The following is a 142,366-nucleotide window of genomic DNA, read 5'->3' on the forward strand; positions in this document are numbered from 1 at the left end:
AAGTCTGATTCTGTTTCTAGTTCTACTAATGGTGTGGCTCGTTCTTCTCGATTTCGGGAGAGGTTGTTTATTACCTCTACACTTTTGAATGGCAAAAATTATGCTGTTTGGGCCAAGGCAGTTGAAGTTTATTATTTGGGTGAGACACTATATCATATTTTGACTGATGACCCTCCCGCAGCCACTGCTGCCACATATGGGGCATGGGTGTCTGAAGATGCCCGGATTCGATCTGAGTTATGGAATAGTATGAAAGACCATATTTCTAGCACATTGGTCTTCTTACCTACAGCCAAACAAGTATGGACACAGGCTCAGGAGATGTATTCTGGTGTTAACAATCTCCGTCGCGTATATGATCTTCATCGGTCCTTCTTTTCTATCGCACAGGGTGATTTATCTTTAGAGTCTTATTATTCCAAGTTCCGCGGTATCTGTGAGGAGCTCAATATCTGTGAGCCTATTTCTGCTGATGTTCAGGTTATGAAGCGCCAGCGCATGCAGGTGACTCGATTTATATCTGGTGTGTCATCGACTACTTATGGTCCTGTTTGTAACCAGCTTTCGGGGTCTCGAGATTTACCTTCTCTCAGTGAGGTTTTTAGTCGACTTCGTCAGTCTTCTGTATCTGTGCCTGTGCCAGCTCCTGATCGTTCAGCATTAGCTTCCGTTGTATTTGGTGGTTCTGGCTCTTCCTTCAGCCGTGGCTGTGGTCGTGGCCATGATTCTGGATTTAGTGGTCGTGGTCGTGATTCTGGGTTCAATGGGGATAGTGGTCGTGGTTTTGGTCGTGGTTCTGGTGGTCGTGACTCTGGTTTTGGTACTCGTAGGGGTCGCATATCCGGGGAAGGTAGCCGTGGTCGCGGCCGTGATTCCAGGTTTTGTACTCATTGTCGGGGAACCAATCATACGGTGGAGTTCTGTTATGAGCTTCACGGTTTCCCTCAGGCTCATCAAGTTGCTATCTCTCATGATGCTGGACAACTTACTCATTCTTCTGCCGACAATATGGTGACTATCTCTGCGGAGGAGTACCAGCGCCTTATATCATTTCAGTCTCCAGCTGCGGATTCTTCCTCCACTGCTGCGCTTGCTCAGAAAGGTCCATCCGCTGCTTGTGTTGCATCTTCCTCCACTCCTACTCCTTGGGTTATCGATTCTGGTGCTTCTGATTATATGACTGGTACTTCTACTCTGTTTTCTCACCGTCAGTCTGTTGGTAAACCATCTCATGTTACCTTAGCAGATGGTTCTACCACATAACTTACTGGTTTGGGTTCTGTTCCTTTCACTTCATCTCTTATTTTGGACTCTGTGTTACATGTTCCTAGTTTTCCTTTTAATCTTATGTCTGTTAGTCAAGTTACAAAGTCCTTAAACTGCTCCATCACATTTCTTCCTCATGGTTGCGTGTTTCAGGATCTCAAGACGGGGAGGAAGATTGGTGGGGGGTACTGAACGTGGAGGCCTATATTACTTTGCCAATGACATTTATCCTGCGTCTGCTACCCTTCGGTCATCAGTATCACCATATCAACAACATTGTCGTTTGGGTCATTCTTCTCTTTCCAATTTGAAGCGTCTAGTTCCATCATGTAGCAATATTAAAGATTTGCAATGTGAGGTTTGTGAGTTTAGTAAACACCGTCGAGAGTCTTTTTATCCTAGGATTGAGCGTCGTGTGTCACGTCCTTTTCAGTTAGTACATTCGGATATTTGGGGCCCTATTCATGTTCCCACTATCACTGGTTTTCAGTATTATGTTATTTTTGTAGACGATTTTTCTCATGTTACATTTCTTTATCTTATGAAAACGAGATCAGAGTTGTCTTATGTTTTTAAGTCGTTTTATACCGAAATAAAGACTCAGTTTGATACTTGCATCCGTATACTTCGTTCAGATAATGCACGCGAATATTTTCATACTGCTTTTTCTCGCTTTTTTGATGAACATGGGATACTTCACCAGCCTTCTTGCGCTCTGACTCCACAACAAAATGGGATTGCTGAACGTAAGATCAGACACATATTTGAGATTATGCGTGCCATATTAATACAGATGCAAGTCCCTAAATCTTATTGGAGTGATGCTGTTCTTACAGCCTGTTACTTGATTAACCGTATGCCCTCAATTGTTCTTGGTGGTCAGATACCCCACAAAGTTTTATTTCCTGGTCGTCCTCTCCACTCATTATCTCATCGGGTATTCGGGTGCACATGTTATGTTCATGCGCTTGATCCTAACCGGGACAAACTTGACCCCCGGTCGATCCGGTGTGTCTTTCTTGGTTATTCGCGCACTCAAAAAGGGTATAAGTGTTACTCACCTTCTCTTCGTCTTCACTTTGTGTGTGCTGATGTCACCTTTAATGAGTCATTGCCCTTTTTCTCGGGTACGCCTGAGTCTGAGTATGTACTTTCTGAGTCTGAGTATGTTATTCCTGTCGATGTTCCTCATATTCCTGTGCCACCTATGCAGGTATATGTTCGTCGGCGACACGTGTTAACAACCCCACCGGTGCCTACCACTGCGCCTCCTCCGTCCCAAGATCCGGTTCCTTCATCACCACCACCACCATCACCTCCTATCGCTCTTCGCAAAGGTATTCGGTCTTGCACTTCTCATCCTATTACTCGGTTTGTTTCCTATGATCATCTGTCTCCATCCTTTCGTGCTTTTACTACTTCTGTTTCGTCCATTTCTGTTCCTCACACTGTTCCAGAGGCCTTATTTGTTTCTGAGTGGCGGACAGTAATGGAGGCTGAGATGTCTGCTCTTCATGACAATGGTACTTGGGACCTGGTTCCTCTTCCGCCAGGAAAGTCTCCCGTTGGATGTCGATGGGTCTTTACAATCAAGTATAATCCGGATGGCACAGTCGAACGGTACAAGGCCCGTCTTGTGGCCAAAGGCTATACCCAGACGTATGGCGTTGATTATGCGGAGACTTTTTCTTCGGTGGCCAAAATTTCCTCTGTTCGGGTTCTTATTTCTATGGCCGCTAATCTTGGTTGGCCCTTATTTCAGTTGGATGTCAAGAATGCGTTTCTCCATGGTGATCTGCTCGAGGAGGTATATATGGAGCAACCTCCTGGATTCGTTGCTCAGGGGGAGCGTTCTCAAGTGTGTCGCCTTCGCAAAGCTCTTTATGGTCTTAAGCAGTCACCTCGAGCTTGGTTTGGTAGGTTTAGTGATGCTGTGTTGCAGTTTGGTATGCGTCGCTCTCATTCTGATCATTCTGTCTTTTCTATTCAGTCCGATCGAGGAAAAGTAGTGTTGATTGTGTATGTGGATGATATCATTATTACTGGAGATGATCAGAAAGGTATTGATGAGCTAAAACACTTTCTACAACGTCAGTTTCACACCAAAGATTTGGGTAAGCTGCGATATTTCTTGGGTATTGAGGTAGCAAGATCCAAGGAGGGGATTAGTCTATCCCAAAGAAAGTATACGCTGGATATTCTAGAGGAGACTGGTTTATTGGAAGCAAAACCCGTGGAGACTCCTATGGATCCAAACGTCAAACTGTGTGTCGATCAGGGGGAGATATTTCCTCATCAAGACCGTTATCGTCGCTTGGTAGGCAAATTGAATTATCTCACCAATACACGACCTGATATCTCATTTGCTGTCAGTATGATATGTCAACTCCTCGTCTTCCCCATTGGGAAGCTTGTCTTCGTGTTGTGAAATATCTCAAGGCTAATCCTGGACGTGGTCTATTCTATCGTTCAAATGGTCATTTGTGTGTCGAGGCCTTTACCGATGCTGATTGGGCAGGATCACCATCTGATAGACGGTCAACAACTGGATACTGCACTTTTGTTGGTGGAAATCTAGTTACCTGGAAGAGCAAGAAACAAACTGTTGTTGCTCGGTCCAGTGCTGAAGCAGAATATCGTGCCATGGCTCATACTACATGCGAGGTTGTATGGTTGAGAGCTTTGCTCGAGGAGTTGGGGTTTAGTGTACAGTTACCTATTCCTATGTATTGTGATAATCAGGCAGCAATACATATCACTTCGAATCCGGTATTTCATGAGAGAACCAAACATATTGAAGTAGATTGTCATATTGTTCGGAAGAAGATAGATAGTGGTGTGTTGGCTACCCCTTTTGTGTCTACAGGAGCTCAATTGGCAGATATCTTCACCAAACCATTATTTAAACCACGTTTAGAGTTATTATGTAACAAGCTGGGATTCTGGGATACATGTTCATACTCTTTCTGCTACATGATTATCTTAACTGTTTCCCCAACGTCCTTGTTCACAACTTGACATTTTCGAAATTTTTCTTTAACGGGCAAAATTAGAGGCGTTGGTTACTGAAGAAGAAAAGCAGAAGTCAGATGCTGCATTTGAAGAGCTTTACTCAGAGGCTTCTCTTGATACCAAGAAGAGTACTAGCAAAGGAAACAGTGACCCAAAGCTTTCAAAGAAAACTTTGAAGGCTAAGAAAAAGATTAAAGGCCACAGAGAAGTGAAGGATTCACAGGTTTCTAACTTTAGAGTCCTGATGTATATTTCACCGTAGAGGTTGCTTTCGTTTATGCTGTGTATTCTTGGTTTAAGTTCATCTAATACTGTCCTAGTATTGCAGGCTACTTGTAGCGATCAGCTAAATGTCAAACAGGAGGAAAAGGCAGAACAAGCGTAAGTTATAGTTAATACTCTCAGCTGCAGAGTACGCCATAGAAATGTATGAAAAGATCACATCTATCTATGCTTTTTCTGCAAATCTTACTGAGTATGTTCCGGGTTTTGACCTTGTCTTCATCAAGTTACTTTCCCGTTGCTGCTGCAAGTGCTGACGAATTGAAGTTGAAAGAGGAGGCACTTAGGGAGAAGTTGGAGTATCAAGAACAGTTTGAGGACAAGGCCAAGCAGATGGCTCTAGCCAAGGAAACCACGGATGAAGCTGCACCTATGAACTTCAGAGCCCTGTTCCCACAGAGGTTGCTTTCATGTATGCCGTGTACATTTTGGTTCAGACGACAATTTCTTGACTGCATTAACTAGAGGACCAACCCTAGGACTTACTAGAACAATTCGCAATCGAGCTATGTTTTTCTATTCTAGTTATGACAATTGTATGATTCCAGTTCAGGTGCAATATCTGTTCCTTAGTGTTTAGAAGTAGTGGCTAACAAGTCAATTACAGTTCCGTTCACACTTCAAGGCTAAATCCCGGTGAGAGAATCGACTATCAATCCAAAACCAGATTAATTCAGTAGGGAAATTTTTAATTCTTAAACCATACTTTTAGCCATAGACAATCTGATTGAGTTTTGTGAGTACTGCTGTGGATTGAAGCCTTCGTGTGTCAAGGGCGTTGAAGTTTTCAGTGCATTCCAAAAGAAGGGACAAACTTACTCAATATAGGTGAAAATAAATACAGCTTTTAACGAGCATTTAGCAAGCCTTTTGAGGACCACAGTACAAAAGCCATTTGCTTCTTGTTAAGACAAACTGATATGTTGAAACAGGCGGTGGGGTGATGATTTTGCATTTTTTGCTAAGAGTTGAATTGAAGTGTTCACCTGCAAAATGGATTTTACAGCAGCAATACAATGTTTTGGATTCTAATTTGCGACAAGCTGTATGCAATGGCCTATGGAATGATAGATTTAATTGCTAGCAACTATTGAAATGCAGATTATGATGAATCTGGGCCTTTGATTTCTTCTTTTTCTCAAGCAAGTACTGATTTGTTAACCGAAGGGGTTTTGGCCAAGAGGGAATGACAAAGCAATAAGTGTTTGTCTTTCATGAAGTCGCATGTTCGAATCCCACAGAGGCCGAACATTCCAAACCTTGGGCTCACCGGAGGTTTTACCCGTTCATTAATTTCAAGACGCTGGAATCATGAACAAAGTACTGATTTGTTCGTTTTAGGAACACAGATTTAAAGGTCAGTTTAAATACTTCAGTTGCTTAGTTAGCTGTTAACTAGTTCCTCCTTTACACGGCTTGGGTGAGCTTGTTGTGCCTTTGTTTTGAGGGTCATTTCGGGCCATGCCAAGCTCTCGTAAAGTGATCCAAACCAGATTAAGTCAGTACGGAAATTTTGTCATCCGTACCATACTGATAGCCGGACAATCAAATTGAGTTTTGTGAAGTTTATCATGAAAACTTTCCAGGGGAAAAGGACCAAGACGTTGGTTTTGCTAGGGGATTGAAAATGAAAACAGATTTTCATGCGCGTTTAGTTAGCCTTTTAAGAACCACAGTACAAAAGCCATTTGCTTCTCGTTTACAGAAGAAGTTCGTAATGACAACTGATATGTTCAAGCAGGGTGCATGGGCGAGACCGTAAGGAGTTTGGTGAGGCTTACAACACTAAGGGTTCTAGACTGGGGGCTATTGAATGGCACGAATTCAGAACCTGAGAGCTGCAGAGATGGTGATTCCTGCAAAGGAATGCGCGATCATGTGCCGTAATTTTTTGGACTGTTAAATATTGGAGTGATGTTTGAACTCCCTCGTTGGCCTAGTAGTAGTGTATACAGCGTGGAAGATATATTTGCATTTTTAGGATTGTAATTCTGGATAAGCTGTATAATGGCTTATGGAATGACAAAGCAAACGTGTTTATCTTCCAAGAGGTCACATATTCGAATCCCACAAAGTCTAAATATTCCAAATACTTAAGTTTGATGTTCCACCTCAGCATAGGTTGGTGAGTTGCAAGTGGTGGAACTTGATCTCATGTACTATTGATGTCAAATCAGTGTGATTTTATTACAAATATTATTAGTTCAACGTGTGAATAAAATGAGCATTTTGAATCAAATATGGACCTGGGATGAGCCCGAAATGACCCTCAAAACATCCTGTTGTGCCTTGATATATGTTTGTAATGAGGTGTGTTCTCACTAATTGTTTTGGGGTACTTTTGTCTTCTCATGAAGTGCCAAAATACCCTACAATATTGGCCCATTCTTCCAAAATTTTGTTTTGCTATGTCTTTTTCGTCTTTTTTCAATTTCTTATATTTACGTTATTTTTTTGAAACTAAGCATTCATCGGAACAAGAAGAGTCTAAAAAGTACAGAAAACCTACCAAAGCAAAAAAAAATCACTAATGCCAAAAAAAATTTGAAAGAACTAGGTTTTTGTCTTTAGTGTTGTCCTCTCTTAATTTTTTAAAGTTGGGTCAACATTTTTATCTATTTCTAATCCCTCTTGTCCTAGACAATAATTAATCCCAACAAAAATATGACTAATTAATCCCGAAAAAAATATGACAAAAAGCTAAACAACAAATTACAAAAAATAAAAAATACCAAAAGATTTTTTTTTTTGGAAAATAATAGAGTTCATTCAGACAAGAATATCAAAATAAATTTAGGGAACACGCACCCAAAATATAATACTTAAGTTGAAGGGAAAGCGGCACGTTGCCTACATGGGGTACCCAATTATTTACATAAATTACATTGCCATAAATTTCTCAGTAGGGACATTATCATTTACTATTGTTCGGTTGTTAGAAAACAAGGAATGAACTATATATATTGTGTGATGGCGATCTTTCATTTGTAGAGAGTACCACATAGCAATGCGCTAATGTCACATGGTACTCCGAAATCATTGAATAATTTGCCATTTTGAGTTCGTGAGCATGGTTGCGTTAGTCGGTTAAGTTGTATAACTGTCTCACAAGATTCAGTTACTTTTATAAAATACATAAATAAAATAAATAAAAACTCCCACCTCTGAAAATAACAGAATTACAAACATTCTTGATTCTCTCTCTCATCAAAATAAAATTCTTGATTCTCTTCCTCTCATTATTCTTTTCTCATTCCGTCTCAATTCAACTTGAAAATCTTGAAACCTTTCAATGGGTCGTGGTAAAAAGAAGCGTAACACCCCTTTACCGCCCAACACCACTGGTGACCGCGGCGGAGCAAGCACATGGGATAGCAACCCAATCAAGAACGGAGCAATATTGATCAACTTTCCTTGATCGAAGCCGAATGTCGGGCAGCAATCATCGCTCACAAGAGTAGGAACCTGGCCGAAGCCCTGAGGCTCATGAACGAGATGTGTCTTTGTTACGAAACCTGCGGCCTCGTGCACACGATCCAGGGTAAGTTGCACGGTCTGATGGTGTCTTGTTTCAGAAGCACTTGAGAGTGCCGTTGAGTCAGCTCGGCGTGCGGTTTCGTTGTCGCTAAGTTTGATCGAATTTGGGACTTACTACGCCAAAGCACTATTCGAATTGTCAAGTGAAGTTGAAGGATTCGACAAGGTATTGGAGAGAGTGCGAATAAGCATTGTCGGTTGAGCATCCATTACTGCAATGCAGGGTTACTACAATGCAGGGATGCTTCTTTATCATTCACCGCAACTTGGCGCTCCGAACCATTTCTGAATCAAGTATTTGTATGAGGTCTATATACTTAGTCCTGCACCCCATGAGAATGTATGATTGTGAAGCGCTACTCCTGAATTAGTGAATAATTGCACCTGTTAGTCAGCATGCGTGGGTAAGTCAGTTAAGTCGTATAGCTGTCTTGAAAGATTCCGGTTACTATTCAAACGAACAGTTTCTCCCGCCTGCGCAAAATAATAGAATTACAAAGCATCAACTTCTTCTTCCCCTTTACATACAAATATTCTTGATCCCCTCTCTCTCTCATCAAAAGAAAATTCTTGATCCTCTTCTTCTCATTATTCTTTTCTCATTCCGTCTCAATTCAACTTGAAAATCTTGAAACCTTCCAATGGATCGTGGTAAAAAGAAGCGTAACCACCCTCTGCTGCCCAACACCACCACTAACCGCGGTGGAGCAAATACATCGGATAGCAACCCCAATCAAGAGCGGAGCAATATCGATCGAGATTCCTCGATCCAATCCGAATGTCAGACAGCTCAAAGCGGCGGAAACCCCCCTCTGCCGCGAAACACTGTCGCCGATCGCACTGGAGCAAGATCGATCAACTTTACTTGATCGATGCCGAATGTCAGGCTGCAATCGCGGATCACGAAGGCGGGAACCATGCCGAAGCCCTGAGCCTAATGAACGAGACGTGTCTTCGTTACAAAAGCCGTGGCCTCGTGCACGCGAACCGGTGTAAGATGCTGGCTTTGGAAGCTCTAAGAATAGGCACTTCTGATTGTGTCCTGTCATGGCCGGGAGCACTTAAGGAGCGCCGTCAAGTCGGCTCGGCGAGCGGCTTCTTTGTCGCCAAATCTGGTAGAATTCGGGACTCTCTACGCCGAATCACTGTACAGGTTGTCTTGTAAAGTTGAAGGATTCAACGAGGTATTGAGAGAGTGCGAACGAGCGCCTATTGAGCATCCATTACTGCAATGCAAGGATGTTGCTTCTTTATCATTCGCAGTTAGGGTTTCGGAGGAAAAAACTGATTCACAAAGTTGTATATTTAAGTCAGAGAATTTGGAAATGGGTAAGTCCCGAACGTATTGGAATGCGATGAGTGATGAGAGAAAGATGGAGCTGATTGAACTTAGAATCGGGGATTTGAGAGAATATTTGATGCAAGGAAGCGTTTGAAAACAAGAACAAACACGAGAACATAACTCACCAACTCACAATGCAGAGAAAGCTCTATGTTTAAGAAGTACAGAAACGAAGCCTTAGATCTGATTCTAGATTTTTTACACCTTACATTATCCTTTAAGAAGTACTCATAAAGAGAAATGCCTAAAGGTACTCTTCCTCCTAATTAAGGCTACTGTGTCAAAACTAGTTGAGCTGGGATGAGCCTGAAATGACCCTCATAACAACTTGTTAGGGCCATCAGTAATAAGGTGCATCCTTCCTAATTTTTTCAAAAGTGCCAAAATACCCATCCTAATTTTTTCAAAGGTGCCAAAATATCCATCATTTTTGCTAAATTATTCGTGCATTCTTCCACTTTTATTATATATTTTTCCATCTTTTCGTCTTTATTGAATATTTTTTATGATTCATGTTATTTTTCGAAATTAATCATTCATCTCAATGAGAGAGGAAACTAGAAAGTAAAGAACACCTACCAAAAGCAAAAACTAAATTTACTAAGGACGGAAATTTTTTAAACAGCTGGTGTTTTATTTAATGTTGTTCTATATATATGAATTTTGCTTCAATTTAGACTACATGATTATGCTCTTTGGATCAATCTCGCAAAGACAAATAATTAATCTTAAAAATTATAACGAAATGCTAAACAATAATTATAAAAAATAAATAATACCAAAAAATTACGAAAAGAAAAAATTTAAGGAGAACGAGTTGTCTTTTAACATAAAGAAAAGATAATTAATGTTCCAAAATTGCTATCTAGACAAAAATACCAAATAAATTTAGCAAGAACTCATGCACCCAAAATATTCTACTAAACCTAAGTTGATGGGAAAAACGCGCGGGTGGGTTTCGAACGAGTAATTATTCAGCGCTTCTGGATGGAGTACCACACGGCGAGGTGTACCATGTTGCATTACCTACGTGATGTGATACTCCCAACTATTTACGTTGCGATAAATTTTTTCAGATTCATATGTTTATTTTACACCAGAAAAAAATTTAAGATATTTTTCTTGTCTAAGCTAAAATTCTGGAGCCGCCCCCAAGGCGTATAAACGATCCTGCTTCCTACACGGGCAACATGCAGCTCATGATACTTGTCAAATTTCGACAGACACACACTCCGTATGAGAGAGAGAAGCTGCTTAGACACAATGAGAGAGAGAGAGAGAGAGAGAGAGAGAGAGAGAGAGAGAAGCTGCTTAGACACAATGAGATAAGAGAGAAGGATGTCATCTCTACTACACGACACCTGTGCTGCCATTATGCCGCTTTTGTTGATTGTCTTCTTGGTTATCTTCTGCCCAAAACCCCTCCCCGATAAAACGAAAGTAGTAGTAGACTAGTGGTAGTCGGTCAGTCCATAATTACCGCCGTCTTCTCCGGCAACGTTTGTGTACGTATAGCCGTATAGGTACGGATTAGAGAAGCGTATACCATGAGTTTGCGCTTATTCATATGCATGTTTGCGTATGTTTTGTAAGTATATAATCTCTCTCTGTTTTTGGATTTCTGTAATAGCACAACATGAAAGTGGTCGAGATGGAAACCAAAGATGAAACACTGGAGGCTCTGAAGAAGGAAGCGGTGGATTTGGTATGGAATTTCCGAAACTGCTCTCTCTCTCTCTCTCTCTCCCCCCCGTTGTTTTGCTTACCCAGACTCCTTTCAGTTATCGGGAATCTTACGTTAATAGTGTAATCCCAAGAGGCGCAGAATTTGTGTCTGCAGGCTCTGAATCACATGTATTTTCCTATTGATAATAAAAAGTATTACATGTTATCAGCATATATTGCTATTTGCGAGGTCCAATGAAGAGATGATATTGGGTGTATGTGCGTAGCCATCGTTCAATTATATATACGCAACATAAAAAATAATTAAAAACTTGAAATTTTAGGAATTTTTACCCGGCTGAACACCCCTTAACTATCAATTTTTGGCAACTTCACTCCCTTAACTACCAAACTCTCCAACTACACCCCATGAACTACCAAATTCGAGCAACTTCACCCCTCCCCCATTTTCCGTTAAAAAAATGGATGGACTGAAAGAAAATGACCAAGGTACCCCTAAGCTTACAAAAATAGTTTCAATAGGAGGAGAGAAGGGGGTAATCGGGTGGTGTGCTTGGGTGGTGAGGGGAGGACGGAGGAGGAGGAGGAGGAGGAAATGGTGGAGATCTCATGGAGGTAGGTGGTACTGGTCGTGAGAGGGGGTGTTGGGTTTAGGTCAGGTGGTGTAGAGGGAGGAAAGAGATCGTGCAGAGAGAGGAGAAGATCTGATGTGGAGGAGGAAGAGGGGGGGGGGGGGGGGGGGGTGTATAGTTTGGTGTAGAGGAGAGGAGAGAGAGTGTGTGTATAACACCCCAAAAGGGCATTTTGGTATGTTGAATTAATTTTTCATCCAACTTTGACATTTTCCATCCGAATTTCTAACAGAATTGGACGGAAAATGGGGGAGGGGTGAAGTTGCTCGAATTTGGTAGCTAAGGGGGTGTAGTTGGGGAGTTTGGTAGTTAAGGGGGTGAAGTTGTCAAAAAATGATAGTTAAAGGGGTGTTCTTGCAATTAAGCCTTTTTAGCCCCCACACAGAAATTTAAGAATTTTTTCCCACTCAAGTGACTTGCAGGAACCAATTCCGTAGAATTTTTCCTAATTAACCTAAACATTAGTATAAGCCATGAGAATATTTGAAGTTGTGCGGGGGCCGTGTCCCCCCTTGCAACCCCTAGGACCGCCCCTTTTCTCAAGAAAGTGGAGTGAACTAGTGAAGTAAAGGAAAATGATATTTATTTTTCTGCCTACGTCTGTTGTTCTTCTGTTGACGAAGAATTTTGAATTAAACCTAGAATTCCTTATTTTTTGCTGTATCTATTTTGGAGGAAAGTGTTTATATTAGTGGAAACTTTAAGGTTGTGAGTCCCACAACAAGTTACAGCAAAGTTGACTTTCCCATCCTTTCTGTCTAATTGAACGGGCCCTAAGGTTTTTTGTGCTGCTGTTGTTCGCATACTTGTTTTCCCTATGTGTGTGTTTTTGGTTCTTTTGATTAGTTTGGTTTGTAGTCGGTGGTGAATTTGAGTTTGTAATTTGATTTTGTAGGAGAACATAGAGATTGAGGAGGTTTTTGTGAATCTGCGATGTGGAAGAGAAGGACTGACGGCTGAGTTTGCTGAGGAGAGACTTATCATTTTTGGGTACAACAAGCTTGAGGAAAAGGAGGTGAAGCTTACAAATATAAAGTTTCATCTTTTTTACTTTTCTGGTTGTTGGTAGTGGTTATTTTGGGGTCTTGATAATGAAGTTTCTATCTGTATCTTTGTTAGTTTGTGTGCACAGGAGATTTGGGGGTTCATTAGTTGATTATTAGACTTGCTTCCCCATTAATTTTGAAGTCTAACTCCTGCAACCAAACGTAATAGTTGAGATTTAGCCCAACTACTTTCTTTCTAAGAGCTTATTTATTTTTATTTTTGAACTTTGTAGGAGAGCAAGATTTTGAAGTTCTTAAGTTTTATGTGGAATCCTCTCTCATGGGTCATGGAAGCTGCAGCAATTATGGCCATTGCACTTGCTAATGGAGGAGTAAGCACTGTTTCTTTGCTACGCGTTGCTTGTTTCTCAGAAAGTAGGAGAAAAAAATCAACAACTCAAGTTGTGATAGGATCAGAAGACTTGAGTTATTCTTATTTTAGGCAAATGAGCGCAGGTTGTTTTTATGGGAACTGAGTAAAGAAAATTTTACCATATATGTATGGTTTAGTTTATCGTGCGCTTTGTAAATTTTGTCTATCAGACTACTGAAACAAGGCATTGGTGTGTTTCTTTTGTTCCAACCGTTTTAAGTATCTGCGAGGATGTTGCTTAAAGGAACTTTTACATTCCCTTTGTGTGTGGCAGGGAAAACCGCCTGATTGGCAAGATTTCATCGGGATCATTATCCTTCTTTTGATCAATTCGACCATAAGTTTTGTTGAAGAGAACAATGCCAGCAATGCTGCTGCAGCTCTCATGGCTCGTCTTGCACCTAAAGCAAAGGTACTAGAAGTTGACAAGTGCTTTCTACTTTTCTTTGGGTTGAGTATCCAACGTGATTTATGACATAACCTTCACATGTTCATTCGGCTTGCTTCACCAATTTATTTAGAGTCTATTATGAGTTACTATGGATATCTTCTCCACTAGATCGATGAAATCTAAGGCATGGTATCGTAGGTTCTTCGAGACGGGAAATGGAGCGAGAAAGATGCAGCTGTTCTTGTTCCAGGTGACATAATTAGTATCAAACTTGGGGATATAATTCCTGCTGATGCTCGTCTCCTTGATGGTGATCCATTGAAAGTAGACCAGGTGCTTTTAACCATAATTCTCGTCTCAGTCTAGCTGTAGTAGGTTGATTTCATTCTCTATTTATCGGTTCAGCTCTCTTACTTCGATACCCTTTTTCTGGCATGCAGTCTGCTCTGACTGGTGAGTCCCTTCCTGTGACAAAAGGCGCTGGGGAAGGGGTTTATTCAGGGTCCACTTGTAAACAGGGAGAGATAGAAGCGGTGGTAATTGCCACTGGTGTCCACACATTCTTTGGAAAGGCTGCTCACCTTGTGGACTCTACGAATCAAGTTGGCCATTTTCAGAAGGTAAGGACTTGTGAACTAATTTTTTAGATCGAGCTGTCCTAAAAAGTAGTAAAAATCATAATATTTATACCAAAGTGAAAGTGAACCAAATTGAAGGCAAGAGGTCCAGTTTGTTTCTCAACCATACTTTTACCCTTCATGTTCATTTCAATAAAATGGCTCCTAGTGTTGGTTAAGGTTTTCAGTATGACCATATCTGAAGCCCACCTATTCTGGTTGATGAGTAAATACTTGCCATATAACAAAGTCCATTTCACATTCTTTTTATTCAGTTGTTCAGTTGTTTCCGTTCGGCCTTTGTGTTTTATCATCATCTTTTTACGACTTGTAGGTCTTGACTGCCATTGGGAATTTCTGTATATGTTGTATTGCTGTGGGGATGATAATAGAGATCATCGTGATGGTCCCAATTCAACATCGGCCATATCGCCAAGTAATTGACAATTTGCTGGTCCTCCTTATCGGAGGGATCCCCATTGCCATGCCGACAGTGTTATCAGTGACAATGGCAATTGGTTCCCACCGCTTATCTCAGCAGGTTTGTTAGAGGGGCATTCTGATGTAGTACACTAACTGTTTTTAGTTTAAGGCTGCTTGTATGCACAAGGTTGTTCTTATTCTTAATCTTAACAATTGTAGGGAGCCATCACAAAAAGAATGACAGCAATTGAAGAAATGGCCGGCATGGATGTGCTTTGCAGCGATAAAACTGGAACTCTGACATTGAACAAGCTGACAGTTGATAAAAGTCTTATTGAGGTTTATCTTTTTCCTTTTGTTTTTTGTCGGGTGTGGTTACTTCAGTTTTAATCTCTATATTCTGTATTTTAGTTGTTCCAATCTTTTGCCTGGATGTATCCTCGTAGATCTTTGCTAGAGGAGTAGATGCAGATACTGTAGTTTTGATGGCTGCCAGAGCCTCCAGAGTGGAAAACCAAGATGCGATAGACGCTGCCATTGTGGAGATGCTATCCGATCCAAAGGAGGTAGGCCAATTAGGATTTTAACCTTCCAGCACATAGATTCAAGTGCAGAGGTTTTATAATGCATCTGATTGCTAATAGCTGAAATAATGCACAATAGCAGAAGATGAGATTTTTTTATCTAAAGGACTTCTATTACAGTTCTTTGATGTATTTAATTTTAATCTAATATACTAATATCAACTTTGGTATGCTCGATTGTACCATAAAAAGGCACGGGCAGGCATTCAAGTGATTCACTTCCTCTCATTTAACCCCACTGATAAGCGGACAGCTCTGACGTATATTGACATTGAAGGTAAAACGCATAGAGTCACCAAAGGTGCACCGGAACAGGTACATTAATCAATAACAGTGTTCTTGTGTCTGATGATTGTTCACTGTATTGTAAATTTACGCACCTATTATTGTTACTAGATACTCAACCTCGCACACAATAAATCAGAAATTGAGCGGAGAGTTCATGCTGTTATTGATAAGTTTGCAGAGCGAGGGTTACGATCTCTTGCAGTAGCTTACCAGGTACTGTATTGTTGTTATTATATGTTGGTCATTCTCTCTGTTATTCTTTAGCAAATGCACATGCCATTTGAATTACCTATTAGTTTATAGTTGATGGACAATTTTGAACATTTTTTGCAGGAAGTTCCTGATGGAAGGAAGGAGAGTCAAGGAGGTCCATGGCAATTTGTTGGCCTCATGCCTCTCTTTGACCCACCTCGACATGACAGCGCAGATACCATAAGGAGGGCTTTGAATCTTGGAGTAAATGTTAAGATGATCACAGGTGTGTGTATTTTAGTGTTTATATCTCCTTGTGTTTCCTGTTGCATACTCCCAGTATGTGATTTGAATTTATTCTGTTAAGTCAGTTCCCTATAAAAGAAAACATAAGAACTACTTAACAGGATTTGTTTTTCCTTTTGTATTCTAAATTTTCTACTGTTTTTGAATCCTAATAAGTGCATGATCTGTGACAAGTGTTTAACTGTTTATGAAAGATTTTGTACCGCGATCATGAATGGTCTCATTTTATTGGGGTAACGTGATACTTCTTTTTTGCTCTTTGGGACATATAGAACAGAACAAAAGGTGGTGGTGGGATTCAAACTTAACAACCTGCCATCTCACCCTTCAATCATTTCTTTTGAGTCTCTCCTTTGCGTCAGTTGCAGAACCTTAGAGGGTGAATAAGATCTTGTGAGATTGCTAACACCGACCAACTGAATTGCTGGGAATGACCGTCGAGTCCCTAGCAAGCTTTCTGGATGAACTTCCCTCGGGAGAGCTTAGACGGCTTGACTGAAGTTCTTTCTCATGGAAGTATGCTTCTTTGCTAAACAGGACTCCCTTAGACTAGAGAAGGAGGATGCAGGTGTTGGACCCCAGTCAAAGGGATAACATGATACTACAAGCCATAAATCAACTAGGCACACGGCCGAAGCCATGATGTGAATATTTTTGTGTGGTAACAGACATTTGTAGAAACAGGCACAGTGACGGATGGTTAAACGTGATATTTTTTGCATGGGTAACAGGCATTTTTTTTGTTTTGCAGAATTACATTGCGATATTTTCTGTAAATAAAAGTTGGAAGACAAGGCCAAAGTTCATAGCTGTCTAGTTAATATTTGTAGAACACCAGGAACCTGGCCTTTCCTTATAATAGGTAATCATGGTTCAAAAGCTGCCAGCTGACCATGATAAGTTCAAAATATTGTCAGTGTGCGTGTGCAAGAGAAGTTCGAACTATTGTGTGTGCTTGTAAGATTGGTTCACAGCATTCTGCCAACAAGTGCATCCATCATACGTTTTTGTTTTATTTTCACTTTTCAGAAGTATGTTTCTTATTGTTTTCTTCTCTTTCCTTATTATCTCCAATCCATCTACCATGTGGTGGGCTTTTGCCCCTTTTGTTGATCGTATTTCATTTACATGACCCTTCTCTACCTCGATTAGGTGATCAACTGGCAATAGCAAAGGAAACAGGACGCCGATTGGGTATGGGAATCAATATGCATCCATCATCTGCCTTGTTAGGACATAACAAGGATGAGTCAATTGCACATTTTCCAGTTGATGAGCTTATTGAAAAGGCTGATGGTTTTGCTGGCGTTTTCCCAGGTAATGTTTCTTTTCGTGTGTTGCTCCTTATGTCGGTTGATATGATTTCTACACTTAGGTTAACTATACCCAGGCTTAGGTCCTACCTAACATCCCCAAGTGAGAACAGTTTGATACCTTGAACTCCTCGAAAAGGAGCAAGGTAGGCACCACTTGCAACTGGAAACCAATTTTCCATCCCCTTCTCTTGTGTAATACAGTTCCACTGTTGCTTAAACAACAGAATATTGAATTCTCAGTGTTGAATGTTCCTTGAGCACTTCTTCTGTGGTTCTTGTTAATCGACCTCATCTGTTGGTACAGAGCACAAATATGAGATTGTAAAACGTCTACAAGCTAGAAAACACATATGCGGAATGACTGGTGATGGAGTTAACGATGCTCCTGCCCTTAAAAAGGCTGACATTGGCATAGCTGTTGCTGATGCAACTGATGCTGCTCGTAGTGCTTCTGACATAGTCCTGACTGAACCTGGCCTTAGTGTTATCATCAGTGCTGTCCTAACTAGTCGCGCAATCTTCCAGAGGATGAAAAACTACACGGTAAGTTTTGGTTGTGATCAAGAAATAGTTTGATAACACACATTAGCAGAGGAGAGGTTCGGCATGTCAGTTAGCACGTCAACTGTGCAAAAATGCATGCATTGTGAGAAAGCTTGGATTTGCAAATTAGGCAATGCTACCTATCACCAACCCGTTACACTGATTTTATACCACTGCTGTCATGGTAAGAAATGATTCTTCTTGATTTTGTCCTCATATCTTATTTTTAGAAACAAACTCTTGAAAGGTATTCCACTACATTGTACACAAAATGGTAACCAGAAGGAAAATCTATCTGTTCGAGTTACGGAGGAGGAACACGTATAGCATTTTTCTTACACGTGGTCTGTCAGGTGCCTGCAGTACCTGTTCTTTGGTCTGTGGGTTGCTGTATCTTCTAAGTATTAAACCACTTCACAAATCTCCTTCAATTGTCACCAAATGGTATCACAGCCTCTGCAAACTGCTCTGCTGCCACTGTTTATCTTTATTCACCATTTATTATACTGAAAACACGTGTTGCAGTTGCAAACACACTTGCCTGGTTGCCCCTCCTTGGGGGTTGGGAAAGGACACTTGAAAAGACAGCACACACTCATACACCCAAACTCAATTGTGCTCTATGGGGCATAATAAGCATTGTGCCTTGTACAACTGCTGATAAATGATTTGTATAACTTACTTTGTTATATTTTGGATGTTATTGGTGCAGATATATGCAGTTTCTATAACTGTCCGTATTGTGGTAAGTGTTCTATTTTCGGCAACAAACAAACCATGTCTAAACGTTTTACATTACTTGGACATTGTTATAGGATCACATGGCTTGTACTCTTTTACCACCTTCTCTGTTTTTTTGACAGCTTGGTTTTATGTTACTCACCCTCATATGGAAGTTTGATTTCCCTCCCTTCATGGTGCTGATCATTGCCATCCTCAATGATGGTTTGTATTCTGTCTGTCAGAGTGAATGCACATGCCTTACTTTTCTAGTTATCAGATAGACAAACACAAGCATGTAGATTTGTGTGTATTTCTTCTCATTTCCTTGTCATTAGCCTTGAATACATCTTTTTGTGTGGGGTGTGAGTCCTTAATATGGATTATTCCAGGCACCATTATGGCAATATCAAAGGATAGGGTGAAACCATCTCCTCAGCCTGATAGATGGAAGCTGGCAGAGATCTTTACAACTGGAATTATTTTTGGTAGTTACTTGGCCATGACGACGGTCATCTTCTTCTGGGCAGCATACCAGACTTCCTTCTTTCCTGTAAGGAAACTTATAACTACAGTAAATGGCAATGCAATATTTGATTGGGCATGGCGCGTTCAGCTAAGCACCCAGTTTAAATTTTCTGTTTTCTCCCTGTCATGTAATTTTCAGCGTGTATTTGGGGTTCCGTCTCTCCAAAAAATGGCTCATGGTAATAACTTGAGGAAGCTTGCATCGGCAGTTTACCTACAAGTGAGTATCACCAGTCAAGCCTTGATATTTGTCACACGCTCTAGGAGTTGGTCTTTCCTTGAACGTCCGGGCCTTTTGCTTGTGGCAGCTTTTGTTGTTGCTCAGTTGGTAAGTGAACTTCGAACCCCTTATCTTTTCTCTACATCTCTTTTCCTTTGACAAGTTTTTTCCACCTTTTATGCAACCTCTGATTATAACCTTTGTCAACTTGGAGCAGATTGCAACACTGATTGCCATTTATGCAAATTGGAGTTTTGCTGCTATTGAAGGGATTGGATGGGGTTGGGCTGGGGTGATTTGGCTTTACTGTCTTGTAATCTACATCCCCCTCGATTTTATTAAGCTCGCCATCAGATATGCACTGAGTGGGAAAGCTTGGGATCTGATGTTTGAGCAAAGGGTATGGTACTCATTTTAAAAGCATAACAATGAATGAATCTCTTGAATATGATCATCCAGTAAAACTGTTTTATATTGCAGATTGCTTTCACAAGGAAAAAGCATTTTGGGAAGGACGAACGCGAGCTTAAATGGGCACAAGCACAGAGGACCCTCCATGGGCTGCATCCTCCCGAGACCAAGACCATGTTTGGTGATCATGGTGCTTATGCAGACCTTAATCAGTTGGCTGAAGAGGCGAAAAGACGAGCTGAGATTGCAAGGTAAACAGATTATCAATTTTGAGACCTTAAAAGGAGTGATGCTTTAAATTTGCTAGCAATTCTTAAGTAGAAATACCCTTCTGCATTGCCATGTTTTCCTTTTTCAAATGTTTCTTTGACTATATAACGGGGATTTAAAGAGCCTATAGTAAAAGATCCGTTAAAAGAATTTTGTTTTTCTTGTTCCTTTTTTTAACAATCTATTGTGGGAAAGTTCTAGTTTTAGCCATTAGAAGCCCAACAGCTTGACGGGTCGGTGACAGATTGAAAGAATATGTAGTAGAATTGATGTGATTCGGAAGTGAACTTGTCTTTTAGGGGGATACCGGATGAGGGTACTGGCGTAGACTTCATCCACTGAAACCTTTGGGATAAAAGCCCAACTACTTTTTATTTAGTATCGTCTTTAAATAATTGCGCTCCTTGGGACTTAGGTTATGGAGTTATCCGAACAAGTCATTTATACTCCATATTTAATCAACATGCAAAATCTGTAAATCATGTCCGATGATTAATTAAGTTACTAACCCACTTATATGGTCCAACTTGATGGATGAATAATGTAAGAAAAATAATCATGCCAATGATCTAGGTTTCTTGTATATTATGGAACACACAGCACTCAACAAAACTCAATAGAGAATTCAGAAATGATATGAGTATACCAACCACACACGAATGTTGCACGCACACACAATTGGCAGTACACATGGAAAACAAATCTGGGCACAAGGTGGCTCCCACTCTCCACTCTCTCTCTTGTTTTGAATCAGCGAAAAAATTTCAAAAATTTCAAAATCTCGGACTCAGAAAATTTTCTCTTAGGGCCTACCAATTGAATTGATTTTTTTTCGCCGATTCAAAATAGGAGTGGGAGCCACCTTGTGCCCATATTTGTTTTCCACATGTACTACCAATTGTATGTGTGCAACATCTGTGCATGATTGGCGTACTCAGAGCATTTCTGGAGAGAATTATATAGCCAACTCCAAGGTGTCGGGTTTATTGGTGAAGGTGAAGGATCTTTCAAATCCAATGCATTGCGATAGAAATACAATACAACATAGTATTCTGATCTCTCTCTCTCTCTCTCTCTCTCTCTCTCTCTCTCTCTCTCTCTCCAGGTTGAGGGAACTGCATACACTCAAAGGCCATGTTGAATCAGTCGTGAAGTTGAAGGGCCTCGACATCGATACAATTCAGCAATCGTACACTGTTTGAGGGAGATCACAGCTTTACTTGTAGCTATACTTCGATACATATAGAATGTTTTTTATTCTGATGTATCATAGAGAAATGGATGTAGACGTTTGGCTGTGCCAATTCCTTGTCCTTCGTTGTACGCCTTCTGCAGTTATTACAGATTCCTCTCCCTTGATTTTCCGCCAAACTCTACGAACTTGGTTGGGATGTGGTTTTGCCATGTTTTATGTAATGGTTTTCTTGAGGGGCTTGAGACTGGGTTCGGGTTTGGGACCGGAAACCATCTTAGCTCTGGGAGTATGCGATAGCCTTGCTTGGGAGGATGCAGTGCATTGGTAATCTCTATTAATATTACCCTATTGTATTGTACCCTATTTTCCCTGATTCCTCTGGAGAAAAATACATACAGAATTGCAAGACAACAGCGTTGTGTTGACAACATCAGGATCAGCTTATGGAATTCCCAACTCCAAACCACAAAATGCAATCCAACCTGTGATCCAAGTTGGCAAAGAAAGTCTACGTGCACAATACACAACTCCTGAGTTGTGTTTTGAAGTTACATGCGTAGCATCGATCATTAGAAAACAAGCTGGAAAGCAGGAACCAAAAGCTACCAAGATTAGCAGGAACCAAGATTAGCTCATATTAGACACACGTCAAAAACGTCCGGTCCGAATATCCGTGAGATCCACAAATGCATTATGAGACAGCATCTAAGGGTTTGATGTTTTCTCAAGTACATTCAGTAATAGATACCTTTGATGTGTCAATGGAATTCAAAAAGTCCTAAACGGATCCAAGTATTTGGCATTTGGCAACACAAATCAGATGGAACTAAGATGCATAATCACCTTGTATTTCCAAATCAAGAGAAATTATTGCAAGTTTTCACCATTCAAAACAACAGGTACGCTCATTACAATCATTCCAAATTTGTGCTTTCATCGACATAAAATCATTGCGTAAGTATAAGAAGAGTGTTTATAATCAAGCAGCGAATTTCGGTTTAACTCTGTGCTTCTCAACCTTCTTCTCGAGCTCATCCTTCATAGCACCGACGACCCTGTCCACCTCCTTCCCTTGCTTCAGCAACACGAACGTCGGCATCGCCTGAACCCCAAATTCCTGGGCCACATTCTATCATTTCCGCCAACAGAAACACAATCAATCCGTCAAAGAAATGAAAAAACACAAAGCAAATGTTCCTAATTGCAGAGAGTGCTATCATGTTCACCCGCCCATAAAGTACATGAATATTTTCCACTTTGTATGGAGCTCACACAGGGGAGACTGCTCTAGAACCACACATTTATGTTGGGTCCATATGGTTAAATAATTTCACCACACGAGGTTCCATTTTGACAATCAGAATCCTTTGTTTCATAAGGCATGATTTTCTAATCATTCCAAAAAAGTCATCTCATACAAAAAGTGTTGGACTAGTAGTCAAGGCTTGGGATTTAGGAGCTTCCTCCCTCCTAAGGTCTTGGGTTCCAAACCTTCAAGTGCTATTAACTCATTTGGGGCTAGTCCATACGGAGTGGGATTGGAATTGGGCTCCCCACAAGTGGGCAATGGGATTGGGCCCCAGAATTAGTTGAGATGCGCGTAAGCTAGCCCGGACACCCGAGTTATCAAAACAAAACAAAAAAATGTGTTGGATCCGATAACGCTAGTTCTGATTTAGAATTCCAACCTAGAAATGAAATTCTGGACGAAGAATCAAACGATTAGATCAAACATTCAACTACCTAATTAGGCTGATCATCTAAATTCCATTCTTGTTGAGAGATCAGCCAAAACAACAAACACATGCCACACAAAGATCAAGAACAAAGACAAAGAACGCAAAACACAAGTTTTTTACCCGGCTTTCCAACTGTGTAATTGAGTACGTCCACGGCTAATGCCAAATTTCACTATGCTTCGAATGGAGAGAGTACAAGTTACACGCGTATAGCTCACAAACCCAACAGTTCCAATCATGAATGATGAATCTAGTAGAGCCCCGCACAAAAGTGAAACAGTACTACTCCAGTAACGTTTATTCACTTGTGATAATGGGTCAAAAATGGTGAACAAAATAGCACATCGAATGTTTACGAATTGAGAACAAATGAAATTAAAATCTTACCGACAACTCATCCACGTCGATCTTGATGAACTCGACGTCGGCATATTTGGACGACATCGCGTTGATCACAGGCTCCATAAGTTTGCAGGGTGGGCACCACGACGCCGAGAAATCGACCATCATCTTCACGAGAGGGGAAACAAAAGAATCACATCCAGAAATTCAATCAAAATCTCAACAAACAGGAAAAAAAGAAAAAAAAGAGCACTAGTTTTGGAATAAGGTAGTGATTTACCAGCTTGGGGATATTTTTAGAGTCATTGAAGTGAAGCTGCCACCGGTTGGAGGAGTGGAAAACGATGACGGAAGATGTCTCCGACGACGATTCGGAAGAGTCTGTATCGGCGCCGCCTCCAAACCAACTCGACAGAAACGCCCCCATTGACTCTCTCTCTCTCTCTCCCTCCGTATCTATACAGAGGACAAGAGGTGCCGCAAGAGAAATATAAGAATTCCCTTATCCTAAGTTGAATGTCCCGTCACGTTCCGCTTAATTTTTACGGAGCAAAACTTTAGGAATCTTTTTTATCTTTTTTCTATTCCTAAGTTGAATGTCCCGTCAGGCGTTCTGCTTAATTTATGTTAACTTTGACATCGACATTAGCGTTGTTGCAAGGGTGGAAGCGTTGCTATCAATGTCGGCATCTTGGTCATTCGTTTCAGTACTAATTTTTGTGGCGATGGATTTTTAACTATTTGGTTCTCCAAAGGTATCGTGTGTAAGAATTTTGAAATTGCAATGGTAAAGTTTTGCTTCAGGTACAATGACAAATAATGATTTAAAGAAGTTGATAATATAGTACAATTAGTCAAATCCTATTGGTATAGATATACAATAAGCACGTAACAAGTAAAGCTTAAATGTTAGTCAACATGTAGAGCCTATGTTTTCTCAAGGAACGTTCTCACAATAGACCTATCCTATCCGACTTATTTTCAGTTACGATTGACCTAGGGAAAGAAAATTTTTATTTATTTATTTAATTTTGCCAAGTACACTATTTACTAAGTAACCTCCTCCAACTTTACGATATCTTTCATAGGGGGCTCGTCTCTTCGTCTTCAGACTTTAAACTTTTTGTCTCGGTTGATCAGCTAGCCAAATAAAATAGGAGCGGTTCCTCTATCACTTTCTTCGGACCGAAGTCAATGTTAGTTTCATACTTCTTCAGAGTCTAAATTGCAACATCTAATAAAATATTTATACGCTACACTCAGGTACGATGTCGCATAGTAAAACAAAAAAGAAAAATTCATAAATAAGATAAACACATAATTATCCAGGTTTACGCTATTGAAAAGTGATCTACCCAATCTATCCAAGACCGAGGGTTGAACCTATGATCTGATACCATGTTGTAATGCCCCAATTTTCGGACACTTTAATTAAATCATTTCTAATTGATTTAATAATTCATAAAACTAATTTAAGAAATAAAATTTTATTAAACAGAGTTTAGCAGCGAAAATCTCAAATACTAAATTCTAAACTACTTAATTGTCTTTACAATTCAACAAAATAAAACAGAGTTTGACAAATGTGATAACACTTTTGAAAATTTAAATAACAATACTTCAAAATAACAGAGTGTTTAAGGGTAATGCATCCACGGCTCGACAAATTCTCATTCCTCAACTGGGAGGTCCTCACCCTGATACTGATCATCTTGCAGTGGATTTTGTCCTTCAGTCTCTTGATTACCTGGCTTGACACGCCAGCCCAACGACACTATAATGAGTTTTGAAACTCAGTAGATAATCTCAATCCTACTAACCCCTTACTCTACAGTTAGCAGTTTAACAATATAACAATTGATAATATACAAAAGGTACAGAATAATAGCACATCATCTTTTTCTTTACTATCCATCAACTTACATGAAATCTAAGAATTCTCTCCACGAGATCCTTTCCTCCCACATCTACCAACTTTGACTGTCCCATGGAACAACACATCCTTTATTTGTCCTGCACCCGGGTTCTAAACGAATAATACTACTAAATTATGTACTCAGTTTGGATTCACCTACAACCATAATAAAGGAACAGCTTACATGACAACTCAGCAGTAGGGGTCGCACTATCTCATTGCAATGATCATTTACCTTCTCCCAACTCTATACACTGGGTACTTTACCATACTCATAATCTACACACTGGGTACTATATCGTATTCAGGGATCCTTTACCGTTTCCCAAAGTATTGTCCCCGAAATCCTTTACCGTCCTTCACACACACACACACACACACTAGGTATTGTACCGCATTTAAGATCCTTTACCGTATCCCAAATTCTGTACCCGAAGTCTTTTACTGTCCTTCACACACTTTGAGTACTTTACCATACTCGAGGTCCTTTACCGTCCCCCAACTCAACTAAAGGTACTTTACCGTACCAGGGTCTTTTACCGGCACCCAATATTGTCAATCAACTTTGCCATTTTTATCTTTTACTTATACACGTCTATATGTTCACTACTCGAAACCATCCCATGAATCCAAGTGCATTCTAGCACGAACAACATGATACAATCAATAATAGCTCGATTCATAACATAATACATTTCAATGAGATAAAAAGTACATATCAAATAATATTGTGCGAGTAAGTAAACACATAATATTTTATGATTGGACCGATGCCCGTAAGGTTCATTGAACAAGTAAATTAATTAATTATAGCATGCACTTATTCTACTAAAAAGAAATCAACCACATAGTTTAGGTTCAAATTGAGAACTAAAGTATATTCAGGGGCAAACTGCAATTTCATAATATCACTTTAAAAGAAAAACGTGCATCCTACAGTAGCCTTCGGTTTTCAATTTCCAAGAAACAGAGTACTTCTGGTTTGATTCACGAGTATGATAAATACCATTATAACTTTTCAAATTCAACATACATAAACTATTTTATACTTAGGATAAAGTAGGGAAGCAATTATACTACCTTTAATAAAACGATTCGGTGGAGTCCGGTGGGTTTTCGTTTGGCGGCAAAAGATCTTTATTCTAACAGCAACTTTGGACTAGAATAACTCGAACAAACCTCTGTCATTTTGGACGATTCTTATGTCTAACGCGAAGATCTTGAAACGCTCTATAACTTTCGTGAAGTCTAAGCCCGAAAACCATTCGAACTAGGAGGAAATTGGGGGTTTTCATAAGTCCTGTGTGCTGTCTGGAAACAGAAATCCAAAAATTTCACTGAACTTTGGACGGCGATAACTCTATCAATCCTTGACCGTTTTGGGCAATTCTTGGGTTGGAATCGAAGCTCTCGACCCCCTCCACAACATTTGTGAAGAAACTCAGGCCTAAAAACGATATTAACAAGGAAGAAACAGGCCATGAACAGAGGTATGTGATATGGATGAAAATGGAGTTTATGGGATTAAAAATTTGATGATATGAATGCATGGGATGATTTTTCCACCCTTCTCACATACCTGATTCTTCTTCTTTTTCCCTTGTTGATTGCGTAGTGTTTTTTTCTCTCAGCCAAGAAAAATGGGACAGAGAGATGAGTTTGTTTTTTGTAGAGAAATGAAAGGGAGTAGAAAAATGAATGGGAGGTGGGGAACTAATAACATAGAAGAGTAGTGGAGGAAGGTGAAAGTGTGGGATGTTATAGAGATATAGGGAGAGAATGTTTAGGAAGAGTTTGAAGGGGAGTGGATAAGTGAAAAGATAAAGATAGAGGGAGAGATTGGTGAGGGATGGCTAACCAAATCCTATAAATTATGAGATGGTTACTAGTATATATAATATAGATAAATATGTACACACATTTATAGTTACAAGTTAAGGTAAAATTATGCTAAACTAATTTCAGTTGCCAAAAATTAATCTAGGTTCTAGTTTAATCTAATTACACTTCTAAATAATTAATCGATTACCATAGACTATTTGGTTAAAAATAATTTCTTTATTCGAAAAAAATAGGGCAAAAATCCAGGTCATTACAATCTATCTCCTTTAAAACAATTTCGTCCTCGAAATTAGATCGTGTTTTTTGTGTTGAACAATCGCTGATCGTTATCGCAGATGATGTGAAGTAGTTTTTAGGCTTACTCCCTTTTGCTGAGGCTGACCGAGAACTTAAACTAAGCAAATAGTCTTGTCTTGTATGTTCTTCTCTCTATGATGGAATCTATACTAGTGGCTTTCAAAATTACGTTGTTGTCCAGCATAACATCTTTATGATTCGGGGCTGTAGTTTTAATCAACGAGCCACCTCTCCAACTCTTTGCAAAATTTTGAACTATCCAATATGACAGCGACAGCTTCCCTTTCTTTTCAAAACGAATGATATCAAGTCGCGACTAAATCGAAAAAAAAAAAAAATTAGGTCTTCTGCGTCAAAGTCAACAATATGGTTCTTTTATCGATGTAGTTTATTGGTTGAGTCCGAGTGATCAGAAGTCGTCGTCGTATCACCTTTGCTTTTTCAGTCTTCTTTTGAAAGTTGGGTCTTTGACTCTCAGAAGGTGGGTCCTCCCCCATACAGAAACAAGAAGATTCGACGAACTTAAATAAAATTCAAATGGTTTGGAGGTCGAAATGCCAAATGGAAAGGGTGACATATTGTTCTCTAAGAGTCTGAGTACAAGTAGTCTGGATTTGAGTAGCAAGGAGTGGTTACTGGTTACTATCAAGTTACTAAGGACGAATCAATGATGAAGGTTCATGTAACTACAATAACGATGATTCAAGACCAAACACGCGAACAAAATGGATGGATACTTGTTCATTTTATTTAAAGGATGAGAAGAACATCACACAATATATTGGAATGAGCCAATGCAAAAATAAGAAGAGTTGAACCGAAAATGTTTTGATTCAGAAAAAGTTCCTCTTTTTATTGCTCGCCTTGTGAGAGTCTAAAAATTTCATTTTTATGTTGTGAAAACTGAGTTTCAATCAGCGATTCAAATTTCATTTATAAAATCTATTTTGAAATCCAAAATTAATAATTGACGAACATGATTTTCAATGTGATTAATGTTCTTAACGATTTCTAAAAATAACATATTCGATCATCGAAGTAAACCCACAAAGACCTAAGGATACCTTAAACAGAACCTCTCCGATTCCTTCGGAAAACGGGAGAGGATCCCCTCCCGGAACAGATATGTCCCGTTCCCCCTCCCGGAACAGATACGGTAAAGATGGCAGTGCTCACAATTCATGTACTAGAACTAGATGGCCATCTGTTGGAGAATATCAAATACCTATTAGACAAACTTATTTGAACTCCATTGATCCAAGTCTCTCAAATCCTTCTTGGAAAACAGATCTTAATTTCCCAAATAACAAATCCATTATTCTGAATTCATAAATCCAAACACTACCTAAAAGACAACTGATTAAGTTAGACGACAGTTCGATTATGATAATATTTCCACAAACAAAGATGTTATCTGCATTTAACGCGACAACATAACCAAAAAAAATTCATGGTTTTACACACTTCTCAAAAGGTCACTATACCAAAAAAATCAGCTCTTCTATCCTGAAATAGAATGTTTGCTCTTTTATCCAAGTCTCTTTTTCCTCTAATAAAATGTTTGCTTCGCCTTTAAAAAAAAGAAGACAAACTTGAGAAGATGATGAAGTTGTAGGATGTATGACATCTGCAGGAAACTTTATTGAAATGGAACTGGAATGCCCTGCTTCTTGTAGACAATAGCCATGGCCATATACCGAGTACCCATCACAATGGGAGTCTTCTCTTCGGGACCTTCCCAAAACTGCGCTTCACCTTCACCCACCAACTGCCAATATCCTGTCATGAGATTCTCTTCTTGCTCATCCGTCTTGCAGTTTTCTAGCAGTGCTTCAAATTGGAAATTTATCCCGAGAGAACCAAGAAATTGAGACTGAGTGATTGGCCCATGGACCGACACATCTTCTGCGAAATGTTGGATGTCATGGAATCAGTACTAAAATTATCTAAAGCCAATCTTCTCAGTAGCTCATTAATTTTTCATTTTTTCCCCCAAGAATAAATTGATGAAAACGCAGAAGATTCACAGCAGATTTTAGTGTTTACCTGAAACTTCCTCAGCAGAGTGCCTTATGGAAGCAAAATCAACGTATGCACTAAGATCAGCAGTCCCAGGGTTATCCAATATGTCAACAAACTTATGTTTTCGAATAGCCTGAAAAAGCATATGGGTGTAAGAATATCGAAACTAGAATGAGAAAACAAGAAAAGCAATGCAAATTCTGGTTTATGCGAGAATGATGCTAGGCACCCAGCAGTATTCATCGACAGCCGTGTTCTTTTGGATGTCGTAGATGAAGTGTGCAAAATTATAATGGATGTTCATATGTTCTACTGCATATTTATATTTGAACACAGTGGTAAAAATTAATACAACTTAAAAATGGCTAAGTAGTTTTCATTCTCGATACCAAATGAGACCTTTTCCAAACATTGTAGCCTTCCCTCTTTATATGTTAAAAAGGACTTTTTAGACGAAGGAAAAAGTTGGACGGCAAACATTCTTCATTAAGAGAGCCCAAGAATGTCAACAACATAATGCACAAGATCTATCCTAACCATAAAACCAAGTAGTCTATTCCAGCATAAAATGTATATTTCAATGAACCCAAAGACACCGGACCTGAAGACTGTCTGAGACTAATCCATTGAGGCCATAATCAATAATGAGAGCCCCTCCTCCATCAGAACTTATTCTATTCGCAATTGTTTGAGTCAATTCCATCGCTTTTGGACAAACCTCAATTTGACCAACTTTAGCAAGTTCTTCAGCTGCAGCCCACTTGCAGCGCTTCATGAGAAACAGGGTCGCAGGCATAGGTCGGGGGGAGAGTACAAAATTAAACCTGACCACCAAAAAACAAATGATTATTCAATGATCACTTTAGGACCTCTTTAGAAAGAATCTAGTTGGGATAATAAGTCCAGTCCACAAAGACATGCGTTGAGTCTGACAGCGATAGATGAGGAAGCGAATCTTTACGATGAATCTTCTGCAACATCGATCATTTTCTCACACCAGCCACGAGAAGCTCTCTGCTAACAAATAATAAAATCATATAGTCCACGATACAATTGTTTGAGACCATGAACTATGGTATGATAAGAAACGTACAGCTAGTAGTCAACATATATACCAAATCCAAAAGCAACCATGTTGTTTCTTTTATTGCCCCAAACAAAAAGTCGCAACATCCATTGAAAATGCCCGAGCAACATAAAGTAACTCTACAAACCTGAAATTGATGAACTGGTAGAGTATCAAAGAATTCATGTGCAATTATGATCGTTGGCACTGAAAGATAAAGAAAGAAGGGGCATAAGAACTCATATGGTCAGAGAAAAAGAAGGCAGCAATTTCTCTAACCCTTAAACAAACAAATACTGTATAAAATCAATACGCAAGTAACTGAACCAAAGATATCAAATTTTTTGGATAGATAGTAATCAACATTTTAACCCAGCAACCAAGTGTTTGCCCATCACACAAAATCTTTTAATATATGTTGGCTATAGGTATTAATTTCTTATCCTTTTTGGATTTCCCGGAAACAGCTTCACCCTTCTGCCGAAAACAGATAAAAATGAAAAGAAGAGGAGGCAATGGTAACAAGGACCGCATAGAAGATCGTCTAAGCCCTAAGCTTATAGTTTCAGCTGTCCAACTGACAAATTACTGATGCAGTTAAGTGGGAAACTGGGTATGTAAGCAACGACTTTCAGTTGTAAGTCTATATAGAGTTGGTTAATTACCAACTTATAATAAACATAGCCTTGTAGTGAGGACATTAGGTTATATGCTGGTTCATATAGAGTAGGTTTATTACCTCAACCTAATCCCGAATCGTAATCAACCTACCTTGTTAGAGCAATTGGAGAGAGAGTAGTAGTACATAACTAATACCTCTGCATCCCACTTCTGTAGACAGTTCAAGGACTTGGTCAATGCATTACAAACTCAAAAGTGAAAGTTGACTCAGCTGAGTTATCTTCGCACCAAAATCCACTGACAGGAATTTGGAACACAATACCTTAGCGGAGGACTAATAGGTAAGCATCTACGTATTGTCTAATTGAACATTCAGACTGTATAGATGAACAAAATAAATTTATCGCCGAAAGAGCCCGTGATATGCATATTCGTGGAACAGAACAATGAAAGCAAGATCAGTTGACGCAAACAATTTCCCCATGCATTTGCGCACATTACTTCTATATACGAAGCTCAAGATAATATCATACATCCTGCTGGAACCTGCTCCAGTGTAGCATGCCATGAAACAGGGGTTCTCGACAATGTACTTATAGTTCTTTTCTCTACACTCACGTCAGAGCTATCTTCATCGATACACTTCAGGTGGCCATACTGAAGCTTCTGTAAGGTTGGACTACATTCAACTGGCCATGTGGACGTTCAAGGATTCTGTAAAGTTCTTAAACTTAGATGCTCCATGCAGAGAAAAGTTGCATAGATTCAGTTGGAATATCCATTCAATCTTTATATTGATTCACACGAAATGCAGTGTCGAATTATTGACCCTTACGTTCTGGGTATGCACTTACACAAAGTGCTCGTATTGAACTCTAGCAAATATGTGCTATGAGAATTAGGTTATCTTACACGAAGAAGATCGGCCATGAGAGTTCCTCTTCCTGGACGCAGCTCAACTAGGTTAACTCTGTTTGGCCGTCCCATTTGTTCCCACAAACTCATTGCCCAAACACCAAATCATCTGGGAGTTGTATAACCAAGAGAAATATGAGTCGTCCATGGTAGCAAATCTAAAATAAATCCAACATTCCACTCTCAAACTAGAACATACTAAATCTGTCGGAAATCCATCTTTTTTTTTTATCTCAACTTTACATTACAAGCTAAGAGAAGACTACATAGAAATCCAATTACCTCCCCAAACATTTGACTCACTTCCGGAGAGGTGATAAAATCGCCTTCTGCGCCAAAAACATCTCCGTTGTTTTCCTTTTTCAAATGTTTCTTTGACTATATAACAGGGATTTAAAGAGCCTATAGTAAGAGATCCGTTAAAAAGAATTTTGTTTTTTGTTCCTTCTTTTTAACAATCTATCGTGGGAAAGTTCTAGTTTTAGCCATTAGAAGCCCAACAGCTTGACGGGTCGGTGACAGATTGAAAGAATATGTAGGAGAATTGATGGATTCGGAAGTTAACTCGCCTTTTAGGGGGATACTGGATGGGGGTATTGGCGTAGACTTCATCCACTGAAACCTTTGGGATAAAAGCCCGACTACTTTTTATTTAGTATCATCTTTAAATAATTGCGCTCCTTGGGACATTGGTTTTGGAGTTATCCGAATAAGTCATTTATACTCCATATTTAATCAACATGCAAAATCTATAAATCATGTCCGATGATTAATTAAGTTGTTAACCCAATTATATGGTCCAACTTGATGGATGAATAATGTAAGAAAAATAATCATGCCAACCATCTAGGTTTCTTGTATATTATGGAACACATTGTACTCAACAAAACTCAAAAGAGAATTCAGAAATGATACGAGTACGCCAACCACGCACGGATGTTGCACGCACACACAATTGGCAGTACATGCGGAAAACAAATCTAGGCACAAGGTGGCTCCCACTCTCCACTCTCTCTCCTGTTTTGAATCCGCGAAAAAAATTCAAAAATTTCAAAATATCGGACTCGGAAAATTCTCTCTTAGGGCCTTCCAATTGAAAAAAAAAAATTTGAATTTTTTCCACTAATTCAAAACAAGAGAGAGAGTGGAGAGTGGGAGCCACCTTGTGCCCAGATTTGTTTTCCACGTGTAGTACCAATTGTGTGTGTGCAACATCCGTGCGTGGTTGGCGTACTCAAAGCATTTCTAGAGAGAATTATAGAGCCAACTCCAAGGTATCGGGTTTATTGGTGAAGGTGATGGATCTTTCAAATTCAATGCATTGTGATAGAAATACAATACAACATAGTATTCAGATCTCTCTCTCTCTCTCTCTCTCTCTCTCTCTCTCTCCGGGTTGAGGGAACTGCATACACTCAAAGGCCATGTTGAATCAGTCGTGAAGTTGAAGGGCCTCGACATCGATACAATTCAGCAGTCGTACTGAGGGAGATCACAGCTTTACTTGTAGAATGTTTTTTACTCTGATGTATCATAGAGAAATGGATGTAGACGTTTGGCTGCCAATTCCTTGTCCTTCGTTATATGCCTTCTGCAGTTATTACAGATTCCTCTCCCTTGCTTTTGATTTTCCGCCGAACTCTACGAACTTGGTTGGGATGTGGTTTTGCCGTGTTTTATGTAATGGTTTTCTTGAGGGGCTTGAGACTGGGTTAGGGTTTGGGACTTGGAAACCATCTTAGCTCTGGGATTAGGCTGTAAATCATATGCGATAGCCTTGCTTGAGAGGATGCAGTGCATTGGTAATCTCTATTAATATTACCCTATTGTATTGCACCCTATTTTCCATTAATATTACCCTATTGTATTGCACCCTATTTTCCCTGAATCCTCTGGAGATAAATACATACAGAATTGCAAGACAGAACAGCGTTGTGTTGACAACATTAGGATCAGCTTATGGAATTCCCAAACTCCAAACCACAACATGCAATCCAACCTGCGATCCAAGTTGGCAGAGAAAGTCTACGTTCACAATACACAACTCCTGAGTTGTGTTTTAAAGTAACACGCGTAGCATCGATCATTGGAAAATAAGCTGGAAAGCAGGAACCAAATGCTACCCTACAAAGTACCAAGATTAGCTCATATTAGACACACATCAAAAACGTCCGGTCCGAAGATCCGTGAGATTCACGAATGCATTATGAGACAGCCTCTAAGGGTTTGATGTTTTCTCAAGTACATTCAGTAATAGATACCTTTGATGTTTCAATGGAATTCAAAAAGTCCTGTACAGATCCAAGTATTTGGCAACACAAATCAGATGGAACTAAGATGCAAAATCACCTTTGTATTTCCAAATCAAGAGAAATTATTGCCAGTTTTCACCATTCAAAACAACAGGTGCGTTCATTACAATCATTCCAAAGTAGTGCCTTCATCGACATAAAATCATTGCGTAAGTACAAGAAGTGTGTTTATAATCAAGCAGCGAATTTCGGTTTAACTCTGTGCTTCTCAACCTTCTTCTCGAGCTCATCCTTCTTAGCACCGACGACCCTGTCCACCTCCTTCCCTTGCTTCAGCAACACGAACGTTGGCATCGCCTTAACCCCAAATTCCTGGGCCACGTCCTATCATTTCCGCCAACAGAAACACAATCAATCAGTCAAACAAATGAAAAAACACGAAGCAAATGTTACTAATTGCAGAGAGCGCTATCATGTTCACCCGCCCAAAAAGTACATGAATATTTTCCACTTTGTATGGAGCTCACACAAGGGAGAAATTATTCCATAGTCCAGAAGCACTACCACATCGTGCTCCGGACTGCTCTAGAACCACACATTTATGTGGGGTCCATATGGTTAAATAATTTCACCTCATGAGTTTCCATTTTGACAATAAAAATCCTTCGTTTCATAAGGCATGATTTTCTAATCATTCCAAAAAAGTCATCTCATACAAAAAGTGTTGGACTAGTAGTCAAGGCTTGGGATTTAGAAGCTTCCTCCCTCCCTTAGGTTCCAAACCTTCAGGTGCTATAAACTCCTTTGGGTCTAGTCCATACGGAGTGGGAGTGGAAGTGGGAGATGGGATTGGACCCCAGGATTAGTCGAGGTGCGCGTAAACTTGCCCGGACACCCGAGTTATCAAAACAAAAAAATGTGTTGGATCTGATAACGCTAGTTTTGATTTAGAATTCCAACCTAGAAATGAAATTCTGGACGAAGAATCAAACGTGTAGATCAAACATTCAACTATCGAATTAGGCTGATCATCTAAATCCCATTCTTGTTGAGAGATCAGCCAAAACACAAACACACCATAACGATCAAGAACAAAGACAAAGAACGCAAAACACAAGTTTTTTACCCGGCTTTCCAACTGTGTAATTGAGTACGTCCACGGCTAATGCCAAATTTCACTATGCTTCGAATGGAGAGAGTACAAGTTACACGCGTATAGCAATCGATGAATCAGACCTCGCAAACCCAACAGTTCTAATCATGAATGATGAATCTAGTATGAGCTCCACACAAAAGTGAAAAAGTACTACTCCAGTAACGTTTACTCACTTGAGATAATGGGTCAAAAATGTTGAACAAAATAGCACATCGAATGTTTACGAATTGAGAACAAATGAAATTAAAATCTTACCTTTAACTCATCGACGTCGATCTTGATGAACTCGACGTCGGTAAATTTGGACGACATCGCGTTGATCACAGGCTCCATAAGTTTGCAGGGGGGGCACCACGACGCCGAGAAATCGACCACCATCTTCGCGAGAGAGAAAACAAAAGAATCAGATCCAGAAATTCAATCAAAATCTCGACAAACAGGGAAAAAGAAAAAAAAAAAGAGCCCTAGTTTTGGAATAAGGTAGTGATTTACCAGCTTGGGGATATTTTTAGAGTCATTGAAGTGAAGCTGCCATCGGTTGGAGGAGTGGAAAACGACGACGGAAGATGGCTCCAACGACGATTCGGAAGAGTCTGTAGCGGCGCCGCCTCCCCACAGACTAGATAAAATCGCCCCCATTGACTCTCGCTCCTCTCTCTCTCTCTCTCTCTCTCTCTCTCTCTCTCTCCCTCCGGGTCTATAGAGAGGAGTAGGACCAGAGGAGCCGCAAGAGAAATATATCTTGTGAATTCCCTTGTTTAACGTGAATGACCCGTGTTTAACCTAATTCGCTTAATTTTTAAAACGTTTGGAATTTTTTGTTTTTATTAAAAAAATTCACATTTGTTAGATTTTTACATAAGTTCTTAGTGGAACACGAAATGAGTAAAGATGAAAGTAAATTGGCCCGGACACTGACTAGCGAACCAAATAAAAAAGATAATAAATTCTTTATACCGCTGGTGTAAACATTTGTTTACTCTAAATCACTTGCATTGCGCCACATCGCAATATTTTATTAACTAGAACCACTATTTTGACACATTTCAATGCAATTGATTTGGTATAAATAAATATTTACACCGACGATATAAAAAATTTATTTTCAATAAAAAGGACCTCCATAGGCAAGAGGACATTTATTTCTTCCTTCACTTTTTTAGATGTGATACATTTTGGTCTTCCACTCACCTTTTTGTGATGCCTAGTCTATTTCTCCCTTTCTTTCTTTTTTTAAAAGGTCGTCTATTTCTCCTTTTAATCTTGAGAAAATCTTATTCCTGGAGCAAGCGCAAATAAGAGTTTACAATGTTCGATCGTGACCATTCAACAGGGTTTTGGTCAATCTGGATGTTAATAAAACTTTTTCGGGGAAGAGTTAAACTTTTCCTTTGAAATTTTTTATTAAAATACAGACCATTCAAAGCACTTTTGGACTGTTGCGATGGATTGCTGTTGTAAATAAGTTGTTTCCGGCTGCTCCGAAAATAAGTATTTCTCTTTAATCTTTGTATTTGTATCTCATCCACATTAATTAATAAATTTTTCTTTTGCCTATCCAAAAAAAAAAAGTATCAGACTTGTCTGCAGTCCATGTAGAGGTGCGGTTGGAGTGTTCACAACCGTCGGATGACATTTTTAACGATTGAGATTTTAAAAAACAAATACAGGAACTGGAGTTTTTTTAAAAGTTTTGACCGTTAGATACAAAAATGAACGACTTTAATTGAACTGCAAAGATTTTTTTACAGTTGGACGGCAGATTTTTTACAGTTGGACGGCAGAGAATCCGCCGCCCCTAAAAAAAAAGACTGTATACATTTGGACGGCTATAGCGGATGATGCGACACGACTATGATTAAATAAATACTCTGAGACACGCCATTGAAATGTGGAATTTGTGGAGATTTTGGTAATAAAAACTACGGAACCAAAATTTTATTCTAACAGTGACGAAATATGTACTAAAAAAAATAAAAAAATGCATTAAATTATTAATACTTATCTGCTCTAGTAAAAATTAAAATAACATAATAAAAACTATAGTAAATGATATTTGTCATTTGCAAATGGAGTACAAAAAAAGACTAACTTTAATTTTGGGTATCGATAATGTCACTCCCTAAATTTATAATGTCACTTCCCAGATTCCTATATGAATTTTCTAAATTGATAACTGCACTCCCTCTCGGGAGTGATAATATAAGGAGTGACATTATAATTAAATTCTCTTAATTTTTTAGGTTAGAGTGTGGAGTTTTTTTTTCTTAATTACTCATCATTATTTATATTATTTTACTGTGGCCCATTTAATTTAATTTTGGAATACTTTTTAGGTCTCCTTTCTTGAAAACAAATAGAAGATTTATCACTAATATATAATAAAAAAATAAAATAAAAAAACCTAACAGCGGCAAGACTATATTAGTTGGGGATAAAAAAAATTCACATATAATAATTGTATTTTCTAAAATTCTTATCGTGGCGGCCGTCGCCACTAGACCCTCTGATTCCATCCTTCTCAAACTTGTTCATTTTATTTAAAGAATGACAAGAACATCACACAATATATTGGAATGAGCCAATGAAAAATAAGAAGAGTTGAACCGAAAATGTTTTGATTCTGAAAAAGTTCCTCTTTTTATTGCTCACCCCGTGAGGGTCTAAGAATTTCATTTTTATGTTGTGGAAAAAGAGTTTCAATCAGCGATTCAAATTTCATTTATAAAATCTATTTTGAAATCTAAAATTGATATTTGATGAACATAATTTTCAATATGATTAATGTTCTTAATGATTTCTAAAAATAACATATTCAATCATCGAAGTAAACCCACAAAAGACTTACGGATACCTTGAGCAGAACCTCTCCGGTTCCTTCGGGGAACGGGACCCCCTCCCCGGAATATAGATATGGTAAAATATGGCAGTTCTCACAATTCATATACTAGTAGAACTAGATGGCCATCTGTTGGAGAATACCAAATGAGATTAAATTCTTTACACCATTGGTATAAAATATTTGTTTCATCCAAATTAATTATATTGCTCCACGTCACCATGTTCAAATAATTGAGACCACTGTTTTGACAACGTGATGTAATATAATTGATTTGGAAAAAACAAATGTTTACACTGGCAGTGTAAAAAATTTAATCTCATATCAAACACCTATTAGACAAACTTTTTTGAACTCCATTGATCTAAGTCTCTCAAATCCTTCTTGGAAAACAGATCTTAACTTCCCGAATAACAAATCCATTATTCCGAATCCATAAATCCAAACACTAATTTCAGTTTGACCAAATAAAAAAAAATTAATCCAAACACTACGTACAAGACAACTGATTAGGTTAGACGACAGTTCGATTATGATAATATTTTCACAAACAAAGACGTTATCTGCATTTAACGCGACAACATAACCAAAAAAAATTGATGGTTTTACACACTTCTCAAAAGGTCACTATACCAAAAACAAAATCAGCTCTGTTATCTTGAAAATAGAAGGTTTATTGCTATAAAGACAAATGACATCTTCAGGAAACTTTATTGAAATGGAACTGGAATGCCCTGCTTCTTGTTGACAATAGCCATGGCCAAATACCGAGTACCCATCCCAATGGGAGTCTTCTCTTTGGGACCTTCCCAAAACTGGGCTTCACCTTCACCCACCAACTGCCAATATCCTGTCATGAGAGACTCTTCTTGTTCATCCGTCTTGCAATTTTCTAGCAGTGCTTCAAATCGGAAATTTATCCCGAGAGAACCAAGAAATTGAGACTGAGTGATTGGCCCATGGACTGACACATCTTCTGCGAAATGTTGGATGTCATGGAATCAGTACTAAAATTATCTAAAGCCGATCTTCTCAGTTGCTCATTAATTTTTCATTTTTTACCCCAAGAAGAAATTGATGAAAACACAGAAGATCAAAAGCAGATTTAGTGTTCACCTGAAACTTCCTCAGCAGAGTGCCTTATAGAAGCAAAATCAACGTATGCACTAAGATCAGCAGTCCCAGGGTTATCCAATATGTCAACAAACTTATGTTTTCGAATAGCCTGCAAAAGCATATGGGTGTAAGAAAATCGAAACTAGAATGAGAAAACAAGAAAAGCGATGCAAATTTATGGTTTATGCAAGAATGATGCAAGGCACCCAACAGTATTCATCAACAGGCGTGTACTTTTGGATGTTGTAGATGAAGTATGCAAAATTATAATGGATGTTCATATGCTCTACATATTTATATTTGAAAACAGTGGTAAAAATTAATATAACTTGAAAATGGCTAAGCAGTTTTCATTCTCGATACCAAATGAGACCTTTTCCAAAAACATTGTAGCCTTCCCTGTGTATATGTTAAAAAGGACTTTTTAGACAAAGGAAAAAGTTGAACGGCAAGCATTCTTCATAAAGAGAGCCCCAGAATGTCAACAACATAACATAATGTATAAGATCTATCCTAACCATAAAACCATGTAGTCTATTCCAGCATAAAATGTTGTTTCAATGAACCCAAAGGCACCGGACCTGAAGACTGTCTGAGACTAATCCATTGAGGCCATAATCAATAATGAGAGCCCCTCCTCCATCAGAACTTATTCTATTCGCAATTGTTTGAGTCAATTCCATCGCTTTTGGACAAACCTCAATTTGACCAACTTTAGCAATTTCTTCAGCTGCAGCCCACTTGCAGCGCTTCATGAGAAACACGGTCGCAGGCGTAGGTCGGGGGGAGAGAATGAAATTAAACCTGACAACCAAAATAAATTAAATGATTATTCAATAATCGCTTTAGGACAACTTTAGAAAGAATCTAGTTGGGATAATTCCAGTCCATAAAGACATGCGTTGAGTCTAACAGCGATAGATGAGGAAGTGAATCTTTACGATGAATCTTCTGCAACATCAATCATTTTCTCACACCAGCCACGAGAAGCTCTCTGCCAACAAATAATAAAATCATTTAGTCCACAATACAATTGTGTGAGACCATGAAATATGGTACGATAAGAAACAGCTAGTAGTGAACATATATACCAAATCCAAAAGCAACCATGTTGTTTCTTTATTGCCGCAAACAAAAGTCACAACATCCATTGAAAATACCCGAGCAACAGAAAGTAACTCTACAAACCTGAAACTGATGAACTGGTAGAGCATCAAAGAATTCATGGGCAATAATGATTGTTGGCACTGAAAGAGAGAGAAAGGAGCATAAGAACTCATATGGTCAGAGAAAGAAGAAGGCAGCAATTCCTCAAACCCTTAAACAAACAAATACGGTATGAAATCAATATGCAAGTAACTGAACCAAAGATATCAAAAAATTTGGATAGATAGTAATCAACATTTTAACCCCATTCTTTAGCAGGTTAATTGCCAAAATTAACCAAGTGTTTTGTGTAACCATTTTTTGTTCGATGAAGTATTTGGCATGCTGACCCATTCAAATTGGTTTTAAAAGATTTTAGCTGTCTTCAACAAATACTTTACGAGGATACAAAATAACTTGAAGAATACCAGCACATCCACCAACTGTTAGCATTGCTCTTGCCCCCAACATCAAAGTTTCCCCCAAATGAGTTTCCATCACACAAAATCTTTTAACGTATGTCGGCTATAGGTATTAATATCTTTTCCTTTTTGGATTTCCCGAAATAGCTTGACACTACTGCCGAAAACGGATAAAAATGAAAAGAAGAGGAGGCAATGGTGACAACAAGGACCACATTGTAGATTGTCTAAGCCCTAAGGTTGTAGTTTCAGCTGTCCAACTGACAAACAACTGACGCAGTTAAGTGGGAAACTGGGTATGTAAGCAACAACTTTCGGTTGTAGGTCTATAAAGAGTTGGTTTATTAACTCAATGTAATTCCCAAATTATAATAAACATAGCCTTGTAGTGAGGACATTAGGTTTTATGCTGGTTCATATAGAGTTGGTTTATTACCTTAACCTTATCCCGAATCATAATCAACCTACCTAGTTACAGCAATTGGAGAGAGAGTAGTAGTACATAACTAATATCCCTGCATCCCACTTCTGTAGATGGTTCAAGGACTTGGTCAATGCTTCACAAACTCAAAAGTAAAAGTTGACTCGCCTGAGTTATCTTTGCACCCGAATCCAGTAACAGGAGTTTGAAAACGATACCTTAGCAGAGGACTAACAGTTAAGCATCTACATATTGTCAAATTGGACATTCAAACTGTATATTGATATGCGTATTCGTGGAAGAGAACAATGAAATCAAGATCAGTTAACGCAAACAATTTCACCATGCATTTGCGCACATTACTTCTTTATATTAAGCTCAAGATAATATCATACATCCTGCTGGAACCTGCTCCAGTGTAGCATGCCATGAAACAGGGGTTCTTGACAATGTACTTATAGTTCTTTTCTCTACACTCACGTCAGAACTATCTTCATCGATACACTTCAGGTGGCCATACTGAAGCTTCTGTAAGGTTGGACTACATTCAACCATGTGGACGTTCAAGGATTCTGTAAAGTTCTTAAACTTAGATGCTCCCTGCAGAGAAAAGTTGCACAGATTCAGTTGGAATATCAATTCAACCTGTATATTGATTCACACGAAATGCACTGTAGATTTATTGAACCTTACGTTCTGGGTATCCACTTACACAAAGTGCTCGTATTGAACTCTAGCAAATATGTGCTATGAGTATTAGGTTACTTACACGTAGAAGATCGGCCATGAGAGTTCCTCTTCCTGGACCCAGCTCAACTAGTTTAATTCTGTTAGGCTGTCCCATTTGTTCCCACAAACTCATTGCCCAAACACCAATCATCTGGGAGTTATGTAACCAAGAGAAATGTGAGCAGTCTATGGTAACAAATCTTAAATAAATCGAACATTCCACTCACAAACTATAACACACTAAATCGGTCGGAAATCCATCTTTTTTATCTCAACTCTACCTTACAAGCTAAGAGAAGACCACATAGAAATCCAATTACCTCCCCAAACATTTGACTCACTTCCGGAGAGGTGATAAAATCACCTTCTGCGCCAAAAACATCTCGATTAATGTAGAAACCAGCTTTAGGATTTGTCAAAACTTCCTCCATGTACTCAGCGACTGAGATGGGCCCGCCACGGAACTGAGATACCACAACCGATAACAACTTCAACTCCCAGTTATTAGGAGAAAAAAGAAGACAAAGAAGAACAAATAGACTAACACTTGGGACATCCCACGCAAATTGAATCGGCCATAATGTCTTCTAAGAAATTCTATAACAAGGTGTATTCTAGTCACATCTGCATTCTACATCTTGTAAAGCATGATGCACTGACTCATAATCCTTGGCAAATTCAAAAAAATTCTCTCTTTGAATTCTACACATATACACTGGTAATTCCTCAGTCCATCTCCTTTGAGACATTGAGGAGCTGAAAATATTTTGTTTATCCACTGTGTCTTCAGGGATTACATACAGCCCCGTATATAAAGCTTGGAGACAAACTGACTTAGAAGACCTATCTGTCCGTAACAAAAGCCTAACTAACCAACTTACTAACTAAGCTAATAAACTTGACACTACACACTAAACTGATCTGGGGAGATCAATCAACATCAGATTGGATTTATAGGCACTTCGAATTTGGGAAAATGAGAGAAAAGAAAGAGTAGTGGCTTTGTTTGGTTTAAGTCTAAGAAAGTTATTTTTGAGAGTTGAGTGGTAATGAGTGGAGAGAGATAGAGAGAGAGATTTATTAAAAACTGTGCCGAGAGTTAAAAGTTACTCCCAAAGTTGAGAACCAAGTGGAGTGAGTGTTTTCTCACCCAAATGAGCTGTAAACAAAATACACCAATAAAGATATCTTCTGTCTTGCTTTCTCATCGTTCTCAACATTTTCCTCTCTTTGTTATCCAAATAAGCAAAAAGACTCTCCTAACTCCTAAGTTCTCTTGCTCTTGAGAAATTTAAACTGAAAATCTAGAACCAGATGAAGACAAAGAGGAACTAACATAAGAGGGCGGAAGCAACAAAATCTAGGGAAGAAAATAGATTGCCCCTTTTTTCTATAAGAGTGGGCAAACAATGAGATTCCAAGCCGCGCATGGTGAATTCACAATCCACTACAACAACCAACCTTTTTTTTATGACTTCTTTCTATCTTTTATCAAAGAATCATACAAACGGTTGATTTCCACGTGATACATTTTGTATCGATTGAGTTTTGTCGAGCCCATCCTCTTTTGGTAGTTCTACCTCGGAATTTCTTTGTTTCTTTATTTCCGGAATATGAGTGTGCGATTGTTATAATTGATCCTATAGATAAAGATTTAGTATTGACGAGCTACAGTGATTGCACCTATTAAAGCAATTAAAACAACTATTGAAATGAGCTCAAATGTTAGAAAATGCAAACCTTGATAATGCCTTTGAGATGCTTAACAAGCTCAGAATCCGAAGAAGGCCCATGAGAATGCTCTGCACCAAATTGCTCAGTTCAAACTCATCGTGCCAAATACAGTAGGTAAGAAAAAAACACCATAAAACATCCCCAGCCGCTACCCAATTTTTTACCAGATTCTTTGACTCAAAACCAAAATACGAGAAAAACCACATAAAATCCACTCCAGTAATTTACTCAAACCAATATAAAATTGTTTACCAAAAGAAAAACCTACATAAAAAAGAGTTTTACTCAAAAAATTTACTCTCAAATTTTCACTAAAAAATTTATGCTTATGTTTGGGTTAGCAGCCCATTTAAGTGCTCCCTGAAATGAAGCTTTTGCTCAAATTTTTAGCCAAAACTGAGAAAAAAATTGGAACGACTGCCGGAGATGATCCAAGCATGTGCAAAAAAATGAATGGGAAAGAAGTACCGGGTGGATTATACAAGCCGGAGCGATCGACGGAGATGGAGGAAGAGGGCTGGGGAGTGGTTTGGGGGGATTGGTTCGAGTCCTCCAAGTGTTCGACGGAAGTACTGGTTTCGATTTGGGAGTGCGATGTGGAGGAGGAAGAAGAACAGCGTTGTCCAAAAAGCGAGGAGGAGTGAGGTGTGAACAGACGTCGGCGATGGTCAGTGGAAGCTTGGAGCAGTAATCTTCTCAACATTTTTTCGAAGAGAGAGAGAGAGAGAGATGTTCCATACATCTGTGATGAAAAACGAGCTTCTCTCCTCTGTCGTAAAGATTTTAAACGTTAAAATAAGAAGGAGAGTGATATTCGATACCAACTGGGGATGTAGCTCAGATGGTAGAGCGCTCGCTTAGCATGCGAGAGGTACGGGGATCGATACCCCGCATCTCCAATCTCGTCTACGCTATCTTTTCCTAGACTTTGTTTTCTTCTTTTTTCTTGACTTTTTATTTTTTTGAACGGCCAAAAACAAATTTAAAATTATTACAAAGATAGGAACGTTGACGGCAGCATACTCTTAGACTTTGTTATGGTTTTCTAGACTTTGTTCCACTCAACTTTTTCTAAAAGTCAGGTTTGTCCTTATTTAATTTTTTTTTTTTTGCATTTGTCAATTTTGCAACCAACTTTTGTGACTTATTGATTCGACTTGGTGAGACGAATCCACTTTTAAGTCAAAAAAGTCTAATTTTTTTTTGTTTTCCAAAATATTTGGATAAAAGTAAAAAAAAAATACTATTATTTTTTTGATTTGATGAGACGAGACAAGAAGAATCAAAAAACTAAAAAAGTGAAGCGCAAGATTAACAAATACGAAAAAAATTTAAATAAAGACAGAATCAAAGAAAAACTGGAAAAAGTGGTTAGTGGAACGGGTCCTTAGTATCATTTATAAGACTTCGTTGGCCTTGTTTTTGTCCTCTTTAAAAAGCTAGTTTCAGCCAAACAGCATTTTAGCCGCAAAGAAAGGGTTAAACCCGGAATAAATAAATAAATAAATTAATTAATTAAAAAACACGGATTGTGTTTCTTCCTCTCATGTACATCAACCTCGTGTTTACAAGATTAAGGAATGTAAACAATTCGGTATGATCAGGTAATAAAAACTTAAATATTTCTTTGATCCGAAAACTAGCTCTAACATGAATAAACGAGTTAAAGCCCAAAAAATACGAATTTCGAGACAGATCATTTTTCTCGCATCTGTCAACTAAAAGTTGGTTTAGCGGAAATAATTTGTCTAAAATCCTTAAGCTATAGACAATTTTTTTTAAGGAAAACCCACCCTTAGTGGTTTTAGCCTGATTCTCTTAGCAAAATAATCATAAGTTTCAAAAGCTTGATTGTAAGAACACTCAAAAGGGAACTTAAGATCAAAATCCCTCTTGCCTGTTTTGCACTTTTCGCTGCTCCTCCACCACTCATGAATTCTTCTTTCAAATGGGTGGGTAAAATGTTTTTTTTTTATCGTCAAAAGTATATTTTTTTTCTTTGATCTTTCATGGAAACTTTTTGTTGTGTTAATATGGTTGTTATGTCAAAAGCAATTTGGGAGCTTCTAACTAATAAGCGGACTTTTTATGTCGTTATAATTTCATTTTGCCCAAACACATCTTCAAAAGCCACTATAAAGTCGCGTAACATTAAGTAGGTGTCGGAAACGTCCTCTCTCAAAGAAACAAAATAGAAAAAATACAGCTTCAAAGTGGGAATCGAACGTGACGAGGTAAACAAACAGTTGAAATTACGGATTTTGCTTGGTGGAAATTGTTTGTTGAGTATTTTCCTCAAACAATTCCTCCAAAGGGTGTTCCATGCCTATTAAAATCAATCCAATTTCTTGCAATTTTATGAATATTTGACTGTTATATAATACACCATCTCCTTCCAATATTGAATATGCCAACAACAGGAAATCTCAGTATACATGAATATGTGTGATTCTTCTATGTTTGAGTTTTTGGGTGCCGGGCGGGTAGCATACATGTGGTACCCTATAGGTAATACCAAGCATACAAATCTATTTTGGACGGTTCATATTTTAGAGAGAAAAAGGAGAGAGAGGGTCGAGTGAGGGGAGAGAGAGAGGGAATAAATCTAGGTCGTTCAAAACACGTTTGATTAGCTAATAAAAACTTCAAAATTTCTTCAATCCGAAAACCAGCTCTGACAGGAATAATTGGGTTAAAGCCCAAAAAAAATACGAATTTCGAGATAGAACATTCTCATTGGATCCGTCAACTAAAAGTTTGTTTGGCGAAAATAATTTATCTAAAATCCTTAAACTATAGACAATTTTTTCGGGGAAACCCCACTCGGTTTTAGCCTGATTTTCTTAGCAAAATAATCAAATTAAAAGGTCAAAAGCTGGATTGTAAAAACACTCCAAAGGGAACCTAAGATCAAAATCCCACTTGCCTGTTTTGCACTTTTCGCTGCAACTCCACCTCTCCTGAATTCTTCTTTCAAATTTGTGGGTACGTAAAAGGTGTTGAGATTTGACTGCCATTTTCAAAAGCCTCTACAAAGTCACGTAAAATTGGATCGGTATCGGAACGGTCTTCTCTCAAAGAAATTAACAAAATAGAAAAAATACAGCTTAAAAGTGGGAGTCGAACGTGATGAGGTAATTAAACAAATAGTCGAAATTACGGATTTCGCTTGGTGGAAATTGTTTGTTGAGTATTTTCCTCAAACAATTCCTCCAAAGGGTATATTCCATACATATTAAAATCAATTCAATTTCTTGCAATTTTATGAATATTTGACTGTTATAATGCTTCATGAACTACGTACAAGAAATCAAAGCTAAACTGCCTTTCACTTCTTCCCTATATTAAAGCAAAAACGATACATATTACTTACCACGTACCCATAAAACTACCACTTTCCTACACTTTCTCAGTAGCCAAACACCGAAGTGATATTGGGTCTCAATGAATGGTAGCCAAGTAAAATCCAAGAACATGGACAGCAGTGCCATAGACAAGCCCGACGACGGCGGCAAAAGTACCCATCGACTCGACACATGCAAACAGAAGGCGCGAAACAGCCGCGGTGGCGACAACACAAGCGGCAAATGCCAAGCCGCCTCCTGTGCCGTCCGAATTAGCCTCGACGAGGGTCAGAAAACCGTGCAATAAGCTCGCGTGGGTGAGAACGTAGTAGCAGTAGAAGATCGTTGATAGTTGGAAAAAGCACTTCTCGTCGCAACGAGATGCTTCTGATGGTCCCAGGGCAATGTAGGTTAGGCTGATGGATGCAATGAAAGAAGCATGGATGCACAAGAGACCACCAAGGAAGGAATTCTGATCATTCCTCATCTCTGTTGAGTTAAAGTGAAAAAAAAAAAATGAGGCAGAGTTGAAGGAAATTATGAGGGAAAAGGTGGCTTTGAGAAGTGATAGATATAGTGGAATTCGGAGGACTTTTGGGTTTCAAGGGCTATGCATTTGTAAGAGTTCTGACTGTGATTTGAACCACTTTTGGCAATGAGTTGAAAAAAGGGTTGAGGAATGATACATACAACAGAAAAAATACAAAGAGATTGAGTGCTGAATTGTGGATGAATTAGAAGTTAGAACTATAAAAAGAGATTGAGTGCTAGCTGAATCTTGTGCATGACATGACAACTGGTTACAAATTTGGCAGCCATGATATTTTGTTGTAGGGTTTTGCATAAGAGCAATATGTTATAGCACAGACGTCCGAACGCAAATTCTAACACAGATGTGTTCGGAGGCATTACAAGATGCACAAATTCACGTGGCACGTGAGTTTCACGACTGCACTATGAAATCCACATGCATTAGACGGCTCTGAACGTACACGTCTATTTATCAATCTTTGGATTAAGGTCTGTGTCCAAAGCATGCATTACTGTTTGTATGCAAAATGTTGTGGAAATAAAATTAATTTTCAGTTCAAAATGACATCCATGGAGTGCCAGGTGGTGGTGGTTAATTATACAGTAGTTTCATATATCTGTCCCTGTTGTATTATTCTAAAAAATGGGAACATGGGAGATTCTATGAAGAGCTTTGAAACAGCTGCTGCTCAACATATCTTCTAGCTTTTCTAAACCATGTCAGGTGATGGTTCCAACTTTTCCAGAGAGAAACATCCATATATGTAAATCATGACTTCATTTTTTGACTTGTACTACATATACAAGAACATCAGTCATCATGTACATATTGGGGAAGAGCAGGTGGGAAACATCTAAATATGCAAATTGTGCATTGTGTGTGGGCCCACACTTAATGCGAGTGAATTTATGTATGTGTTTGTGGTTTTAGCATCACTCGAGAATTAAAGGAGTGAATGTCCTATAACAGTGCATACTGGTCTATACCAGTTGGTAGGATACAATATTCAAAAACTTTGAGTGTAAGAGTCAGTCGAAATTAAATCAAGGGATTTGGCCAAGTGGCCAACAACAAAGAAGCTGACTTTAAAGATGTTGTAAGTTCGAATTCCACGAAAGTCAAATGTTCCAAATCTTAAAGCCACTGGAGGTTTGCCCAATCGATAATTTTTTAGACCCGAAATTAGTCAAGATGCTCATAAATTGACCCGAACATTCAATTATAACAAAAAAAAATGGTCAACCGAAATTATATCGCTTAGTAGTGTAAATTGTAAAGTAAGATTAGGATTTATCACTTGGACATTTGGAGCGTCAAAAAAATACTAACAAAAAGAGTTAATTGACCGTCAAAGCTAGTACGAGTATTTCTCATGGCCGGTTCTTGGAACGGTCTAATTTCGGATCCACCCCAAACCGGTCCTTCAGCCCTTCGAAATTCTCACTCCCAAGTCCAAGCAAGAACCCTCAAAACCCTCGCAAGATCTCTGCTTTTCGCCCCAAACGATCAAACTCAGAGGAGCAAAGAGCAGAAAAAAAACTGCACCATAAAGTCGTCGACCATGGCTTTCGGAGGCTCAGCCGTGGCTCCACCGTCTGCAGTGGCAGCGGCGGGAGGACCGTCGGGCACAAGGCAGGTGAAGCTCGAGAGAGAGTGCGAGCTGAGGATCGAAGTCAGTCCCGACTCACCTCTCCGCCTCCGCATCCTAGCCGGCACCGCCGAGATCTTCGGCACCGAAATCGCCCCTGAAATCTGGCTCAGTTTCCCTCCAGGCCTCAAATTTGCAGTAAGCATAGTGAATGTGGTCAATTTCAATTTTAACTTATTAAGCCAATGTGTTTTACATGTGAAACGTGATTTGTTGGGAATTACTGCAGTAAACTTGGCATAGTACTGGTAATTATATATCAAAAATATGTACTTTGTGGATTCCACTGGTGTTACATAGGGGTGATAAACGAAACGAACGAGCTGAGCAGGTGTTTGTTCAAGCTTGGCTTGAAAACTTAGCGAGCTTTGAAATGATTTTCAAGATTAGCTTTTTTATGAGATGAGCCGATCTCAAGCGAGTTTTAATCGAGCCAAACACAAGTCGGTCTCGAGTAGCCTGTATTTTTATGCGTCATAAGCCGAATGAACGAGCCAAGTAGTAGCTTGTTGCCAATTAAAAAAAAAAGTAGTAGCTTGTAGTTGAACCATTGCAAGTTGCACAACAATTACATATTACGGCTTGATGCTATGTCTACCCAGTTTCTGTGGCTGCTTGAATCGAATTATTACTTTCTCAGCAATATACGTTGCTGTTTGAATCACTAATTACGTTCTCATGAATTCCCAGATGTCAACGTCATGGAACTTAAACAGTATTTTGGACATTTAAAAGCTTAATGAGCTTCAAAAAGATTGTTTTTGGATTTGTTTCTTTATGTAAAAAACCAATCTTGAAGCAAGCATGAGCTCAAACTCGAGTAGCTTGGTTCATTTATCAGCTCTTTTGGTGGACTTGTGACTTTTTTGGTGGACTTGTGACTTTTTTTGTGGAACCAACCGACTTTGTTTAGTAGTTTATGGACACTGCGTGTTGGAGAAAAATCATCTCAGGAACCATTTCAAGAGAAAAAAAAACTTAATAAGGAATTAAGATTTGGACTTGAGGCCTAAACTTCCTTTGGTTGTGTCTTGGTGTTTCAAAGTTTGAATGAAGTTATGATTTTGCGGTTTATGCAAGAACATAACAAGCAGATTCGTTTTTGTCCATGTATTTTCAAATAAAAAAACTAGTTTATGGACACTGCATGTTGGAGAAAAATCATCTCAGGAACCATTTCAAGAGAAAAAAAAATAATAAGGAATTAAGATTTGGTCTTGAGGCCTAAACTTCCTTTGGTTGTGTCTTGGTGTTTCAAAGTTTGAATGAAGTTATGATTTTGCGGTTTATGCAAGAACATAACGAGCAGATTCGTTTTTGTCCATGTATTTTCGAATAAAAAATCGATAGAAAGGGAAAACATAATAAAACACTGGGGAATTTTCCCCTTTGATATTGTTTTTCCTTCTCCTTGTTGATTCCTTGCCATTCAAAGATTTGTTTAATATGGATTTAAGTACGGGGGAATATCCAGGAGGAAAGCATATTTTATTTGGAAAGGAAATGTTTTTGGTGGCCTATAAATTTAGGTCCTCCAATGTTCTCTGATTTTTCTTGAGTGTAACCGCCATATAGGAAGGTAAGTTGCTGCGAGGGAGAATGCAAACAGATGAGAGTGTACAAAGAGAGGGAAAGACATTCGTATAACTCACAATATATGCAATCCAAAGTTGAAGTTCAATACATCTCATCCCCTTGTATAGATGCACAACAGCACAAGTAGTGGCGGATTACACTTAAGAAAGATGTTTTTATTTTACTTGCGGGGCAGCCCCTCCTCAAGCTTTAAGAACATTTTATTTCACTTGTAGTTAGTATGAAACATGCTTCCAATTTAACCCATCTTGATCTTTAATTCTTTATATCTGACACAGTGACACTTAAGTTTTGTAGCCATTACAGCCTATATTTGTGTTTGTCTTTTGGATTCAATTCTTCCTCATATCAATTGTTTATATTACTCAAAAAATCATGTTTAGGTAATCGCCTCTCAGTTCACTTTCTTTTCTCAGTGGCGGCTAACCAATTTTGTTACGTGTGACATCAACACTTTTGCAGAATTGGTTTCTTCTTCTCTTGAGTTGGCTTCTTGCCATCTCCTCTTCTTGGGGCAGGCTGGCATAGTAATGCCGTTTGGTCTCCCCTCTTTAATCTTTGTAATTCTTGAAAGATTAATAATATTTCTTCTTTCGCCGTTCACAAAAAAAAAACCTTGTGGTCTCCTAACCAGTGACAGTTGAACCCTAAAATCGGTTCATTCAGACCTGTCTTTTTATGTATATCTAATGTAGTGTTTGCTCAACTAAATATTCAAAAACAGAAATATGTGATTCATGTGGTGTAAATATTTGTAATGCTAGAAAGCTCATATCAATTAGGCTGCATCTATGTGTCCGTGGCCCCTGTAATGGCAGTTAAACCAATAACTTCTGTGGCGTTTTGACAAAAACTGATTACCTGTAAACCATTGGTTCGGAAGGCAAATGTTTATTAAGGATTTCGTTACTACTCTGCTAGCAAAGATATGAACCCGCACGCTCTCATGTGCATGCAGAAGTTTATATTCACAAGTTCATACTCATGCAGACGAAATTAGTTGCATCAGGCACCAATTATTTGATTTCACACCTCGAAGGATCTTATGTTTCAGAAATAACATGCTGGCCCATAATCAAAGTGACTTTGAGCCAATTCCTTGCAAGATTATCGTTTTGTACTAGGTGAATAGGAAAAATGCTTGCAAATGAATCACCATTTGGATGTTTCATGTATAAATAAGTTCTTTTGCCTTATGTTGATGAGTGTTCAGTTTCATGTCTCAGGTTTTTAGTTGGTATGGAGCCACAATTGAAATGGATGGCGCTACTGAAACTGATTATACAGCAGATGAGGTATGCCTGTTTTCTCAAACCATTTTTGCTTTGTAATCAGGTATTGTGCTAGTATTTCTTTCTGTTAGCAGTAGAATGGCAAAAGTTTTTTTGTGACAATAGTGTTCTGCATCTTTGTTTTAGACACCTATGATTAGCTATGTAAATGTACATGCTGTGCTGGAAGGACGAAGAAATCGTGCTAAAGCGTCACCTACTGATTCTGATCTTTCTCAGGTACTATTCCATGTTGTATACTGGATATATGCCATAGGAAAGATAAAAATTGGGGAGTCATATTACTGTATAATCTATTCTCTAACATATAAAGGGGCAACCCTTTTGGTTTGACCTGATGAATGAAGCTGTGTCACAAAAAATATTTTCCATTATTATCCTTCAAGAATTAAGTTTCTACAATTTTCTTAATATTAACTCCCATATTGACTTCATTAATCGGAGGATCGAAGAAGTAAAAAAGGAAGAGAAAAACTAACTGCATATCCCACGTTCAACTGCTGCATCATCCCCACATTCAAGTTTCAACTGTCCACATCCAAGCTTCTCCCATTTTGAAGCTTAATTTATGAAGAGGGAGAGAGAAGTTAACCTAATTTATGAAGTTATTCATAGACCACTGCCTCGATGAGCTTTGGTTTACTAGGAACTTCTGATCGGAACCACATGTTTAGGTGGGCAGTGGGCTTAAGGTTTAATATGCTATAGAACTTGTTTACATACATGTGGATCGATGTTAGTACTACTTATTTTAATGTGACACTGAGAGAAAGCAACTACTTTTGATGTCTTCTGAGTCTACTTGACTAATTATTTTCAGACAAGGATATGTTGGTGTTAATTGAATACTCCTACAAAACATAGCCATCACATTTATTTGTTATTTAAACTGCATTGTGATGTATGTCAGATAAGACATGAGTATACAAAGGTGTGTTTTGTCTATTGAAGTGCTGCAGCATAGAGTTTTGTTTGATTGAATGGCTTTGTAACAAAGGTCTCCATTGGTAGGACTTGTAATTCCTTGCCTTAGCCCTGCTTTGCATCAGTTGTACTTGTATTGTATCATGTTTTCTGATATTTAGGGGATTGAAGAGATAGAGTTTTTCTGGCATGAATGTACTTTTCTCATTCATAGCTGTTTTCTATGACTTTCTGTTTTCAACTTTGCAATTCTTCTTTTAATTTGTTTTGGTTCCATAGGACTGAACTTTGCGCATTTGTAATATAATGCAACTCTCCAGTTATCTATCCACATGTCCATCTGTATACAGTGTACCCATGCATGAGATAGTTTGTTTGTTATGGTCATCACTTTTTGTTGGTTCAGGGTCCCAGGGTAATTGTGGTGGGACCTACAGATTCTGGAAAAAGTACCTTATCGAGAATGCTTCTTAGCTGGGCAGCCAAACAAGGTTGGAAACCTACTTTTGTTGATTTGGATATTGGCCAAGGATCGATAACCATTCCTGGATGTATTGCTGCTACCCCAATTGAATTACCAATTGATCCGGTGGAAGGAATCCCTCTTGAAATGCCTCTTGTATACTTCCATGGCCACCCAAATCCTGGGTAAGAAACTTTTTTCATCCTCAGTTGACAGCTATTTCTTTCTCTTATTCTTGGAATTCGTTTCCTTCCCTGATTCGTTCCACAGGAATGTAAAAGCTTGTTTGCTACTCTGTCTAGATTTAGTTGTCAGCTTTTTTTGTGTTCAAGTATGATGGATATTCTTAAAACTAGTGCTTTGCAGTCCGAATGTAGATTTGTACAAGGTGCTTGTGAAGGAGCTTGCTCAGATTTTGGAGAGACAGTTTGCTGGAAATGCAGAATCTCGGGCTGCGGGCATGGTCATCAATACCATGGGATGGATAGAGAATGTTGGTTATGAGGTAACTGTATTTCAACCTCTGCTGCATACCATGCTTGTTTGCTGGAATTCTCAGATAATGTCGCAGATGTGGGTGGTGTGGTTTGTTAAGTATCCTTTTTTTTTCTCCTGCAGTTGCTTCTTCATTCAATTGATGCTCTGAAGGCAAATGTTGTTCTAGTTTTGGGTCAGGTAAATGCTTTATGGTGTATGTTCTGTGGTGACTGGTGAGATATCCTTTTAGCATTTATTTTGATTTTTATAGGATTGTTTGTGTGCCAATGCATTGTTGATTTAAATTGATTATTGTATTTGGACATTGATGTCATTGTTGACTGGCCAAGTTCCATAGCAACCTTGTCCTTCTCAGGTGGCTATGCAAAAGCTTAGTCGTAGGGAGCTCCTAAAGTGTTGCCACTCGCACCTTAGGAGCGTGCTCCTGCGCTCCCAACTAATGAGCTTGGCAGGAGCCCTCTCCCATGGAGATGTGAGCACACTCCTCACGAAGATTGGAGCTTTTGTACGATCCTTGTTTTTTGAAACAGGGATTTATCACTTGGCTTTATTAATTGGTCTTTGATGACCTCATATATTTATAGCCCTAGGCATGGTATCTTGAAAAAAACCAGATATTGTGACAATAGCTAGGAATGGCAACGGGGCGGGGCGGGTTTTGATGTACCCCGACCCCGACCCTAAAATTCCCGAACTCCCCCGACCCCGTCCCAAACCCTAACTGGGTAATGGAAATTTCCCCCGCCCCCGCCCCTATCGGGTGACTGGTTTACCCGCCCCTATCGGGTGACTGGTTTACCCGCCCCGCTCCGTCTTTTTTTTCAATTCTCCATCAAAAGAATACAGCCAACAATGAAACAATTCATTCTCAGATTTTCTCAACAACACAACAAACACAACTAAACAAGTTCATCCATTTGCCAAGGAAAATAACACAAACAAACAAGTTAATCCATAAGCAACTAGCTACTCGAAAGTGTTCGATCATAATAACAAACAACAACCGACAAGTGATCTTGCAACAAGTTCATCGAAAATAAAACTAAGAATTTCAACAAGTTCATCCAAAATAAAACCCCCAAAAAACTCGTAGACAATTTTTCCAACTTTTGTGCAAAAGTGAGCCATTCCAATCCAAAAAGCTCACGTTCAATACATCAAAAAAAAAAGTAAGAGAGCGCCAACCTGATCTGGCAACTGGTGAGACGGAATCCGGCGACCGGCGTTTCATTGCGAGAGCCAACTCAGCCTAGAGGCTTGATGGATTGGTGGTTTCACTGGTTCGTAAGTCATAACTTTGTAAATTGTAATCGCCGCACTTAAGATAAGAGTAGACGAGCAACACTGAACCCTAGGGTGAAGGGACAAGGGTTTGTAAATTTACTGAATATTTGATCTTTGTTGGCTTGTTGGGCTATGTAAAAAATTAGGCCCATCCTTTAGCTTAGCCCAAAACCAAAACAATCCATTCCTTTACTACTATAAAAACGTGAGTTACAAATATATATATATATATATATATATATATATATATATATATATATATATATATATATACGGGGCGGTTCCAGGGACCCTTTAAAAAACCTCTAAAAAAACCCTCCAAATCTTAATTTCATAGTTCCCGATCAAATATTGATGATTCGAGTCACTCAATGTGTTCAGAACGTGATTTTAAGGGTGCCCGCGAGAAATTGGCAAAAAAAAAAACCGGGAAGGGCTTGATTTGAGCAGTTTTTTATTAAACCGTTCATTAAAGTTCAATAAAAAACTGTTCAGATGAAGCCTTTTCCTGTCATTTTTTTTGCTTATTTCTCATAGGTATCCTTAAAATCACGTTTTGATTACATTAAGCGGCTCGGATTATCAAAATTCGATCAGGAACTTGGGGAGGTTTTTTTAGAGATTTTTTTAAGGGTCTCGGAAACCGCTATTACCCGAAACCCGGCCGGGGTTTTTTTTTTACCCAACCCCGACCTGAAACCCGAAATTATTATAGAAAACCCGCTTCGTTCGGGGCGGGGCGGGTTCGATTGCCAAGCCTGACAATTGCCCATTACTTCCACTTATGTTATGGTGGACTAGGCCCATATTTTTACTCCCTAAGATGATTGTACTTATAAATTGTATATTCTATGCTACATATTTTTTGTAACATATGTACGCGTTCCTTTCACGCTCCTTAGGAGCTTCTATATTTCCTCGCTCCCCTGCTCCCAATCTGTGCAACTAAGTGCCAAAGTCTACCAGCGGAGGAGATACATAAACTTAACAGTGGAGTTAATTTACTATTAACACCAATGTTTTCTCAGATGAGATCAGTTATTATATGGAGACTAGGCCTTGTTCGTTTTGGGGTCTAAAAACCCCTGGGCATGGTCTCCAATAAATTTTCTCTATTTATCTCTTTCCACTCATTACTCTCAAAAACCTCCATCAAAACCCAAACCGAACAGGATTACTTGTAGGAATAATTTACACGTGTAATGATACACTGTCAAGCTATGTAGCACCGACACTCCAAAAGGGCGCCATGTCCACGTATTGGACACGAGGACACGGCCGGGACACGCCACGTGGCGTGTCCAATAATTTTTATTATTTTTTGATAGGGGACACGGCTGGGGACACGCCGGGGACACAGCTAGGGGTCAAAATGTAATATTTTTAAAATTTTTGGGGGTTAATATGAAATTATTCAAAACATTTGGGTTAAACTGCAATTTTTCCTTTGAAATTTTTTTATACAATTTGTGAAATTATTCATATACAATGTTTCATAATTTTTTTTTTATATATATGTACGTATATTTATTTTTTATTTATTTATACACGTGGCGTGTCCCCCGCCGTGTCCGTATCCCCATTTTTTTAGAATTCCCGTGTCCGTATCCGTATTCGTGTCCGTGCTACATAGCTGTCAAGTTCTTGGAAACTGGCTTGGGCCAATGACGGATATTTTCTTGAATTTCACTTTTAGAACCTTTTCCACCAAGGTTTAATTTTAACCCCAGACTGCCCGTGTTTTTATGCTCACATAAACTGTGCAGGAGAAACTTTTCAGCATGCTAAAAGATGTTTTGAAAAGCAAGCCTAATGTAGATGTTGTGAAACTTCAAAAATCAGGTGGTGTCGTAACCAGGCTGGGGAATGTCCGTAAGAAGGCAAGGCATTTTCGGATAAAGGTAAACAACAAAGTTTTTGGTCTTTGAAGTTGGGCAAATCGCCAGTCCTCTGTTAGTTGTGGGAATCTTGAATGATTATTTGTCACACTCCTGCCTTATATATTGATTTTTCTGTTTCCTTGGTACACCATAGCTAAATCAGGCAGATATTTTTTCATACCAGGAATATTTTTATGGCCCTTCAAATGACTTTTCCCCGCATTCCAATACCGCAAATTTCAGTGATCTGTCTATCTATAGAGTTGGTGGTGGACCACAGGCTCCACGTTCAGCCCTGCCCATTGGTGCAGAGCCTGCTGCAGACCCTACTAGATTGGTTCATGTGACTATTAGCAAGGACATGCACCATGCTGTTCTTGCCGTTTCATTTGCCAAAGAACCAGATCAAATTATTTCAAGGTATGGGCACTGATCTTTCTTTCCTATATTTTATAGAGTTCATGTCATCACTATAGTGCAATGAGTAGCACTTGATTAATCCTCTGCTCTAGGCGCTATGTCGGGGATTGCGATTGCAACCCTTGATGGGTTTTCTTTAGAAGAACCTCTCTGTATTTCACCCGATGATTGTTCCAAACAAGCATTTACAATCTCCTCCCCCTCAGGCAATGAAGAGTTTTAGCCTTGAAAATATAAAACAATGGCCCTGACAAATGGTACTTCATATCAGACCTATGGGTCAGTTATGCATAAATGCCAATTTTCAGGTGAGCCTTTATATGTTCAGCGACAACATTGGATACATTTTCTCCAATTAAGGATGCGAGTGAGTAAAACATTCACTTCAATGCTAGTACTGGAATTCACAATTTGCCTTGCACCTCTAAGGTCCCGTTCCACTTTTACAAAAAGTTATTTTTCTGTCCAAAAAGAAGGCTGGTTCCAGATCTTGAGCCTTCCCTATTTTTAAAAATGTAATGACCAAAACGACGTCGTTTTGGTGTTTGGTCCCCACAGTCTCCGAGTGAAATGACAATACTGTCCTTGCCCCATTTTACGTCGTTTTGGTGTTTGGTCCCCACAGTCTCCGAGTGAAATGACAATACTGTCCTTGCCCCATTTTATCTCCTAGGGCTTCCAGTGTACGGCCAAAACCTCCTTATCTCATCTCCACAGCCCTCCTTCATCTCCGCAGCCCTCCCTCGCCCCTTTCCAGAAGTCCCCATCCCTCTCCCCCTCGCCGCCCTCTCTCCCCCGTGGAGCATAAAAACCACTACCAGCAACAGCCACGCAGGGTATGCAACATTCGTCTAAACCAAGCACCTCCCGGAGTTCTCTTTCAGGAGGAAGATAACCAATTTCCATCCTCCAGATCAAATTGTGGATGCAATATTTCGTCACCGTATGTAAGGCTACGCCCTTCTGCCGAACCTGATGAAGAGTTGAGAGAGAGAGAGAGAGAGAGAGAGAGAGAGAGAGGAGTCTCTGGGTCCATTTGTCTGGTATGTGCGTCAAAACAAGAGCGTATGAGAAATTTAATTGGTAGAAGGGGCAATATGGTCATTACAGCAATAATCATTTTAAAAAAAGAACAACTGTTTAAGGGAAAGTGGAATGGATCTTCGGTTTTGGTACTGTTCATTACACGAAAAGGTACTTTGGGAAACAGAAACAAAACTGGAACGGCGTATAATCCTATCAATCAAACAGTCCGCTACTATGGAAGGAGCGTATGATCGCTTGGATATGCTCAGAAGTGAGCATGTGGCTACCATTTTCGCTATCCTCGTACAATATTCTCATTTGGGAATAACTTGAGAGTTGAGAGTAAACAAATGAAAGCCCTTTAACTTATTTTGCTTTCTGGGACAAATAAGGGGCTTTTGTTCTCACATCAAGGTTGAGATACTAACCAAAAACAATCTAGCCTGTGTGGAAAGTGCTGGCAAAAATGTCCAATTGTACTTGCAGCTTTCCATTTGGTTATATTCAGGATTTCAACTCTTTTTAATCGTATGTATTGATTGGTTACTTTTTCCAACAGTAATGTTGCCGGGTTCATCTGCATCACTGAAATAGACTTTGACAGGTTTGAATGTAAAACTTCTGCATTTCTCAATGTGATTCATGCATGGATTAGCCGTTTGTTCTAATTCTATAACTTATCATTTCCAGGAAGAAAATTACATACCTTGCGCCTTCCGCGGGGGAACTCCCAGGCAGATTCTTGATCATGGGAAGCTTGGCATGGCTTGAAACCTAGACGGTCAGTTTCAGCTGAAAGCTCAACATGGTTAAGTTGTTCAGTTAGATTTAATTTATCACCCAACCAAATATGTCTATATTGTAATTTCAATCTTGTACTGACAATGCTAGAGATTTAATGATGCTATAGCTTTGTCATCCTATTAATATATGAGGTTTTAGTCTTCATATCCTTCTTGTTGACTGGTGATGTCTTCTGTTGGGCTTCGGTGAGGATCAGTGAATTTTTCAAACCTATTATTCAGATCTGCATCCTATGTAACATTATTTGAATTGTTGCAACCGTGACTCAATGTCTTCGTGGCGGTGACTACGTAACTGAGTAGAGACGGCGACTTGCAGAATTGGCATTTCTTGAGGCGGCAATTGGTTGGTATTGGGGCCGCTGCCTCTGTGCCTCTGATTCAGTTTGCCAGTTTTGGATTTGGGGAGGTTTGTTTAATTTCATAAGAAATGTCTTCTTATGATTCAACAAGGGGTGATTCCTTTCAAACACAATCTCTAATTGCTATTGTACACCTTTTATATGCTCTATTTTTTCTTTCCAAACCCCAGATAATCATTATTTCACCACATCAATCTCACCCTAAACCTAGGTATGATAAACGAACCAAGAGTGTTACACACACAATCGTTGTGTACAACACAAAACACAATCAATTTTTATCCGTCCATAGTTGTATGAAATGGTTAAGATTTACTCAAACTCTTTCTCGAAAAAGTTAAACTTTTTTCCTGGAAGAGTTTTTTTTAAATCTAGACCATCCAAACACATCTGGATGGTCATAATTAGTTGCACGACCAACACAATGGTTGTGCATGTAGCATTTTTGTAAACTAATCAACCTGGTTGAGTTTGATATTTGAAATTTCGTTCAATATTGATTTGTTACATAAACAAACCTACTTGAATAGAAATTTGAAACTCGTTAAGTTTTCAAGCCAATTGCTGCCCGTCCCGTTCGGTTTTGAGTTTTACAAGATCAACTCTTAGTCAGCTTAATTAAAGCGTTTGAGACCAACACGTTTTTGTAAATAAATATAGGGCCATCCCACTTTATTTTAATGTCTTGAGCCCTCCTATCTCTTTATTGTTTTTTCTATACATGTGCACAGGCAATCCAGTTTAGATTTGGCACCCTCTTTTTTAGCGATCGCGTAACGTGAACACAAACTGCGAAATCTATGAATTCTATCATGGAATCGTATTCATCCATTAGAGCCTACACAAAATATTGCTTTAGGACGGCAAATGGCGCCCCTCTTTTCGATTTCATAGGATGTTTTCCGAACTCTAACTATAAACTATCTCATAGGTGTTTAGATGCATTTTACTAAATGATCTTTACAGCTCAGCATTCATGTCGAGTTGAATTTTTCAACTTTAGTAACTAATCACTATGGAGGGCTATATTATATTTTGATTTGATTGGCGTATTTCACTGCATTAATTAATCACATCCACAAGCTATAAATCTAATGTGGTACTTATGAATCCATTAGAACTTTGGAATTACAAAGAGGGGTAGGGAAATACAACTAGATTTAGAATCAGAAGCCAGCCAAAGAGCACGCTTGTTAGTTATTCTGCTGCCATTTAGAGTTGAGAAAGTCGGTTGCTTGACCATAGTCCGATTTCATAATGAAATTAAGCTCATCCCAAGTTCTTTTTTTGTCAACATTATACATCAGCGGGATTTAATGGGGGTGTTAGAGTTAGCTAATGGGGTCCATAGCCCTGGCCCCCCGAGGGACTCGAACCCTAGTCACCACTAGGGGAAGAGAGGTGGACAACCAAATTCACTAAAAGTGGTTCGCAGCTTATCACAGGTTAGCTACCCTAGAACAGGCAACTCTGATAGTCCATGCTTCTGCTGTAAAAGCTGAGACTCAGGTCCTGTCCAGTCCCAAAGCATTTAGTCCTGTCCAATTTTGGACTTTTGTGGATTGTTTTGGGCTCCTGACAATGATCAAAACTATTCATTTTGTAGAGCTCGTTGAATTCTTCAAGCATTTAAAAAAATTCAATTCCACTGGATAGCAATCGATGACCTAACGAATCACGTTTATGTTGAAACAAATATATTGTGCGCAATATTTCGGGCCCATCTGTTTCATATTGTGTACATCAGCGGGGGTTAGCGGAGTGTTAGTAGGTTAGTCCACAGGAGGTTTCACAGGCTAATCATAACTCTGAATCTCAAATGTCCACAACGAGTCTCAAACCCTGACTTCCCACATGGGGAGGACAGAAGTTACCAACTAGCAACTACAGGAGCCCATTCGCAAGTAAGGGCTTGGGATCCTCTGTCCCATTTTGCCTGTCCTAGTTCCCTGTCCCAGTTGCCAAAACTTGACACGTGTCCTTCACACCAAAAATCAGATCACAAAGCCACACCAAATTCCCCCTGCTAATTCCCAGTCGTCGAGCTCCCAAAACGGCCTCTGCACCGCCGCCGCAATCGCGTTGTTCGTCTCAAGTGACCTCGTCAAGACGCCGCCCGACTTCACCTCCTTAGAAGACGAAGACGAGACGATCGCCTATGCCGGCCACGCGCCTTGGCGAATAGAAGACGAGATGAAGACAAGACGAGAGGCTTGGAACTCGGATTCCGGCTCCCTCCGCCGCTGCTCACATGGCTCCTCCGCCTCCCATGGTTCTTTTCTTCTAATTTCGTGAGAGGAAATTTCCGACGTGATGCTAGAGGTTTGAGTGGGTTATGACGAGCGAGGCAGCAATTTGGCGGAGAGAAACAGGTGTTTTGTCGGCTAGGGATATCACAGTAGAGATGTGATTGGGTGTGGCTTTGTAATCTGATTTTTAGTGTGAAGAACACGTGTCAAGTTTTGACAACTGGGACAGAGAACTAGGAGAGGCAAAATGGGACAGAGGATCCCAAGCCATTGGTAAGTCTCTTTATTGTTGGAGAAAAATATTTTTGGTCTTAAAAGCTGAGTCAATTTACTAGGAGTACTATTAACACCAATGTTTTCTCAGATGAGATCAGTTATTACACGTACAGAGATCAGTTATTGGATTTTTGTAGGAATAATTTAGAGTGCCAATTTAAGTTGTTGGAAACTGGGTTGGGCCAATGACATTGACAGGGATATTCTCTTGGATCATTCTCTTCTTGACCACAATTATGAAGAAATTGTCCAGTAAAATTATATAAAGATCGCCTTCTTTCAACATTTTCAGTTTACTACCACCATCTCATAGGATTGCTAATTGAACACTGAAAATGTCAAAACTCGTTAGATTTTTGGTACATATATATTTTGCCAATATATATATATATTGAGATGGTACCCTTAAAATCATATTCTAATTACATTGAGCGGTTCGAATCATCAAAATTCAATCGAAAACTTGACAGAGGTTTTTTAGAGGTTTTTTAAGGGTCTCCGAAACCGCCCCGTATATACATAAAGAGAGAGATATGTAGCCACAGTTACGACCGCCCTTAGGTGCCTAAAAAGGCAGCCATTTACAATTTCTTATTCTTATTATTGATACTTTGTTTTTTTTTTTTTAAATCAGCAAATCAAAAGGAATCAGGCATGTTCGAAGGAATAACTTCATTGCTAGACGATTCTGACTCTGGTTATTTCAATTTCATCCAACTATTTTGTACAACGCCATTAAAAATTTCGGCCGGCAAATCCAATCCAATCATGCATGTAAATAAAACCCTATCGGACTCGTATATATACGTACACACACATCGTATATTCAAAACTTATTATTACTAGCTCAATCTCCAACTATTTTGTACAACGCCTTTAAAAATTTAGGCCGGCAAATCCAAATCCAATTATGCATGTTAAATAAAACCCTATCAGACTCGTATATATACGTACGTACACACACATCGTATATTCAAAACTTATTATTACTAGCTCATTCTCCATGATCATCAGTATTCACTCTTCAATCAATCATGAAGAACTCTCTTCTTCAGCTCCTTTTTATTTTCACTCTTTCTTCTGCATTAACATTACAAGCTCTGTGTCAAGGTTCCTCTGGCAATACTACTACTTATAACGTGCTTAATTTCCGGGCAACTGGAGATGGATCTACGGATGATACCCAGGTTCAACTAAACCAACTTTTTTCAAGTTGATATTTTTGGAGATTATTTCTCTTTGTTGCGAATTTTTGTAATTTGTTTTGGCACGTCCCTAGCTCCCTTAATTAATCAGATAATGCACGTACGTGAGGGCAAGCTGAAACGGATGCGTGAGCGCAACTTTGGAAAACGTCCAAATCCATTAAATTTTGTGAGAGCGAGGGATTGAGAGAAAGAACAAAGGGCCCTACTGACCAATTATGCGACTTAGGTCCCTCCTCCTCTTTCTTTTTTTGTTGCTTAAGATAAAAAAAAAAAAACTATGGTCAGTTCTAACTCACATCCTCCCTCCCCACTTTTTTTTTATTGTTTATTCGTGTCACATTCAGTTGAAAAAAATAAGGTACTCTCATGATTTTTTTAAAATTTTTTTTTACAATACTACACAGTTCTAAATGAGATCTTTTGAACGGTGTACAAAATTCAAAATTTTATCTAAGAATATACAGCATTGATCCATAAGTTGACATGACTATTCAGAAACAACCAACAATTGAGAACATATTAGAGCATGTCTAAAGACAAAAATTAAATTGAATTTTTTGTATTTTGCAAAGTGCGAAGTCTTTTGTTTTTTGGTCTTTCGTGAAACTTTTGGTCTTTTGTTGTTCTTTCTTATCTCTTTTGATTTATTTTATTTGGAAAATTTTCAAATTTGATTTAAATAATTGGATGGTAAAAATAGAAACTCCCAGTAAAGATGATTTTTTGTTGTTTAAGAAAAGTGACTGCTTTGCCCCTCTGCCTATTGAATTGCTATAATGCAAATTATGGAATGTATAGAAGTTTAACTCCTTGCATTGGAAGGTAATTAATAAAACTATGATCTCTCTCTCTCTCTCTCTCTCTCTCTCTCTCTCTCTCTCTCTCTCTCTCTCTCTCTCTCTCTTGCGCGCGCGCGTGTGTAGGCATTTTTGGATGCATGGAATGCCACGTGCAAAAAAAGGGTGGGATCTCCTGCAACCATGCACGTTCCCTCGGGCTCCACCTTCTTACTACAACCAATTGTCTTAGCCGGCCCTTGCGACTCAGATGTTAACGTCCTGGTAAACACTTATACTTTTTTTTCCGGTCAATCGGAAATTAAACGCTTATACTTTATACTCCTACATGATTTCAACGTTGAGTGAACAAATATTTAAAATACTATAATGTATGAAAGATAATATCAATTTATGCCAATACTAACTTTAAAAACACTACCAAGAATATTTTTGATCAACCTACACAATTACACAAACATAGTCTCAGCATACAACCTCATGCAGCCTTGTCCATTTCAAAAGGCAAAATGTAAAACCTAAAGTTAAATTTCTAATAGATGAATAAAAAATGGGCAGTGCCAACTAATATAATCCAATTTTTTTTGAAATAGAACTACTTTATTAATTTGTGTAGGAAATTAACTTTAAACTTGGGTTAATCCTTACGTTGCCAATTCCATTACTCCATAGAAAAAAAGATTCACGTTGTTAAAGTAATTAAGAAAATCTTATATAGGGATTTCATATATGTCACGGGTTCATTTTTATTTGTTTATTCTCATTACTTTAATTTCTGTGTGTTATTTCGAACAGAAGTGGTGACAAAGGGTAATTATATTTGTTTCATTATTTTGTATTTTGAAGATAGATGGAACCCTAATCGCACCAAGTGATCCATCAGAATGGAAATGCAAGGACGATAAGTGCAGTAAATGGATCACCTTTCACAACCTCAATCACCTTTCCATTTCAGGGTCTGGTACTATCAATGGCCAGGGAACACAATGGTGGGCTTGCAAGGCAAGCCTCTCTCTCTCTCTCTCTCTCTCTCTCTCTCTGTCTCCAGAGTTTGGTGGAACTGGGGATATTGTAGTGCACCCCAGTATAGTACGGCACACGGACTGTCTATCTCATCAATCAATAATTGCGATGTGTTTTTTAACTTTAACCAGTAATAAATATCTTTTACCGATAAAAGATTGTTTTTAATCTGAACCGTTGATTCATCTTCGAACAACAATGTCCGGAGATCAATTTGGATATATATATATATATATATATATATATATATATATGAGTCCCCTTCTTATAAGAACTACCTTATTTTAATAAAATGCGGACCTCCCTTTTCCGATCGAATTTCGATGATCCGAGCTGCTCAATGTGTTCAGAACGTGATTTGAAGTGTACATGCAAGAAATCAGCAAAAAAAAAGACCGAAAAGGGCTTCATCCGAGCAGTTTTTGTTTATTTTTTATCTAACGGTTCAAATAACAACAGCTCAAATCAAGCCCTTCCGGATCATTATTTTTGCCGATTTCTCACGGGTACTCTTAAAATCACGTTCTGAATACATTGAGTGGCTCGTTTTATCGAAATCCGATTGGAAAAGGCGAGAAATGGGAGGTCCGCATATAAGGTCCTCATTTTAAGGTCATTACCTGAAGATTTCTTTTATATATATATCCGGAATCCTCCATTTGATACACGTGAAATCTACGTTACATCGAACAGTTTCGAATACATCTCGTGACGTCTTTGTTTCAGTCATTTTCTAAAGCACTATATATAGTACTCCCTACGTCTCTTTTTAAGTGTTGAGTTTCATAACTTCAATTTATTAACGAAACATCATCATTACATCTTTTATATCAACTTTTACTTTTATTTTTCCTACTTATTCTCTATGGAGACATCATTATTATACTTTTAATCACTAATTTTTCATCCAAAGTACTTTCCCTCATCTTAGCTTTTACTGATGTCAGTTTTTCGTCCTCTCTTCTTTCCAGGACTGTGGGACCAAACCAAGGGTGAGTATCTCCAATCAATTTTGTTCAATCTCTTGTATTTTTTTTTTTTTTGTTAATCAATATAGGAGAGATCATTTATATCATGTATAAATTACAAACTATTAACCCGAGATAATACATCCCTAATTATAAGAGTCTACGAGATAACCAAACTCAAAAACTCAATCATCACAAGAAATAAACTCATCATAGGAAAGAAACAAATAAAAAAAAAAAAAAGTTCCTCTAAGAAAAAAAACACAAATGCGCAGGTGGGAGGATTCGAACTCTTCATGACCTCCTAGTGAGATGCAAGAGTTTTGGCTATTGTTAAATATGTGGATACGCTTGATTACACAAAATTAATTATAATTTCCAGCTAAAATACATGCAATTGTTTCGTTTAATTGATTCTTCTAATTAGTATTGTTGTATTTGTCTTTCAAAGTGAATTAAATCATGTAAAATTCTTAAGAGATGAGAAAGACTCCTACATAATTCAACAATTCGGAAAGGCAAAATTGCATGGGAACATCGATAACTGCAATCCCTTTCAAGGATTAATAGAATCCTTTTTTGTCCGAGAGATTTTTTATTTTTATTTTTTGATAAATGCAAAAAAGGTTATTCGAGCTTCTTCAAACTAACACAAAAACGTACTATATACATACATATATATATTTTGCAGGGATTTACGCTATCAGACTCCAACAATGTGTATATCAGTGACCTAACTTTCATGGACAGCCCCCAAAAGCACATTGCCTTGGAAAGGTCGACATGGGTACATGCTACTAATCTGACCATCACCGCACCTGAGAACAGCCCCAACACCGACGGGATTCATGTTCAACAATCTCGAAACGTCTTCATAGAACAAACTCTCATCGGCACTGGTATGTATATCATCAAACTTGTCTTTTTTGGGGTAACATACAAACAGCCCTACATTCAAGCCACTAAATAGACCCGACCGTCGCAACCCAAACCAGCAAATGAGCTAGCGCGACTACACCAATCACGGCCTCCTAGGGCAACCCGTCGCAACCCAAATCTCCAAATGAGCTAGCGCGACCACACCAATCACGGCCTCCTAGGGCAACCCCTGGATGTGTGATCCGTCGCAACCCAAACCTCCAAATGAGCTAGCATGACCACACCAATCACGGCCTTCTAGGGCAACCCCCGGATGTGTGATCAAACTTGTCTCATTGGCAGTACCGAGCAAAAGTGAGCAACGGAGCAAAACATTGGCTTTGGATTCGGAATATTTTAAAAAAAATAAAGGGTCTCCAAATCTGTTTTTTATTTTATTTTATTTTATACGGTATACATCAACAGAGGTGAAGGGGGTGTTAGTATGTTAATTAACGGAGGGTTCAGAGACTATCCCTAGCCCTGAACCTCAAATTTACTCCCCAAGGGACTCAAACTCAAGTCACACCACTAGAAAGAGAAACGAGACAACTAATTTGACAAACTTGATTTCTCCGTCCAAATCTAGTTAGTATCCGTGAAATAGGCCTAGAAAATTATACTCGAACAAAAGAGGTCACATCAGATAAGAGAGTCCAAAAATTCGGTAACATAGCAAAGAGGTCCTCAATCATGAAAAAAAGAGCTAAAAAGGGCCTAAATTTCGGGAAAACTACTTTTGGTCTTTTGTAATCATGTGTTTTTTTTTTTCTCGGCAAACTGAACTTTTTATTAAATTCAACGGGATACATCGATCAAAAACAGTAACTATTACATGAAACTATAGAGCTATATCCAACCAAGATTGGATAGGAACACCTCACCGACTACCCTCTTTGTCTACCTCACCCTACATTTTCACTTTTCGGATCCCATCCAAATATCCTTTTGTAATCATGTGTTTAATAAGAGTGATTTGCATTATTTAAGCTACATATTTCGGATTCAAATTACTGAAATCGGATTTACAGAATTTGGAGTCGGATCAAATTAGGGGGATCGATTTCGGATTCGAAACCTATTGAATTTTGATCTAATCTGAGTCTATTGACGGGCCTAATTCACATACTAGCTACGGCATGTAACGAAATTATATTAACTCTATTAACGCGCGCAGGTGATGACTGTATTTCCATTGGAGATGGTTCGGCATATCTCAACATCAGTGGGATCACATGTGGACCAGGTCATGGCATAAGGTAATTATATATAGGAAAAACTTAGTACAGTTAATTAATTAATTAATTCCCTCTTTTTTTACCTCATCCATCGATTTTTAATTAATAATTATCTTTGAGATTAATTGATGGGTTTTTTTTTTCCCTTTTAATTTGGTAAAAAGTGTGGGAAGTCTAGGTTTTAATGGGGCAAACAACACAGTTGAGCATGTCTACGTAAGCGATGTGGTTTTCAGAGGAACTTCAAATGGAGCAAGAATAAAGACATGGCAGGTAATAATTCAAATGTACAGGCTAATTCTGTAGATAATTAATCTCATGATATTTGAAAATGGCTAAATGTCATTGATTTTTACTATTATCTTATGTTGTTTTACACTTAGCATTAATCTTTATTTACCTAAATAAAGGGGAAAAGCCAATGATGAGCGCCCATATATGGTTTAATTTGCTTGATTAGGGAGGGAAAGGATACGCAACGGACATTACGTTCCAACGGATAACTACTTTTGACTCACGATACCCCATCATCATCGATCAATTCTATTGTGAGCCCAATCAAACATGTCTAACTCAAGTAAGCATTTCTCTCCGCTCCGTCTTTTTTGATTTGGATATTCCGAGTTCTGTATAACTGGCAATGCTATATATATACGAAGAAACTTTCCGTAACCCAGTTGGTTAAATGATCTGGCCTATCATAATATAATTTTAAAATATCTCTGTCAAACTGTCACATCATTCTCGACGGATTTTCTATTACAGAAGTTTTGTCGTAAATCTTCTTCTTTGAAATGCACGTTTGTCGAGTCTATTTACCATATTAACCTTGTTAACTTTGGACTCGATTTCACCTAGACATCAGCGGTGGAAGTTAGTAACGTGAAATACATTGACATACATGGCACATCGAGTGGAGAGACTGCAGTAAAATTTGCATGCAGCAAGACAGTTCCGTGCACAGACATATCCATGAACGACATCGACCTCACCAGTGATGGTACAAGCAATACAATATCGTCGTGTCAAAATGTTCAAGGCAAGCAGCATGATGTTTTCCCCAGCGTCCCTTGCTTGACATCAAATTAAGGTCATCACACAAGTGTTACAAATCCCTGTTGGGGACTATACATACAATGTTCATTTTCACATTGAAATTTCGTAAAGGCGGTGATAGCAGATTCGAAAAGTTTCGATTGTACTCCCTTTGTACCAATTTGTTTGTCTGGATTCCAATTCATTAATTGACATTATAGTTACTCTGCAAAAACTTTAATTGAATTTTCAAGTAAATGAGAGGAGAATAATTATTTAGTGCCGGGTGGGCACGGGTCACGTGGTGCCGAGCATGCATCGCGGCCATCTAAACGTATTTTGGATGGCCCAAATCTATTTGGGCTTGAGGGAGTGTTTTGGTAATTTTTTTTACACTAAAAAATTGCCCAATTAAATAGATCTGAGACGTCCAAAATACGTTTAGACAACCGAGATGGTACTCGGCACAACGTGGCCCGTGCCCACTGGCACTGAAAAACTTCTCATATGAGAGGCCTTTTTTTCCATTTAAACATTGGAGTACTCTTTCTCTCCGATCGATGCATTCCACACATTGGATCAAAATATAACTTGGGAGAACCACAAATGGTACTGTAATTTCTACAATAAAAAGGATAGTAGAGTAAAATGTCGTAATTTTGTGGACTTGCTATACACTGCCGTAGATTCAGGATTTCAATATAGGAGGGGCAGTGGCACCTATTAATCGAAACTTTATATTTTTCCTTCGATCTAGCGGATGTCCGTGTCTAAAGGCACGTCCAAATTAAACGAAATACAGTTCCAACTTAAATAAATTTGCTCTACCCGTCTAATGTAACCTACTCACTCTATGTCTTACTTTAAAAAGCTCATGCCAAGGTAAAGAGAAGAAATAAAAATAATAATAATTTACAGGTTCATTATCATCCCTCTTGAAATAATATCAACTTAAAATCGAAAAAAACAATAGGTAATAAATTGGAAAGAAAAGTGTATAAATTACCACAACAGCAGGTCAAAGTATAACTTAAGAAAACATTCTCTTAATCGGACGGTTACGATCTTAGCTTGAAGGCAATCAACGACTGTAGAGGTTTGTATGTGTAGACAAAAATCGCTCTGTTTTATAATATAGATAGTACTACATTTTCAATACGTAAGTTTCGGAAGTTTGTAAAAAAAAGTATGAAAACTCAATAAATACCTAGAGCCCATTTGATTAGCGAGACAATGATAAAAAGTACAAGAAAGAAAAAAAAATACTTTTTTAGAATATCCTAAAAAGTGATAGAAAATAAATTTTTCCGTACAACCGTCCAAAGCTTAAGAGTTTGCCTTACTTTTTCTTGCAAAAATTGAAAGAAATTTTTATTTTCTTGTAAGCATCAACAACAATTACTCTAATTCCTTTTTTTCTTGCAAAATTGTCATCCTAATCAAGCTGATACAAAAAAAAAGAATACATCTTCTTTTTCTTTTCTTTTCTTTTCATTTCTTTTACTTCATTTTCTCCCAGTTTCACTTCCCATTATATTTTTTTCTAATCAAACTGACCCTTTGCGAATAAAGCGGGGAGAGAGAGAGACACTTTCTTTTAGTCACCGATTGATCCGTTGATGGGCTTTTTTTGCAAATTTAAAAATGCTAGGGGTTCATAAATAATCAACGGTGAGGACTAGCATCGTAGAGTGTGTTCAACAAGAGATTAAATTCTTTTTACCCGTGGTGGAAAATTTTACTTTTTTACCATCGTCTTTTTCGGTCCTATCATGTGTTTATTGTTGATCGGAACCATTTATCTTGTAGACCTCATATAATAGTTTATTTACACACAAAAAAAACTTGATCGAACATCAACATGAGTATCAAAAATTCGAATTTTGTTTTGTAAAATGGGCAATTTATCTTTTTTATTATTGACAGAATCAAATCGTCCATTTTATAAACCAAAATTTAAATTTTGATATATCTATCGACTTCTGATCAAGCTGAGTTTTTGCATGGCAATATTATATTGTGGATTTTAAAATATAAATGGTTCAGTTTACAACAATAGATTTTCGGTGGGGCCCACAATAGGCGATGGAAATGTGGGGCTTTACACTAGCAGTGGATAGAATTTAATTTCGTTGAACTAACTAACATAAATAATAGTAATATTTTTTGAATTAATTATCATTGAGAATTACCTGTTTAGTAAAACGAAATAAGAACTTTAGCAGAATTCACGCTAATGATTATCTTATGTACCATAATTTTTTGGTTTTGTCCTTATTCTTTTCTTTTTGTTTTGCGTTTGTTAGTTTTACGCCAAACTTTTATGTGATATGGATTTTTTCTTGCATATATTTTTCAAAATACTTATGTAAAAGTCATAATTTTTTTATTTTTATAATTTCTCTCGTCAAAACGAACTCATATCACATAAAAAGTTTGACGGAAAACTAACAAACGCAAAAAAAAAAAAAAATTGAATAATGACAAAACTAAAAAATTAACTGCATAAGTTAATCACTAGTGTAAACAGTCCCTTAGTCACATAATTCTACAAAATGCCACACGCTCTCACTCTCAATCATCAGACTGTGCTCGCACTCTCTATCCTCCGTATCGCAAATCTATATTATAAAATAGAGCGGTATCTTGAAGGAATATTCCAAAATTTATGTACACATACAAACAAAAGCACCTTTTTGGCCATTGAATTGAGTTTTCAATACATTACAGCTGTTGAATCTTACAATATGACCTTTTGGTAAATACATTACATTTAAGTGGCATTTTAGCGAGGGATGAAGGAATTCAAATAAAATTCTCTCTCAAAACCAATATTATTGGTGTAAACTGGGGAATTAATTATAGATGGAGCCCCTGGCTAAATTGGGGAATTTATGTGATTTTTCCGATTGCCCGTGCCTAGATGGAGCCCCAAAGGGAGGAATCATCAGACACCAATTTACTTTCTATAATTAATTCCCCATTCTCCCTATAGGTTTCGAATATCTCTCTCTCCACTCAGGCAGTAGAAATAGGTTGGGTGTGGTCCGACGAAGCAAACGACGGTCATGACGTCGCTGCAAAATTATTGAGATCGCTCTGTTTAAACCCGTGGTTCCCATCTCTAGGTTCCTTTCTTCTCATGTACTCGCTACCTTTTTTATCTAGCCAATAAGGTGTTTGGGAAAATGACGGCTCAGGACGTGTTTTGATAATTAATACCCGCCGAGGACATACTAAAAACAATTGTTAATGATGAAAATGTCCTTGGCGGATATTAATTATCAAAACACGTCATTGGCCGTCATTTTCCCTAAGGTGTTTGATAGAATGCCCAACACATGTTCGGTGAATCTATAGTAGTGAATTGGTTTTTATAGTAAGTAGACTACTTTTTATTCAATTGTATGTGTTTTGGAAAATCTTTGGAAGCAGGTAATGGTTATTGGCCATCCATTTAAGTTGGAACATGTGTAAGCGCATGCACTGTGTGAACAATAGTTCATGACTGAGTGTTTCATCCATTTCATCCTCTCTTTTTTTTATAAGACTGCATAAATAAAAAACACCAAATTAAAAAGGTGTTAATTTCCGTCCCCTACTCTTATTGCTTTCTCAATTTTATAAAACTAGATGGCCAAAACCAGTACCAAAAAGAGTTTTCATAATTATTTTTCGTCCCCTACCGATTTAGTTGATGCAGAGCATTGGCTGGTATGTTTAAATTTTAAAATGTTGGTTTTTATAATCTTAATCTTGGACATGGGTTGATATATTGGGTTCAATATCCAGTATTTATTTGCAGTGTGTTGATCGTTTGAGTCGTGCTTTCAGGCACAAACATGCACTAACAATGTGCCATTAGGTACGTTGCGACGTGCCTTTAGGCACGGGCATGCACTAGTCTATATAATAAGATAGGATTGGATTTGGATCCAAAAGACAACCAACGGTTCAGAATGTCTCCTCTATAATCTACACCCTCCATTCTACAATGGTTGGCCTATAAATATTTATCTTTTTCAGAGCAATTTCTAACCACACAAATACCCCGTATACGACTCCCTCTCTCCCTGTCTCTCTCCCCCCCCGCCCCCCCCCCCCCCCCCTTTCTGCCACCTTCCCCCTCCGCCACCACCTCCGCCACCGCCTCCTCCTCCGCCCCTCTCTCCGTGCCGGCCGACTCGCCAGCTTATCCGCACCTCCGCTGCTATCTCCGTGCTTTAATCTGATTTCAAGTAACCTAAAGATTCCAAAAGTTGTATTCTCATGCTTTAAACCGATTCCTAATTGGAAACGAATTGGATTCTCTACTTTTGGAGGTGTCATAGTCTGATCGAATTGTATTCAAAAATTAAACATTAAACGACCAAGAGGAATCTTAATTTTTTTCAACTTAATTGGAAACGAATTGGATTCTCAACTTGATTTTTTTCCGAGACAGCGTATATCATGGTGAAGGAATATTGGTGAAGCCCACCAAAACACATTATACTTTTGTAAGTGCATGAATGTTAGAAAACGTCTTAAATTATTGAAATTTACAAGACCTTAAATTACTGAAATTTGCAAGACCAAAGTTTGAGATCATAATCGTAAAAATTGTATAGCTGGTAATTGGGACACTTTGCAGTGTGGGTCGTTCCTTATTTTCATACTTTGAGTGGTTGTCTTGGTAAGAGCATGTTCCTTAGTTTAATGCATCCAAGGTGTTTGTAAAAATGACTAATGCAAATGGAATTAAGACGGGAGCTTGAAATTGCTATGTCATAGTTAAAGTGAACAATAAATAACCAGTCGATGCAAAAATCCCTAGAGTTTTATTTGCTCTGTCATGAGAATGAGTGCTCTGGTGTATGCATGTGTGTCCATTTAACCTCCCTTTTTCCCTATCTTTTCGTCGTTTGAAGAGAGAAACAGAAAACTTCAGGAAAATGGGGTGCAAATGCACAAAGACTATATTTCTCAATTTTATGAATATCCATACGTGTTTATTATTCCTGCTCCAAAATGTGGATGCATTGATCATTGTGCTCCTGTGGTGACTTTTGTATTAAAAGTTGATTGGTCAGAAGAGTGTTGACACATTTTCAAAGGTAATAAAACGATTTAAATTATTGTAGGGGTGATAAGTTGTCATTTTGATTTAATTGCCGGTTCATATTTATTTGCGATGAATTTAATAGTTCTTAATCTTATTTATGTAGGAAAGTCGAGAATTGGCAAAGAGACATTGGATTCGTCGTGATAAGAGTTTTGTTAAGACATTGAAAATTTCATAATGACATTTTATTTGTTAGGTTAAGTTTTACAAGAATATATTTGGTTTGACGTAGTTAATTTTTATTACGTGTATTGGGTGATTTATAGATTTTGAAAATTTGTGTAAAACTTGAATATTATTTGCACCTCGAATTGTCCTGCACATATACCAAAGTTTAATTTGTTCCTACCCATTTTTTTCAACATGTCCTTATTTTGCTCATTGTTCGACAAGTATCTTTAGTTGTATTCAAAATATGTTGCGCTGTGCTTTCAGACACGGACATTCGCTAGTTTTAGTATGTTAGAGCATCCACAATGGAGTTTGGTATATTTGTGTTAAAATGTGTATTAATATAAAAATGGGTTTCACAAGTGTATATTAGACATTGATAACATAGAAATGTGTTAGAACATCCAGGTAAATTTATGTGTTAAAATGTTTGTTAGGATAAAAATAAGTCTCTCAAGTATGTATTAGGAGCAGTGGATATTTATATTTTGTGGTTGAAGTTTGAATTATAGAGGTGAGACCCACTTATTGTTTGTTAGCATAGTTGCCAAACTAAGTACATATACTAGCACACTATAAGATTTTAACACACTCTAACACACAAACTAACACAAGTATTGTGGCACAAAAAAATATATTTTTGTTTGCTATGTCTTAACATACACAATTAAAATACTAGTTAGCACACCCATTTTCGATTCAAAAAAAAAAAAACACACCCATTGTAGATGTTCTTAGAGCAACTTTACCAATCGTATGCTAAAAACGCTCTTGAATAGTGCATATTTTTTATTTCACCTATTCATATTTTTTATTTCACCTATTCATATTTTTTTAACATTACACTAATGTAATCTATTTTACCTATTTTTTATTAAAATATTAATAAAGTGAGAAAGAGAGAGAGTGTGAGAGAGAGAGGAAATAATAAAAAAATAGATTGATTATGAACAGTTGTGCAACTGTAGATGGAGGGAAATTGGCTCCCTGTTTAGCTCATCTACTATAAGGATGGTTTTTTCCTTTTTGTGAGGTAGAATAACTATAAATCTATTTTAAAGTGGCTGGTAAACTTGCTCTTAGAATGTATTTTCCAAAGCGCTTTCACGCTCAGAGCTACCGTAACTGCTCGCGCACACAAATTATGTGATTAGTCTTTACTTCCGTAGTGTATTACAAATATCCCCCCTTTTTATCCCCCCTCCACATCTCCCACATAACTCACTCCCCAACGCAGAGATCCCTTTCCCTCTCTCTCTCTCTCTCTCACTCTGCGATGACGTCCCAACAAATCGCTCGCCACCGCGAGAACGCCGAGGTCTGCCACGGCGACGCCCTCTGCAGGCAGAAATCCCAAGAGCTCCTCCAAAAAATCAACATGCCCAAGGGCCTCCTCCCCTTGGACGACCTAATCGAGGTCGGCCACAACGAGTCCACCGGCTTCGTCTGGCTCACCCAGAAGAAGAAGAAGGACCACCTCTTCCGACGCATCGGCCGCAAGGTCGCCTACGCCACCGAGGTCACCGCCTTCGTCGACGACCGCCGCATGCGCCGCCTCACCGGGGTCAAGAGCAAGGAGCTCCTCATCTGGGTTTCAATTTCCGAAATTTACATCGACGACCCTGCTTCGGGGAAAATTACGTTCGGCACCCCGACCGGGTTGTCGCGGACGTTCCCGGTCTCGGCATTCGAGGAGGCAGAGAAATGAAAACCCTAGACTAGAGAAATGAATCCCTAGACCAAACCGACTCTACTGAACCAAATCGAGCCTTCTATCCCAATCAAATGAAACCCTAGAATAGGAGGAAAATTTCTTGTTCTAGATGTCTCTTATCTGTTATTACTGCTGGTAATATTTTATGTTGTGTGATTTCGGTTTAAAACAATTTCAATGAATGTCAATTTTAATTTAATCATGGGACTTTCGATGTGGAATTAAATGAATTTGTTGGGACTTCAATTACAACTCATTTGGATGGAGTGACTTCATGAGAAATGAAAAGAAAGGGAGTTTCTTAAGAAATTAATCATTTGGATCGAATCGAATATTTCGGTGAGAAATGAAGAGAAAAGTAAAAAAAAAAATAATGTTTTGATTGGCCTTTCTCTTTTCTTACCCAATCTCACAAAAGATCTCGAGAGAATTGGTTCTCATTTCTTTTTTCCTCTTTTCTCACCATTCAAAGGTGGTGTTACTATTGTTGTATTGATTGGTTATCGGGTCGGTTTTTGTTGAACAGTTCGTGGGTCGGTTTTTGTTGAACAGTTCGTCGCTAGCGAAACCATTGTTATAATTGTTTTTCGAGGCTTTGCTTTCGCGTTTCCAAGTCATGGTGTATCTTTTGATTTTTGCTGTATTATCGGTGTGCTTGAGGCCTTTTCGAGTGCTTGGGACTCAAAATTTTGACACCATGAAGGAAATAAGGGCAACGTCAAAATCCTGTCCAGTTTTCATCCGACATGGGCCCGGTGCAGTGAAGGATATTGCCTCGCGGATCCGCGAGGGTCTTCTTCATACCGACAACGTCCAAAAGTAGTTTAATTTATGGGCACTATTTGAAATAAATCTAGATGGAGGGAGGCCCAAAGGATTGTTGCAGTAGTTAATCGATTTGTCTCGGCGGGACTCCAAAGCTTTATCGCAGTGGTTAATCAATCGATTTGCCTCAGTGGGATTTACCACACAAGGTTGCATAGGTCAATATCTCTCAACAGTAATTTGTCTTTAAAACCATCTTACCTCACACAAATGCACAAAAAGAACTATGAGAGGGGCTAGAAAGATTAATTTGGTTCATCGGAACACTTCTCATTGCCAGGTAACATAAGTGAGCTAGTTTTGACTGTAGAGAGAGAGAGAGTATTGTCCTTCAAAACCATTCCAGCCCCGTTCCAAAAACCTTCTTAAAAAATAAAAATCTTATTTCAGATTTTCAAACTCAAAAATAATGTAAATGAAAAATAATTTTTTAATTTTTTTTTGCACCATATAAAAGATCTTGATGGGATCTATTAAATAAGATCTATATTGGTAAGAAAATTATTTGCGTAAACATATTATTTTTGAGCTTAAAATTATCTTCTTAAAAAATAAATACTTATTTTGAATTGGGAACAGAATTCACTTCCATCCTCTGTGCCCTCATCAATTCCAGCTCTAAACCCATTTCAATTAACTGGATGCTTAATTCAATTATGAGGCCTGCTGCAGGACATGAAAGAAAATCATGAAACTATCCATGAATTAAATGAATTTGAACCGTCCAATATTGTTTCATGGACAATTTTATGTTTTTCTTTCACTTACCCTATCTTTTTTGTTCACGAGGTATTTCCGGTAATAAAAAAATTATAAATTTTTATTTGTAGTTGAAAAGTTAGGTATTTCCAATAGTAAATAAATTGTTGAAAAATGTCAAATTGGTAATGAATAAGTTGTTAATAGATTTGTGAGTAAAGTTACTGTAACAAAAATAATTTTTGTTAAACTTTATTGTTAATGAAAACGAAATTGTAAAATGCTAAAACTTTTTTGTTAGCAAAAATAAAATGGTAAAATGCGTCAAGTTTTTAGTATTTTTTGTTAGTGAAAACGGGGCCTCAGTTATCGGATCCTGCGTTTCAATTAATATGGGATATATAATGAACAACAAGATCATAAGTCCATGACTAATTTCTTGACACAATCCCACAAGTAAAATGACAATGTAAGTATGAAACAGTGGAGTCCACCATCACAAGTGGGCAAGAAAGCTGACAGCTCCATCAGCGGTTCCAGTTCCTTGGATACTCCTTATAACTGACCAACCGTCGAATTCAACTACCTGAACAGATAAGAGATGGAGAAGCCTCCAGTAAACCAGAACATATTGCCAACAGATTTCCGACGCCAGACCAATGGACTGTAACAAATTCCCAAGTGGACACAGTACAAAGAAACTCCATTTCCATCCACCCCCACAAAGAATTGAGAAAAATGTAGCAGAACTTGGGATTGCAAATCTGAAAGAAGAAAAGCTCTTCAAATATCATGTGCTCATCCCAGGTTAACAAGGGATGAAATGTCACAACTAAGTATCGACACAATTTCAGGAAACCATCTAAAAAGTACGTTTGCAATCAAAACCTGCAAGGAGATGAGAAAAACCTGACAGCAGCAAAAGAAAGTCTAAACAGGCAACTACACTTAGTTCTTTGTGCCCACCTTATTGCTACAAACCAAATGAGCTGAAGAGCCCACCTAGGGTTTGAGAGCCAAGGCCAGTCCAAACTTGGCTGTCTTGTCAATAGCCTTGGTATCTACTTCTCCAGAAATTGTGAAAAGTGACTTTGGTCGCCACTCATGCTGAATGAGGGCACTTACCTTGCCAAAGTTGTTAACTCGTGCCTTCACTGTGGTGAAAGGGTCCAATGAATGCTGAGTGCCAGCGGTAATGGTATTCTCATTGGTCGAGAAGCTGTGAGATATCTCCCCCCCAACAGCTGTGGAAGTCAATGGCCTCACCGAATGGTAGTAAGATGCATTCAAAGTCTCACCCTTGTCATTCCTATATGAACCAACATAGCTCACCACGTTATGGATGAACAAACATAGGAAAACCAACCACAAAAAATGATAATGCACCAAATTTAGTTTACTTCATATGTCCTACAGGAATAAATGCTCAAGATTGAAGCAGCCGCAAAAAAAAAATTCTCATTGAATGTTGCCACAAACCACTGAGAAGAACATGCAAAAGCAAGGGAGCCTAATTGTATGCATAGTCCAAGAAAATAATATCAAATTCCTAGTCGTGGCTATGATGAGACGGTAACAACTTTCCCACAAATGTTACATGTCAAGACAAAGATTAAAAAAATGCATCATAAGAAACTACTCACAGGGTCAATGCTGCAATAAGGTCTGCATTGGTGAAGCTCAACCCAGCATTGCACTTGGTGAAGTTCCCCTCCTTTGTGTCAAAGGAGACATCAGTCCCAAGTGCAACAACATTTGTTCCCACCACACCTGAGAAGTTGACTATCGGGTTTGCTGTCAACCCAACGCTTGAGCTTACCCCCGCATAATCATGCAAGTATTGAAGTTCCAACTGTCATCCACAACAGACCAGCAATCACAAAGAAAACTTCACCACATTATACAAATTGGATGCACCAAGCAATGGATTTTATTATAGGACAGAATTCCCAAGGTAGGGCAGTGAGAGATCCAACTCTATGCAAAACGTACTTACTAGCCAAACCAAGCATTCATTTGCTTACCTTGCCAGACCTTTGATCAGGAACTTTGAAGCTTAAGATTGTCTTCAACCCAGGGCAAGGTTCATCGACCGTGATAGTGGTAAAGAGCTGGTACACAAGCAAAGCCACAATTAGATGGTCATAGACTGGGACATCAACATATAAGAACGATTGGGAAAGAGAGATTACTCAATGTGTCATGAAAAAAGGTTCTAGATGCATTGCAAACCTACCACGAATAAAATCAACAATAAAAGAAGCAAAAACAAAGCATGAACAAACAATCAGCATTAACCAAGCATAATATAACTCAATTGTACTACAAAAACCGCTTAGAAACCTAGTTGCGTGTGCTGAAACAAAATACCACACAAAAAACTTGCAAAAGCCTAGTGGCAGTAAGCACAGTGATTCAAGAGAAATGAAAGCAACTCCCACAACTCCTACAGTTAGAGTAGCCTGCCAAAAGTTTGCCACAGGTGTATAACATATTCAGAGATTAAACTGATTCATTTTTTGCAACTCACACTTTGATCATTATGTTCTAAGCATAAATTTTCTAAAACACAAGCATCTCCCTACTATGCATCGATAGAATTGTTTCAGACTAACACGCGTTAACATAATAGGTAATGAAATTTAATAACTATCCAGGCTACATGACATCAAAAATGTGAAACCTGTCAAAGGAACATTATAAAGTGACACTTAAGAGTTTACACAACGAACACGGACTACCCAGGGCAAATAAAGTGTACAAACAAACAATCATGATTTCTTCGCATATATTATCATATGTCAAAAGGATAAGGTACCATTAGACACATCAAGATCCTGCAATAGAAACTGAAGATCAACTCTCTACATATGGTTGCAAAAGATTAACTAAAGAAACATAAAGTAATTGGACGGGAAACGTAAACAAACTAACATTGGAACTGGTGTCCACTTTGATATCAGTAGTGATGTTCTTGTTCTTCAGCTGGGTATTGACATCAGCAAGAAATAGGTCGCCCTTCTTGACTGCAGATGAAGTAATAGCCTAGAATATGCGAAAAGGAAAAATTACATAGCATCAACAGATCTGGCATGCATTCCTTTTAGACAGAACGGATGTAACAAACAGCTAGTAAAGCAAATCAAACAGACAACTACAAATCTGCAACTGAATTAGGGCACCCGTAATGTTGCATGAAGTTTTGTACCTCATTACTAATAGAGGTTTGAATGCTCGCATGCATAGAGCAAAAATTCACATAAACAGGAATTTCAAAGGCCTCATTTCGATGTTGTCCAGTAACTATAGATGGTACAGTGAAATATAGCCCAATAGATGACTCCAGAGTCCAGATTGTAAGAGTAACTGTTTAAGCCATACCACCCCAATTCTCAAATCATACAATGTAAATCAGTTTCCAAAGTCAAGACAAAATTCACATCTAGACGGTTATTGTACCATCATAGATTGGGAAAAAGTCTATTACAAAGGATGATTCAAGGCTTGGAGTTACAATTTTAAGCAAACTGTGGGGTCTTTGCCTGCTCAATCTTACACATGGCAATAAATAATAAGACACTTCTGCCAAGTGATCAACATTTCATATGCGGGAGAAAATGACTACCATACGTAATAAAAAAACATAACACAAAGCAGCAAGCAGCTAAATCTATGGTTATTTTAATTTATTTATTTGTCTTATTTTGAAGCAAAATATCAGAGACTAAAGTTTGAAACTAACTCATTTCTAAACTTGAATGTTTAGTTGAAACAATTCAAAATGGATTGTTCCAAATTTTGCACAACCAAAAGACCGAAGTTGATAACCAATTCCTACTTAATCATCCAGCATCTTTGCAAAAATCGAGAGCATAGCTTCCCATGACTTAACTTTTCCTCCCAAGACACAGAATGAATGGAGTTGAAAAAACAGATCAACAATACAGATCGTAAGTAAAAGTAGAATAAATCGTGTGCCTCACTATTTTCAACCATTTCCAGTTCTTTTGGTAGACTGGAAGTTCCTTTCCGAAGAGAAGAATCGAAATATAACGCGAACAAATAGGTGTAACTCAAATCCTATGATGGCGTACTCAATGGACACAGTCATCATAAACCTACTACCATGAAAAGAAATGCTAGGCGTGCTCATTTGCGTGAAGGTTTGAATTAGATCTTGCTACTTTGAAATCTGATAGTGTTTTTCATAGTATTCCAAGGTCTTGGTATGCTTACGGGCATGCTATCGCGATGTTAAGTTGTAAGCTGTAAGGTAATAGTTCACCAAAAACGCAAGCCCTGATACAAGCTTTAGTTATGAAACCTACAATAGAATGGTTTCCAAATTCGATCAATAACATGATGACAATGTGTGCTACATGCAAACACAAAATTGAAGCCATTTCCTCAGCCAGAGTAAAACGGATTCACAGATTCTATGGAAGGCCGACTCGGGCATTCGTATCAACAAATAGTGAAGTCATTACAAATCTCTTCGACAACAATCCTACAAAACATTGAGACAACTACTTGGGCATGCGATATGCACTAGCGAGACTCGTACACAAGACAGGAGCATCATCGTCATTGTCACCTATATTACTGATGATGTTCCTATGATTACAGCTATAGTTATATTCATTATAACATCATTATCCTAAAGTGCAAAAGATGAATAACAAAAGCAAAAGCACAAAAAGTACATTTAGACGCATATTATCTAAAAAAATCGACACGGCTTCATCGAGAAGATTAGAATAAGATACTCCCAAATAAACCACTGTAAAAACTACAAATCCGGCTAAATTAACTGAAAATTAAAACAAACATGAACGCATAAACTAGGGTTTAAAAAAAAAACACAAGTAAAACAGTAGAAAAGATCTGCAACTCACGACTCCAGTCGGCGAGTAAGTCGTGATGGTGAGCTTGTGGTCGCTGTGGTAGTCTTTGTAGAGAAGATCTATTTCGCAACCAAATACAAAATCAAATCACCGAAAAAAGTAAATATAATACGCCATTGCGGTAATATGTACGTGTATGTATAGGAGGAGAGAGAAAGGACCTCGAACTTTCTTTCCGATATCGGTGTAGAGACCGGGACCCTTGGCCATGATTTCGAAGAGGAGAATCTAGAGAGAGAGGGAGGGAGGGAGGGAGGGAGGAGAAGAGAGAGAATGTTCTTTCTGCTCCGAAGGAAGAGGTGAGGATTTAAGGAGCCCTAATATTACCAGTATTTGTTTTGTTTCTTTGGGACGGTGTGCTGCTGAGAGACTGCGTGGCGTTTCGGGGAATGTAGACCGTGGATCTGGAGAGCTGGGCTTCGGCTCTATCTGGACCGTCGATTCGGGGAGGTGGAGGCAAACGACGTCTTTTATCTAGAAGGGTGTTTTGGGAAATTTGGGAGTGTATGAGACACGTGGCTGATTGTTACGATTATGATGAACTTTGATTAGCGGCTGCTAATTAAACAGAGTTTAAGCGGAGTAATTTATTTTTCATTAAAAGCTTTTTACTACTTCCTAAATAAATATTTGGCCCGCAAACCTAGAGCTAGTCAGCATTTTAATGAAAGCTTTTTATTGTTAATTTTTGTATGTGCTCTTTTAGATATTTTTCCACACCAAAATACTTGTACCTCGTGCGAGTCAGTATTTTAAATAGGACATTTCATTCGGCGTGCACGTCGTGGGAGATTGAGTAGAAAAATAATTCAAGTTGAATTTTCATTTGACCGAAAATAATAATAATAATAATTCAAATCAAGAAGAATAAATTTACAATTGGACAAGATCCTCTTAAGCAATTACTAGAATTCATCATTTTAATCAGGTGGGAATGTGAATAAACTAACCTACTCGAATTTAAATTTAAAATAACTTGTTCAAAATGAATTGATATATAGTACATAAACAAGCCTTGAACATTATTTTGAAGTTTGTTAGTAAAGTTCTTCAAACTTAGCACCACTACTCCTATTTCAATCAAATTGGGCTGATTAATGTGTTCCACTAATTAAAATAAATACTTATTTTTTTATTAAAAAAAGCTGATATATTGTGAAATGATGATTTATTTTGTAAAATAAAAAATAAGTATTTAAAATAAAAAATAAATTCTTAAAAATAAAAATCTTAACGGAACGAGTAAAGCTACTAGAATTTGAACTTAAAAACTTGTTGAAAAATGGATTTACTATTAAATAGTACTCCATAAGCCTTGAACATTTTTTTGTGAAGTTTTTTAAATTGTAAAACCTAGCCGGCTTAGAGCTGAGTCTGTAAATGAACTGAGCCATTCGCGAACTGTTCGAGACTCGGTTCGGTAAGAGCTCGTTCGAGTTCGATTCGTCTGCTAAACGAACTGAACTTGAACCTCAATTCTAGGTTTGTTCCGTAAATGAGCCGAACTTGAGCCTAACGGTATTCGGCTCGGTTAGGTTCGCGAACCTATACTTAAATTTAATTAATAATTCAATAGGGGTCTATTTGTAAATGTAAAAAATTTTAAGGTTGTATATATAATTCAATACTTATTTTTCTCCCAAATTCTATGGGATCAATGAGAGAGTTTGGGTTCGCTTGAGTTTAATGAGCTGAGCCAAATCAAACCTGAGTCTTGATGAGCTCAATTCGAGCTTAGATTCAGCTCGGCTCGATTCATTTGAGTTTAACGAGCCAAACTCGAGCCAAGATGTTCAAGTTCGAATCAAACCTGAGCCGAATCCGAGCCGAACTCGAGCCAGACTAGTATCTTAACGAACCCAACCGAGCCAAACCCGAGCCTTGAAAAATTTTAACGAGCCGAATTCGAGCCAAGTTGTTCAGGCTCGAATCGAACCCGAGCCGAACTCATACCTTAACGAACCCGAGCCGAACTTAACAGGGTTCGGCTCGATTCGGTTTGTTTACGGCCCTAGCGCTGACAGAGGATTGGATTAGCTCAATCTTATGATTCTCACCCCAATCCCATGCCGAAGGGCTGGCGGGAAGAAGAATGGTGGTGCAACTGCAACCCATCCCCAAATGCTCTCTCTCTCTCTCTCTCTCTCTCTATTTTGGTTCAAATTGGAGCATAGGTGGTGAGCTTACTTCTTTTCAAGAACTTTTATTTGTTACAGTATCTTATGACCTAGCTATTCGGATCAGTTTTCATGCACCTCTAATCTAGGACCAATCTCATCGTCCATTAGCAGAGCCAATTGAAGTCGGGACACAGCTCCTACGGACCGGTCCAAAAGAGTTTGACATCACTTTGAGCTTAAATCTTGAAAACATTAAGAAAGAGCAAACTCCTTAGTCCCCGGAGTCTTTAACCATCCTTCATGAGCATACTTAAATTTTAATGTGTATTGGCATTTGAAAAACAGGACAACTACTGTTGAATTAGGAGTATTTTTTATCAGTGCAGTGGATCTATCGTAATCTTCCTCTTCTTGGGATAATTTTTTTGTGCGTATGATTACCCGACTCTGCAGAAAATTGTTGAAAGAATCTAACATGTTGGCACTCCTCAGATTTATCATGTCTGGATATAAAAATGAACCTTAGACACTTTCTTGATCAATCGATTAACAGTACTTCAAGTAGCACTGAAGACCGGTCTGGTAACCCTTTGCTTATTTGCTTCGTTGCTAATGCTGTGTCTTACTCCCGACTTATTTTAAGTAAATAAGCAAGTTAACCAAACGGGCCCTTAATTGTGAGGCGATCGCTGACAACTCAGAGAGCATGTCTGGCATTGCATAAAACTAGAGTTGCTTCTCAATTCCCTTCTCCCTGTTGTGAGACCCATGAAGAGATTTTAATTAACACAATAAGTCCCCTTGATAGCTGGAAATGAGATATTTTTGGACATTGTTTTTTTGGTAGCATATTGAAATTGTCCCATTTGTGAAGTAAATGAAAATCCCTAAATGAACCCGTAGAATTTGAAAATGAACTCTACTATCGCCTTCTACTATGTTTCCGGCTGTTTAATGTGCTTACGTTAGTGCTTGTAAAATAACATATCAGAATGGCTTATATAGCCGGATATATGGTAATGTCGATGGCATCCTATGTGAGCAAGTGCACCTGTTGGAGTTAAAATGATTTGACAGTCATGTTTTGACTTGCTGTAGTGCCAAAGAGTCCAAAACTAGGAATGTTGGCACCGACTTTGTGCTATTTCGTGACAATCTCAAATCCTAACTATTGGATTGAAACCCTTTCGTTGTCCGATGCAGATCACTTGGCTTCGATAATGTGGCAAATTTGGAAATAAAAAGTTGGTATCAAATTTTGCATGAGAGATGACTTCTGTCACTTGTTGGCAAGAATTTCGACTCACCGGCGGATGTAAATGTTGTCAAAATTTCTGCCAAATTGTGGCTTTGTCAGCCAAAGACTAATGTATTGCTATTGAAACTATGTTATGGGGATTATTTTTTCTTGTTCTGTTCTGTAATTTTAGGAAGAGTGAGTTTGGGAAGTAGGGAATGAGAGTAAATATGAAACTCGAGTTTCTGAATTTGATTCGATTAATACTAGATACCTCTAGTAGTATTCCAATCTCTGGTGGTTGTTACGAATGATGCTAAGATCATTGATGAGGAAATGAGGCTTACACCAGATTACATACATCCTTCTAAGAATGGAAATCAACCGTTTTCTACTTTCTCACTTTACTAGCGTTCCTCCAATGCAGAGTGATCTTATACACTTGAAACGATTTATGAGTTGTCATTCTTTTTCATGATTCCTTTATTCAACTGGGTCTTATTTTTGCAGAAAAATGGCATCTGGTTATCTCTGAGGTGAAGGGAGGATGTCATGGTCACGTGAAGAATATAGCCAGGTATTGTGTCCTTTTGTTGAGCTTCACCTCTCTATAAATGACAATCCAGATTTGAAGCATTAAATTTCCATGAATCTGTTTGCATGTGTTCAATACTTACATTAAACTGATATATCTTCTTTGGTAGACGATTGCTCTTGGTAGTAGCAAAGAGCTTTGTATATGGATGGTAACTTTTAACAATCCGGTATAAGTGCCTTGACTTAAATTGCAAGCAAGAAATAGTAGGCCAATGCTATGGGCAGGGAGATGAGCATGCCAAAGATTACCCTACAACCACAACAAAAGCAGATTTCAAACTCTAGTTTAGCTCTATGCATGGTTAAAATATTGAGACGCAGAACGATTTTACGCAGAAGGATTGTATTTTACCCTGTGCTCAAGATGTCTGGGTGTATGTTATACTCTTTTGCAAACACAAAAGGAACGATTCCTTGAGGAAGAGCTGCCTACATGATGAAGCACGTTGTTAGTCTTATATTTCCTTAGTGTAGACTGTAGAGTACAGAAAGTGTATGTTCGCACCTGCATTATTGCCACTCTAAACGATGTCCCTCTTAATCCAACAGCAATGGAGGACACTGCCATTAGGGCAGGGCCTGCAATAAACTTCACCGCCATGGCTAGTACTGCCATTCGAGTTCCACAAGCTATTATATTGGCACGCGATGCCATGAAAAGACCTGTCAAGTGGCAAATTACAAGTAGTTCAGATTCAGTGTTATATGGACTCTTAGATCCCCTGACCATGCCCATCTCCACCGTGTACCAAAAGGACAAGGACATTGGTCTGGTACCAAATTTGATACTTGGGTCCTTTAAATTTATCTGACAGACGAAAATTTTTAGCCCCTTGAAATCCCAAGTTCAACAACATTCCAAAGTAAGTTATCTTATGTTAATCTCTTATATTAATTGTTTGTGAGTAACTCTTTTGTATACATATCCTTCTATGCTAAGATTAGTTTAGGGAGGTTTGATGTTCTTCATAACACCTACCCCCGCTACTCATACCCAAGTTCATGTAACATAAGTTCTGATATTGCATATTATTCTATTTGCTTTCTCTCCTGCCATGATGCATATAAAGGAAGATAATGATTCCAATCATACCTACGCTGAACATTGCCATCCCAAGACCTCCATCTGACAATATAGATATTGATTGAGCCATAATCTTGGGCAATTGCACTCCCCACCTGCAACAAGTTCACCCATATTGCCGAGTCATCACAAGGCTAAGCAAATTCCTGGGATTCTATTTTAAGGAGAAATCTGATGGGACACTTGTAGAAACTTGCGACTTCTTGATGCTTTTCTGGCTTACCTGAAGTGTATTGTTGCCCAAATAAGACCCAACACCGTTGCATGAGTATTGGGGTTGGTAATAAGCTTCTTCCCAACTGTCAGAAGAACAGGCATAAACTTTGTTCTTTTGGGAGTTGTATTTTTTGCTTCTCGCCCTCCCTCTTGTTGTTGTGCTTCTTGTTGGGCCTCCATCTCTCCTTAAATAAAGCAACGTGTTCCAAATGAGGCGAGAAATGATAGATACATGATGTGCAACAGCAATACACACTATAAGTGGATTGATCATGTCAATATGGGATGTGGTTGCAGTTACAGTTGGTAGCTTGTAGCTTACGAGTTCTTAACTTTTAGACCCTGGAGAAGACAATGGGGCTGGTGAGGTTCAAAACCACCACTTGAATTGAGTAAAGGGTAGCCAATCAACGGGCTACAACTCTAGTAACACCAATGTCATAAGCTATTACATAGAGTTCGTTGGTTGACAACCAGCAGACATGCATAATAAAAAGTGAAATGGGGGGACATGGATTGGTGATTGGTCCATGTTAGTACTATTTTCTGGTTTCTGAGTGTTCAATTGTAAATTGTGTAAGATGTTTGAAACACAGTTTCAGTTAGTGAAAGTGGACTATTTACCTGTTGCATATAAGATATGGGACATAAATCATTGGTTGTGAATGTTGCGAACGTACCAGTGCCTTCTGTGGGTGCTGTCAAAGAATCTTGCTTTATCATGTTGACCTCGAACAGAAACAACAATACGTTGTACCAAACGATGCTTTGTAATACAACTATCTGGGTAAGGAGTACAACGGCTTCATCCCCATACATAGCTCTCAGGATTGGAATCCCCAGGATCAAAGTGTTTGGTAGTGTTGACAGAGAGAGCCCAGTGATGATCCAACTGAGGTTTCCTCTTGATCTGATTTTCATGATTACGACCAATGCAGAAAAGGCGAAAAGCTTTTGCAAGAAATCAGCACATACTAGTCTCATGTTCATTTTGTATGGATTGTTTGTAGAGATCACTTGGAAGGACAATAGTGGGATTGAGAACTTCGCAACAAACTTGTTGATGCCTGAGCATTGATCCGGTGTAAACAGCTTCCACCATTTCACGGATATGTAAGCTAAGATCATGGCAACATACAACGGGACAGTTGCTGCCACAACATGGTAGGCATCTGTGAGTGAAATCATGATGGCTATTGGTTGAAGGTAACTATTGCCTTCTCAGTTCTTGTATCGACCCTCGTTCATAATGCTCTTATACCATGTCTAATTTTGGATGCAAAAGGAAAGGTGGGTAATTTTCTTCTACCAGAAGCTTGCTAAGTTATTTCCCATATCTTGAGCACGTTATGTGTGTCAGGATGCAAAAGGTATTATGCTGTCGTAGGTATGCTCTTTCAAGAGATTTGATTGAGATGTTGTGCATAAGATTACAAGATGTGACATTGATTCTTTTATGTATATTGATTGTTCTCCATCTTGTGGCTGTTATAATTATAAAGATGGTTATGAGACATTAACTATCACAAGTCAAAAGGTTGATTACTGTAATCTTCCTGTGGTTATATGTCCTTTGGGCTAATTGGTTTTTAATTTAGTGATCAGGGTATCTTATCCCAAGCCAAAAAGTTGATTCCTGTAATTTTCCTGTGGTTATATGTCCTTTGGGCTTATTGGTTCTTTCGGCACATATCGGTAGATTGATTTATCAACCTAGACATAGCTCAGTAGCCTTTAATTTTTCACATTAAATTCCAAAGGGAAAAAGTGATGCACTTCTTTGTATTTTTACCCCTAATCTAGACCATAGATATTCCTTTCTAGTTCTCTTTGAGGACAATTGGTATGGTGATTTGCAGTCATGGTCAATATCATCTGCTGTTTCTATTAATCTTGCCGGATACTGTGACTGTTTTATTTAATTTTTGTGATTTGGAAAGTTTACTCTAATTTCCAATTCAAGTGGACGGATTGTCAAGGTATCAAAAAATACAAAGAAAGGAAAATTAGGACAGTTTGTCAAGTCAATCCCGAGATTAGTAGTTTATCGTGACATTCAACTTCCATTTTTCCTGTAAGGTGTATCTTGAAAGAGTTTGAAGGCGGAATCAGAAGTGAATTGTTAGGGAAGCAATGGGAGCAATAATTGGAAATTACATAGTTAAAGGAAGAATTTTTGCTAAATATGTCAAAAGAATGGGAATAAGTGTGGGTGGGAATTTGCTTTTTGTATGGTGAAATTTTGCCACAAAAAGGTTTAGTGCCTCTTTTTGAAGTTGATACCGACATTTTGTCTGGTGGATGTTTTCCACGACCACCATGACGTTTATTTGAACCGCGGTAATTGGTAAACCTTTCAAAAAAGGAGGTGAATCGATCTCTTTCCTAGTGCTTGGCCTATTGGAAAACTCTGGTGGAGCTTTCTACCTCACCTAGGATAGTTTTAACCATTGAGTGGTGTTTCCATGCAGGGGGGACTTCTTTTTTGTCAGGTGTGCAAAGCATAAAGTGCAATTTCATTGAAGAGTTGTGAGTATTGCAGAATGACCAACACTGCAAAATTAAAGTTTGGCCTCTTTCCTCGCAGGCAAGTAAGTGTATCAGTCAAGAATCGTCTGCTCTAGGGCGGTACAATTAAAGCAATCCCGTATAGATCTAGCATATGGCATAATGTATGCCCAATATGTTCTAGCCCATCAGACGGCATTCGCATTTCTGCTTGCGTTTGAAAATTGCCTGCACTTGGTGTACTTGTAACAACAATATGCTTCCGTACACATATTTCACCTGAACAAAATAAGAGACTGTTTTTTCTAAAGAAAAAGAATCCCAAGCGATAAAAGTGTACTGCATGCGCCAGAATTTGTACTCTTGATCCAGCACTATTATGTTAATAGAGTCGAGAATGATTCATATGTCTTCTGTGTTCAAACACACTTTCTGCTTCAGTTGCATACTTTACCAGATTGGGTTAACCATATTTCATACCTTAACTTCGACCAGTGGGATCATTCGGTGTACTCAAAGTATTTTAGTGAGTCCTTGGTGGGCTGTGTATTCCATCTTCTTCCATCCAAACTGCCATCTTTTTCTACCTTCTTTCAGCCAAAATGCCTTCTTTTTCTTGCTTTTGACAGTTAAGAATTCAAATAATGGAGAATGGAGCTTCAGCTTCGCCCGTTCCTTTCCCTTTCGGGGAAACTTACAACTTAGAGTGCTCTTTTTCTCCCCTACTTCGAGGTTGTAGATGAATTACGAATTTCTGGAATGGCTTTTTATATGAAAGAAAATAATTAGGAAACCCTAGAAGGAAATTTATGTCCTACACTCAATTATGGTCTTATTGTTATCTTATCTGTATCTTTCCCTTTTGCTTTTGCTTTCCCTTTCCCTTTACCTTTCCCCCCATAAATTCGACAAATCCATGCTCTGAACGCTGGGCCCTGTTTGGATCATTGGTTTGTGGAAAGAACAGAAAAAAAGGAAACTTGATATATTAGATTATGTGTTGTGTTGTGTTTAGATGAATTTTTTTTTTTAGGAGGAAAATGAAGAAGAAAAGACAAGTAAAATGTGGAGCTTGTTTGAATCCCTTTAATTTCCAGTGCTGTTCTTTTCCCTGTAATTCTTACGCAAACTCTGGATCCAAACACAGCTTAAAGGAGGTTTCTGCAGTTCTAAGATTCATGCCTTTATATTTTGCAGAGTTTCATTGTACCTCTCGTTCTATCTGGTCACTCTTGTCAATGCCAGGTGACAATTCAAGATGCCTATACAAGTTTGGCTGGTTTTTGTACTTGTAAATGGGATGGACTGTACGGATCATGTTGAGGACTTTCATCTCTTCTTCTGTCTTCTGATGGTGGTTTAACGGTGCAATTAGATGAGAAAAACCACCGAGGTGGTAGTCCAAGTGGCTGAGGCAGCGGGCTAAGAACCTTCCCCTCTCCCACCGGTCTCGGGTTCAAGCTAGACTTGGGACTAGATAGTCGAGGTGCACGCAAACCTACCCGAACGTTTTGAACACTCTTAAGTTCTAAGGAAAAACGATTCCAAATGGCAACTTTTTGACTTTTCTATTCGTACCTACTAACAATGCTTAATAGTTACTAAGAAGTAGCCCAATGAGGGTTGTCGCCATTGGCCGGGGCTTTGCTTTCACTTTGAAGGTGTGAGTTCAATTTTCGAGGGTAGGCAAACCAGTTGGGAAGTGAAAGTTCATGTGAGTAGTCTCATGGTGCGTCCAGTGATCTTCCTCCTAATTGTATCTAACTGCTTTCCAAGAATGTTGGCACCCTGCGGCCGGTCCAAAGTGGATTAGTCTCGTCTTGTTTGGGTGTGTAGATACCTCCCACTCCTTTATTGTAAAAAATACAGTTAAGAAGTCGTCATGACAACAAATATGGTCAATAGGACGGTAGTTAATTCTAAAAAATGCATTGATGTCCATAAAAAGGGTATATCTAAACATATATGATAAAATGTGCTTTAAACTTTAACGGTTTGGCTAGTGTTTGGATGACAGGTATCTTAGAAGAGAATGAGAATGTGATTCCAGAATTTTAACATTCCTATGTTTGTGAAGAGTGGGAATGAGAATGAGATTACTGATCTTCCAATTCAGGAGGAATCACATTCCTGAATACCGGAAGAATCTGATCCCTCCCACTCCCATGGGAATCTTGGATTCCCGGCTCAATCAATATAAAAAGGAAATGTTTGACTATAGGATTTTCCAAAATAAATGATTCCTATTACTTAATTAATCCAAACATTGGAATAGAATTACGGAAAATGACAGCCAATGACATGTTTTGGTAATTAATATCCGCCAAGGACATTTTCAGGATTAACAAATGTTCTTAGCTTGTCCTTGGCGGGTATTATTTATCAAAACACGTCCTGAGCCGTCATTTTCCCATAGAATTACTCCGGGTATCGAATTTTTCTATTCTGACTTACAAAAATGCTACTTGCACAACCATTGTGTTGGTTGTGTGTGTAATTCTGACCGTCCAAATACATTTGGACGGTCTAGATTTAAAAAAAACTCTTCCACGGATAAGTTTAACTTTTATGAGGAAGAGTTTGAGCGAATCCTGACCATTCATTACAGCCATGAATGGCTAGAGATTGGTTGTGTGTTGTGTTTTACACAACCGTTATGTGTGTAGCACTTTTGTGTCTTACAAAAGATTACGAGCATCTAAACTGAGCTAATTTTATTGAGGTGGTGATTATGCTAACCGTTCCCGAAATAATGGGTTCAAATTCAACCCCATCGTACGAAAATTGTTCCCCAGATATAGCATTAATATTAAAAAATTATTCCCCTCTTAAAATATAAAATAAAATTATTCGGTGGTCTTGGGGCCCGCCATACCACACATGTCCTTAGAGCCGAGTAGTACAAACTACCAATACTAATAAAGTTGGCCCTCTCTATAACAACTTAAGTTTTTAGATAAGTTTGTAATTAACAATCAATAATATGGCATCAAAGAAGGTAATAAATTGTCATTCTCTCTAGCGGCTTAAGCTTTTAGATGAGTTGTGGTTAACAATCTCATATGTTAACACCAAGAGCATGAATCCCACAAAATATATGGTGGACAAGAAGTGTAGGGGCATGAGCTAACGGGGCCTCAAGACCAGAAAAAAGGTGTAGGGGCATGAGCTGACGGGGCCTCAAGACCACTAAACAATTACCACGTGGCGGTACCTGTCGGCGATCTGACCATCCAAACGTGTTTTGGATAGTCCAAATTTATTTTCTCTCTGCCCTCACCCCACCACTCTCTCCTCTTTTTCTCTCTCTAAAATCCGAACCGTTCAAAACACATTTGGACGGTCCGAATTGCCCACGAAGTATCACGTGTGTTCCCTACTGGCACCCCAAAATTTCTCCAAGTCAGAGAGGAATTTATCTTCTTTTATCAATCGGATACAAAATCTATAATAGTACAGTTGAATTATAGTTGACCGTTACAAGACGTGGGGTTCTCCCTATTTACCGCTCAACCTCCAAATTTACCACCTTCCATTTCCAGTTTAAAACTCCCAGAGGCACCCCCATGCACAGGAATCTAGCCCTGCCTAGAAATTCTAAGGCAGGCCAATTTTCTTCAAATCCTCCTCCTCCTTTCTTACACGAGCTAGCTAGGGTTCGGACCTAAACCGATCGACATCGAAAATGGGTCCTCCCCAGCTGTATCGTTTCTTCATCGCGTTCTTCGCTTTCGCTTCCCTCGCCGCCACCATTGGCCAGGCAGAGGAAGCAAGCGGCGCTGCTGTCAAATACCATACGTATGTCCCTCGTACAAACACAAAATGCATCCATATACATATAATGATTTAGCTGAGTGTTGTTTGTTTTAAAGCAAATAATCTATCGATGTTTTAATAAATTAACTAATCCAGGAAAAAGATCATTTCCGTAATAAGAATATCACCGCAACATTATTATTATTATCAATGTTGCTTATACATTGATGTTTATATGTAAGAGTCCGATTAAAATTACGATCAATATATATATAGTACCATACATGTGTGCCTGCGCGCTTTGTGTCTTTAGATGTACAAATTTCCGCAGTCTAGATTTGAATCCATTTCGGTGCGGGTCACATCCAAAATGCATATAGCTTTTACACATTTCATTTTTCATATGATATATCCGTTCTATACGTTTGCTCATTTATGCATGTTTACTCTAAACAATAAAAAGGCACATTTCATTTTTTCTTCTTCTTATATATGGGTGATTCAATGTGCAGGCCTTTAAACGGCACAACATTGGCGGCCGCCACCACTACCACCTCCACCCGCCCACGGGTCACCCATTTGGCATTCAACGCCACAAGGAGGAGCCTAGGATCCAGAGGAAAGTACGGCGGGCCATGCAAGCCCACCAACCCAATCGACAAGTGCTGGCGATGCCGGCCCGATTGGCATCTCAAGCGCAAGAAGCTAGCCGATTGCGCCATCGGGTTCGGCCACATGGCCACCGGGGGCAAAAAGGGAAAGATCTACGTCGTCACCGACCCCTCTGATAACGACGTGGTCAACCCGAGACCCGGGACCCTCCGCCACGCCGTGATCCAGAGAGAACCATTGTGGATCATATTTAAAAGCGACATGACGATCAGGTGAGAGGCGACTCCTCTTGTTGTTTAGGGTATTCAATTCAGTATTCGCCGGGGCGCTGCCAAGCGATCCCAGCCAAGCAGGAGCAAGGCGCATCCGGACCATGCAAAAGTGGTTTCAGCGGTTTGGGTTAAAAAATAAACTCTTTCAAGAAAAAGTTTGCTTTCAATCTAGACCATTAATTAATTGCCGAGATAGACGGTCCCGTTGTGCTCGGCAAGGCGCTTGGCAGCATTCCCGAGTCGGTCAGGAGACGTATAAGCACGTATCCAAAACAATATCTTCAGAATTGTTCAATGTACGTGAGAGCCTCATTAATTCGTAAGACCCACGTGTTTCGAACAATTCTTGACATATTTGTGTTCGAACTATGCACAATATTTCCGTGTAAAAATTTTGAAATGAAATTAAAATGGTAGTAGTATTTTGATCAAATAAATCTTTTAAATTCGTTCGAAGTGGACAAAAAAAAGCACAATCATTAAAAAAGAGTGTGTGAGAATCACTTACAATTCTCGTATAAGTTGTCTAATTTGAATTCTGAAATACATTTAAAAATCTATCCTGACAAATATTTCTGGAACTGCCACTGAATCAGACTAAAGCAGGAGCTGATAATGCAAGGCGACAAGACAATCGACGGGCGCGGGGCCAACGTCCACATTGCCTACGGGGCCGGAATTACGATCCAATTCGTCAAGAACATTATCATCCACAACATTTTCATCCATGACATTGTGGTTACTCCTGGGGGACTGATCAGAGACTCTGTAGACCACATTGGGCTCAGAACGGTTGCCGATGGAGACGGGATTTCCATCTTCGGAGCAGAGAACATATGGCTCGATCATCTGTCCATGAAGAAGTGTTCCGATGGGATCATCGATGCTGTCGAGGGGTCTACCGGCATCACCATCTCGAATTGCCATTGGACGGATCACGATCATGTAAATATGATAAGACGATCGACTCTTCAATAATCTCTGTCTTTCTGTTCCAATGCACTAGTCGATGCGACGTTTAAATCAGACGTGTCAATCGAGATAATGTGCCGAGTATTTAGTACTCCTTATGTGCGATCGTTCGGCTAAAATGGACACTGACTTTTGAGATTAGTATCTCAGGTTACGTAACATAGGGGTCATGCTAATCTTCTCTGTTGATCCGACATGTTAAACAGACATATCAATCGAACAATATGCTGAGAATTGTGTATGTACGATCGTTCAGGGGCACGGTTTTGTAGATTAGTATCTCATGTGGATAGAAGTGTATTGCTTGAGTTTGATTTGAAAATTTAACGAGTTTTATAAAGTTAGATCAAACTTGGCCTGTTTATATTACAGAACGATCTCGAACAAGTTTTTAACAAGCCAAACCCGACTCGAGTAGCTTGTTTCGTTTCTCAAGCCTGTTGTTTCTGTTGCAGGTGCTACTGTTTGGAGCGCGGGATACAACCACATTGGATGACTCTATGAGAATCACAGTGATATATAACCATTTCGGAAAGAGGTTAGTTCAGAGAATGCCGAGGGTCCGATCGGGGATCGTTCACGTCATCAACAACGACTACACTCACTGGGAGATGTACGCCATCGGCGGCAGCCACCACGCCACCATCATCAGCCAGGGCAACCGCTACATCGCCCCTCCTAGGCCTGAGTTTAAAGAGGTACGAATTACCTTCTGTTTGAACTTATCCTTTGTTAGTCTTCTTTTTGTTTTATTTGAAAAATCTTCTTAATTTTGGTCAATCTTATTTTATTCGACAATAAACTTTTAAGATCCATGAAAATATTCGATGAAAAATAAATAAATGATCCAGATTCACATTGATGTGAATCTTTCATGGACTACTTTCATGGTCCATTCATTCCTTTTTCATGGGCTACTTTCATGTACCCTATCCACCCTCTTTCTGAATTGTTGTCTACTTTCGTCTATTGTTTCAATCTTTGTAATGTCTCGCGGATTGAATGAGAAGACTATCACGCGTGATCCAAAGGCCAAAAAAACCCAGATTGGCAAAATTGCGAACGGAGAATTTGAGCTACTAATTTCTATATATGAATATGAATCCGTTTCCAATTTGTGTGGTGTTACAGGTGACTCACAGGAATGATGCCCCGGAGGCAGAGTGGAGGACATGGACATGGAGATCGGAGGGAGATCTATTCAAGGGCGGAGCCTTCTTTGTCGAGTCCGGAGACCCGAACGGGGTTGGCAAATTCGGAGGCCTTGACCGGACTGCTCCTCGACCCGCCAAAGCCGTGAAGAGTCTCACCCGCTTCGCGGGCGTCATTGGCTGCAGACCGGGGGTACCATGCTAGAAAACATACAAAAGTTGTACCAATTGATGTTGAATGTAGCAGTGGAAATGGTCAGACGAGAGGGAAAGTTTGAGGGAGGAAGTATGGTGTTATGTGTTTTTACAAAAGTTGTACCAATTGATGTTATGGTTTGGTGACTATATAGTAAACATTTCCATTCAGACTTCAAGTAAATAGAAGGTTTTGATAAACGTGTAGTAGTCGTGGTGAAATCACATGTGGAGGTGTGATAGTCGTGGTGTTGAAGTAGCGGTGTTGTTGGTAGTGGTTAAATGAATGCGGAGGCTGTAGGGTTGTGTGCCACCAATAGTGGCAGCAAAACGAAAGTGCGGTGGTAGTGGCGGTGAAATGATGTTGGTGTAGGTGGTGAATTGATCGTAGTGATGGGTTGCGTTACGGTAGCAGTGTTGGTGGTGGAGATGTGGTAGTGCTCCGATCATCTTGTAGTGGTCTGCTTATCACCCACTTTTCATAAACTAAATTTTATTATTTATATGATTCGATTCCACAATCTTATAATACTTTGAAAATCCTCTCCATAGATATACAATAGTTCTTTATCTGATTTAAGATAAGGGAGATGCGAGTTTTTTACCGAAATGATTTACTTTTTGACTCATTGAGGATAAATTGGTCGTATCTTTTGATGTGCAAACATTTTAGATTCAAACTATTTGGGTTAGAAAAAAGACTCAACAAGCTTTTAAAAGTTCAAAAATTGCGAAAATCAGAGTTTGGGAGTGTTTGGTACAAAATCGCAACGTTTGAGCAATTGTGGAGTGTTAGTGCACCTCAGACACACACCATTGCGCCCCGGGCAAATCCTCAAAAGTCAAAAACCGACCAAACTTTGCGGTCTTGCCACGACACTTCCGAACTTCGATTTACACATGGTTTGAACCGTTGAAAGTTTATCTAGCCAACTTTCCAACCAAATTAGTTTGACTCAAAATTATATATTCATCAAAAGACATGGCAATTTTGCCCCCAACAGGTCGAAAAATAAGTTATTTTCGAAAAAATCCTTGAATCATTCTATTTTAAACCGAATGGAAACCTACTTTACATCGTTAAAGAAGGTATTCAAAGTACTAAAAAATGCTGGGATCTAACCATAAAGATAATAGATTTTGGTTTATAAAAAGTTGGTCAAAAGTAAACCAATTCAAAGACCGTCGCCACTATGGCTAAAACATGTTTCCGCGCCCTTCCAATCTTTCTATTTTTTGTTCGGTACTCACAATCCTAGTTCTATGGTATTCTTTTATTTCTTAAGAGTTTGAGAGAGTTCATAGCGCTTTCCACACTTCATCAAAGCACATAAAACTTGTCATTTGATATGCAAACATTTCAGATTCAAGCTACTTGGGTTAGAAAAAAGACTCAACAAGCTTCTAAACGGTTCAAACTTGCAAAAATCGAAGTTCGGAAGTGTCCGGGACACAAAATTGAAAAGTTTGAGCAATTTTGGAATGTTAGTGCGTCCCAGGCGCAATTCCATGCACCCCAGACGCACACCATTGCGCCCTGGGCGCATCCTCAAAGTTTAAAAACCGATCAAACTTTGCTGTCTTGCCACGGTCCCACGGACACTCCCGAACTCCGATTTACACATGGTTTGAATAGTTGAAAAGCTTATCTCGCCTACTTTCCAAAAAAATTAGTTTGACTCCAATATTATATATTCATCAAATGATATGGCGATTTTGCCCTCAACAGGTTGGAAAATAAGTTATTTTTCGAAAAATCCTTGAATCATTCTATTTTAAGCCGAATGGAAACCAATTTTATATCACTAAAGAATGTATTCAAAGTACTAAAAAATGGTGGGATCTAACCATAAAGATAATAGAACTTGGTTTATTAAAAGTTGGTCAAAAGTAAACCAATTCATACACTGTCGAACAACTAATGCTAAAACATGTTTTCGCGCCCTTCCACTCTTTCTATTTTTTGTTCGGTACTCGCAATCCTAGTTCTATGGTATTCTTTTATTTCTTAAGAGTTTGAGAGAGTTCGTAGTGCTTTCAACACTTCATCAAAGCAAGTAAAACTTGTCAATCATCGAGATTTGCCTGACGAGATTTATACATTTACGATGCCAAATTTTGGTGTCCATGCCCCCAACAAATTTGGGTGTCCAAGAATAAATTTTATTGTTTATATGATTGGATTCCACACTATTGTAATACTTTGAAATACTCTCGATCGATATATCATAGGTCTTTATCCAATTTCAGATGAGAAAGATTCAAGCTATTTACCAAAATGATTTATTTTTCGACTCATTGAGGGTAATAAGGTCATATCATTTGATATGCAAAGATTTTAGATTCAAGCTACTTTGGTTAGAAAGAAGACTCAACAAGCTATTAAATGGTTCAAACCTTGCAATAATCGAAGGTCGGGAGTGTCCGGGACAAAATCGAAAAGTTGGTGCAATTTTGGAGTGTTAGTGCGCCCCAGGCTCAATTCTATGCGCCCTAGGCGCACACCACTGCGCCCCAGGCGCATCCTCAAAGTTAAAAAACCAATCAAACTTTGCGGTCTTGCCACGGACACTCCTGAACTCTGATTTACACATGGTTTGAACTGTTGAAAGGCTTATCTAGCCTACTTTCCAACCAAATTAGTTTGAATTCCAATATTGTATATTTATCAAATGATATGGGGATTTTGCCCTCAATAAGTCAAAAAATAAGTTATTTTTTGAAAAATCCTTGAATCACTCTATTTTAAGCCGAATGGAAACCAATTTTATATCGTTAAAGAAGGTATTCAAAGTACTAAAAAATGGTGCGATCTAACCATCAAGATAATAGATTTTGGTTTATGAAAAGTTGGTCAAAAGTAAACCAATTCAAAGACCGTCGAGCCACTAAGGCTAAAACATGTTTTCGCGCCCTTCCACTCTTTCTATTTTTTGTTCGGTAGTCGCAATCCTAGTTCTATGGTATTATTTTATTTCTTAAGATTTGAAGAGAGTTCATTGCGTTTTCCACACTTTAACAAAACACATAAAACTTGTTAATCATCGCTATTCGCCTGACGAGATTTATACATTTACGATGCCAATTTTTGGTGCCCATGCCCCCAACAAATTTTGGTGTCCAAGAATAAATTTTATTGTTTAAATGATTCGATTCCACAATATTGTAATACTTTGAAAATCCTCTCGATCGATATATCATATGTCTTTATCCAATTTCAGATGAGGAAGATGCAAGATTTTTACCAAAATGATTTACTTTTCGACTCATTGTGGGTAATAAGGTCATATCTTTTGATATGCAAACATTTTAGACTCAAGCTACTTGGGTTAGATAGAAGACTCAACAAGCTTTTAAACGGTTCAAACCATACAAAAATCGAAGTTCGGGAGTGTCCGGGCCAAAACCGAAAAGTTGGTGCAATTTTGGAGTGTTCGTGCTCCCCAGACACAATTCCATGCGCCCCATAGGAACAACATTGCGCCCCGGGCGCATCCTCAAAGTTCAAAAACCATCCAAACTTTGCAGTCTTGCCACAGACACTCCTGAACTCCGATTTACACATAGTTTTAACTGTTGAAAAGCTTATCTAGCCTACTTTCCAACAAAATTAGTTTGACTCCAATATTATATATTTATCAAATGATACGGCGATTTTTCTCTCAACAGGTCGAAAAATAAGTTATTTTTGGAAAAATCCTTGAATCACTCTATTTTAAGCCGAATGGTTACCTATTTTATATCGCTAAAGTAAATATTCAAAGTACTAAAAAATGGTGGGATATAACCATAAAGATAATAGATTTTGGTTTATAAAAAGTTGGTCAAAAGTAAACCAATTCAAAGACCGTCGAGCAACTAAGGCTAAAACATGTTTTCGCGCCCTTCCACTATTTCTGTTTTTTGTTTGGTACTCGAAATCCTAGTTCTATGGTATTCTTTTATTTTGTAAGAGTTTGAGAGAGTTCATAACACTTTCCACACTTCATCAAAGCACATAAAACTTGTTAATCATTGGGATTCGCTTGATGAGATTTATACATTTACGATGCCAAATTTTGTTGCCAATGCCCCCAACAAATTTTGGTGTCCAAGAATAAATTTTATTGTTTATATGATTGGATTCCACAATATTGTAATACTTTGAAAATTATCTCGATCAATATATCATATGTCTTTATCCAATTTCAGATGAGGAAGATGCAAGCTATTTACCAAAATGATTTACTTTTCGACTCATTGTGGGTAATAAGGTCATATCTTTTGATATGCAAACATTTTAGATTCAAGCTCTTTAGGTTAGATAGAAGACTCAACAAGTTTTTAAACGATTCAAACCTTGCAAAAATTGAAGTTTGGAAGTGTCTGGGACAAAACCGAAAAGTTTGTGCAATTTTGAAGTGTTAGTGCGCCCCAGGCGCAATTCCATGCGCCCCATACGAACACCATTGCGCCCTGGGTGCATCCTCAAAGTTCAAAAACCATCCAAACTTTGCGGTCTTGCCACGGACACTTTCGAACTCCGATTTACACGTCGTTTGAACCGTTGAAAAGCTTATCTAGCCTACTTTCCAACCAAATTAGTTTTACTCCAATTTTATATATTTATCAAATGATATGGTGATTTTGCCCTCAATAGGTCGAAAAATAAATTATTTTTTGAAAAATCCTTGAATCAGTCTATTTTAAGCCGAATGGAAACCTATTTTATATCGCTAAAGAAGATATTCAAAGTACTACAAAATGGTGAGATCTAACCATAAAGATAATAGATTTTGGTTTATTAAAAGTTGGTCAAAAGTAAACCGAGTCATAGACCGTCGAGCAACTAAGGCTAAAACATATTTTCGTGCCCTTCCACTCTTTCTATTTTTTGTTCGGTACTCGCAATCCTAGTTCTATGGTATTCTTTTATTTCTTAAGATTTTGAGAGAGTTCGTAGCGCTTTCCACACTTCATCAAAGCAAGTAAAACTTGTTAATCATCGGGATTCCCTGACGAGATTTATACATTTGCGACGGCAAATTTTGGTGTCCAAGACTAAATTTAATTGTTCATATAATTGGATTCCACAATATTGTAATACATTGAAAATCCTCTCGATCGATATATCATAGGTCTTTATCCAATTTCAAACGAGGAAGATGCAAGCTATTTACCAAAATGATTTTATTTTTCGACTCATTAAGGGTAATAAGGTCATACCTTTTGATATGCAAAGATTTTAAATTCAAGCTACTTGGGTTAGAAAGAAGACTCAACAAGCTTTTAAACGGTTCAAACCTTGCAAAAATCAAAGTTCGGGAGTGTCCGGGACAAAATCGAAAAGTTGGTGCAATTTTGGAGTGTTTGTGCTCCCCAGGCGCAATTCCGTGCGCTTCAGGCGCACACCAATGCGCCCCGGGCGCATCCTCAAAGTTCAAAAACCGACCAAACTTTGCGGTCTTGCCACGGACACTCCCGAACTCCAATTTGCACATGGTTTGACCGTTGAAAAACTTATCTAGCCTACTTTCCAACAAAATTAGTTTGACTCCAATATTATATATTTATCAAATGATATGGTGATTTTTCCCTCAACAGGTCGAAAAATAAGTTATTTTTGGAAAAATTCTTGAATCACTCTATTTTAAGCCGAATGGAAACCTATTTTATATCGCTAAAGAAAGTATTCAAAGTAATAAAAAATGGTGGGATATAACCATAAAGATAATAGATTTTGGTTTATAAAAAGTTGGTCAAAAGTAAACCAATTCAAAGACCGTTGAGCAACTAAGGCTAAAACTTGTTTTCGCGCCCTTCCACTATTTCTGTTTTTTGTTTGGCACTCGAAATCCTAGTTCGATGGTATTCTTTTATTTCTTAAGAGTTTGAGAGAGTTCATAGTGCTTTCCACACTTCATCAAAGCACATAAAACTTGTTAATCATCGGGATTCGCCTGACGAGATTGATACATTTACGAAGCCAAATTTTGGTGCCCATGCCCCCAACAAATTTTGGTGTCGAAGACTAAATTTTATTGTTTATATGGTTGGATTCCACAATATTGTAATGCTTTGAAAATCCTGTCTATCGATATATCATAGGTCTTTATCTAATTTCAGATGAGGAAGATGCAAGCTTTTTATCAAAATGATTTACTTTTCGACTCATTGAGGGTAATAAGGTCATATCTTTTGATAAGCAAACATTTTAGATTCAAACTACTTGGGTAAGAAAGAAGACTCAACAGGCTTTTAAACGGTTCAAACCTTGCAATAATCGAAGTTCGGCAGTGTACAAGACAAAACCACAAAGTTTGAGCAATTGTGGAGTCTTAGTGCGTCCCAAGCGCAATTCTATGCGCCCCGGGCGCATCCTCAAAGTTTCAAAACCCACCAAACTTTGCGGTCTTGCCACAAATACTCCTGAACTCCGATTTGCACGTGATTTGAACCGTTGAAAAGCTTGTCTAGACTAATTCTAACCAAATTAGTTTGTCTCAAAAATTATATATTCATCAATAGATATGATATATTTTCCCTCGATAGGTCGAAAAACAAATTATTTTTTAAAAATTCTTGAATCACTCTAACTTTAAATCGGATCGAAACCTGTTTTATATCGTTAAAGGGGGTATTAAAATGTACTAAAATATGGTGGGATCTGACCATATATAAAGAGAATAGATTTTGATTGATAAAAAGTTGGTCAAAAGTAAACCAATTCAAAGACCGTCGGAGCTACTAAGACTAAAACACGTTTCCGTGCCCTTCCACTTGTTCTATTTTCGGTTTGGGTTGCAATCTTAGTTCTAAGGTAATATTATTTTATTTCTTAGGAGTTTGAGAGAGCTTATAGGGCTTTTCTGCACTAATTATCGGAATTCGTCTCAGGCCTACGCCCAAGGTGAGAGTTATACATTTACAATGCCAAACTTTCATGTCCATGCCGCCAACAATTATTGATGTCCACGACTAAATTTTATTGTTTATATTATTGGATTCAACAATCTTGAAATAGTTTTAAAATTCTCTCTATCGATATATAATAGGTCCTTATCCGATTTTAGATGAGGGAGATGCAAGCTTTTTTACTGAATTGATTTACTTTTTAACTCATTAAGGGTAAATTGATCATATCTTTTGATGTGCGATTGTTTTAGATTCAAACTACTTGGGTTAGAAAGAAGACTCAACAAGCTTTTAAACAGTTCAAACCTTGCAAAAATCGGAGTTCGAAAGTGTCCGGGACAAAATTGTGAAGTTTGAGCAATTGTGTAGTCTTATTGCGCCCCAAGCGCAAACCATTGTGCCCCAGGCGCATCCTAGAAGTTTCAAAACCGACCAAACTTTGCAGCATTGCCATCGACACTCCCGAATTCCGATTTGCATCTGGTTTGAACCAATAAAAAGCTTGTGTCGACTACTTTTTAACCAAATTAGCTTGACTCTAAAGTTATATATTCTTCAAAAGATATGACAATTTTTCCCTCAACAGGTTGAAAAACAAGTTATTTTGGAAAAATAGTTGAATCACACCAACTTTAAACCAGATCGTTACTTATTTTATATCGTTAAAGAGCGTATTCAAAGTACTAAAAGATGGTGATATCTAACCATAAAGATAATAGATTTTGGTTTATGAAAAGTTGGTCGAAATTAAACCAATTCAAAGACCGTCGGAGCCACTAAGGCTAAAACACATTAACGTGCCCTTCCACTCATTCTATTTTTCGTTTGGTTCTGCAAATAAGAGCTTGAGAGTGTCCAGTGCTAGCCCGCAAAGGTTGACATGTTCTAAAAATATGAGAAATGTGAAACAAGTAATCATATACCTAAGCATACATGAAGATGAGTTCAAGAATACAAAGTTTTAAAATTTGAACAACTCTTCACAAGCCAATGCACGTTGTTTTTTCCCTTTCTTCTCTAGAAATTCATTGGCTTTGGGAGCTTGGATTGAAGGAGGCAGAGGACACATGGTTTGGAAGCAATATGGAATATAACAACCCACATATTTTCCGTTAATCCTTTATTATTCTAAAACTCTCTCAGTATTTCAGTAACGTGCAACTAGTGCTCAAAGGGCTAGTGAAGAAACTCGTCTAAGACCAAATCCTTAACGAAACACTCGAGATATTTTTCCAAAAAAATTCTTTCGCAAACGTTGGAGGTAAGCACAAATCATGTTTTATCCAAAGACAGATTTTCCCAATTATTACACTTTGATTGTGCTGAACTGATTGTGTTGTTAAGCCCTAGCTAATTGAGCCGTGTGAAATACCATTTGAGACCTAACCAATTCGAACATCTCTATCCTCTAACAAGGTAAATCCACATACATTCACACAAATATATAATTGATGCGGGTATCCGTGTGTGTGGGCACACGCCCCTAAAATTTGGGTATAAAATTGGGTGCGCCCTTTTGAAAAGCATGGTGAAACGCGCAATTCAGAGTCGCCACTTGTGTTTTTGTGGTCTGTCACCCAAGGAACCGAACTTGAAACGTCTGCTACGTTGTTTGATTTTGAAAAAGGCGTAGACTGGTTCGTCTTCACCTTGATATCTGAGATTCAGCAACCAGGTTACAAGAGGGGAAGGGTTTTAAGGCACCCCTCTCGCCCAATCCGGAGATCGGTCTCTACTCGGGCATTTGTATAGCATTTGATTCTCTCTCTTTAATCGATTTTTGGCCAGTTATGGCGGGAGAATAGTTTAAGGGGATTAAAACTGTAACATGTTGGTAGGATGTGATAAAATGGGGTGCTTGCTTTATTGAAACAATTAGTATATGATGAAAATAGACTCCTGTTGGAGTTTTAAACAGACTGGAAAACACTGCCTTGGAGCAAAATATGCAAAAAAGGATTAGTATGCACTGATCAAGTCATTGCATGTTGACCCTACCCGCGTACGCCACACCAACACAGGCATGCGCCAATAAGTTTTAATACCACAACTCTTATTTTCAACCGTCTGGGCTCTGGAAATGACCAGTGCACACCTAGGACAAACCAAGTAGTTTGTATAGCAAGTAATATACAGTTATAAGCAATTTAAATGAGCTACAATGCCACAAAATAAATAAAACAACCCATAAACAGTATGGGTATAAAAAAATAGGCCAAAGCCTAGTTACCCAATGCAAAGGCCAGCCACTGGTCAGGAAAGGACCTGTGTGCGCGGGTAAACCACTGCAGCACGCAGGTTTGACCTTTTTGACCAGTGTTTGGTTTTACATTTTTTGGGTTCTGAAACATATTAAGAAAGACCCCAAGGGTATTCCATAGCAATAGATACGACTATTACCTAAAAACTAGCAAGTTTTAACAAAGGAAAGTAGTAAACTAGTTTTAATATACTTCACAGTGATGAATATGGAAGAAAGACATAAAACAACTAGACATCAATCCCCACGTCAGTTCTGCACGTACTGCCAAGGATTGGCGTACGGGTGTTTGTGACTGGCGTACGCCGATTCTAGCCTGGAACGGTTTTGAAACCTTGTTAGCTTTAGAGCCAGGACTGGTATGGATTACCAGCCTTGACCCTGCTAGCCCCCCTCAAGGATCAGAATAGATAGTATTATCAAGGTGTTATACCTTTGGTTTTTGAGTTTGAAAAGTGAATGAGCTTGAGCTTGAGGTTTGTTTAATGGAAGGTGTGGTGTTGCAATGAAGAGAGAATATGAGTGGTGTATTGGTTGCTTGAGAATGGCAAACAATGGCTTGAGAGAATACAAGAGAGGTTGGTAACCTTGTTGAACCAACTTATAACTTGGTAACTAGGGCTGTAAACGAGCCGAATCGAGCCGAATCTGGTGATATTCAGGATCAGTTCGTTAAGGTGCAGGTAAGGCTCGAGTTTGGCTTGGGCTCGATTCGAGCTTGAACAAAAGAGTTCGAGTTCGGCTCGTTGGAATTTTTCAAAGCTCAGGTTCGGCTCGTTAGGGCTCGTTAGGCTTGAATGAGCTTAACCAAGCCGAATTCAAGCTCGAAGACAGCTCTATTTTCGAATATAGTTCAAGCTTGTGAGATTTTTTTTTCCCATTTTTAAATCACAATTCACGCATATATGACTAAAAATTGGGGAAAAAACAATAAAATCATGACAAATATTATGAATAAAATAACCAAACTTAAAGAAAGAAAAACAACCACAAGAACACAACCAAAAATCAGCCAGTCTCCAACAAAACCATCCCACAAAAGATTACATCAGAGATTCAGAATACATTGTCCAACAAGCAAAACACAAAAATAACAAGTGCTTGTAATCCAATTGCAAGTAAAAAAGCACTCAAAAGGTGGTTCCCATCCACAAGTACCAAAATATGTACCCATCCAAAAAGAAGCATAATATGTTCCCATCCAAAAAGAAGCAAAATAGGTGTTATAAGGTTACATATTTCAGCTTTTCCATAAGTTCGTCGTGATACCAATTCTGTGAACACTCCTGAACAATGTTTTCAACTTCTTCTTATCTTGGGTATAAGTTGAGATGCAATCAGCTTTTGCGGTGGCACGACTTACCTTCTGCCAATATGGAGTGGTTGTCCTCTTGAATTTGTTGAACAAGACATGCTCCATTTTGTTAAATGGATACTTGTGATAAAGTATCATTTGTGCAGCTGCTTCCCTTACCTTTGCATGGTCATATTTAAATGTGGTGAGACTCATTCCGCTATCGGATCCTATAGTGTCAAATGATAGTGTCCTTTGCCTTTTCTCTTGTCCAATTGTAACTCGACGTAGTAGGCAGTTACGCATGTGCCTATTAATATGACTGTAGACACCCCATTCTGGACTGTCCAGACAACGTTATTTGTCGATCTTATATTTCCCCAATGATGATTAATGGTCGAGAACAGTCTGAGGACGATGATGTGTTTGAGCTTTGAGCATCCCGAGCCTCTTTCAGACCCCTTTCAAACCCTTCAAACCAGAGCCAAACAGCCCCAGCAAAACCCAACTGGCTTACGCCAGTACCTTGATGACGTACGCCAGTTATCTGCCACGTGTCAGTCATCGACCATTGACTCAGCTTTAACTGGCGCACGCCGGTCCATGTGTGGCGCACGCCAATCTAGCCCAGTCAAATCAACTTTATTCAGCCACAGGGATGAGACTTTGGTAGCCACCCTGACGTCGGCCACAGTACCCCTGATGATTACTCTCGGCAGAGACGTCCCCCTTCTCTCCTACACCCCCCATCAAGGCAAGTCCCATGCATTTAATGCATGGGAGGCTCCCATCCTCGAGCAACCAGCCAAACAGCCCCTTAGCCCAACTGATTTCAGTCTCTCTTCAGTCCCCCTCTCCTCTATATATACACCCCTCTCTCACTCTTGCAAAGGGTTCAAAAAAAAGGCCATACTCAAGAAGCTCTCAAGCTCTCTCCCTCTTTTCTTCTTGCTCTCTTCTCACACTAGTTGAAAGAGCAAGCAAACACCTCTCTCACACACCATTACACAGCCATTCTTTCATCTCCCATCCATCAACACTCAAGTTCAAAGCTCAAATCCATTATCAAAACTCAATCCAAAGAGGTATACCACTTTTTTGTTTACGTTCTGTTCTGACCCCTGAGGGGGGCTAGCAGGGTCAAGGCTGGTAATCAATACCAGTCCTGGCCCTAAAGCTGGCCTAAGTTCAAGGATCGTAAGTGGTGAACAATGGCGCACGCCAGTACTATCGAGCCGTACGCCAGTCCTGGCGGTATGCGCACTACTGGCGTGGGGATCATTGATCATCCATCTCTTGCTTATACTTTCTCTCATCACCTTATAGCATGCTAATAACCAGTTTTACAGCTTTCTGTATCCTAAAACTGTTTAGCTATAGCATTCGATATTTGCTTTCGTCTGCTTCAAAAGGCCGTCTGGGACCTTTCTGGTCGTGTTCCAGAGCCCAGATGATGCAAAGCCAAGCACTGGATTAAGGACGGACTGGCGTACGGTGTTCTATGACTGGCGTACGGCAGTGTTGCCCAGGATCCAGTGGCTGGCCCTTGCATCTTAGCTTTGTCTTGGCCTCGTTTCTGTCCCCACACTGTTTTTGGGGCATTATGTTGTCTTTTGTGGCTTCAAGCCATTTCAACTGTCTGTAATCTGTTCATACGCTGCTATTTAATTGTGTGGTTTGTCCTGGGTGTGCACTGGTCCTTTCCAGAGCCCAGAGGGTTGAAAATAAGAACTGTGGGTTTAGGCTTACTGGAGTACGCCAGTCTTTGCGTGGCGTGCGCAGGTGAAGCCTGCATGCAGTGGTTTGGGCCAGTGCACGCAGACTTCTTCTTGCGCATGTCATTTTGGATCAGTGTTATCCAGTCTGTTTAAAACGCTCACAGAGGTCTGTTTTCAATCTATACTATCTCAATAAGCATCCATATCATTTTGTCACATAAAATGCAACTTGTTACAGTTTTAACCCCCATTAACTGTTTCCCCGCCCTAACTGGCTAAAAAATGATCAAATGAGAGAAAAATGCAAATGTTTTTATAAAATGCCCGAGTAGAGACCGATCTCCGGATTGGGCGAGAGGGGTGCCATAAAACCCTTCCCCTCTCGTAACATGGCTCCCGAACCTCAGATATCGAAGGTGACGACGGACCGGTCTACAAGCCTTTTTCAAATCAAACAAACGTGGCAAACGTTTTCGAGTTCGGTTCCTTGGGTGCTTTCACCGCTAAAACCCGAGTGGCGACTCTGAATCGAGGCGTTTCGCCGCGCATTTTCAAAAGAGGGCCGCGCCCAGTCTTTAAAAAGGGAGCCCAAAGATCGAGCGATTTCGGGGGCGCGTGCCCACAGTGGCGACTCCGCTGGGGACCATTGCGTTGGTTGATATTTGGCGATTAAAACATAATAGAACAGTTCTCAAAAGCTTGTCAAAACAGTACGCTTCGCGCTGCTGAAGAACGGAATGGTAACGTAACAGGATCTCAGCATCCGACCAATCCGAACTGGGGCTTTTTCCTATTGTTCTCTTGTGTAGTTTTCTCCAAGTATCAATTAACAAAAGTGAGCCAAGCTTCAAAAGGCATTTGTTTTTCAAAAGCGTTGCATTTTTCTCTCGTTGAATCATTCTTCGGCATTCTCCGTTCGTATCGATGGTTGGTCAGCCCCGTTGAGGTGTTTTGGGTAACCGGCACAGTTTACTGGAGCCCGGGGTCCTCGAACGCCCAACAACCTTGGACGATGATGAGTCGTACTACCGTTCGACCATTGCTTTGCCCCACGCGTTGCAATGGGAGGTATATCGCGGCTCTAGTCAGAGGAACCCCTTTAAGCCAAAACCGGCCTCTACAGCGCATACAAAGCACTAGAACCTTTCAACATAAGACAGGAACCTGCAGGGTAGGATTACTTGTTTCTAACCCCATATCCTGTCTATGTGTTACCGCTTTCCTTATCGCATGCTTGTACATTCATTCGTGACCGTTTTTGCGTAGGAGCATGCTAGGGCGGCTTCTAGGATATCTTTTGTCGAGTCTGTCTTGCGTCCGTTCGGCGTTGCCTTGGCCCGATGACGAGTCATGCATCTCGATGGTGCATGTTTTCAATTTTCAAAGTCCTTGGATCAACGAGACTTTGGGAAATCAAGACTTTTTAAGTCCTTGTCTAAACGCCCGATCGAGGTTTCAAACAGAAAACTCCGAAGTTGAAACTTCGAGAAGGGAAAAGTCAAAGACTTAGGCTGTTTTGGCATCTCTTAGTGACAGTCGATTCAATCAAGGATACACCCTCGAAAAGAATATCCGAGGATTCATGGCAACGTCCAAATGTCATAAGATAGACACTCTTTAGTCATAGAGTCTAGGAGGACACCGACGACGATGACATGCGCTTTGCATTCCTTCAAAATTCTTTCAAAAGCTTGCTGCAGGAACACCACTGAGTTCTCATTTACTTTGCTGTCAAAGCTCTAGGCCGTTTCACCGAAAGAGAGAGCCAAACCTACTTGGGAGCGTCTGCCAGGGCTATTTCACTGTCACTTCCAAAGCCATATCGCCCTCCTCAATCATCAATCCAAAATGGCAGCACAAACAGAGCTGGCTGAGCTGAAGAGGTTTGTTCAAGAAATGAACCAGAAAATGGACAAACAAATGGCTATGGTCCAGGGACTGGTTGACCTTTTTGCCTCCTTCATGTCAAGGCCGGGTCTGGGGCTAGGCAAAGAACCTTTTCAGGCTCGCCACACGGCTGTTGTCGGAACCAAGCTGCGCTCGAAAGACGTGTTCAAAGACCTGGTTGAGTTTCATGAAGCCAGGACTCTCCCGGAGGAGAATGTTAAATCCTTGTTCAAAGCCAGCGCCGAAAGGGAGGATATGCGCGACATAGAAATCAATCCCAAAGGCAAAAGAGTGCACCCTGTTGATGGTGCAATGTCGTGCAACTACAAAGCAAGCAAAGGCTCCACCTTGAACCCCCAATCCAATCGCCGGAACCCACCAAGGACCTTCTCCCACTTCTCCACACCTTTGTCCTCGGTTTATGAGAAGCTCCTCGAAGCTGGCTTCCTCAAGCCACTCCTTCCAACTCCTTCGCCTCGAACATTCCCGGCATCCTACAACCCAAACGCCTATTGTGCTTTCCATCAAATGCCCGGCCATCTCACCGATGCCTGCTTCCGCCTTCGACATGAAATTCAAAATCTCATTGACAATGGCACCATTCAAGCTCCACTCCCATCAAAGCCCAGCGTCATATCCAACTTCATGCTCCAACACGGTTCAAACCCATGTGTTAACCAGATATCCATCAACTCTACTCAAATCAACTCAAGCTCCACTCAAATCAAACCTAGCTCCACCATATTCAACCCAACCCTTTTCATTAGCCCAGAAAATCAAACCAAGCCAATTTTGTCTCTCCCATCTGAACCCGAGGTTAACCTGATGGCCATAGGTGCAATCGAGGTCCTTACTGCCGATACCTGGGTTGACAGTGAAGAGCAGTCTACAAAGGAGGAACTCAAGAGGAAGCTTAATCAATCAAAGGAGAAAACGGACTGGCAAAGATCCTTCAATCATGAGAATTTGGGGCTGTTGGTCAAAAAGTTCTCTCAAGTGGGTTTGGACGAAGAAGCTGAAGAAGCCGAAGTGTTGTTGCTTGAGCCTGTTGTCCTCTAGTTCCCACCTCTCTGCGAGGAAGTCAAGGGTAACTATAAAAGTTGCATTTTCAAATCGCGTCTCTTTTGCATTGACACTTTCGAGTCTGAGTCTGACGCAGTGTCTGTCAAGTCGTCTAAATCTAGCTCTGAGTCGGAGTTTGTGCTTCTTGGCCCTCCACGTCGTAGCTTTTATTCTCAAATTGAGTCTTTTTGCTGTACTTGGCAATCCCGAGGGTTCTTATGATATGCATTATCCCGCTTTTAAATACTTTGCTGGCTTTTGAATAAACCGTGTCGACCCCGACGACGAAGGGATAGATTTCGATGGGATCATCCCCAAGGAAATGTGTTCCCTCGCCGAAAGGGAAGACGAAAGGCATGCTTAGCCTCTAAAAAGAAGAAGTAATTTCAAATAAACTTGAAAGATGGGGCAGACCCCCGGATGGTTCAAATTGGTTCAGCGCTGTCCCCATAGGAGTATTGCGCCCGTTGAGACTTGTTCAAAGAATTCAACAATATCTTGGCATGGTCTCACAAAGCCACGCTTGGCGTTGATCATGGGATAAAGAAGTATCAAGTCCCCTGCCGCCGGATGCCAAGCCAGAAAGCAGAAGCTCAGAAGGCTCCAGGCCTCGTACCATGCTCAAAACAATAACAACAGTGTTCCATCAAACACACATTAAAGAGGTACAAAAGTGGCCTGGAGCGAGGCATTCCCAATTGTAGCAGTCAGGACCCTTTCACTATCAAAGCCGTTCTATCTGGGGCTACAATCAAAGATCATCGACCTCGACGATAGCACATCAATACCTCGGTCAACATGGATCAACACAAGTGTTGCTTTTTCCTGAGAGAAGCTCGTTGGACTGAAAACCCCAAGGGTGGGCAGTTCCAAGCAAAAGTTAGAGCAGCCTGCTAGACCGAAAACCTATGAAGGCGGTCTAGGCAAAAGTTGGCAAAAAGTCGAAAGCTCGCTAGACCGAAAACCTGAAAAGGCGGTACTAGGCAAAAGTTAGAGCATAAAAAGAGAGGTAGAACACACGAGTGAACCTTTGCCTGAACTACGTTTTGACCTGATTCCCAGAAAGGGATACGTAGGCAGTCTCTCTTCGAGGCTCGGTCATACTCTATCAATTGGATCCAAGGTTGACGTTTTGGTGCACATCAAGGGTCAAGAAAGGTCGAGAACAAGACAAGCCGAAGTGCTGACTGGTAGGCTGAAGTCCATTGATTCATTGGAGAATCAGAAGGGGGATGCCATTCGTCTTTCAAGTTTAATGCAAACTGCTGTTTTCAATTTTAAAGCTGAGCAAAAGCCTTAAAATATTTTGAAGCATCAAAAACAGAACGAAATGCTTATGAGGCCTAACGGCTCACAGTTTATTCTAAGTTCAGCAAACGTTTATTTTAAGCGGCTGCAGCAGCTTTGCAATCTCGCGCGCTAGTTTGAGGCTCACACGCACTCGTACAAAAGTGATGCGCGTTGATCTCAAGCATGCGCGCGCTTCTTCATTTCCTGCATCAGACAGCAGTAGGCAGCCATCACGCCTAACAAAGATTTTTGGCCGCTCGGGGGCACATTTCAAATTCAAAGCACCTCAAATCTCGTTGAAGGGGCTTTTACCAAGTCTTGTCATGCTGTGCGAGTCATATGGTCCTAATGTGGCTGCACAGGGGTGTCGGTGTCAGTCCGGGCCTATATGAGTCATCATTTGTGTCTTTTGTCCATCTTTGCGACACTTTTCAAGTTTCTCAATCCATTGTCATGTCAGGATGTTTTTTCTAATTTTACCGATTTGTACGGGTCAATGTACATTTATTGGATCTTATGCAAGTGTCAGTTTCACCTGTCTAAGGGATACTGTGAATTTTGGCACATTAATGCCCAAAATTTCATTGTTTTCCATATGTTTAGGAGTCCGTGACATATCCGGGGCTCTTCTTCCTTTCTCATTTGAGCTAGGCGAGTCTGTACATATGTGTGTGTTTGTCGATTCAGTTCGCTTGTCAATGCAAATTAGATATTAGTGATTGGTTTATGCATTCTTTTAGACATTCTCAAAAGAGAGTCAAATAAACTGAAAAATACAATTTACATTGCTACTCTACCATCTGTGGTCCACAAGCAGTGGAGTCTTGTGAGCAGCGAGGGCATGTCGGCTCAAGGCCAAGTAAAGCTTATCTATGGGGCTCATCCGCCCCAGCATCAAAGAAAAGGGGTACGTCGACCCAATGCCACTCCTAAATGTCAACTGAGGCATGCTGGCCCGCTCAACGTCTATCTAGAAGCACGTCTCAGAAGCAAAGGACAGTGAAGTAAAGAGGCTCAATGGTAGTCCTCAGTGGTAGAGCTCAGCCTCGTTCTCGTCGTTGTCGTCACTCTTGATCTCTTTGAAGTACCTGGGGCTCCTATCCCATCCGCCTCTTTTGAGGGGGGCTTTCGCTGATGGACTATTTCTCTCTCACTCTCTCTTAATCTCTCAAACTTCTCTCTCTGGGCCTCTAAAAAACTCTTTGGCGCGAGCCACCCTTTCTATGGGCCTTTCTTTCAACTGCACACCTTTAGCCACTGGTTATCTATTGCTCTCGTGTCTCTGAGCTGTGGCTAAGGTGACAGTACCACTTTCTGTAACTCTTGTTTATGTGGCCATCCTAGGCCATCAATCCTCTAGAGGCCGCCCTAGTCTGCCCTTGCATTTTCAATTTATGCATTCAATTTCGTACATATCATTGCATATTGTATATCAACTGTTGAAAACAGGGAAAATCTATCCAGCGTCAAAGCATGCCTGTCCAGTATCGAAAGCAGCAAGTAATCAGGATTTTGGGGGTTCATACCTGGGATCTAGTCACTACTGGAACTGGAGCCAAAGCTGCTGCTCTGGGAAAGTGCAATTGTAAGGGGGGTGCCACATGTTGTTCTCCCTATCCATTTCTCCATGGCAAATGTCAAGCACACAGCCTCACTGTCCCACTCCACTAGCACCTGGAGCACACTTTGGCAATCAGAATACAATTCAAAGCAGCAATGGCTTGTGCTACCCATTTCAATCAAATCAACGACGATCAGCCATGTCGTCCCTCTCAAATCAAATCAACGACGATCAGCCATGTCGTCCTTCTCAATCAAATCAACGACGATCAGCCATGTCGTCCTTCTCAATCAAATCAACGACGATCAGCCATGTCGTCCCTCTCAAATCAAATCAATGACGATCAGCCATGTCGTCCTTTTCAATCAAATCAACGACGATCAGCCATGTCGTCCTTCTCAATCAAATCAACGACGATCAGCCATGTCGTCCTTCTCAATCAAATCAACGACGATCAGCCATGTCGTCCCTCTCAAATCAAATCAATGACGATCAGCCATGTCGTCCCTTCCCAAATCAAATCAACGACGATCAGCCATGTCGTCCTTCTCAATCAAATCAACGACGATCAGCCATGTCGTCCTTCTCAATCAAATCAACGACGATCAGCCATGTCGTCCTTCTCAATCAAATCAACGACGATCAGCCATGTCGTCCCTCTCAATCAAATCAACGACGATCAGCCATGTCGTCCTATCGTCTTTTCAATCAATCAACAATGATCAGAATATCGTCTTTTCAATCAATCAACGATGGTTCAACGAGTCGTCCTTCCGTGATGACCCACCGTCTCAAATCAACGATGGTCCAACGAGTCGTCCTTCCGTGATGACCCACCGTCTCAAATCAACGATGGTTTAACGAGTCGTCCTTCAGTGATGACCCACCGTCTCAAATCAACGATGGTTCAACGAGTCGTCCTTCAGTGATGACCCACCGTCTCAAATCAACGATGGTTTAACGAGTCGTCCTTCAGTGATGACCCACCGTCTCAAATCAACGATGGTTCAACGAGTCGTCCTCAACGATGACCCACCGTCTCAAATCAACGATGGTTTAACGAGTCGTCCTTCAGTGATGACCCACCGTCTCAAATCAACGATGGTTCAACGAGTCGTCCTTCAGTGATGACCCACCGTCTCAAATCAACGATGGTTCAACGAGTCGTCCTTCAGTGATGACCCACCGTCTCAAATCAACGATGGTTTAACGAGTCGTCCTTCAGTGATGACCCACCGTCTCAAATCAACGATGGTTCAACGAGTCGTCCTTCAGTGATGACCCACCGTCTCAACTCAACGATGGTTCAACGAGTCGTCCTTCAGTGATGACCCACCGTCTCAAATCAACGATGGTTTAACGAGTCGTCCTTCAGTGATGACCCACCGTCTCAAATCAACGATGGTTTAACGAGTCGTCCTTCAGTGATGACCCACCGTCTCAAATCAACGATGGTTCAACGAGTCGTCCTTCAGTGATGACCCACCGTCTCAACTCAACGATGGTTCAACGAGTCGTCCTTCAGTGATGACCCACCGTCTCAAATCAACGATGGTTTAACGAGTCGTCCTTCAGTGATGACCCACCGTCTCAAATCAACGATGGTTCAACGAGTCGTCCTTCAGTGATGACCCACCGTCTCAAATCAACGATGGTTTAACGAGTCGTCCTTCAGTGATGACCCACCGTCTCAAATCAACGATGGTTCAACGAGTCGTCCTTCAGCGATGACCCACCGTCTCAGGATCAACGATGGTTCACGAGTCATCCTCAACGATGATCCATCATCCATGTTCAACGATGGTCCGTCCGTTCTGAATGACTACTTCTACTTCAGTCCAGCTTAGAGCACATTTTCCAGCAATCCTATTGCTCTGACTCGGATGGTCCTTGATAAGGAGATTGGCTCTGATTCCCAACAGATGGAATTTAACCTCCCTGACGCGACCTACCCGTGATTGTTGGAACTTTTCGTGCCAAGGATAGCTTGATCCCCTCAACGACGGTTTGCACGTCCAACTTCAAATCAACGACGGTCCACCCGTCCAAGTCCCAATCAACGACGGTCCACCCGTCCAATTTCCAATCAACGACGGTCCACCCGTCTAAGTTCCAATCAACAACGGTTTACCCGTCCAATTTCAAATCAACGATGGTTCGCCCGTCCACTTTCAAATCAACGACGGCTCGCTCGTCCAAATTTTCAAGCAACGACGGTTCGCCTGTCCAATTTCCAAGCAGCGACGACTAGTCCTTTCTAATTCAACGACAGCCAGCCCTATCCGACGTCAACGACAGCCTGTCCTGTCCAGTCCATTTGCAGCATCACTCTGTCCTGGTCTACAGTGATCCAACCATTAACACATCTTCCAACAGTCTTATTGCTCTGTCTCGGATGGTCCTTGATAAGGAGATTGGCTCTGATTCCCAACAGATGGAATTTAACCTCCCTGACGTGACCTACCCGTGATTGTTGGAGTTCTTTGTGTGCCGAATAAGGTTTGGTCCCAACAACGTACATCGTTCATCGTTCCGCGATTAAACCATCTCCCCAAGCAGAGGCCCACCAAATCAACGACGGTCCACCCGTCCAATTCCAGATCAACGACGGTCCACTCGTCCAAGTTCAAATCAACGACGATCCACTCGTCCAATTTAAATCAACGACGGTCCACCCGTCCGATTCCAGACCAACGACGGTCCACCCGTCCGATTCCAGACCAACGACGGTCCACCCGTCCATATTCAAATCAACGACGGTCCACCCGTCCATATTCAAATCAACGACGGTCCACCCGTCCAAATTCACATCAACGACGGTCCACCCGTCCATATTCAAATCAACGACGGTCCACCCGTCCGACAATCTTCTTTCCCCAACAGAGTCGATGTTTATGCAAAGTAAATCATTCCCCAGGAGAATCCACATTGCGTGATTTGTCTGTCAAAGACAACAAAGCGGCGATCTATCCATCCCAACTTCAAATCAAACAGGTTCTTTAAAATTCACGTATCCTGGATAGCCTTGAAGAGGGTGTCTAGAAAAACCTTTGACGTTACTTGTCCCCAGTCAATGGTGCTTCAAGTGTCGTCAAAGGGGGGCTTCTGTAGACACCCCATTCTGGACTGTCCAGACAACGTTATTTGTCGATCTTATATTTCCCCAATGATGATTAATGGTCGAGAACAGTCTGAGGACGATGATGTGTTTGAGCTTTGAGCATCCCGAGCCTCTTTCAGACCCCTTTCAAACCCTTCAAACCAGAGCCAAACAGCCCCAGCAAAACCCAACTGGCTTACGCCAGTACCTTGATGACGTACGCCAGTTATCTGCCACGTGTCAGTCATCGACCATTGACTCAGCTTTAACTGGCGCACGCCGGTCCATGTGTGGCGCACGCCAATCTAGCCCAGTCAAATCAACTTTATTCAGCCACAGGGATGAGACTTTGGTAGCCACCCTGACGTCGGCCACAGTACCCCTGATGATTACTCTCGGCAGAGACGTCCCCCTTCTCTCCTACACCCCCCATCAAGGCAAGTCCCATGCATTTAATGCATGGGAGGCTCCCATCCTCGAGCAACCAGCCAAACAGCCCCTTAGCCCAACTGATTTCAGTCTCTCTTCAGTCCCCCTCTCCTCTATATATACACCCCTCTCTCACTCTTGCAAAGGGTTCAAAAAAAAGGCCATACTCAAGAAGCTCTCAAGCTCTCTCCCTCTTTTCTTCTTGCTCTCTTCTCACACTAGTTGAAAGAGCAAGCAAACACCTCTCTCACACACCATTACACAGCCATTCTTTCATCTCCCATCCATCAACACTCAAGTTCAAAGCTCAAATCCATTATCAAAACTCAATCCAAAGAGGTATACCACTTTTTTGTTTACGTTCTGTTCTGACCCCTGAGGGGGGCTAGCAGGGTCAAGGCTGGTAATCAATACCAGTCCTGGCCCTAAAGCTGGCCTAAGTTCAAGGATCGTAAGTGGTGAACAATGGCGCACGCCAGTACTATCGAGCCGTACGCCAGTCCTGGCGGTATGCGCACTACTGGCGTGGGGATCATTGATCATCCATCTCTTGCTTATACTTTCTCTCATCACCTTATAGCATGCTAATAACCAGTTTTACAGCTTTCTGTATCCTAAAACTGTTTAGCTATAGCATTCGATATTTGCTTTCGTCTGCTTCAAAAGGCCGTCTGGGACCTTTCTGGTCGTGTTCCAGAGCCCAGATGATGCAAAGCCAAGCACTGGATTAAGGACGGACTGGCGTACGGTGTTCTATGACTGGCGTACGGCAGTGTTGCCCAGGATCCAGTGGCTGGCCCTTGCATCTTAGCTTTGTCTTGGCCTCGTTTCTGTCCCCACACTATTTTTGGGGCATTATGTTGTCTTTTGTGGCTTCAAGCCATTTCAACTGTCTGTAATCTGTTCATACGCTGCTATTTAATTGTGTGGTTTGTCCTGGGTGTGCACTGGTCCTTTCCAGAGCCCAGAGGGTTGAAAATAAGAACTGTGGGTTTAGGCTTACTGGAGTACGCCAGTCTTTGCGTGGCGTGCGCAGGTGAAGCCTGCATGCAGTGGTTTGGGCCAGTGCACGCAGACTTCTTCTTGCGCATGTCATTTTGGATCAGTGTTATCCAGTCTGTTTAAAACGCTCACAGAGGTCTGTTTTCAATCTATACTATCTCAATAAGCATCCATATCATTTTGTCACATAAAATGCAACTTGTTACAGTTTTAACCCCCATTAACTGTTTCCCCGCCCTAACTGGCTAAAAAATGATCAAATGAGAGAAAAATGCAAATGTTTTTATAAAATGCCCGAGTAGAGACCGATCTCCGGATTGGGCGAGAGGGGTGCCATAAAACCCTTCCCCTCTCGTAACATGGCTCCCGAACCTCAGATATCGAAGGTGACGACGGACCGGTCTACAAGCCTTTTTCAAATCAAACAAACGTGGCAAACGTTTTCGAGTTCGGTTCCTTGGGTGCTTTCACCGCTAAAACCCGAGTGGCGACTCTGAATCGAGGCGTTTCGCCGCGCATTTTCAAAAGAGGGCCGCGCCCAGTCTTTAAAAAGGGAGCCCAAAGATCGAGCGATTTCGGGGGCGCGTGCCCACAATGACTAGTAACACCCAATTTATGAATGGCAAACTTGGCTTTACATGACTTACATTGATTCTTCTTGGTTCCATCGGGAAGCGACACTTCTTCGAAATCCTTCCAAACCTCTGATGTTCATTTCCTACCCTTCTTTTCAAATGGGTTATTCTCTTCTTCATGAACCTCCTCATCTGGAGGATTGCCCTCCACGGGAATTGCATTGTTTGCATTATCTGCATCTTCATTAAGATTCTCCATGACTGGACTAGTAGATGATTCTTCAAACGAACTAAATGCCACACCAGAAACTTCTTCTAGTGAAATAGGATAAATTTGTCCATTTGACATATCTAAAGGAAAAAACACAATTAAAAGTACAGTAATAACCAAAACGAGCAAGGAAAAAATAATGGACATGAGATGAAGAGAGGAGGAAGACATTACTAATCACAGTAGAGTGATCAATGAGAGAACAAATAGCTCCCGATCCCCTTCACTAGAATAGACCCTGTTTAGGACATAAGCATCGAGATACCATAGAATGTCATGAATTAGTTCTAGTAGTTGTCCAATACAGGTACAAAAATGCACATACAAAATCAAATAACCACCCATGAACAGAAATCAAGACACCCTAAAAACACAAATACAAACCCTTCTCAAATTCTTCTTAAAAAAAATTGATCAAAAAGAATACATGGTATGAGAGAGAGAGAGAGAGAGAGAGAGAGAGAAAGAGAGAGAGAGAGGGAGGGAGAGATAGACGACGTTGAGGAGGTGGCGGTGGAGGAGGCAGGGAAAGGCTGTGGAGCAGGCGAAGACATGTGATGAAGAGGAGCGACGGTGAGAGCAGTGAGTGGGTAAGAAACCCTAATGTTTTTAAAGTGGACTCATCGTTCGTATCAATGAGTAGTAAAAGTAAAAATTAATACTTATAAACCGGCTAAAATATTGACGGAATGACGGTATGAGTACTGTAAAAGTAAAAATTAAATTACACATACACCCTTAAAATATATAATAGATAAACCCCCAAAGTATTATTAATTACATTTTGACCCCAAGTTCGCGAGCCTAACCGAGCTGAATATTATTAGGCTTAGGTTCGGCTCACTTATGGAACGAGCCTAAAATTGAGGTTCAGGTTCAGTTCGCTTAGTAGACGAATCGAACTTGAACGAACTTTTACCGAGCCGAGCCTCGAACTGTTCGCGAACGGCTTAGTTCATTTACAGCCCTATTGGTAACCCTTTGAAAGACCAATGGACGGGGGTATATATAGGAGATATATGGAGTGTAACCAGCCAAAAGGTGGCTGGTTGGCTTGGAGTGTAGGCTTCCCTCTCATTAATGAAAGGGAAAAGGTGATGGGAGGCCATGTGAGAGGGGAGGGAACATCCCTCTATCCTCAAATCACCCTCAGACGAATAAACAGTGTCTGAGGGTGCCCCAAAAGTCTTGTGATCATGGCTGAATAAAGGTGATGGGACAAGGTTTGACCGGCGTACGCAGGTAATTGACTTGCGTGCACGGGTCCAAGCCTGGCCAATGGTCAAAGTTGACCGATGACTGACTCGTGGCAAGTGGACCAGCGCACGCTAGTGTGAGACCAATGTATGCAGGTAGGGTTTTGGCTATGGCTTTTTGGGTTAGGTTTAAAAGGGCTCAAAAGGGATTTAACTGCTCAAAACTCAAACGCACTAACATTCCCGGGGTGCTCTTGATCTATGTCATCATCGGAGAATCAAATACCATATGTAAACTAATATGGGAAGTCCAAAATAGGGTGTCTACAATAGTCCCCCTTTGACAACACATGAAACACCATTGTCTTGGTACAAAGCAAAGTAGACACGTATACTTAAAGAACCTGATTGAGTTGGGTGGACGGGAGGACCGCAGCTTGTTGATTGAATGGACGGAAGGACTATTGCTTGTTGAATTTGGACGGAACAGGCCGTCGCTGAATTGAATAGACAGGAGGACCGTGTAACATCCTATGAACTTTAGGTGCTTAAGTGTTCTCTTTATAACTTAAGGAGGTGAAGTTCAATTATTTAAAATGCACATGTGTGATAGCCTCTCTTTTATAACACCTGTTATATACATAAAATTAAAAAAAAGAAAAAAGAAACCCAAAGGAAGAGGACTTCTCTTCCACGTTTGAGAGAGAGAGAGAGAGAGAGAGAGAGAGAGAGAGAGAGAGGAGACGCATAGAGTGAAGAGAGGGGCAAGGGAGTTGAGCCAAAATCAGTAAGCTATTCTCTTTCCTTGATGTCTCTTATACTTGAAAAATCTAGGTAATTTTTATGCTCTTGAATTGGGTCGTTGGTTTTGTATCATGAGGGTTTTTGGTGCCCTAGAAAATCAAGTTTGACCCTTGCTTGCATTATTTTCCTTCTGGAACAGTCATTTGAGATTGGAAATAGAAAAATTAAATGTTGGAACTTGGATTTGGTGACTAGGTTACTATTACTTGAGTTTCTGCAGGATTTTTACTATGGAAACTGCTTGATGTGCTGAAAGTAATAGCTCAAAGTAGTTTGTATGTTGAAAACAATTACTTAGGTGCTGGAACTGGATTTATAGGTGCTGAACCTGAGTTTTGTTGCTAGAAATTGACATTTGGATGCCAAAATCGCTTATATAACTTTTGAAAACCACTGATAGATGTAGAAAATATGTGATATGTGCAGGAAATCTGCGTTATGTGCAGGAAATATGTGTTTAAGTGGATGAAATTGATAGTGAATGCGAAAAATATGATTTAGAGGCATGGAACACCCCTTAGGGTGCTGTAATTGAACTCAAATGGCTGAAACTGGTCATGTTTGCCTGGAATATGGCTGTGAGAATTGGAACTTGAGTTCACATTGTTGAGAACTAAAAAACAGTTGCTAGACTTGGTTGAAGTTGGTGCTTTTATTGCTATATTTTGTTAAGGAGTATAAGCAAGTAGTTGCTAAAATTCGTTCTTATGAGTATTCCCCTATTAATACTCACATGTGTGGTTATGTATGATGAATGTTAGGTTCGGAAGCGACGACAAGTACCGCGACTCCATGTAGGGAGTGAGCTTGTGTTGATTTTCCTCTTTGTTGGAGACCGAGGTGAGTGTTCGATTCATAGATGTTCTTCGATTGGATTGAACTTGTGATATTGAACTGTGACTCTGTGTCGATGAACAATAACGGCTAATGGCCGGACTTAGTGTCGTGCTCCTGACTTCGTGTTGAATCAATGGCTTTATGCCAAAATTATGACTTTGTGTCGAGCTAGTGACTTTGTGTTGGATTTAAGACTATGTGTCGGTTATTTGCTTTATGCTTAATTAATGGTGAACTTGGACTTACTTTTTCTATTGAACAACATCCATGTCTCATATACACTCCTGGAACTCGTTTTGGGTTCCAGTTTTGCAGGTATAGGTCTGTGTCCACTACAGGTCGCGTTTTGCGTTTTGTGACTCGCTGTAAGAGTGCGTGGCCGAGGCCTGTGGGAGTCTTTGTCTCCCGGGCCGTAGACGATATTTGCCTAGTTTAGTTTTTGGATAATAGTAGGTTATGTAAAGTTTATTTTTTGACAGACTTTCGCTATAATTTGTAAATGACAGTTATTTTAAGATGTAAATAAAATGTGGCTGTTGAACTTCAGTTTTTAGTTATTCTTGGAATTGCTTGTAGCTGGTTGTCGTTGGGTTGGGTTGTTGTCACGTGTCATATCGGGATAGGCTGATGAGGTGCTATTCCAGAATGGGGCGTGACAGACCGCTACTTGTTTATTGAATGGATGGAAGGACCGCCACTTGTTAAATTTGGACGGAACAGGCCATCGTTGAATTGAATGGAGGGGAGGACAGCCGCTTGTTGAATTTGGACGGAACAGACCGTCGCTGAATTGAATGGATGGAAGGACCGCCGCTTGTTGAATTTGGACGGAACCGGCCCTCGCTGAATTGAATGGATGGGAGGACCGCCGCTTGTTGATTGAATGGACGGAAGGACCGCCACTTGTTGAATTTGGACGGAACAGGCCGTCGCTTGTTGAATTTGGATTGAGTGGACAGAAAGATCGCCGCTAGTTGATTTGAATAGACTCCGTTAGCCCGGGGGATGACTAACCATTTGATAAAAACATGGATTTGGGGCAACATGGGCGGCCATTGGAGAGCATTTTGGTGCAGAAAACTAATTAGGCCTAAAAACAACTTGCGCGCGGCGGTGAAGCACTAGCGTACGCAGGTACGGGTGACATGCCTATATTCCAGAACAGGCCCAAACCCGGCCTTGCTTCTTTTCTTCCCCTTTTTCTTCTCCTGGACGCCAGACAAACCGTCGTTCAGCGGTTTTCAAACCAACATCTCTCTCATTCTCTCCCTCTCACAACTCTCTCTCTCTCTCTCCCATTCTCATCTTCCTCTTCTTTCTCTCAAAACCCATACAACCCATCTCCATGGAAGGGGATAGAGGCAGCAATGGTGGTGGTGGTGACGAGGAGGTTTGACCAAGAGGCAAGGTTGAGGCCCCGAGGCCTCCAATCGAAGATCAGACGGTGGAGGAGGCCTCGGCGGGCACCGGTGTAGAGATAGGACGTAGCGACGACGGCGACAAAGGTGGTTTGCAGGAAGGTGGCGGTGGTGAGGACCGGCGTACGCCGGTGGAGGAGGGGCGTACGCCGGTGGGCTTTGAGGCAGTGCGCCCTCGGGTTCGTCGTCTTGACTCAAGGAGTGCCGTGGAGGGTATTGTAGTCACCGACGGAGGCCTTTGTGCGGCCGGTGGCAGTGGCAGTATCAGTGGCGGTGGTGATGTTCAGCTGGAGTCTCTGCAAAAATCGAAGTTCGGGAATGTCCGGGACAAAACCGCAAAGTTAGAGCAATTGTGGAGTCTCAGTGCACCCCAGGCGCAATTCTATGCGCCCTAGGCGCAAGCCATTGCGCCCCGGGCGCATCCACGAAGTTTCAAAACCAACCAAACTTTGCGGTCTTCCCACAAACACACCCTAACTCGAATTTGCACGTGATTTTGAACCGTTAAAAAGCTTGTCTAGACTCATTTTTAACCAAATTAGTTTGACCCAAAAATTATGTATTCATCAAAGGATATGATATATTTTCCCTTGATGGGTCAAAAAACAAGTTATTTTTGAAAAATTCTTGAATCACCCTAACTTTAAACCGGACCAAAAACTATTTTATATCGTTAAAGAGGGTATTAAAATGTACTAAAATATGGTGGGATCTAACCATATATAGAGAGAATAGATTTTGATAGATAAAAAGTTGGTCAAAAGTAAACCAATTCAAACACTGTCGGAACCACTAAGGCTAAAACACGTTTTCGTGCCCTTCCACTCATTCTATTTTCAGTTTGGCTTGCAATCTGAGTTCTAAGGTACTACTATTTTGTTTCTTAGGAGTTCGAGAGAGCTTGTACGGCTTTTCCACACTTAAATCAAAGCATACTAATCATCGGAGTAAGGCATATGCTCAAGACGAGATTTATACATTTACAATGCCAAACTTTCGCGTCCTTGCCGCCAACAAATATTGTTGTCCATGACTAAATTTTACTGTTCATATTATTGGATTCTACAATCTTGTAAAAGTTTGAACATCCTCTCTATCGATATATAATTGGTCCATATCCGATTTAAGATGAGGAAGATGCGAGCTTTTTTACCGAATTGATTTACTTTTCGACTCATTGTGGGTAAATTGGTCATATCTTTTGACGTGCAAACACATTAGATTCAAACTACTTGGGTTAGAAAAAAGACTCAACAAGCTTTCAAAGGGTACAAACCTTGCGAAAATCGGAGTATGGGAGTGTTTGAAACAAAACCGCAACGTTTGAGCCATTGTGGTGGTGTGTTACTGCGCCCCAGGCGCAATTCCATGCGCCCCAGGCGCACACCAATGCTACCCAGGCGCATACTCAAAGTTCAAAAACCGACCAAACTTTGCGGTCTTGCCACGGATACTCCCGAACTTCGTTTTACACATGGTTTGAACCGTTGAAAAGCTTATCTAACCTACTTTCCAACCAAATTAGTTTACTCTAAAGTTATGTATTCATCAAAAAATATGGCAATTTTGCCCTCAACAAGTCGAAAAATTACTTATTTTTGAAAAAATCCTTGAATCACTCTATTTTAAACCGAATGGAAACCTATTTTATGACGTTAAAGAAGGTATTCAAAGTACTAAAAAACGGTGGGATCTAACCATAGAGATAATAGATTTTGGTTTATGAAAAGTTGGTCAAAAGTAAACCAATTCAAAGACCGTCGAGCCACTAAGGCTAAAACAAGTTTTCGGATCCCGCCCTTCCCGTCTTTCAATTTTTTGTTCTGTACTCGCAATCCTAGTTCTATGGTAATTTTTTTATTTTTTAAGAGTTTGAGAGATTTCATAGCACTTTCCACAGTTCATCAAAGCACATAAAACTAGTTAATCATCGGTATTCGCCTGACGAGATTTATAGATTTGTGATTCCAAATATTGGTGTCCGTGCCCCCAAATTTTCTTTGTCTCCATGACTATTTTTTTTTGTTTATTTGATTCGATTCCACAATATTGTAATACTTTGAAAATACTCTCTATCGATATATCATAGGTCTTTATCCAATTTCAGACGAGGTAGATGCAAGCTTTTTACCAAAATTATTTACTTTTCGACTCATTGAGGGTAATGTGGTCATATCTTTTCATATGCAAACATTTTAGATTCAAACCACTTGGGTTTGAAAGAAGACCCAACAAGCATTTAAACGGTTCAAACCTTGCAAAAATCAAAGTTCGGGAGTGTCCGGGACAAAACCGCCAAGTCTGAGCAATTGTGGAGTCTTCGTGCGCCCCAGGCGCACGCCATTGCGCCCCGGGCGCATCCTCGAAGTTTCAAAACCCACCAAACTTTTTGGTCTTGCCACGAACACTCTCGAACTACGATTTGCACGTGATTTGAACCGTTGAAAAGCTTGTCTAGACTAAATTTTAACCAAATTAGTTTGACTCGAAAATTATATATTCATCAAAAGATATGATATATTTTCCTTCTATAGGTCAAAAAACAAGTTATTTTGAAAAAATTCTTGAATCGCACTAACTTTAAACCGGATCGCAACCTGTTTTATATCGTTAAAGAGGGTATTAAAATGTACTAAAATATGGTGGGATCTAACCATATATAGAGAGAATAGATTTTTATAGATAAAAAGTTGGTCAAAAGTAAACCAATTCAAACACCGTCGGAGCCACTAAGGCTAAAACACAATTTCGTTGTCACGCTCTCGATTTTCAGCATAATTAAGTAATACATTTCAATAAAAGAGAAACCTCGCATATCATATACGTTACCCAAAGGAGTTTCCCACCTGTTTAATTTACAAACAAGTCCTTAAGTTTCGATAATTACAACTTTAGTCAAAAGAAAATTCAATAGTGATTATTTACAAAACCATCTTTAACGAATTGAGATCTTCACAAAAATGACGAAATAACCAGTGATGTCAGCTTCCAAAAGTCTTTTACTGTCAAGCACACAATGCATGCAATCTATTGTCCGGCATCAGAACCTGAAAAGAAAGATTTGGTTGAGCTACACTAGCCCAGTAGAGAATTCTAAGCTCAAGCTATATGTAGTTTGAATGAATCATACACCGAGAATGAATGAGTATGGACAGATACGCCTATAGTACAAGTAACTACCAACAAGCTGCAAATTATCGCCTAAGAGTCCTAGACTTCACATCAATGTCACTAGCCGTTTACTTCTTTAACTAGTTATATTATTAAACTCACGTCATTCCACATTTGTCTATAATCAAATCAAAATATCTTATCATTCTTCGTACGGTAGTACAATCTTTCTCGTGTCCACATTGATCTTCATTAAATCCCTTTGTTGCAAAACCTTTCTTTTCCTTTAATCCCGTATTTCCCATCAATAATCACTAGGGTCACCTCGGGTCTAGTTCCCTAGAGCGCAGGGTCACCCCGAGTCTTTTCCCTTAACAATAATAATCAGTTGGGGTCACCTCGGGTCTAGTTCCCTCGAGCATAGGGTCACCCCGAGTCTTTTCCTCCAATAATATGAATCAGTTGGGTCACCTCGGGTCTAGTTCCCTCGAGCGTAGGGTCACCCCGAGTCTTTTCCCTCAATAACGACCACTTGGGCCACCTTTCACACTTTTCACAATCGACATCATTTCATAATCAATTTCATCATCCTTTTGACGGTTATACCACTGAATTTTAATTAATCATTACGCGACTCCACAAATGTACATGTTCATGCCTTTTCACTAGTTTACCCATTCGCATCTGACATAGCGTATCAAACCCGTACGTATAATCCTACCATACTTTATCCATTAGTTTCTACACTTGAACCTCATAGAGAGAGTGTCAAAAGGATTAAAAGACTTGACGAGTCGAGAGGACACAAGTTATTTTATCATCTCAAACAATTCTTTCTCACATCGATTTTCACTTCAAGCATTCTAAACAATCTACCAATCCACCACATTGATTACATCTCAAACCGTTCCTAATTGTCATCCATGTCAAGACTCTGACTAATTAATTAATACACGCCCTTTTCCTTCAAGTACACCATAATTCCACACGTCCTCACCGTACCTCTAAGTACATTTCCCGTACCTTTACAAGCCACATATTAATCCATGACTAGACTCTACGATGCCCGATTATCTAGTTTCTATACTCGGAGTCCGTAAAAGCATGTACTAAAGGAATCTAAGAATTTTACGAGTCGAGAGAGAGAACGGATTGCAATACTACTCGTCGAATCCCTAGACATGTTCACTCTAGTCCATTGAATGCCACTCTAAGTGAGAAACGAGTAATACTCACTAAAACACTTGGAAGGATGCGTAAACAAACTCATTAGAGTTAATGAAAAGCTTCGACACGCGAGTTGAAGGATATAGGGAAGCAGCTGAAAAATACTGCAGCAGCTCAAAGAAGCAGCTGAAACTCCTGATCTCCTACCGGTAGGCAAGCAAGTCCTACCGGTAGAACTTGAAAATAGAAACGCAACCTACCGATAGGCAAGCAAGTCCTACCGGTAGAACTTGAAAACAGAAAGGCCAACATTCAAGTTCGTGTTGCTTGCCTACCGGTAGAACTTGAAAACAGAAAGGCCAACATTCAAGTTCGTGCTTGACCTACCGGTAGGGAAGGAATTCCTACCGGTAGAAGTTAGGTACGTTGAGCAGCTTTTGAGCTGCTGCTATACGTTTGAGCTGATTGACGAAATTTCTCAAACGTTCTACCGGTAGGTGAAAAGTTCCTACCGGTAGGGAATCGATTTTCTGGTAAAGTAACAACGTTCTACCGGTAGAAAGGACGGGCCTACCGGTAGGAATCCAGGAAAAACAGACAATTCTGACAGCAACTACGAATTTTCAATCCAAACTTAAACACGACATTACAAGCACGATTCATGCACCAAATCACTCATAAAACATATAAAGAGAGGTAGAATTCCCTACCTCAAGTCGAGAAGCGAAACCCACGCAAGTTGAGCAAGCCCTAGCTCTCCAAACTTCGAAAAACAACTGAATACTCCTCCTCCGAGCAAGACCCACGAGATACGAACCACAAGACGCGTAGGGATGAATGATTGAAGGTTGATTTGAGTGGGTTTTGAGTTTGGAGGAGAGTTTTTGGGTGAGGGAGTGAGAGAGGTAAAGAGAGAGCCGAAAGAGGGAACGGGAGAGAGAATGGGATTAATTTTCCCCTGGCACACACACTTATACACACATGCACCTTATCACACTAACACCCACATATTTCAAACTCTTGCACATTGACCCACAACTATAATCTTCACACTTAACCATTATTTGTCCACTTATAAAATGTTAGAATTTAGAAGAAAATTTCGGGTCTCTACATTCGTGCCCTTCCACTGATTTTATTTTCAGTTTGGCTAGCAATCTGAGTTCTAAGGTACAGCTATTTTGTTTCTTATGAGTTTGAGAGAGAGCATGTAGGGGTTTTCCACACTTAAATCAAAGCATACTAATCATCGGAGTAAGGCATACGCTCAAGACGAGATTTATACATTTACAATGCCAAACTTTCGCGTCCTTGCCGCCAACAAATATTGGTGTCCATGACTAAATTTTACTGTTCATATTATTGGATTCTACAATCTTGTAAAAGATTTAAAATTCTCTCTATCGATTTATAATTGGTCCTTATCCGATTTAAGACGAGGGAGATGCGAGCTTTTTTACCGAATTGATTTACTTTTCGACTCATTGAGGGTAAATTGGTCATATCTTTTGACGTGCAAACACATTAGATTCAAACTACTTGGGTTAAAAAAAAGACTCAACAAGCTTTCAAAGGGTTCAAACCTTGCGAAAATCGGAGTTTGGGAGTGTTTGAAACAAAACCGCAACCTTTGAGCCATTGTGGTGGTCTGTTACTGCGCCTCAGGCGCAATTCCATGCGCCCCAGACGCACACCAATGCGCTCCAGACGCATACTCAAAGTTCAAAAACTGACCAAACTTTGTGGTCTTGCCACGGATACTCCCGAACTCCGATTTTCACATGGTTTGCACCGTTGAAAAGCTTATCTAACCTACTTTCCAACCAAATTAATTTGACTCTTAAGTTATATATTCATCAAAAGATATGGCAATTTTGCCCTAAATAGGTCGAAAAATAAGTTATTTTTCAAAAAATCCTTGAATCACTTTATTTTAAAACTAATGGAAACCTATTTTATAACGTTAAAGAAGGTATTCAAAGGACTAAAAAATGGTGGGATCTAACCATAGAGATAATAGATTTTGGTTTATGAAAAGTTGGTCAAAAGTAAACCAATTCAAAGACCGTCGAGCCACTTAGGCTAAAACAAGTTTTCCCGCCCTTCCCGTCTTTCTATTTTTTGTTCGGTACTCGCAATCCTAGTTCTATGGTATTCTTTTATTTGTTAAGAGTTTGAGAGATTTCATAGCGCTTTCCACAGTTCATCAAAGCACATAAAACTTGTTAATCATCGATATTCGCCTGACTAGATTTATAGATTTGTGATTCCAAATATTGGTGTCCGTGCCCCCAAATTTTTTTTGTCCCCATGACTAAATTTTATTGTTTATATGATTGGATTCCACAATATTGTAATACTTTGAAAATCCTCTCTATCGATATATCATAGGTCTTTATCCAATTTCAGACGAGGTAGATGCAAGCGTTTTACCAAAATTATTTACTTTTTGACTCATTGAGGGTAATGAGGTCATATCTTTTCATATGCAAACATTTTAGATTCAAACCACTTGGGTTTGAAAGAAGACCCAACAAGCATTTAAACGGTTCAAACCTAGCGAAAATTGAAGTTCGGGAGTGTCCGGGACAAAACCGCAAAGTCTGAGCAATTGTGGAGTCTCAGTGTGCCCCAGGCGCATGCCATTGCGCCCTGGGCGCATCCTCGAAGTTTCAAAACAGACCAAACTTTGTGGTCTTGCCACGAACTATTCCGAACTCCGATTTGCACGTGATTTGAACCGTTAAAAAGCTTGTCTAGACTAAATTTTAACCAAATTAGTTTGACTCAAAAATTATATATTCATCGAAAGATATGATATATTTTCCTTCTATAGGTCAAAAAACAAGTTATTTTGGAAAAATTCTTGAATCGCACTAACTTTAAACCGGATCGAAACCTATTTTATATCGTTAAAGAGTGTATTAAAATGTACTAAAATATGGTGGGATCTAACCACATATAGAGAGAATAGATTTTGATTGATAAAAAGTTGGTCAAAAGTAAACCAATTCAAACACCGTCGGAGCCACTAAGGCTAAAACACGTTTTCGTGCCCTTCCACTCATTTTATTTTCGGTTTGGCTTGCAATCTGAGTTCTAAGGTGCTACTTGCTTGACGATTTCCTAGACCTAAAATAATGGATTCCCCCAAGCGTAGGGCTGAGATCGACGTAGCACAATATCCGGTAAGACCGGAGTCGAATCCACAAAGACGGTGATGTGTGCTGACTAAAAACTAGGGTTGTTACTTATTCAAACGGGCTCTTAGGTAGCCACCCCTTGTAATTTGATTGAGATTAACTAAACTAAGAAATAAATTGTTATTTTCAAATAATTAAAAGGAGGTACGGTCGTAGGGAATCCGGGGCTCGCTACCGAATCAAAATCCGCTCGCTTTTCAAAGTTCTAAAAGACGGTTAAATTTAGGGAGAATTGGAAACTCCGAAGGATGCAAATCCTAAGGTTGCCGGTCTCGTACACAGCAACAAACAGGTTTTGGTCCCCCGTTCTTGCTCACATGAGTCCTGGCAATGCCTCGGATTCATCCAACAGACGTAGTTTTCACCAACTAAATTATTTAATTAAATTAATGTACAAAAAATTGCAAGACGAATCCTAATTGGGTCGCGGTGCGCCTTTACCCGACAACCAAACCTCAGAAAAACTACTCACTAGTCATTGCAAAAGAAACGAAAGAAACCCTAATTTGAAACATGCATCTGAATACGAAATAAGCAAAAGAAATAAATTAATAAACAAGTATCAAAGAACAACTTTAATGAAAGACAAAAATTAATACGAATTACCGGAATGCGAATAATTGAATGAAGCTTCAAAACTTAAAGGAAAAACTCGGAACAAAAATAAACAATATTCGGAATAAAAAGCTAAACCTCGCAGCCCCTATGTTCTTCGATCTTTGACAGCATGATTCCAAGAAGATATCACGGCAGCCCCGTTCTTCTCTTTTCGTCCGTCGAGAATAGTGCTTCGTGCGTGGGAATCAGTGATGCCCCCGTTCTCTTCTTTTTTCGTCCATATATATTGATCCCCCAGCAGCCCTATATTTCTTTTTTCTGTTTTTCCTCCCAGCCAACGTATTTCTCCTTTTCCGTAGGAAATCTCATGGGCCCACAATCAGTCTTTTACTCTGTGGCCATCTTTTAGTCAATAAGCATTGGGCCCACGCAATAAAATTGCAAATCATTTTCCAGTAATGTCCGTGGACTAATTAGTTCAGCGCTAAACTCTTGACCCATATTGACCTTCAAATGGACCAGCTTCAAACACCGTTTAATATTCAAACTTTGCGCATTTTGTATCAAACTCTCCAACTACCGGCTTCAAGTCCTTGCAATCCAATCTTGGCGTAAAGTCCACCTTATTCCTGCGAAACTTATAAAGAACCCAAAAACAAGACAAAACACGGCATCAAGTGGAACATGAGATAAAAAGTGCCTCTAACGCACTAATTCACCCTACATAGGCGCTCATATCTATGATATCACGCGCCTATCACTACTATTTTATTTCTTAGGAGTTTGAGAGAGCTTGTTGGGCTTTTCCACACTTAAATCCAAGCATACTAATCATCGGAGTAATTAGGAGTTTGAGAGAGCTTGTTGGGCTTTTCCACACTTAAATCCAAGCATACTAATCATCGGAGTAAGGCATACGCTCAAGACGAGATTTGCACGTGATTTCAACCGTTGAAAAGCTTGTCAAGACTAAATTTTAACCAAATTAGTTTGACTCGAAAATTATATATTCATCAAAAGATACTATATATTTTCCTTCTATAGGTCAAAAAACAAGTTATTTTGGAAAAATTCTTGAATCGCACTAACTTTAAACCGGATCGAAACCTATTTCATATCGTTAAAGAGGGTATTAAAATGTACTAAAATATGGTGGTATCTAACCATATATAGAGAGAATAGATTTTGATTGATAAAAAGTTGGTCAAAAGTAAACCAATTCAAACACCGTCGGAGCCACTTAGGCTAAAACACGTTTTCGTGCCCTTCCACTCATTTTATTTTCGGTTTGGCTTGCAATCTGAGTTCTAAGGTACTACTATTTTATTTCTTAGGAGTTTGAGAGAGCTTGTAGGGCTTTTCCACACTTAAATCAAAGCATACTAATCATCGGAGTAAGGCATACGCTCAAGACGAGATTTATACATTTACAATGCCAAACTTTCGCGTCCTTGCCGCCAACAAATATTGGTGTCCATGACTAAATTATACTGTTCATATTATTGGATTCTACAATCTTGTAAAAGTTTGAAAATTCTCTCTATCGATATATAATTGGTCCTTATCCGATTTAAGATGAGGGAGATGCGAGCTTTTTTTCCGAATTGATTTACTTTTCGACTCATTGAGGGTAAATTGGTCATATCTTTTGACGTGCAAACACATTAGATTCAAACAACTTGGGTTAGAAAAAAGACTCAACAAGCTTTCAAAGGGTTCAAGCCTTGCGAAAATCGGAGTTTGGGAGTGTTTGAAACAAAACCGCAACGTTAGAGCCATTGTGGTGGTGTGTTACTGTGCCCCAGACGCACACCAATGCGCCCCAGGCACATACTCAAAGTTCAAAAACCGACCAAACTTTGCGGTCTTCCCACGGATACTCCCGAACTCCGTTTTACACATGGTTTGAACCGTTGAACAGCTTATCTAACCTACTTTCCAACCAAATTAGTTTAACTCTTAAGTTATATATTCATCAAAAGATATGGCAATTTTGCCCTCAACAGGTCGAAAAATAAGTTATTTTTGAAAAAATCCTTAAATCACTTTATTTTAAAACGAATGGAAACCTATTTTATAACGTTAAAGTAGGTATTCAAAGTACTAAAAAATGGTGGGATCTAACCATAGAGATAATAGATTTTGGTTTATGAAAAATTGGTCAAAAGTAAACCAATTCAAAGACCGTCGAGCCACTTAGGCTAAAACAAGTTTTCCCACCCTTCCCGTCTTTCTATTTTTTGTTCGGTACTCGTAATCCTAGTTCTCAGTTATTCTTTTATTTCTTAAGAGTTTGAGAGATTTCATAGCGCTTTCCACAGTTCATCAAAGCACATAAAACTTGTTAATCATCGGTATTCGCCTGACGAGATTTTTAGATTTGTGATTCCAAATATTGGTAATTTTTCCCCCAATTTTTTTTTGTCTCCATGACTAAATTTTATTGTTTATATGATTGGATTCCACAATATTGTAATACTTCTAAAATCCCCTCTATCGATATGTCATAGGTCTTTATCCAATTTCAGACGAGGTAGATGCAAGCTTTTTACCAAAATGATTTACATTTCGACTCATTGAGGGTAATGAGGTCATATCTTTTCATATGCAAACATTTTAGATTCAAACCACTTGGGTTTGAATGAAGACCCAAGAAGCATTTAAACGGTTCAAACCTTGCGAAAATCGAAGTTCGGGAGTGTCCGTGACAAAACCGCAAAGTCTGAGCAATAGTGGAGTCTCAGTGCACCCCAGGCGCACGCCATTGTGCCCCGGGCGCATCCTCGAAGTTTCAAAACGGACCAAACTTTGTGGTCTTGCCTTGAACACTCCTGTAGAGACCGTAAATTCATAAAATTGATTTAAATGTTTTATTAGGAATAAAAGGAGGAAATTGATTTGAAATATCGAGATATGGGGCTAATGTGTTAAGGTGTTGCAATGGAGGGGTGAAAGTGTGATGTGTGTGTAGTGTGTATATTGTGAGGGTGTAGGGAATAACTTTCCCATTCTCCACTCTCTCACTCTCCCGACTCCTCCCTCTCTCGGCTCTCATCTCTCACTCTCACTCTCACTCTCACTCTCACTCAAATTCCACCCAAACCACCCAAAATCCTTACAAACCAGCCTTTAATCCTTCACTCCTACCGGATTGTGGCCCGTCCTTTGCTGGTTTGAGCTTGGTGGAGGCGTATTCCATTCGGTTTCAAAATTTGAGGCTAGGGCTTGGAAATTATTTGAATTCGTTCTTCAATCTTTGAGGTAGGGAGTTCTAACTTTCAATATATGTTTATGACTTATTTCTTGTAGCTTGATTTTTGCCATTGATCGTTGTTGATATTATTGTGGTTGTTGTTGTTTAGAAACCCATTGAAATCTGCAGAAAATCTGCTCAAACAGCTATGCTATCGATACCTTTTGTAATCGTTATCGATACCTTTACGTTACCAAGCCCAGAAAACCCGTTGTTATCGATACCATTTTCATAGGTATCGATACCTTTGAACTCCAAAACCCAAAAAATATATTGTTATCGATACCTTTGGCCCTCGTAATCGATACTCTTGCGTCTGGAATGATTCTGGACCAAATGGTATCGATACCATTTCCCTTGGTATCGATACATGTTGCTTATCTCCAGCTTTTGCTGTTTTGATTTGTACTTCACCGTTTTGATTTTCAATCACTTCCAATCCATTCTAATACTCCCCGAATGATCCCTTAACTTGATTACTCGTACCTAATGACTTCTTTGGACGTATCCATGACCTTAAAGCTCATTTGAACTTGATTTTACGAAAGTTGTTTTATAAATCAAAGTTGAATTTGAACGATATGAACATGTTGATAAAAGGATTTTGAAACTGACGGACACGACGAGAACATTCAGGACATCCCGAATGGGTAAAGAGCCTGGCAGAGGACATCGGGATCCTTTAATTGGCCCGGTATGAGCTATACGCTAGTAATTGATACTTCAGGACATCCCGAATGGGTAACGAGCCTGGCAGAGGACATTGGGGTCCTTTAATTGGCCCAGTAAGAGCTTCGGCTCATGACACATGTACAAGACACATTTGACATATGGTGTTTTCAAAGTTTGTTCTAAAAGACACACGATTGGTTTTGGAAACGAAAGGTTGATGTTGAATTGTTATTGTTGTTCTCCCATTGGATATTGTAACCATTGTTCATCCTATGACCGTTCCTGCATTTCATCTGCATACATTGTTAGATTAGAACTTTCTACTGGGCTAGTGTTGCTCAAACCTTACATTATATTTCAGGTACTAACCTTGGGCAGTAGTTGCATGCTTGGAGTGCTTGAGCGTGGATACTCTTTTGAAAGCTAACATTGAAGAAGTTACTTAGCCATATTTGTAAATCACTTTTTGGAAGATGTATTTGTAACTCCATTTGATACTTTTGTTGGTTTCGGATCCATTGAGCCAATGATGTACTTTTTGTAAACATTTGAACTTTAAAGTGTAATTTATGGAAATGGGCTTGTTAAATCCTTTTTGGGGTATCGTAAGGATAATTGTGAGGCTTTATTTATGAAACCCTCTATATTTATATTGAAAATCGAGGACGTGACAACTTGGTATCAGAGCGAAGGTCTAGAATACCTCGAGACCGTGGGGAGACATTTCGTCTCATGAGTTCAAAATGTCGCGCCTTCTAACATAACTTATGCATGCTTGTGTGACTAACATCTATGGACTACTTGACATTGCATTTCTATCATCGTAGAGTTGTTAACCCGCGTTGGGAGATAGGGCTTGACCCCATGGCGATAGTGTTGTGATCAATAGTTTTCCTTTCTTATATCGTGTAGTAAAATGCCTCCGAAGACGCATGGTAGACGAAGTACGGCAGGAAATCAAGGTGGTAAGGGCCGTGGGATGCCACCTGAGGACGAGGTTAGTCAGCTCGGGGAGAATCCTTGTGGGAATCCGAGGGCTGGGGCCGGTCGAGGTGCAGGAGTACCTCCTAATCAAACTCAGTTTGCTAGAGACCTCGTCGCAGCACTTACAGCTGCAAATCTTTTGAACCAAGCTCATAGGGAGAACGTCGAGGATCGCGCTATGGTAGCAATGAGGGAGTTTAGCCGTAGGAACCCTCCGGTATTCGATGGGACTAGTAGCGACCCTTTGGTAGCCGACCATTGGTTAGCTTAAATTCGCAAGCTTTTTAGAGCTCTTAACATCACTGAAGATAATATCAGAGTGGGTATCGTGGCCGTTCAACTTGTTTGTGAGGCCGGTGAATGGTGGGAATCCGTTTTAGAGAGTAGGAAAGATGCAAGAAGGGCGGTGAGAACCGCGGCTCAAGTGAACGAACCGGATGTGGAGACCTTAACATGGGCTGAGTTTGAGGCGCTCTTTGAGGACCAATACTTTCCGAAAACTTCACGTGAGAATTTGAGAGATCAATTTGAGAAACTGGAGCAAGGCAATATGACCGTTTCAAAGTATGTGCAGAAGTTTCAATCCTTATCTCGTTTCGCTCCGGAGTTGGTGGCAATGGAGGAAAGGAAGTGCCGACGATTTGAAAAGGGGCTACACAACACTGTGAGGAGAATGGTGACGGTCCAACGCAAGATGAAATTCTCAGAAGTAGTGGAATGTGCAAGGAGCATCGAAATACCGAAGGAAGCTCAACGAAGTGCGAGGGTTTGGGAACCAAGGCAACCAGTGGGAAGTCTGAGTTCTTCTTCTGGCAGTTTTGGGAGTCAAGGACGGAAGAGGCAAAGGGAACCGTCTCAGCAACCATCTAACCAATCCAACTTTAGGATGCCTTCTTCTTTGGGAATTCGGGGTGCCTCGTCTAGACCTCCGATTGTGTGTTACAGGTGTAATCAACCCGGGCACGTCCGTACTCAGTGCCCTCAGCTTCCTAAGGCATGCTATAATTGCGGTAAGACGGATCATATTGCTTGGAATTGCCCTCAAGGGGCGGGAGCGCGTAGTGAGTCGGGCTCGGTACAGCAGTCGGGGACAGGGCGTGGTGTTGCCCAGCAGTCCTTCAGGGGTACTCAGAGGCAGCAACCTCATTTCCGCCAGACATCGTCAGTTCAGAATTTTGGGGTTGACCGGGGAGCGAGTTCGTCCGCACCTTCTCAAGGTTCCGGTCAAGGAGGAGGTTTTGTGCAGGGTCAGGGTACCCAGGGGCGTGTTTTCGACATCAACACCAATGCTTCACCTTCCATTTCTCAGGCTCCAGAAGCATCGGTTGTGAGGGGTACTTTCCTTCTATTCAACTCTTTTGCTAGAGTACTCTTTGATTCTGGAGCATCACATTCTTTCATTGCTGCGTCATTTGTGTGTGCATTGTAATTGGACGCCGAGGATCTTGATTTGCCTTTGTTTGTTGAGACACCATTAGGGGGACAATCATCTCTAAATCGTATCTGTAAGGAGTGCGAGCTCGTTATTTGTGACCGTCGCTTTGTTTTTGACTTTATCGTGCTAGACATGTCAGTTTTTGACCTCATTCTTGGAATGGATTGGCTGTCTACATTCCACGCTGCGATCGATTGTTTTAAATGTCGTGTTCGCATATGTCTGCCTGAGGGTGTTTGTTTCGAATTCCATGGGGAGCGTCGGGAATCTTTAGCACCGTATTTGTGTGGGTCTCGAGAAATGGAGTCGGTTTATGCTATGTTGGTGAGCTTGACGTTAGATGAGGATATGTCTTCACATGGGGAGTTACCCTTGGTAGTTCGTGAATTTCCCGACATATTTACGGAAGAGTAACCCGGTTTGCCTCCCGAGAGAGAAATCGAGTTCACGATAGACTTGCTTCCAGGCACCGCTCTTATTTCCATTCCTCCTTATCGTTTTGCACCCGCCGAACTTAGAGAGTTGAAAGTTCAACTGCAGGAGTTAGAAAATTTGGGGTTTATTCATCCTAGTACATCATCGTGGGGAGCACCGGCCTTGTTTGCCCAAAAGAAGGACGGTTCACTTCGTTTGTGCATCGATTATCGCAAGCTTAACTGTGTGACCGTTAAGAATAAGTATCCAATGCCGAGAATCGATGACTTATTTGATCAACTTCGAGGTGCCACTTGCTTTTCCAAAATCGATTTGAGGTCCGGTTATCACCAATTAAGGGTTCGTAGAGAGGATATTCCTAAAACTGCTTTTCGTACTCGCTATGGCCATTACGAATTCGTTGTAATGCCATTCGGTCTGACAAACGCTCCAGCTACTTTTATGGACCTAATGAACCGCATCTTTCGTGCCTACCTCGATCATTTTGTGGTTGTATTTGTTGACGACATTCTCATTTATTCATCCACGGAAGAGGAACACCAAACTCATCTTGCCATCGTTCTAGAACTCTTAAGGGAACACCGTTTATACGCCAAGCTTAGTAAGTGCGAGTTTTGGTTACCCGAAGTTAAGTTTTTGGGTCATGTGGTTTCGAAAGGAGGGGTATCCGTCGATCTGGGGAAGATAGAATCTATTATGAATTGGCAGCGACCGAAGAACGTGTTTGAGATTCGAAGCTTCTTGGTTTGGCCGGGTACTACCGTCGTTTTGTTCTTGATTTTTCTCGTTTAGCAGCACCGATGACTAAACTAACGCATAAGGGGACCCGTTTCGTTTGGAATGACTCGTGTGAGGCGGCTTTTGAGGAGTTGAAAAGGCAATTGACTACCGCACCAGTTTTGATCGTGCCAGAACGTGAAGTTGGCTACTCCGTGTATTGTGATGCGTCTAAAGAAGGATTGGGGTGCGTATTGATGCAAACGGGGCGAGTGGTAGCGTATGGTTTGAGGCAATTAAAGACTCACGAGCGAAACTATCCGACTCATGACTTAGAACTCGCAGCCGTCGTCTTTGCTTTGAAGAGTTGGCGTCACTACCTTTACGATGAGAAATTTGAAGTCTTCTCCGACCATAAGACTTTGAAGTACCTCTTTTCTCAAAAAGAGCTTAACTTGCGCCAACGTCGTTGGATGGAACACTTAGAAGATTATGACTTTGAATTGCATTATCATCCAGGTAAGGCGAATGTTGTGGCAGACGCGTTGAATAGAAAACCAACACACTTAGCGAGCCTAGCCATACGTGAATGGACGATGGTGAATGATTTAGGCCATTATGCTTCGCACTTTGAGGAGGTTCAAGAAGGGGTCACGTTATGTAACTTGACCGTGCAATCGGCTTTATCGACTCGAGTAGTGGAAGCTCAACAAAATGATGATGAAGCGGAGGAATTGAACTTCGTACTAAATTCCTTAGCGGGAATGCTCGAGATGGGTGGATGATTCACGCCAACCGAAGTTTACGCTATCAAGGAAAGTTATTCGTACCCATTTCGTGTCGGGAGGAAATCCTACGAGAATTTCATCATTCACCGTTAGCCGTCCATCTGGGAGGAACTAAAATGTATCACGACTTACGTAGGCAATTTTGGTGGCCTGGGATGAAGAGGGATGTTGTGATTTTTGTGTCCAAATGCCTAACATGTCAACAAGTGAAAGTCGAACATCAACGACCCGCGGGAGAACTACAACCATTACCGGTGGCCGAGTGGAAATGGGAAAATGTGACTATGGATTTTGTTACGAGTTTGCCAAAATCACTGAGAGGGCATGATGCCATTTGGGTTATCGTGGACCGTTTTACCAAAACCGCCCACTTTCTACCTATCCATGTTACCGATTCGGTGGAGACGCTTAGTCATTTGTATATTCGAGAGATCATTCGACTCCATGGAATTCCTGTATCCATTGTGTCCGATCGAGATCCAAGATTTACCACACATTTTTGGCAAAGTTTGCAGGCCGCTTTGGGCACGAACCTCTTGTTTAGCACCGCCTATCATCCGCAAACCGATGGTCAATCCGAGCGAACGATTCAGATTCTGGAAGATATGCTTCGAGCTTGCGTTATGGATTTTTGGGGTAATTGGGAAGACCATCTATCATTAGTTGAGTTCGCGTACAATAATAATTATCAATCGAGTATCGAAATGGCGCCGTATGAAGCCTTGTATGGAAGACCATGTCGATCACCCGTGTGTTGGACCGAATTGGGA

At 39.7% G+C, this 142,366-nt stretch overlaps 10 protein-coding genes, 1 long non-coding RNA gene, 1 other non-coding gene and 1 pseudogene across 15 annotated transcripts; 7 read left to right on the forward strand and 6 right to left on the reverse strand.

Annotated features, from left to right (window-relative positions):
* The first annotated feature begins 10,978 nt into the window (after positions 1-10,978).
* Positions 10,979-21,414, forward strand: LOC131302638 (plasma membrane ATPase 1-like). 2 transcript variants are annotated; one of them, XM_058329381.1, is made up of 21 exons: positions 10,979-11,144; positions 12,653-12,772; positions 13,037-13,135; positions 13,451-13,588; positions 13,766-13,900; positions 14,008-14,187; positions 14,519-14,725; positions 14,827-14,946; positions 15,054-15,173; positions 15,384-15,506; positions 15,588-15,692; positions 15,813-15,957; positions 17,130-17,294; positions 17,598-17,836; positions 18,549-18,581; positions 18,700-18,781; positions 18,949-19,109; positions 19,224-19,412; positions 19,522-19,704; positions 19,785-19,966; positions 21,091-21,414. In XM_058329381.1, the coding sequence occupies exons 1-21, from the start codon at positions 11,076-11,078 to the stop codon at positions 21,185-21,187; spliced, it is 2,892 nt and encodes a 963-aa protein (XP_058185364.1). In that variant the 5' UTR covers positions 10,979-11,075; the 3' UTR covers positions 21,188-21,414. The 2 variants fall into 2 exon arrangements, with proteins under 2 accessions (XP_058185364.1, XP_058185365.1); XM_058329382.1 differs by lacking the exons at positions 17,598-17,836; positions 18,549-18,581; positions 18,700-18,781 and having other exon boundaries at positions 21,091-21,412.
* Positions 21,415-22,001: 587 nt separating this feature from the next.
* LOC131302639 (thioredoxin H2-like) lies at positions 22,002-23,850 on the reverse strand. Its single transcript, XM_058329383.1, has 3 exons — positions 23,542-23,850; positions 23,307-23,429; positions 22,002-22,309 (listed from the first exon to the last, which is right to left on the reverse strand). The coding sequence occupies exons 1-3, from the start codon at positions 23,686-23,688 to the stop codon at positions 22,160-22,162; spliced, it is 420 nt and encodes a 139-aa protein (XP_058185366.1). The 5' UTR covers positions 23,689-23,850; the 3' UTR covers positions 22,002-22,159.
* Positions 23,851-28,873: 5,023 nt separating this feature from the next.
* Positions 28,874-32,044, reverse strand: LOC131302641 (uncharacterized; annotated as a pseudogene).
* Positions 32,045-34,272: 2,228 nt separating this feature from the next.
* On the reverse strand, positions 34,273-36,101 carry LOC131302640 (thioredoxin H2-like). The gene is made up of 3 exons (XM_058329384.1): positions 35,840-36,101; positions 35,603-35,725; positions 34,273-34,575 (listed from the first exon to the last, which is right to left on the reverse strand). Exons 1-3 carry the CDS (start codon positions 35,984-35,986, stop codon positions 34,426-34,428), a joined length of 420 nt encoding a protein of 139 aa, XP_058185367.1. The 5' UTR covers positions 35,987-36,101; the 3' UTR covers positions 34,273-34,425.
* Positions 36,102-38,695: 2,594 nt separating this feature from the next.
* On the reverse strand, positions 38,696-44,495 carry LOC131304336 (uncharacterized). The gene is made up of 10 exons (XM_058331555.1): positions 44,223-44,495; positions 43,761-43,822; positions 42,341-42,484; positions 42,061-42,171; positions 41,687-41,891; positions 40,491-40,549; positions 40,244-40,296; positions 39,884-40,106; positions 39,303-39,411; positions 38,696-39,162 (listed from the first exon to the last, which is right to left on the reverse strand). Exons 1-10 carry the CDS (start codon positions 44,455-44,457, stop codon positions 38,897-38,899), a joined length of 1,467 nt encoding a protein of 488 aa, XP_058187538.1. The 5' UTR covers positions 44,458-44,495; the 3' UTR covers positions 38,696-38,896.
* Positions 44,496-44,580: 85 nt separating this feature from the next.
* On the forward strand, positions 44,581-44,653 carry TRNAA-AGC (transfer RNA alanine (anticodon AGC)). Its single transcript has one exon. It is a non-coding gene; the product is annotated as a tRNA-Ala (tRNA).
* A 4,350-nt stretch (positions 44,654-49,003) lies between these two features.
* Positions 49,004-59,609, forward strand: LOC131304086 (protein CLP1 homolog). Its single transcript, XM_058331186.1, has 10 exons — positions 49,004-49,416; positions 52,101-52,169; positions 52,293-52,385; positions 53,497-53,738; positions 53,920-54,058; positions 54,172-54,228; positions 57,102-57,236; positions 57,400-57,635; positions 59,221-59,265; positions 59,352-59,609. The coding sequence occupies exons 1-10, from the start codon at positions 49,192-49,194 to the stop codon at positions 59,437-59,439; spliced, it is 1,329 nt and encodes a 442-aa protein (XP_058187169.1). The 5' UTR covers positions 49,004-49,191; the 3' UTR covers positions 59,440-59,609.
* A 21-nt stretch (positions 59,610-59,630) lies between these two features.
* On the forward strand, positions 59,631-69,762 carry LOC131304691 (probable polygalacturonase At1g80170). Its single transcript, XM_058332024.1, has 12 exons — positions 59,631-59,650; positions 59,768-59,873; positions 61,864-62,098; positions 62,986-63,048; positions 63,462-63,538; positions 65,203-65,358; positions 66,351-66,371; positions 67,039-67,246; positions 68,443-68,524; positions 68,668-68,776; positions 68,964-69,131; positions 69,362-69,762. Exons 1-12 carry the CDS (start codon positions 59,631-59,633, stop codon positions 69,590-69,592), a joined length of 1,476 nt encoding a protein of 491 aa, XP_058188007.1. The 3' UTR covers positions 69,593-69,762.
* A 6,258-nt stretch (positions 69,763-76,020) lies between these two features.
* On the forward strand, positions 76,021-76,729 carry LOC131304390 (uncharacterized). Its single transcript, XM_058331611.1, has one exon. It carries the CDS (start codon positions 76,090-76,092, stop codon positions 76,519-76,521), a length of 432 nt encoding a protein of 143 aa, XP_058187594.1. The 5' UTR covers positions 76,021-76,089; the 3' UTR covers positions 76,522-76,729.
* Positions 76,730-78,816: 2,087 nt separating this feature from the next.
* LOC131304038 (mitochondrial outer membrane protein porin of 34 kDa) lies at positions 78,817-83,290 on the reverse strand. Its single transcript, XM_058331134.1, has 6 exons — positions 83,117-83,290; positions 82,947-83,014; positions 80,986-81,096; positions 80,076-80,162; positions 79,695-79,903; positions 78,817-79,360 (listed from the first exon to the last, which is right to left on the reverse strand). Exons 1-6 carry the CDS (start codon positions 83,163-83,165, stop codon positions 79,054-79,056), a joined length of 831 nt encoding a protein of 276 aa, XP_058187117.1. The 5' UTR covers positions 83,166-83,290; the 3' UTR covers positions 78,817-79,053.
* Positions 83,291-86,923: 3,633 nt separating this feature from the next.
* Positions 86,924-90,270, reverse strand: LOC131304665 (auxin efflux carrier component 8). 2 transcript variants are annotated; one of them, XM_058332001.1, is made up of 6 exons: positions 88,890-90,270; positions 88,217-88,394; positions 88,003-88,088; positions 87,415-87,572; positions 87,262-87,334; positions 86,924-87,159 (listed from the first exon to the last, which is right to left on the reverse strand). In XM_058332001.1, the coding sequence occupies exons 1-5, from the start codon at positions 89,395-89,397 to the stop codon at positions 87,269-87,271; spliced, it is 996 nt and encodes a 331-aa protein (XP_058187984.1). In that variant the 5' UTR covers positions 89,398-90,270; the 3' UTR covers positions 86,924-87,159; positions 87,262-87,268. The 2 variants fall into 2 exon arrangements, with proteins under 2 accessions (XP_058187984.1, XP_058187983.1); XM_058332000.1 differs by having other exon boundaries at positions 87,262-87,338; positions 88,890-90,269.
* LOC131304666 (uncharacterized) lies at positions 88,966-91,219 on the forward strand. Of its 2 annotated transcripts, XR_009192449.1 has the most exons (4): positions 88,966-89,106; positions 89,220-89,415; positions 90,289-90,577; positions 90,681-91,219. It is a non-coding gene; the product is annotated as an uncharacterized LOC131304666 (long non-coding RNA). The 2 variants fall into 2 exon arrangements; XR_009192448.1 differs by lacking the exon at positions 90,289-90,577.
* Positions 91,220-94,282: 3,063 nt separating this feature from the next.
* LOC131304447 (probable pectate lyase P59) lies at positions 94,283-97,737 on the forward strand. The gene is made up of 5 exons (XM_058331688.1): positions 94,283-94,515; positions 94,986-95,357; positions 95,954-96,302; positions 96,785-97,027; positions 97,461-97,737. The coding sequence occupies exons 1-5, from the start codon at positions 94,403-94,405 to the stop codon at positions 97,683-97,685; spliced, it is 1,302 nt and encodes a 433-aa protein (XP_058187671.1). The 5' UTR covers positions 94,283-94,402; the 3' UTR covers positions 97,686-97,737.
* Positions 97,738-142,366: the final 44,629 nt, after the last annotated feature.

This window comes from Rhododendron vialii, chromosome 10a, assembly GCF_030253575.1.
Source record: "Rhododendron vialii isolate Sample 1 chromosome 10a, ASM3025357v1".
Classification (NCBI taxonomy): Eukaryota; Viridiplantae; Streptophyta; class Magnoliopsida; order Ericales; family Ericaceae; genus Rhododendron; species Rhododendron vialii.

Bases quoted from the DNA above. Each gene is read 5' to 3' on its own strand.
- LOC131302638 (XM_058329381.1), top strand. From the start codon at position 11,076: ATGAAAGTGGTCGAGATGGAAACCAAAGATGAAACACTGGAGGCTCTG. The intron at 14,188-14,518 runs GTAAGGACTTGT...TACGACTTGTAG, and splicing joins AAGTTGGCCATTTTCAGAAG to GTCTTGACTGCCATTGGGAA. The intron at 14,947-15,053 runs GTTTATCTTTTT...GTATCCTCGTAG, and splicing joins TTGATAAAAGTCTTATTGAG to ATCTTTGCTAGAGGAGTAGA.
- LOC131302640 (XM_058329384.1), bottom strand. From the start codon at position 35,986: ATGGGGGCGATTTTATCTAGTCTGTGGGGAGGCGGCGCCGCTACAGAC. The intron at 35,726-35,839 runs GTAAATCACTAC...TCTCTCGCGAAG, and splicing joins CTAAAAATATCCCCAAGCTG to ATGGTGGTCGATTTCTCGGC. The intron at 34,576-35,602 runs GTAAGATTTTAA...CGGAAATGATAG, and splicing joins TCGACGTCGATGAGTTAAAG to GACGTGGCCCAGGAATTTGG.
- LOC131304086 (XM_058331186.1), top strand. From the start codon at position 49,192: ATGGCTTTCGGAGGCTCAGCCGTGGCTCCACCGTCTGCAGTGGCAGCG. The intron at 52,386-53,496 runs GTACTATTCCAT...TTGTTGGTTCAG, and splicing joins CTGATTCTGATCTTTCTCAG to GGTCCCAGGGTAATTGTGGT. The intron at 57,237-57,399 runs GTAAACAACAAA...TTTTCATACCAG, and splicing joins CAAGGCATTTTCGGATAAAG to GAATATTTTTATGGCCCTTC.
- LOC131302639 (XM_058329383.1), bottom strand. From the start codon at position 23,688: ATGGGGGCGTTTCTGTCGAGTTGGTTTGGAGGCGGCGCCGATACAGAC. The intron at 23,430-23,541 runs GTAAATCACTAC...CCTCTCGTGAAG, and splicing joins CTAAAAATATCCCCAAGCTG to ATGATGGTCGATTTCTCGGC. The intron at 22,310-23,306 runs GTAAGATTTTAA...CGGAAATGATAG, and splicing joins TCGACGTGGATGAGTTGTCG to AATGTGGCCCAGGAATTTGG.
- LOC131304447 (XM_058331688.1), top strand. From the start codon at position 94,403: ATGGGTCCTCCCCAGCTGTATCGTTTCTTCATCGCGTTCTTCGCTTTC. The intron at 95,358-95,953 runs GTGAGAGGCGAC...CCACTGAATCAG, and splicing joins AAAAGCGACATGACGATCAG to ACTAAAGCAGGAGCTGATAA. The intron at 96,303-96,784 runs GTAAATATGATA...TTTCTGTTGCAG, and splicing joins ATTGGACGGATCACGATCAT to GTGCTACTGTTTGGAGCGCG.
- LOC131304390 (XM_058331611.1), top strand. From the start codon at position 76,090: ATGACGTCCCAACAAATCGCTCGCCACCGCGAGAACGCCGAGGTCTGC.
- LOC131304691 (XM_058332024.1), top strand. From the start codon at position 59,631: ATGTCTTCTGTTGGGCTTCG. The intron at 59,651-59,767 runs GTGAGGATCAGT...GTAACTGAGTAG, and splicing joins ATGTCTTCTGTTGGGCTTCG to AGACGGCGACTTGCAGAATT. The intron at 63,539-65,202 runs GTTCAACTAAAC...TGTATTTTGAAG, and splicing joins GATCTACGGATGATACCCAG to ATAGATGGAACCCTAATCGC.
- LOC131304665 (XM_058332000.1), bottom strand. From the start codon at position 89,397: ATGATTTCACTCACAGATGCCTACCATGTTGTGGCAGCAACTGTCCCG. The intron at 88,395-88,889 runs GTACGTTCGCAA...GCTTTATTTAAG, and splicing joins AGCACCCACAGAAGGCACTG to GAGAGATGGAGGCCCAACAA. The intron at 87,160-87,261 runs GTAAAATACAAT...TTGTGGTTGTAG, and splicing joins CCAGACATCTTGAGCACAGG to GGTAATCTTTGGCATGCTCA.
- LOC131304038 (XM_058331134.1), bottom strand. From the start codon at position 83,165: ATGGCCAAGGGTCCCGGTCTCTACACCGATATCGGAAAGAAAGTTCGA. The intron at 83,015-83,116 runs GTCCTTTCTCTC...GTTGCGAAATAG, and splicing joins TATCGGAAAGAAAGTTCGAG to ATCTTCTCTACAAAGACTAC. The intron at 79,361-79,694 runs GTGAGTAGTTTC...TGGTTCATATAG, and splicing joins CTTATTGCAGCATTGACCCT to GAATGACAAGGGTGAGACTT.
- LOC131304336 (XM_058331555.1), bottom strand. From the start codon at position 44,457: ATGTTGAGAAGATTACTGCTCCAAGCTTCCACTGACCATCGCCGACGT. The intron at 43,823-44,222 runs GTACTTCTTTCC...AATTTGGTGCAG, and splicing joins CGGCTTGTATAATCCACCCG to AGCATTCTCATGGGCCTTCT. The intron at 40,297-40,490 runs GTTTGTAGAGTT...ATTTGTTGGCAG, and splicing joins TACCAGTTCATCAGTTTCAG to AGAGCTTCTCGTGGCTGGTG.